The sequence below is a fragment of the Nansenia antarctica genome (assembly GCF_963989245.1).
Source record: "Nansenia antarctica genome assembly, chromosome: 3".
In the NCBI taxonomy this organism is placed as follows: domain Eukaryota; kingdom Metazoa; phylum Chordata; class Actinopteri; order Argentiniformes; family Microstomatidae; genus Nansenia; species Nansenia antarctica.
The window spans coordinates 66018774-66153356 of NC_137688.1; the positions used below are offsets into that span (position 1 = coordinate 66018774).

The 134583-nt window shown below is 45.9% G+C and overlaps 12 protein-coding genes and 1 pseudogene across 13 annotated transcripts; all 13 read left to right on the forward strand.

The window, feature by feature from the left end:
- Positions 1-5131: 5131 nt before the first annotated feature.
- Positions 5132-7275, forward strand: LOC308154281 (tubulin alpha-4A chain-like; the record flags this gene model as incomplete). Its single annotated transcript, XM_080527446.1, is given in 7 exon segments — positions 5132-5165; positions 5632-5859; positions 6034-6121; positions 6123-6174; positions 6306-6645; positions 6648-7046; positions 7049-7275. Coding segments are annotated over 7 exon segments (1368 nt in total).
- A 37248-nt stretch (positions 7276-44523) lies between these two features.
- On the forward strand, positions 44524-44835 carry LOC308152921 (histone H4; the record flags this gene model as incomplete). The annotated part of the gene is made up of 1 exon (XM_080525993.1): positions 44524-44835. The coding sequence occupies one exon, from the start codon at positions 44524-44526 to the stop codon at positions 44833-44835; it is 312 nt and encodes a 103-aa protein (XP_080382119.1).
- Positions 44836-45500: 665 nt separating this feature from the next.
- LOC308152951 (histone H2B-like) lies at positions 45501-45878 on the forward strand (the record flags this gene model as incomplete). Its single annotated transcript, XM_080526023.1, has 1 exon — positions 45501-45878. Exon 1 carries the CDS (start codon positions 45504-45506, stop codon positions 45876-45878), a length of 375 nt encoding a protein of 124 aa, XP_080382149.1. The 5' UTR covers positions 45501-45503.
- Positions 45879-47658: 1780 nt separating this feature from the next.
- Positions 47659-48294, forward strand: LOC308152852 (histone H1-like; the record flags this gene model as incomplete). The annotated part of the gene is made up of 1 exon (XM_080525920.1): positions 47659-48294. One exon carries the CDS (start codon positions 47659-47661, stop codon positions 48292-48294), a length of 636 nt encoding a protein of 211 aa, XP_080382046.1.
- A 1114-nt stretch (positions 48295-49408) lies between these two features.
- On the forward strand, positions 49409-49795 carry LOC308153257 (histone H2A-like; the record flags this gene model as incomplete). The annotated part of the gene is made up of 1 exon (XM_080526341.1): positions 49409-49795. The coding sequence occupies one exon, from the start codon at positions 49409-49411 to the stop codon at positions 49793-49795; it is 387 nt and encodes a 128-aa protein (XP_080382467.1).
- Positions 49796-50720: 925 nt separating this feature from the next.
- Positions 50721-51131, forward strand: LOC308154692 (histone H3.2; the record flags this gene model as incomplete). The annotated part of the gene is made up of 1 exon (XM_080527873.1): positions 50721-51131. The coding sequence occupies one exon, from the start codon at positions 50721-50723 to the stop codon at positions 51129-51131; it is 411 nt and encodes a 136-aa protein (XP_080383999.1).
- A 15384-nt stretch (positions 51132-66515) lies between these two features.
- Positions 66516-66827, forward strand: LOC308152924 (histone H4; the record flags this gene model as incomplete). Its single annotated transcript, XM_080525996.1, has 1 exon — positions 66516-66827. One exon carries the CDS (start codon positions 66516-66518, stop codon positions 66825-66827), a length of 312 nt encoding a protein of 103 aa, XP_080382122.1.
- Positions 66828-67495: 668 nt separating this feature from the next.
- On the forward strand, positions 67496-67870 carry LOC308152907 (histone H2B-like; the record flags this gene model as incomplete). Its single annotated transcript, XM_080525979.1, has 1 exon — positions 67496-67870. One exon carries the CDS (start codon positions 67496-67498, stop codon positions 67868-67870), a length of 375 nt encoding a protein of 124 aa, XP_080382105.1.
- A 37853-nt stretch (positions 67871-105723) lies between these two features.
- On the forward strand, positions 105724-106098 carry LOC308154282 (histone H2B-like; the record flags this gene model as incomplete). The annotated part of the gene is made up of 1 exon (XM_080527447.1): positions 105724-106098. The coding sequence occupies one exon, from the start codon at positions 105724-105726 to the stop codon at positions 106096-106098; it is 375 nt and encodes a 124-aa protein (XP_080383573.1).
- Positions 106099-121155: 15057 nt separating this feature from the next.
- LOC308152883 (histone H2A-like) lies at positions 121156-121542 on the forward strand (the record flags this gene model as incomplete). The annotated part of the gene is made up of 1 exon (XM_080525955.1): positions 121156-121542. The coding sequence occupies one exon, from the start codon at positions 121156-121158 to the stop codon at positions 121540-121542; it is 387 nt and encodes a 128-aa protein (XP_080382081.1).
- A 753-nt stretch (positions 121543-122295) lies between these two features.
- On the forward strand, positions 122296-122706 carry LOC308152875 (histone H3.2; the record flags this gene model as incomplete). The annotated part of the gene is made up of 1 exon (XM_080525947.1): positions 122296-122706. The coding sequence occupies one exon, from the start codon at positions 122296-122298 to the stop codon at positions 122704-122706; it is 411 nt and encodes a 136-aa protein (XP_080382073.1).
- A 463-nt stretch (positions 122707-123169) lies between these two features.
- LOC308154283 (polyprenal reductase-like) lies at positions 123170-125768 on the forward strand (annotated as a pseudogene). The gene is made up of 6 exons: positions 123170-123186; positions 123911-124036; positions 124238-124381; positions 124496-124683; positions 125092-125223; positions 125509-125768. The product of its transcript is annotated as a polyprenal reductase-like (transcript).
- A 438-nt stretch (positions 125769-126206) lies between these two features.
- Positions 126207-129475, forward strand: LOC308154284 (plexin domain-containing protein 1-like; the record flags this gene model as incomplete). The annotated part of the gene is given in 13 exon segments (XM_080527448.1): positions 126207-126230; positions 126361-126430; positions 126556-126678; positions 126760-126878; positions 126991-127018; positions 127021-127089; positions 127219-127314; positions 127628-127709; positions 127787-127847; positions 128555-128678; positions 128929-128964; positions 129050-129204; positions 129356-129475. Coding segments are annotated over 13 exon segments (1107 nt in total).
- Positions 129476-134583: the final 5108 nt, after the last annotated feature.

Sequence of the window (134583 nt, forward strand, 5' to 3'; positions counted from 1 at the left end):
TGTGCATACGTATCTGGTAGCCTGTACTTTCAACTCGCAAGTTATTTCATCCTCTGTTCTCTTTTTCAGGGTGATGGAGGAGAGATTGGCAGTGAAATATCCATGATGGAACTTTGCTCATCATCCTCCGTCCTCACACTCATGTTTTTCCCCCTCCATTAATCTTCTGTTAGTCAACACGAGTGTGAAAACGGATTGTATCCTTTATCTCAAAGACACTATGTCATACCGTTTCTTAAATAGGCCTATTCACTTAATATTCACTTAATTTGGGTGAGATGATAGGCCTACTTTGCAACTTTGCAGTTTTGGTAACTGTTTTTTGTTTCTCTACTGTAACATAATATATGTTATTATTATTATTATTATTATTATTATTATTATTATTATTATTATTATTATAATTACAATGTACAATACAAATACAACAATTGGGTGTTGTCTGAGTGCCGTCTTTACCACTCTATCAATCCCCCATGACACGGGGGCAACAATGAGGGTCTCTGGAACAATGGGATGGGTTCTTTCTACCATGTCGACCGGGTCAAACTGTCGGAAGAGGGCATCTGGCTTAGTGTTCTTAGACCCTGGCCTAAAGGAGATGGAGAAGCGGAAGCGAGTGAAAAACAGCGCCCACCTGGCTTGTCGTGAATTGAGCCGCTTCGCCCCCTGAATGTAGGCCAGGTTTTTGCGGTCGGTCCATACTACAAAAGGCTGCACGGCCCCCTCCAGCCACTGTCTCCACTCCTCCAACGCCAATTTAATAGCCAAAAGCTCCCGATTCCCTACATCGTAGTTCCATTCCGCCGATGACAGCCGACGTGAAAAAAAGGCGCATGGGTGCACCTTCCCATCCTTTACACACCTCTGGGAGAGTACTGCTCCCACCGCTACGTCGGAGGCGTCCACCTCCACCAGAAATGGTATTTCAGAGTCTGGGTGGACTAGGACAGGGGCAGAGGTGAACCGCTGTTTGAGGTCCACGAAGGCGCTCTCCGCCTTCGTGGACCAGACGAAGGCCTGCAGGGTGGTCCTGGTGAGAGCCGTAAGAGGGGCAGCTAGGGCACTAAAGTTACGGATAAACCGTCTATAAAAGTTCGCAAAGCCTAAAAATCGCTGTAGCTGTTTGAGTGAGGAGGGACGGGGCCAGTCTAAATACGCCGCTAACTTTAGCAGGATCCATGCGTAAATCCCCCCTCGTCACAATGAACCCTTAAAATGAAACTGTGTCTGCATGAAAGACACATTTTTCCGCTTTCACAAATAATTGGTGGTGGAGGAGACGCTGGAGGACTTGACTGACATGTTGTTGGTGTTGAGCAATGTCCTTAGAAAAAATAAGAATATCATCCAGATATACAAAAACTGAGTGACCGATTAAATCCCGCAGTACATCATTTACCAGCGCTTGAAACACTGCGGGGGCATTGGCGAGGCCAAACGGCATAACTAGATATTCATAATGTCCATTGGGTGTGTTAAAGGCGGTTTTCCATTCATCCCCCTCCCTCATCCTCACCAGATTGTAAGCATTGCGAAGGTCCAATTTAGTAAACAGTCGCGCCCCCTGCAGCGATTCGAAGGCGGTATCCATCAGAGGAAGTGGGTAACGATTCTTAATCGTGATGTCATTCAGCCCCCGGTAATCAAGGCAGGGACGCTGTCCCCCGTCCTTCTTCGCCACGAAGAAGAAGCCTGCGCCAGCCGGCGAGGTGGAGGGACGGATCTGACCCGCGGCCAGTGCCTCCGTGATATAGTTATTCATGGCGAGAGTCTCCGGGCGAGAAAGAGAAAACAAGCGTCCCCGTGGCGGCAACGTACCCGGTAGGAGATCAATAGTGCAGTCATAGGGTCTATGAGGGGGTAGCTCCTGGGCCCTAGATTTACTAAATACCTCCCCCAGGTCCCAATATATCCGGGGCACGCCTGTCAGGTCGGAACTGGGGAGGGGAGCAGGAACAGTGAGACTAGAGGGAGTGGTGTGTGACTTAGGTTGGGATAGGGACAGCAACGGGGATGGGAGAGTAGTGGGTGGGGTAGTGAACGGGGTGTCACCGTGCACAGTGACAGAGGCTGCTTCCAAGGCGAGCCGTCCTGTAGACCAGTCAATACGGGGGTTGAGAGCAGCTAGCCAGGGGTGGCCTAGTACGATAGGGCAATCGGGCGAGGTTACAATAAAAAACTGTATGGTTTCCCAACGACCCCCCCCTACCTGGAGGCGCACCGGCACCGTGCGTTGAGTGATGGTACCCGACCCCAAAGGCCGACCGTCCAGGGCCCGAACTGGCCCAACCTTTCTAAAGGAACCCCCCACCCGCCGACCAGACCTTTATCCATCAAATTCCCCGCTGCCCCTGAGTCCACCAGTGCCCGAACACGACGAATACTGCCCCCCCAGCGCACCTTACATTAAAAAAAAGTTTGTGGGTCGTTAAACCCAGAGGGTAGGTCCCCACCCGCCAGTACCCCTCCCGATACTAGCGGGCTGCCCCGTTTCCCGAGGTCCCTGGGCAGGTGGCATAGCGGTGACCCTTGCGCCCGCACCTAAAACAGCGCCGCTCGTCCAGCCGACGCCGTTTCTCCGTGCTGGAGAGATGTGCCGCGCCCAGTTGCATGGCCTCCTCTCCCTCCGTGGTCTCCTCCGGAAACCATCGGGCGGCCTCTCTAGCTGGAGGGGGTTGGGACGGAGCACTCTGTGATGAGCCCCTCTCATGAGCTCGCTCTCGGCGCCGATTGTCCACCTGCACCGAGAGCGCCACTATACCGTCCAGCCGCTCCAGGAGCTCCCGGAGAGCGAGTTCGTCCTTCATCGCCTCCGAGAGCCCCTGCGCAAAGAGTACCACCAGAGCTCTCTCCTCCCAACCCGCCTCCTTAGCCAGGGTGCGGAACTCTATGGAGTAGTCCGCCACCGAGCGATCCCTCTGTCGACAAGCCGTGAGCCGCCGGCCGGCTTCGTGCCCCGATATCACCCGGGAGGTGTCGAATATCTTGCGTAACTCCCGGGTGAAGGCAGTAGCATCGAAACACGCCGGTGACTGGCTCTCCCACTCGGCCGTGGCCCAGGAGAGGGCTCGGCCCATCAACAGGGTAATGATGTACGCCACCCGGGACTGCTCGGTGGGGAAGGTCAGGGGCTGCAGACTGAAGATCAGTGAGCATTGGGTCAGGAACTCTCTGCAACCCTCTGGTCGTCCATCGTAGCGCTCGGGAGGAGGCAGCCGGGGTTCCCGAGTGCTCACTGGAAGAAGAGGGGGTGCCGCAGCTGCCGCTGCCGCTGGTGGAGTAGGGTTGTCCTGGGCGGCCATCAAGTTGTTGATAGAGAGGGTCAGCTGCTGTAGCTGGGCCATCATTGTCTGCTGAATCCTCTCCTGCTGGGCTACCAAAGCCCCCTGGTTTGCTAGCACAGTACGAAGGTGTTCTATTTCTGCTGGGTCCATAATGGTCGATTGTTCTGTTACGGTTAGTCAATGTGTTTGGACCCAGATGCAGAGCAGAACAGAATGGAACGATGCAGGGATATGATTCAAAAATAGCGATGAAACAAACGGGGAGAAAGCAAGTCTCAGAGGAATGCGGAAGTAAAAATACAAAAGAAAAGGGGAGTCGGCTTTTTGTCTCCCAAACGCCGTTAAGCTAACAAGGCAATACAAACTACTTGCAATAGTCATAGGATACTTATCTCCTGGGCAGACGAGGAGCAATAAGGCTGCGACAAGACTATGAGGACACGCACCACACACAACGCAACATAAAGTGAACAATCGACACAGAGGGAAAACACAGGGGGAACTAAATAGACCAAGACAATCACTCACAGCTGTTAACAATCACAGACAATTAGGACAGACAGAGAAACAATACACATCATAGGGGGCGCCAAAGGGTCGCTCCACGGTAGAGCGATCCCCAACCTGACAGTATAGACCATTGTCGACATGTGTGAAAGGGGACAACACGGGAATAGCTTGGGATGTCGACATAGTTTGGGATTCCATGGAAATTATAGGGAGAAAGAGGCTGTGTGAGAACGGGGCTATAGACTCTCTACCCGTCTGTGATGATAACTGCGTCGCTGCTTTCACACGTCACGTGCGGTATCAACCAATGAAAATGCGTAGGGGCGTGGACAACATGCAAGATACGCCCCCAGATATTTGCATACAGATCTGATAAAGTGGAAAAGAAAGAATAAATGTGGAAAAGAAAGAATGAATGTGGAAAAGAAAGAATGAAAGAATGAATGTGGAAAAGAAAGAATGAATGTGGAAAAGAAAGAATGAATGTGGAAAAGAAAGAATGAATGTGGAAAAGAAAGAATGAATGTGGAAAAGAAAGAATGAATGTGGAAAAGAAAGAATGAATGTGGAAAAGAATGTGGAAAACAAAGAATGAAAGTGGAAAACAAAGAATGAATGTGGAAAAGAATAAATAAATATAGAAATGTATTTCGTTATACTGTGTGTATTCATTCATTTATTTGTTCATACATTCATTTATGTATCTATATATTTATTGTTAATTTTGACAGACTTGGTCCTCCATATACAGCAAGGTCATCGCGGCCAGCAGCACTTGGATGTGGCGTATCAGAACACCACAAACATCGTGCACTGCAGTTGAATGGGATCTGTTGATCAATGTGTGGCCTGGCATGACAATAGTAGAGAGAGGGAGAAATACATTTATTGGATTAGTAGAAGAAGATACCATTGTAATCCTTTAATATATTTAATCACAAGCTGCCCTTTATTACAGTTCCACACACCTGTGTACCTGGCAGACGGAGGGTCTGCTGCCCCAAATGGTTCATAGTGCAATGAAATGAGATGGAATTACATGAGATTCATTCTATGAGATATGTTTAGCATGTGAAGTGTCATTGGATTAGAGATATTAAAAGGATTTGGAATAACTGATTTCTTAAACTGAAAGAGTCACAGCAAGGATCAATTGTAATCATATACAAAGTGATGTGCAATTTCCTCAGCACTCATCTGGCCTCAGTATCACAAAAGTTCAATTGAATGCCACACCCACTGCACTTGATTGCTGAGGTTATGAATGCCACACCCACTGCACTTGATTGTTGAGGTTATGAATGCCACACCCACTGCACTTGATTGTTGAGGTTATGAATGCCACACCCACTGCAGCATTGAGGGCAGGTGAAGGCCCTATATAATCAGCCTAATTTACTCAGAAGGCATTGCTGTGTTCCTCGGTAAGTAAGGAGGAATTTATGTGTTGTAGAGTAGTGAAAGCAAGTAGGCTATGCTGATTTCACTAACACAAGTGAATTATTGTAAACATGTGTGTTGACCTTGTGTGTTGACCTGATTTACGTGGCATATTTGTGAAACTCTTTCAGGGTTTTAACAATAATTCATTTCCCAGCTGCACATTAATTTCTTAACTGCTGAAATATGGTAAGCATACCTCCTTGAACTGGTGCATTTATAGCTGTGTGCACACTAACAGAGTATTTGGGTCATCTTCAATTAATTGAGTTTGATGTGGTGAGCCCCACCTTTCCTGACTTAGCTGTGTTGGTACACACTTTGGATAAAAGGTAGCTGGTACAGTATGACAATGATTTGATTTCTTGGTCTAAGATGAAGGGTTTTTCTTAAGAGAGGGAGTGCATCTCTGTACACGTCGGCCAAGCAGGTGTCCAGATAGGCAATGCATGTTGGGAGTTATATTGCCTGGAGCATGGTATCCAGCCAAATGGGACAGTTCTGGCGGACTCTGGTGCTGTTGCTTTGGCTGAATTGTCATTTGGAACCTTCTTCAGTGAGACTGGGAGTGGGAAGAATGTTCCCAGGGCTGTTTTCATTGATCTGGAGCCTACAGTTGTTGGTAAGGAGGTGCACGTTTGCTCTACACTGGTAGATGGTTCATAGTACCGACTACATTACATTTAGTCTCGATGCCTTGGTAGCATGTGAAGCCTAATTTATCTTGTGTGGTACTCCAATGACTAGTTGCCTTGATTCATTTTCTGCATGCATTTTAATGTGACTGCTTCTCTAGATGAGATCCGGAATGGACCCTACCGTCAGCTGTATCACCCTGAACAGCTCATCAGTGGCAAGGAGGATGCTGCCAACAACTACGCCCGTCACCATCGGCAAAGAGATTGTGGAGCCTGTGATGGACAGAATACGTCAAATGGTAAGGCTCCACAAAAGTGATGCAGTACATTTATAATTATTCCTAGTCCATGTTCTATGGCTTTTCCTGTGCCATCTCTGCAAGGACGCAAGTCTCGATGTTGAACATTTGGGTGACTGTTTTGTTTTCAGGCTGACCAGTGCACAGGACTGCAAGGGTTCCTCCTCTTCCGCAGCTTTGGTGGTGGGACGGGCTCTGGCTTTGTTTCTCTCTTGATGGAGCGCCTGTCTGTGGACTATGGAAAGAAGTCCAAGCTGGAGTTTTCAGTCTATCCAGCTCCCCAGGTGTCCACAGCAGTGGTGGAGCCCTACAACTCCATCCTGACCACCCACACCACCCTGGAGCACTCTGACTGCTCTTTCATGGTGGACAACGAGGCCATCTTTGACATCTGCACGCGTAACCTTGGAGTGGACCGGCCGTCTTATGTTAACCTCATTCGCCTCATCGCCCAGATTGTCTCCTCAATCACGCCTCCCTGCGTTTTGACGGAGCGCTGAACGTAGACCTGACTGAATTCCAGACTAACCTGGTGCCTTATCCCCGTATCCACTTCCCCTTGGTAACTTACGCTCCCATCATCTCTGCAGAAAAGGCCTACCATGAGCAGCTGTCTGTCCCTGAGATCACCAACGCCTGCTTTGAGCCAGCCAACCAGATGGTGGAGTGCGATCCCAGGCGGGGCAAGTACATGGCGTGCTGCCTGCTCTACCGCGGTGACGTGGTGCCCAAGGATGTCAATGCCTCCATCGCTGCCATAAAGAACAAACGCTCCATCCAGTTTGTGGACTGGTGCCCCACTGGGTTCAAGGTGGGCATCAACTACCAGCCCCCGACGGTGGTGCCAGGGGGAGACCTGGCCAAGGTGCAGAGGGCATGTTGAGCAACACCACTGCCATAGCGGAGGCTTGGGCAAGACTGGACCACAAGTTTGACCTGATGTATGCCAAGAGGGCCTTCGTACACTGGTATGTGGGAGAGGGCATGGAGGAGGGGGAGTTCTCTGAGGCCAGAGAAGACATGGCTGCCCTGGAGAAGGACTATGAGGAGGTGGGGCTGGACTCTGGTGACTGTTGTGAAGATGATGAGGAAGAATATTAAACTGATTCCATCTTCAGTATTTATATTTGTTCTTAGCAACCCCTTGTCTAAACATTGAATAAATCCAAAAGCATTTTGCACTTGATGTTTTGTCATTTCCACTTAATTGATTTGTTCATCCTTTCAAAGCAAACACATGTTTGGTTGCATCTGTCCAAGTTTTTAAAAAGCTAGAAAGCAGGGCTCACTTAAGATAAGCTACTAGGTTTTATAAATCAGGGCTCACTTAAGGATGGCTACTAGGTTTTATAAAGCAGGGCTCACTTAAGGTTAGCTACTAGGTTTTGGGAATGGACATGTACTAGACAGATGTAGGATTGACATGACAACTAGACTAGCGTGACTGCAAGTAGGATTCATCTAACTTTGTTGACTAGGTTTTCCTTGTTCAGAAGAACTGGTCAAATCTTCTGCATAGGTGTGCTGTGTTCCATGAACATTATTAGAACTGAAAGTGTAACCAGATTGTCCATCCATACATAGATGTGTAATGATGGTTCTAATCATGCCTGGTGCGGCAGGGATTCCTTTACAGCTTTAAAGGGGAGGATGTGATGTTACCTTTGCTCACTGTAAAAATCTTAAACGAACAGAGGATCCAGTGACCTCACTCTTCATGGATACACAGCTGGGGGCAGAAGAGCTGTATCCTAGCTAATCTAAGCTGTAATACAAAGGTAGATAACTCACTCTGACTTAAAACACACTTCTCCATGGTCAAATGGTTTTATTGACAGTCTGTGCCACACATCTAACTACCTAGATGACATGGACAGGAAATGGTTTCATCAGCCTGCGAATTAACATGTTAGTGTGGTAGTAGCGGTTGGTTGTGTGTGTGTCAGGGGGTGGGGTGTTCTACTGGGGGAGGTAGTGGGCTGTTCTACTGGGGGGTGGTTTTGGTCTCGACTGTGGAGGGATTAGCACAGGTGTGGGGAGTTTCTAATTAACCTTTTACCCTTTTATTATTATTATTTTAATTATTTGTTTTACCATTACTGTCTAAATCAGCGTCTGTTTTCTCACAAGAAGGTGGGGGATTACAGTGGAACGTCACAACACGTATCTTCATACTGGTCCGAGTTTCCCGACAAACTCTGACTTGTGTCCAAATTGGGTGGTTATTTCCCACTAGGGAATTCGTATCAGAGTTTCCTACATCTGCCGAAGGCACCATTATTCTCTGATAAAGTAACACTTTTGACGCCTTTTTCTTACGGAGCCCCCCTGGGGTCACATGGTAGAAAAAAAATATTTGATGTGTGAATCTGTTTAGTAATTCGTTCCCTCGGTTTAGTAATCCGTTCCCTCTGTTTAGTAATTCGTTCCCTCAAATGTTGCTCCCCAATACCCTTACTGGTTTGATTACAAATTATCTCTGTTTTGGTGATTTCTGTGCCCAAAAGAACCTGGGTCTCCTGCACATCAATGCAAGGAGTTTAATTCCTAAAATAGATCAGTTGTCAGTCTGGGTAAACGGTTCCAGTCCTGAGGTACTAGTAATCACTGAGTCTTGGTTAAGAAAGTCCATTTCCTATCCTGAAGTACATCTGCCAGGCTACAATCTGTTTATTGGCGGGATAGGTCTTCTAAGGGTGGGGGGGGCAACCTTTCCAAAGTACACCTGCAGTGCTCTATTGCCCTAGCAAAATCCATCCCCAAACAGTTTGATCCATTAGTTCTTAACATCAAGCTATCAAATAGTTACTCACTGTCGGTGGCTGGTTGTTATCGTCCTCCATCAGCACCAGCATGTGCTCTAGAACAGTGGCGGACTCAGGCTGTTTGAAGGGCAGGGGCAAAAAGAAAAAAAGGGCACCTACTGCACAACATGGGACCCCATCAGCGAGCAAAGAGCTATGATGCATCATGTATGGTGAAATAGTCTTCATCCTTGATTAATTCAGATTAACATTATGTAGTCTAGGCCAGGGGCAGATTTCGGATTGTAGGAGATCCGGTGCTGAAAAATTGGCGCTTTTTTTGCTGCGACACCACAAACTTCAACTTACCACCACCATATAGCGGACAAAAGTCATTGGAGAACACTTATAGGATTTCACGAGAGGTATTAGAGAATTAATGTAAGGATGGAGGGTTGGGGTTGATGAACCTGGAGGTGAAAAAGAAGGCTATGAGAGTGAAAACGAACACGTTTTATTTGTATAGCGTATTTCTCACAAAATGTGACCCAATGCGCTTCACATGATGACAGAACACGCAAGCAGGCAAGGGAAAAAACTGTGTACACTGTGCATCCAGGAAAATTCCCTTGCAGCCCTCTACTCATAGAGCGACTACTTCCAGTTTGCAAACCAGCGCACAGCAGCAGCCCCCAAACCCTCCCCACGGGGGACCCCCAGCCGCCCCACACACCCGCCCCACCACCAGCACACCCGGCCCAGCCAACCAAGCACAGACCATAATAGCTCCGTACCTGGCTAGCCGAACCAGGTGCCCCGGCGGCGGAACAGACCAAACACACGGGGCGGCCGGGGCCGCTGAGGAGAGGCCTGAGGACCACAAGCGCACAGCAAGCAAGCAAGGGCGAAAAACCTGTACACCTTGTATCCAGGAAAGATTCCCTGCATCTTATTAGCGTATACACTTTTCACAAGTCATTCCTCGTCGTCGGAACTGCTTTGTCCAGTGCGGAGCTCAGATCCTGGTGCAGGTCCTGGCGCTGGTACAGCCTGGTACTTCAGCACCCAGGTACTCTTTCCTGTCAACAGAAGATCTTATATAGAAGAACATATATATGAGACATTTTGAAATGGTATTATTATTCTTTTACAGAACTAAACATTGAAAATACAGGCAAGATCCCTCCCACCACTTGTTGTCACTGTCATGAACTAATGGAACTTAATGGCCCTTCCTCCTTGTTTGTTTTATCAATTTTGAAAAAGCATTTTGGATCTTTAAAATGTACATATTGGTGCAATTAATATCTAATTTTCCACATGCCTATTATATTTGTATTAACTGGACTGTACAGAAATATTCTTCAAAGTGTTGAATTGATCGCTGGTATCACTCTGCTCTACGACACTTCCTGTGGATATCTGTGGGCTCAGTGGTCATTCGCGGGGCGTGGCGGGAGGGCGCGCGCACATGCGCGTCTCTGCTCCGAGGCCGGATTGGTCCGTTGCACGCCAATTGAGAAGGGTCCAGCTGTAGTCGCAGCAAGAACGGAGAGAGCCAATTGGATGAGGTGTCATCGGCCTGGTGGCCAATGAACGCCGGTCACGGCGAGCTATAAGTACGACACACTACGCAGGTTTCTATTATTTCAGACTCTTTTCTTCTGTGCTTACGGAACTCGCTAGAATCCAGAAAAATGTCAGGAAGAGGTAAAACCGGAGGCAAGGCCAGGGCCAAGGCGAAGACCCGTTCTTCCCGAGCCGGACTCCAGTTCCCAGTGGGCCGTGTCCACAGGCTCCTGCGCAAAGGCAACTATGCCCATCGTGTGGGCGCTGGCGCACCGGTCTACCTGGCCGCCGTGCTCGAGTACCTTTATTTTACCAGGAAGTCACATTGAGATTAAAACCTCTTTTACAAGAGAGACCTGGCCAAGACAGGGTCAAAATAGTAGCTTAAAAAACTGTTCAGATAACAAGACAGGACATAAGACAGTGGCAACAATACAATAGACAAACAATGGTAGGGGTATTTACAAGGTGATTAAAACATTGAGAAGTCTAACCAAAGCAGGTACAGCGAGCGGTGACCACATCCTTTAATCTACGCTTGAAGATACTTATGGAAATGAAGTATTGTTCTGGATTGTATGTTGTGTGTCTGATTGACATAGTGTTTGAGTGCTTTTGACATGTCATTGATTGTATGTAGTATGTTGTGGTGAATGTTGTGAGCCTGAGCAGAAGGGACAATAGCTGCTGCAGGCGGACCAGAGATTCATGCCAATTGTTTTGTTTATTTGATGACCCATTGTGCAGGCAATAAAAGCTGCTTCATCCACCATCCTGAGAGTGTCCCAATCCCTTCAGTACCGCCAAACACAAATTAATACTTTTTAACAAAGACAGATAAGAAGAACAGGGAACATTCCATCGCGAGTGAAGCGAGCAAGCGGGAAAAAAATTGGCCTCCTCAATTCTGGAAGTCACCAGCCTCCACTGATCCTTGGTGCATCTGTGAAAACGAAAAAAGGACACTATGATTCCCTGGAAAGTCCTTGAAAAGTAGGATTTGATTTGTTACCATTCCTTTAAACAAACTTTATTCAAACAGTGAATAGACATATAAAGAAACGGCTGGGGAAAGAAATCACTCAGGCATCACGCAAAGTCCAAAACTACTCTTAATATTCAAGTATTAAATTATTGGGTCAATTTTGTCTAGACAGTTTTTTTCATTATTTGGGTCAATAAATCACAAGGAATCAAATTAATAACAATAAAATCACCTGTCACTACAGCCAGTCATACTCCGATATCTTTGATATGAGTGACAGGACCTTGGGATTGACTGCGACACGCTTCTTACTGCCTTGTTTTTGTACTTTTGAGCCCTTGTCCGGATTTATCTTGAACATGCATCTGTTGGTAGAGGAGTGGTACATAGAATGCTTGACATCGTTGTCAAATGGTGTACATTTACACAATTCTGTTCATTCACATTGGTGGGCCTTGGCTGTACACTGTGATTCTGCTGTTGCCTAGTGTGCGCTGCTCTCAATGAATGTTTGAAAGAATGGGCTCCGTCACTCATGCCCTGCCTTCTGCACCGCACTGATTCAGTCTCAAACTCTGCTACAAGGACTTTATGATTAAAAGTTAATTATACCGGTAAATGAAAAATTAAAGATTAAAAAATATACAATTACCTTTGAAGAAACTCCAATGTTGCGCAAAGCTCTACAGGGTAGTCGATGTTGAGGACATAGTATATCATGAATATGCCATTAACTGCCTCTGTGAAACTTCCAACTCTGTCATTGACCACCACCTGGTCCACTGCTACCATGAAAGCAGATGCAGTCAGTGGGCTTTCTCCTGTGAAGGTATGACAGACGCGCACACACACACACAGACAGAGACACACACAGACAGACAGACAGCGATACGAGAGGGAGAGAGAAAAAGAGAGTCAAAACTGAGCTGTTATACATTACATTTTCTCAACAATGACTGTATTGTATGTGCACATGAAATGGTTAATATACTTTCACTTACCACACAGCAATATGCATGGGGTTGTGGGGAGATGCTGCAAGTCCACATCTGTTGCAACACAGGTATCATCAACATTTATGAGCATCTTGTTCTGATCTTCTTTGAATTGGGCCAAAAGCAGCAACACAGCCCCACAGGAGTCTTCACCCACAGCCTGGATTTGAGGTATGAGTTTTGCTGCAACACATTCTCTTTCCGGGCGCTGACACTTGAAATATCCCAGGACTTTTTTGTATTTGCTATTCATGGCCTTCATGGAATTCTTCATTTATGTGGACACCGGTTAGTTGCTTGAAATGAGCCTTCAATCCAGTTGTGTTGAAAAGATAGGGCCATTCTTCTTTCAAGGTCTGTGTGTCTTTTTCATTTAGGACATCTCTTCTCTGGGAGGCAAACGTGTTTGTCATCAATGCTTCTATTTTCTTCTCATCCTTCTCATTTTCCTGAAACATTCTGTGTAGTTCTTCTTTCATCTTGCTCTGGGATTCATCATTTGCAGACAGTTGAGGTTCTGGGTTCACACATCCATAAGAGACTTTCCGTGTCTTCTTTCCCTTGTCAACACTGCTGGGCTGAGTCATCATTGGTGGCCCCATCCTTTTGTTGTTGTCCACTCTGCTTTGTAGTTGTTTTGTTATAGAATCGTAGCCACTACCTACTACTTGATCCTCGATCACATCCTTGAAGGACTTAGGATAGTCCAGTACCATCTTGCGGGCAATTTCACTCAAGTGCTTCTTTTGAGGCTTTTTGCAGACAACCAGGATTTCTGCGGCAATCAACCTGATGATCTCTCTTCTATCCCTCGCCGTTGGCCGTTCTTTCTTCTCCAGTGCATTCTTTATATGCGAAGGCATGAGGTTCCACTGTATGTTGAAGTTGAAGTGCCAGTTATTGTCCAGTGCTGCTGTTCCCTTCTCACCGCTGATGGAGCATTCACTGGTGGAGGCCATCTCATCTCCATCACGCTGACCTGGAATACAGTGAGCCATAATTAGCACAGATACGTGAGATTGGTTGTTTTGCCTCTGAGACAATATCATTTGTATTTCAAATGAAACAATGAACTATGAGGTCAAAGCCCATAATGTCTGCTTTCAATTCATGTGTTGTTTTTGAACATACGTTGAACCATTTTAGAATAGTGCCATTTTCACTCCTGCCTCTTCCACAGATTTCACATGTTAATTTCTGTGTCAAACCGCTTATTTTATTGATTACCAATAAATGGCCGCCTAGTGCTCCTTTAACAGTAAGAGCAGTTTTGGGCCATCCATTTACTAATTGAATGAAACCTTCAACATCCCCTATAGTTAAAAGTATACATGGCAAATGTACGCACGTTTATTTGTGATGGGGCATCGTCTTGGAGTGGACTGAGGTGACATGGAGCTTGTAGGTGAGCTTAGAGAGGAGTCAAACAACTGTACATCATCTCTCTCAGAACTGCTGCTCTGAAGGTCTGTAGAGGGTCCTAAATGGCAGTGAATTATAACATTCATTTTTGCATGTCAAAACAGGCACAGAAGAGTATCTCACATTGTTGGGTGCTTGCACTGATCACCACCTCTGCAAGCACACTACTCAGTGTGACCATTGTTGAATGTTAACAGTGAAGACGGCAACAATGAATAAATCAGTATGGGGGGGTAGGCTCCCAGATGTCTATGTACTTTTTGTTATAATCTCTTCATTTGTCATGATGTCTCGATGGTAATCAATAAATTATGATGATAGGTACCTTCTGGTTCGGCTTCTGACAGACAGCTAGGCCGTTCAATTAAACCTGCTGGTTTGAGTTTTGACTGGGTGGAGGTAAATTTGCCCCTGACCCCGTTATTTATTATGGATTTTTTTTATTTATTGGCATTACATTTATTGATTACCATCGAGACATCATGACAAAAAGTGCATAGAAATCTGGGAGCCTACCCCCCTTTTAATAGGAGAACCCATTAGAGTGCTCAAACTTGACCTCATTCCATGTCTACTTCATTAAGGCAGCAGCTAATTATGTAATCAGCACAGAGGAACCTCCCTTCTGGTCGCAACAGACCTCAAGTATTGTCATTTGAAAAGGTAAGTGTGTTAATACAATGGTTTTACTTACTTCTGACAAGAGAAAAAAGGCTTGGACTGGCAGGAAAGGCCACAGAGCTCGCAGACGGGCTCCAGTCACTGGTCACGGACAAATCTGTTTCGGTTTCTCTGCTGTTGTAACCTAAACAAAAGTATAACACATTAGTTTGACATACAGTAAATAAAAATGAAGACATGCACAGTCAATGTTTCACTTACTTTTGGCACGAGCAAGAAGCTTTCTCGCTTCTACTATCTTCAGGACACCTTCAAGGTCTTTTACTTCCACAAAGTGTAGGTCCTCCACAGTAGTCACGCCAAGGGTTTCGATTACATCCAGCAAAGGTTGTAGTCCACAGCCTGGAACCACTGCTGTTATGAAACTGGCCAGGTCACCCATGACTACAAAAAAAGATAAACACAGCTTGAGCCTAGATTTTGCTAGTTATGAAGTGAGCTCCCTTATCTGTAGAGTGACTGAAAAGCTAGCATAACATTTCACAGTAATGAGAGCTGGTTAGGATGGTAGTTCAATGTTAAATACATTTTTATTGGCTGACCTGGGATGGCGTTGGCTGAGGGACACAGCTGTTTGATCCCGGCTCCTCCTTGCTGCATCGTTTGCTACACGTGTACATCAAGCAGACCTTATCTTTTAGACAGTGTTTCGTTATGGTAAAAATACGGGAAGATATACATTTGCAGACTAATGTTTATGTAATGACTATTTGAAAACCATGACTTAATGCATAATATCAAGTTCTCACCTCTTAATATCAAGTTCTCTCTCTGGAAGCTGAAGTTCAATCCAAATCTGTTAAGAAAAAATAAAAGTGTAAGTGAAGCAAATTTCGGAAATGTTATTTCAGAGCTAGCTAGCCACATCATTTGCTCCACGTGTACATCAAGCAGACCTTATCTTTTAGACAGTGTTTCGTTATGGTAAAAATACAGGAAGATATACATTTGCAGACTAATGTTTATGTAATGACTATTTGAAAACCATGACTTAATGCATAATATCAAGTTCTCACCTCTTAATATCAAGTTCTCACATTCTCACATCAAGCAGAGCTTAGTCCTTGGGCCAAACCATTTTTCATTACCAAATTCTGGGCAAATCCTAGATGTGATTTTCTTATTCCTATACATCCCTAGATTATGTTTTGATATGATAGACCTTTTGGATTGGCAGCTTATTAGTAGTTATCACCTCGTAAAGGTACGGAGTGCTTTTTTCAAAACCGGAGTTTTGCCTAAAAGTCCCCTGCCATATCCTGCTCCCCTTCGCATGATTCGCGCCTAGCTGTGCTGTGGTTGTGATAGAGACATGAGCCCTTTCATGTTCTTTATGCGCCTGAGCAGGCGCGGATCTATGGGTGGGCCTGGCCCACCCAGTCAGATTCATAAAAATACATATTTTTTAATAATAAAATATTTTTAAAGTTTAATTTTCACTAACTAACTGTAATGTGAATAGTTTTGTCTTGCGACCGTCATTGCCACCGGCTTGTGAAGAACTGGTAGGACTACACCGTCGGATCTGTCAGCCATGGAGGAACCAGCCACTCAACCAAAGCTGGTAACATTCCCTACTACCACTGTAATAGATGGGAAATCGCGCTCCTTCAGTAGAAATTGGTACGAGAAGTTCAAGTGGATGGAATAATAGTAAAGAAAGAGACGCTATTTTTTGTAAAGTGTGTCGACATTTCCCAGAGGCGCACACGGAGTTCACTTTTATAAGAGATGGATACAAAAATTGGAAACGTCTCCGGCAGGCCTGTGACAAACACGAGTCTAGCAAGCCGCATGCTGTTGCCCTCACCAAGTTGGATGGGCAAAGCCATGGACCCCAAAGCCGTGGGACAGTGTTAAATCAAATGCACGGTGATGCCGTTTCATTCATAGAGCGAAACCGGCAACACGTTAAAGTTGTGTTAGACATTGCTATGTTGTGTGCCAAGTTGGAAATTCCACTTAGAGGTCACAGAGAAACGGAAGAGGCGCTCAATAAAGGTAATTTCTTGGAGCTATTCAAGTTCATGTCAAAATATGATCCAGAAATTGAAAATAGACTGAAGGAACTGCCTCGAAATGCCACGCTCCTAAGCCATCACATTCAGGATGAGCTGCTTGAGGCTGCAGCCTCACTGCTAATTCGAAAGATAAAGTCTGAACTGCATGAGCAATCCACATATTATGCCATACTTGCGGATGAGTATAAAGATCTATCCAAGCGCGAGCTAGTTGCTGTCTGTATTCGATTCATTCATGGAGGGGTAATTAAAGAACGAGCAGTAGGCTTTGTGGAAACTGCGGAATTGTCTGCTCAAGGAATATCACAGAGGATCCTAGTGTGTATTCGTTCATTTATTTGTTCATACATTCATTTATGTACCTATATATTTATTGTTAATTCTGTCAGACTTGGTCCTCCATAGTTGATGGTTATTGGTTAATTCATTGAATTGCGTGCGCTTGAATGCCTTGCGTGTGTGTATTATAATAACTTGTTTGGCTGTCCGTTGCATTGGGTAGACAGGTACTTTATTTATTTTCCGTTCGTTTCATGGTCTGCATAGTGATCTCCTCCAGTCTCTGCGAATATTTTGCGTGTGTGCATGCGTGTTGGTCGTACCCAAATGTTTCGAGCACCCACGGGCAGAAACATAAATCGGCGCCTATGATCGCGAGCCCGGTTGTGTTCCATCCATCTGGCTGCTCATACATAGGTCTAAAACGTGCGGTGATGAGTTTCACTCAGGCCCACCCAGATTTTTCCAGGCCTACCCATCAGCCACTTTCTGTATCCGCCACTGCGCCTGAGTCTCCTAAACACGTAGAGACCAACCCCGAGTCGATCAATGATTCCTACGATGAGCTATGGTAACTTTACCGCACCTACCCCCTACCGATGAATGCCTAATTTTTGCGGTTTTCCGGAGGTATTGTGCGGTAGGTGCGGGAAAGTTACCATAGCTCAGCGTAGGAATCATTGATCGACTCGGGGTTGGTCTCTACTTGTTCAGGAGACTCAGGCGCATAAAGAACATGAAAGGGCTCATGTCTCTATCACAACCACAGCACAGCTAGGCGCAAGCCCGGATTATCCATATATTGCATCGGGTGAATGCCCTGGGGCACCAGCCAATGGGGGGGCACCCCAAAAAAAAATATATATATTTTGGGCACATTTTTAAATTATAGGCTATATTTACTGGAAGACATCCACACAGGTACAAAACTAACGGTTATATTTAGGCTATCATGATAAAAAAGATTAATAATTGCGAGTGCCCCCCCCCAGTCACAGACAAGTGCCCCCCCCCCCCCCCCCCCCCAATCACAGACAGGTGCGCGAATCAGCGCGATGACGCAGTGACGCCCGGCCAAACTATCACCTAAGAAATCAAAATGGACAGGCGACAACTGAGTGGCTCTGCCAAGCGAAAAATTAAGAAAGGCAAAGACTCCAGACATACGGCCGCTCTTAAAAATGTCCCAACAATTAGGATTTTTTTTATTTCACCTAGGCCTAAAATGAGCACTGAAGTTAACAGTGGGGGGGGGCAGCAGAGCGAGCGAGGGAGCGAACATAGCGAACAACGACGAGAACAACGACGAGAACAACGACGAGAGCGGTGAAGCTAATGCTAACTGCCCAGCAGACGATTCTACAGCTCAGGCAGACGTGAGCCATGGCGCTGAGAACAGTCAGGTGCATGAGAGCGAGGATGACGGAGACGACGAGGTGGATCCTGGAAATATTGCCGAAGATCAGCAGCCGCTGGTGGATTTTAACATCTCAACAGACCCGGAACTATGGGGAGACATCACGGAGCATGTGAGGGAAATGGCAATTTCTAAAGGCCCGGTGTCCTTCCAGAATAGGGCCCGCAAATACCCAGCATCTGTGCGGGACATTGGTCTTGGAGGACAAACGCGGTCACTCACCAATGATTTATTGCATTGTCGCCTCCCAAACAAGCAGACAAGCAGTAGAGACTGGTTAATTTACTCACCATCATAGTAAAGAACTGTGATGACCCAGTACTGTAGTAATATGCTCTTGTAAATCTATGGTTTTTGTAACCATAGTAAATATCAAATTTTCACTTGCAAAGTAAAAAATAAAATAAAATGTGTGTGTTGGGGGGGGGGGGGGGGGGCACAACACATCAAGTCTGGTCACCCTAGGGGGTTAATCCGGGCCTGGCTAGGCGCGAATCATGCGAAGGGGAGCAGGATATGGCAGGGGACTTTTAGGCAAAACTCCGGTTTTGAAAAAAGCACTCCGTACCTTTACGAGGTGATAACTACTAATAAGCTGCCAATCCAAAAGGTCTATCATATCAAAACATAATCTAGGGATGTATAGGAATAAGAAAATCACATCTAGGATTTGCCCAGAATTTGGTAATGAAATGTTCAATTTGGGGGTTTGGCCCAAGGACTAGCTAGCTAGCCACATCATTTGCTCCACGTGTACATCAAGCAGACCTTATCTTTTAGACAGTGTTTCGTTATGGTAAAAATACGGGAAGATATACATTTGCAGACTAATGTTATGTAATGACTATTTGAAAACCATGACTTAATGCATAATATCAAGTTCTCACCTCTTAATATCAAGTTCTCACATTCTCACATCAAGCAGAGCTAGCTAGCCAGTGCCACATCGTTTGCTCTACGTGTACATCAAGCAGACCTTATCTTTTAGACAGTGTTTCGTTATGGTAAAAATACGGGAAGATATACATTTGCAGACTAATGTTTATGTAATGACTATTTGAAAACCATGACTTAATGCATCATATCAAGTTCTCACCTCTTAATATCAAGTTCTCACGCGCGGGACACCGGAAAATTGTGAGCATGACCAGACCATTCCAGAATGAGGCTATGTCCACACCAATACGTTTTTTTGATAAACGTTTTTTGTATATAAAAATATGACCGTCCAGACGAGCACGTTTATAACATATCTGCATCCAGATGCATACGTATGAACGCAATATAAACGCTGTCATTGAGCATTCCACACCAGTAGTCGGCGATATAATTTTAACCCCATAGCTCCGCTGGCCAATCAGACGCCAGGAAAAGCTAAAGCGGTTCTTCCGCGTTACATCCGCGAAATACAAAATTCCAATCGTAAACAACATGCCGCCTCGGGGAGCAAAGGAGTCGTTCATTTGGACAGACAGTGAAGTAGAAGTATTGTTGAGTTTAACTATTGAGTACAAAGTACAAAAAACATATGCAACCATTGACTGGGAGTCTTGCCATTTTCGCAGTGTTTGAAACGTTTTGTTGGACAGCTCCTATGTTTGTAAATCCGTCAAGATGACATTTTATTTATTTTCTTACAATATTTTGTATGCACTGCAACATTACCCAGTGAAAAAACAAAATAAACATTCTTTATTGTACCTTTGAATTGTATGTCGTAATTATTATGTCGCAAATAATAAACAAAAATGTCTTCACTTACAGAAATAAGAGTGTGTAATAATCTACTGTGGCTCTCTACATTGTCTTTCTCTTATGCACCTCTCCTAGTAAGTAATGGCATAAGCCCCAAAAAAGAATAGCAATGAACAATTTACATAAACACAGAACAGAACTTCTGTATAATATCTTCACTTACAGAAAAGACTAATCTAATGTTCTCTTAAGTGTCTTTCTCCTATGCAACTGTCCTAGTAAGTGTCAAGGGGCCGGTTTCACAGACAAGGCTTAAGCCTAGTCCTGGACTAAATCACACTATTGATTATACATTTAATTGAATTGTTGCCCTTCTGGTTGTCCTCCGCGGTGTATTGAAGAACATATTGTAGATGTTCTCCATGTCTATTTGTTGCTGTCGGTGGTAGTAGAGGAGCAACAGTAAATGTTGCTGTAAAAGCCCAATCAAGCTCAATAGGTTCTGCAGCACGAACGCAACAACTCTGTAAGGTGCCATTGTTGTTGTTGTTGTTGTTGTTGGCTGGGTTAGCGCATGCGGGTTACATAAAACAGCTGCACTGCGCATCATCTACGCGCATGATGACGTGACGAATACAAAACAAACGTCTATCTCGTCCAGACGTCAAAAAATATACAGCGTTTTTTAAGGATCTTCACTCTGGCAGGCGTTTTTAAACATCTTCGTTTTCAGAGGGCAAAAACTCGTTTGCGTCTGGACGAACCCCCCAAAACGAATAGAAACATCCACGTTTGTCAAAAAAACGTATAGGGCCTCAGGTTGTAAATCTCGGATTTTCCCATCCGGCCATAGGTCCTACCCTTTCCGGCCATAGGTTGCGCTATGATTCGCTGTGCCAACTGTGACGCCTCCCACTCTGCCTGCATATTCATAGCTTTCAGTCACGTGGTTTCTTCCCTAGCAACCACCAACCTGACGGGCAAAAAGTATCATAGCAACATCGCTCAACATGGCTGCCTACTATTTAGACCACCTCACCCATGAAGAACTATCAAGATACACGACGGTGATAGGAGTGGAGGATTGACACCATTCAAATAGTGTTGGATTCCCTGTCTTCTACTCTATCCGGACACGTTGGAATTATTATCATAACCCCCGGAGAATCAAAGTTATTGACCTGCAAAGGGTGCCTCCTTGACCGGCTTTTCCCGTGAATAACACCGGTTATGGAGGTGGTACAAACATAAGACTATTATTGCTAAATTCACCATCAGTATACGGTCATTTTGAGCCCTTAACCACCGCGCTGACACCCCGAGAAGATATACTTTTAATATGAAACTCGATCAACCGGGCGTTCACCGGCTGCTGGACGAAACTCCCAACTCCCGCTGTCAGCGAGGCGAGGGAATATTTATATCCGGGAATTCGCTCCTTGCTGTGTCCACGGTGATAGGAGTGGAGGATCGACTCCATTCAAATAGTGTTGGATTCCCTGTCTTCTACTCTATCCGGACACGTTGGAATTATTTTCCTAACCCACGGGAAATCAAAGTTATTAACCCGCAAAAAGTGGGTTTTGCCCGTGGGTTTTGCCCGCAAAAAGTGCCTTTTGCCCGTCAGGTGGGCGTTTCCACTATGCTGTGACGTCACATGAAAGCTATGAATAGGCTGTGGCAGGAGCCTGGGCAGAGTGGGTGGGTCGTTAGGTTGAGTGGTGTCACCTGGGTTTGGGGAGCTGGGGATATATAGTATATGAGAGGGGTGTCCTCAGCTCTCTCTCTCTTCCTTATGATTTGGGTTCTGTTGGTAAGGTCTCTGGGTACCTGGTTTTTGGGGCCTTTTAGTTTTACACTACATACGTTCATACACCTTACACATACAACATACATTCTACAACCATTCACTCATGGCATACACTACTGATTCTTATCCATAATCATATACATGTTATTTAGTTTATTTTGGTTCATTTAAGTAAATAAAACTTTAATTGTATCATTTAAACGCATGTGTGGAGTCCCTTATTTGTTACTACCTTCGGGTGTGTAACAAATCGATGACGACGAAAATCCATTATTAGATCTGAAACAGGGCCCCTTGGTGCATTTTTAGGTGGCCAGTGTTTTGCCGGTAAACAACAGACATCCGTATTCTTCATTATAAACTTCCGTTATGCAATAAAATAAATGAATCAAAAACTAAACGCAAAGAAGTAGACTACCTAAAACAACGGAAATGGAGCACATGTATTTAATTGTGTACACTGATTTTTGTAAATAATAAAAATGTCACTTCATAGTAAAAATGCCAATTTTCCTCAGCCAGTGATGAACTCCAGCTGATGATCACAATCACATTCACTGTTGAAACCTGCATTTTCTTTTTTTAATTAATGAAAATCCACTCCCTGCATTCATTTAATTGAACCAAACCCTACCACATCGGCTATGAGGCTTGACAATGCATTTTGCTACTGTGATATAACTCAAAAAGCCAGTGGCTCTCAATATGCCATTGACATTAGACCTGAAAATAAACCATTCAGCTCAGGCCTTTCACCTAAAGATCTGAGGAAACAAAGCCATAGCTTTAGTTAAATGAATACATAAGAGACAACTCAAATTACGAGCCTTGGATGTCACAAAAAACAAAAGGCTTTCAAATGGGAAGACACAATACATTTGCTTTTATTTATAGTTAACAGATGAAAATTGCCACACCGAAATGGAAACAAGACATTCTGTGTGTGTGAGTTCTGTACTTCTATCCACATCAGTTTCTCCCTGCTGTCTTAAAGTGACAAGCACCCTTTTCTCAAACACACACAGTAAAGTCCAAATGGACCTAACCCTAGGAAGCAAGTTGCCTAATGGCATGAAAATGCAACATGTTGTACTTGCTGTGTGCCTGTACGTGTGAGAAGATGTATTTTTCCACTAGGCACTTCACATCAAGCACTACAACTCCCTACAGTTTTCCGCTTCGTCGCGTGCAGGGCCTCTAGGGAATGGCCTAGGAAGGTGAAAGTTGACATGGTACAATGTCCCATGAAGGGGAAGGAGTGTGTAGAGTTTGGTGAGTGTGACTCTTTCGCAGCCTGTTCCCTGGGCCCAAACGTACCCCAGCAGGAGCACCTTTCAGTCAAAGGGCACATACCTATGAAGGCCTCTAGGGAATGGCCTAGGAGGGTGAAAGTTGACATGGTACAATGTAGGGATACAATGAAGGAGTGTGTAGAGTTTGGTGAGTGTGACTCTTTCGCAGCCCGTTCCCTGGGCCCAAACGTACGCCAGCAGCAGCACCCACTTTAATTCAGGCTTTTCGGCCTAGGCAACTATAAGTAGACAACTCCCTGGCTTAAGTCTTCCTAGGAGGGTGAAAGTTGACATGGTACAATGTAGGGATACAATGAAGGAGTGTGTCAAGTTTGGTGAGTGTGACTCTTTCGCAGCCCGTTTCCTGGGCCCAAACGTACCCCAGCACTTTAATTCAGGCTTTTGGGCCTAGTCTAGTGTGACATTAAAGGTTAAAGGACTTTAGCTCAGTCTGTGGTTAGAGTGTCTGTAGTTAGAGTGTCTGTGGTTAGAGTGTCTGTGGTTTGAGTGTGTGTTAGTTTGTGTGTCTGAATGTGTGTGAAGTTCAGAATCCGAGAGAGAGTGAGAGAGAGTGAGAGAGTGAGAGAGAGAGAGTGAGAGAGAGTGAGAGAAAAAAAAAAGTGTGTGTGTGAGAGAGAGAGAGTGAGAGAGAGTGTGAGTGTGTGTGTGTGTGTGTGTGAGAGAGAGAGAGAGAGAGAGTGTGTGTGTGTGTGAGAGAGAGAGTGTGTGTGTGTGTGTGTGTGTGTGCCTGTGTATACTACTATGTGGGGACTGAGGTCTGACAGCACAACCACGGTGTGGGGACTTGAAATCGCTGTGGGGACCCAAAACAGAGTGAGAGAGTGGTCCACACAACACAACATCTGCTGACTTTTTTAGACACTCTTTACAGCAGGGGTGGCCAACCCGCGGCTCGCGAGCCGCATGCGGCTCTTTGGCTGTCTGTGTGCGGCTCTTCAATCCATTCATTAAAAGTGTTGGTGTAGCGCTCTCTCTGACAGGCCGCGTTCGTAAATTCGCCGGAGCAACGTTCTCAGAGCGAATTTACGAACGCGGCCTCTGTCTCGCTGCACGCTGCTGTAACCCGATACTTTTTTTTTTTCCCCCAATCCAATCCAATCCAATCTCGCGTCACTAGTGTTGCCAGATTGGATTGATTTTTCAGCCCAACCAGAGTCTAAAAACCCACCCAGAGTGATCATAAGTAGCCCGATTGGGCTGGAATCTGCCAAATCAGGCAACACTGTTCCCTAATTGTCCGTTCTGAGGAGAAGCTGTAACACGGCTTTTTGACAGTTCATTTGACAAATTACGGATAACAACAAAATAAAAATGTCAGGGAAGAAATGTACAGCTAAACGCAAGTATGGAGATGAGCACAGGACGTTTTTAGCCGAGTGGGAGAGTGAATATTTCTTTGTGGAGCGCAATGGAAAGCCATTCTGCCTGATATGTCAAACATCGTTGGCACATTACAAAGCTTCCAATCTCCAGCGCCATTTCAACACAACGCATGCTAACATCGACCAGGAGTTTCCAAAAGGCACCGAACTTCGCAAGGGTAAATTAAACAGCTTGAAAAGCCAGACACAAACACAGACCAAGTTGTTCCAAAGATTTGTTAAGCAATCAGAGACAGTGACACTTGCGTCCTATCAAGTGGCCTGGAACATTGCACGTGCTAAAAAGCCATACAATGAAGGAGAGTTTATAAAGAAATGCATCACTGATGTGATGGAAATATTGTCTCCAAATGAAACACTGAAAAAGATGGCCTCAGACATCCAACTGTCACGCCACACCATTGAACACAGAATATCGGACATAAACAGTGCCATTGAAACAGAATTACATTCTGATCTTCAGAATTGTGAATATTTCAGTGTTGCATTGGATGAGTCTTGTGACATACAAGACATACCACAGTTGGCAATATTTACACGGTCAGTTTCAAAAGACTGTGTGATCAAAGAAGAGCTCCTTGATATTCAACCTCTGAAGGACAGGACCCGTGGCATAGATGTGAAAAAAACCATGACTGACGTGTTTGCAAAAGCAAATCTGCCAATCCAGAAACTGACAGGAATAGCCACGGATGGAGCACCCTCAATGGTTGGATCTGCAAACGGGCTAGTGGGGCTCTGTAAAGCTGACAACACTTTTCCAGAGTTTTGGAATTTCCACTGCATCATTCATCGGGAGCAGCTTGTGTCTAAAACCCTGAATTTAGACCACGTCATGAAGCCTGTGATGGAAATCGTCAATTATATCCGCACACATGCTCTTAACCACAGGCAATTCAAAAATCTGATTGCTGAACTTGACCAAGACCTTCCCAGAGACCTGCCACTTCACTGCACTGTGAGGTGGCTTTCTAAAGGCAAAGTGCTGTCTTGCTTCCTTGAGCTGTTGGATGCTGTGAGGCTGTTCATGGAGGATAAGAACAAGGACTATCCGCAGCTGTCAGACCCCCAGTGGATTTTGGATTTGTCTTTTTTGGTGGACAAGCTGAGTCATCTGGACAGGCTCAACCTGGATCTGCAAGGGAAGTTAAAGATGTTGCCTGACCTGGTGCAAAGTGTGTTTGCATTTGTCAAAAAAATCAAGCTGTTTAAGGAGCATCTTCAAAAGGGAGAATTAACACACTTCGCCTCTCTGAAACAAGCAAGCAGACAAGCTGCACCTGCCGCCCTGAGAAAGCAGACTGCCCAATATGCGACACAGATTGAAAAGCTCCAGGAGAGTTTTGCGACCCGATTCCAGGACCTACAGCAGAAAAGGCCTCAGATTACGTTCCTCATTGACCCTTTCAGTGCAGAGACAGACTGTTTAAAAGCCCCCCTTGTCACAGATGAGGCAGCGTCAGAGATGGAGATGATTGAACTGTCAGAGGATGACAGACTGAAGTCTGTTCTAAGAGATGGGACCATTGAGTTTTGGAAAACTGTGCCAATGGAAACATATCCCCATGTCAAACGGGCTGCGCTCAAGCTACTCTCAATGTTTGGGTCAACATATGTTTGTGAGTCTGTGTTTTCTACCCTGAAACATGTGAAATCCAAGCACAGATCTGTTCTGACTGACACACATGTGAAGGAACTGCTTCGAGTGGCCACAACAGAATACAAACCAGATTTGAAGAGGATTGTGGCAAGCAAGGACTGCCAGAAGTCCCACTGAGTCAAAGGAGCAACAGGTAAGACAAAAATATGTGTCACATACACTGTTATTGTGAGGTAGGCTATTGTAAATTGTTATATTTCTGTGTGTGGAGAGAGTATGAGAGAGGGAAAGACTGTGTGTGTGCATGCTAACCTTGACAAGAAATAACAGAAGCTGCTTCCTCCCTCTCTCTCGTTTCAGATATCCGAGGCAGAGAAGAGATGATATTTAGCAGCTTTCCCACCTGCTTTCATTTCATTCATGCATATTCAGTTATGTGTGAGAAAGAAAAATAAATAAATCTGTCTGCAAAGTAGCCTATTGGAAATGTATTATTGTGTGTGTGTGTGTGTGTGTGTGTGTGTGTGTGTGTGTGTGTGTGTGTGTGAGTAAGAGGGAGTGCTTTTGTGAGCCCGCATGTATGATGTGGCTCTTTGTGGTACCCCAATATTTTTTTGTGGCTCTTAGTCTCCGACTGGTTGGCCACCCCTGCTTTACAGGGACATAATCCCTGAGAATGAGAGGGGTCTAAATGGAGACCATCTGAACAAGTATGTTGTTGTATGGGATAATGTGCGTTTTCACCACTCAGATCTGGTCAGACAGTGGTTTGCAGCACATGAAAGGATGCTGGTGGAATATCTCCCTCCCTACTCCCCATTCCTGAATCCAATAGAGGAGTTTTTCTCTGCCTGGAGGTGGAAGGTATATGACCGGCATCCACATACCCAAATGGCCTTGCTAGCAGAGGGTGGATTCGCCACTCAGGGAGATACTTTCCTCGCTGCATTACCAGGGATGATATTCGCTGTGATGTCGATGAAAATATGTGGCCAGACAGACAGGAACGTCTGGATGTCAATGAATGATTTACAGTATGTTGGATGTTCCAATTCAGTTCCAATATGTACTGCAATATTGTTTACAGTTGTGCACAGCTCTACCCAAAGGGTGTTTCTTATGTTTGTGGTAAACAAGTTTGTATTTTTCTTTTGCACAATGCTGTGAACAAATTAGAATTGCAAAGAGCATATGCAGTAAAAATGTGAAACATAACTATTCAGCGTCTTGTACTCATTTACCTCACTAAATACAGTAATGTGTAACCCACTGTAGATTTCAAATGGCTGTGCAAATAGTGTATAGTACTGTCTTGAGCATTTTCAGGTAGTGTCACCAAGATCTGACTTTTTTGCATTGGAAAACACTTACAGAGTGAACTGTCATAATGAAAACATGACAAAGCCATTTGACTATCTTGTTCATAAACAATGGTGTCAGGACTTTTCATTTTGATGACACTGACACTTTCATTGACATGAATACTTGCTTTTGAGGAATGAACTATCCATTTTGAGCAAGTGACACGCTTTTGCAGGTTAACACCTAGGTTTTGCAGTTTGTACTAATTGTTCTGAGAAATGCACTAACTGTTGTGCAAATGTTAATAGTGATGTGAGAAATGCACCAAAGCGACTGAGAAAAACTGTAACAGGTCAAGTTACATGTTAACATAGGACCCCTTCTTTGATATCACCTTCACAATTCTTGCATCCATTGAACTTGTGAGTTTTTGGACAGTTTCTGCTTGAATTTCTTTGCAGGATGCCAGAATAGCCTCCCAGAGCTGCTGTTTTGATGTGAACTGCCTCCCACCCTCATATATATTTTGCTTGAGGATGCTCCAAAGGTTCTCAATAGGGTTGAGGTCAGGGGAAGATGGGGGCCACACCATGAGTTTCTCTCCTTTTATGCCTATAGCAGCCAATGACACAGAGGTATTCTGGTGATGTCTCCCCTCCCCCGCCCCAACCTGCAGCTGACCTGGCTGTGACCTTTCAGAGGGCCAAGCAGTATGGTACCAATTCAGTCTGAGAAACAGACCAACAGAAATCTGCAGCAGTAGTTTTATTAACAGTAGACTGATTTTATTTTAAGTTTATATCATTCTAATAACATACTATTGTGATTTTCATATTTTTAAAAAATCTGTATTTCCTGTTTTTTCACTGTTAAAATATATTGAGCATATAATTGAGCGCTGTTTGGTGATACATTGGGCTAGAGACTAAAGTTCAGGAGGTCGGCAATGTTAAATGAACGGCTGAGGCCTGAGTGTGCTGCTAGCTGTGGAAGGTGCTGTGTGGGGGAGGGGGAGGCGAATAGTGAGTGACTAAATTGAGCGCTGTTTGGTGATACATTGGGCTAGAGACTTGAAATCACGTTTGGCTGAAAGCTGGCATCCCACTGATGGCGTGTGTCTTTTTCTGTTCCCCTGGCTACATAGGAAGTGTCCCAAAAGTGAGCCTAAAAATCAGGAGGTCGGCAATGTTAAATGAACGGCTGAGGCCTGAGTGTATTAGTAATAAGTACTATATTTGTAATTTTAAGGAGAGTTCTGTAAATGCGTTAATGTAGTGTACCAGAACTGTGTATTAAAAATGACAACATTCTCAATCATGCAAGCCATATAATGGTTTAAATTATAAAAACATTTAAAACTGTTGTTTTATCTTTAAATAATTACAAAACATAAAGGGATTAAGCAGTTCTACATTTATGAATAATAATTATTCATCTTGTTCCAGAAAACCAGTTATTCCCGTGTGCATTGAATGCAGCAGTAGCTTTGGGGAAAGTTTGGAGGTGCAGGTGCTTAATTGATGTCTCCCCTCCCCCGCCCCAACCTGCAGCTGACCTGGCTGTGACCTTTCAGAGGGCCAAGCAGTATGGAACCAATTCAGTATGAGAAACAGACCAACAGAAATCTGCAGCAGTAGTTTTATTAACAGTAGACTGATTTTATTTTAAGTTTATATCATTCTAATAACATACTATTGTGATTTATTTTATTTTTTTAAATCTGTATTTCCTGTTTTTTCACTGTTAAAATATATTGAGCATATCATTGAGTGCTGTTTGGTGGTACATTGGGCTAGAGACTTGAAATCACTTTTGGCTGAAAGCTGGCATCCCACTGATGGTGTGTGTCTTTTTCTGTTCCCCTGGCTACATAGGAAGTGTCCCAAAAGTGAGCCTAAAGTTCAGGAGGTCGCCAATGTTAAACTGCTGAGTGGGGAGGGGTAGTGAGTGACTAAATTGAGTGCTGTTTGGTGATACATTGGGCTAGAGACCTGAAATCACTTTTGGCTGAAAGCTGGCATCCCACTGATGGTGTGTGTCTTTTTCTGTTCCCCTGGCTACATAGGAAGTGTCCCAAAAGTGAGGCTAAAGTTCAGGAGGTCGCCAATGTTAAACGGCTGAGTGGGGAGGGGTAGTGAGTGACTAAATTGAGCGCTGTTTGGTGATACATTGGGCTAGAGACTTGAAATCACGTTTGGCTGAAAGCTGGCATCCCACTGATGGTGTGTGTCTTTTTCTGTTCCCCTGGCTACATAGGAAGTGTCCCAAAAGTGAGCCTAAAGTTCAGGAGGTCGGCAATGTTAAATGAACAGCTGAGGCCTGAGTGTGCTGCTGTCTGTGGAAGGTGCTGTGTGGGGGAGGGGTAGGCGAATAGTGAGTGACTAAATTGAGCGCTGTTTGGTGATACATTGGGCTAGAGAGTATTGAGTTACATGCTAAGCTGTATCAGTGCTAACTAGAGTACTGAGTTACATGCTAAGCTGTATCAGTGCTAACTAGAGTACTGAGTTACATGCTAAGCTGTATCAGTGCTAACTAGTGTACTGAGTTACATGCTAAGCTGTATCAGTGCTAACTACTGTACTGAGTTACATGCTAAGCTGTATCAGTGCTAACTAGAGTATTGAGTTACATGCTAAGCTGTATCAGTGCTAACTAGAGTATTGAGTTACATGCTAAGCTGTATCAGTGCTAACTAGAGTACTGAGTTACATGCTAAGCTGTATCAGTGCTAACTAGAGTACTGAGTTACATGCTAAGCTGTATCAGTGCTAACTACTGTACTGAGTTACATGCTAAGCTGTATCAGTGCTAACTAGAGTACTGAGTTACATGCTAAGCTGTAACCCGAGTTAACAATAACTATACAATTATAGTGACAATAACAACAATAACAACAATAACATAGTGACAATAACTCACTATGTCAACCTGAGTGCGCTCCCGGGAGATTAAACAAACGCACCCAAAGTCTTCAAGGGTTCAGGGCTTGGATAAGGGCTCCATTTGGGATTCAACCAAAGTGTGTTAAGGTGTTCCCCAGAAAGATGGTAACATCTGAAAGTGTGTTAAGGTGTTCCCCAGAAAGATGGTAACATCTGAAAGTGTGTTATGGTGTCCCCAGAAAGATGGTAACATCTGAAAGTGTGTTATGGTGTCCCCAGAAAGATGGTAACATCTGAAAGTGTGTTATGGTGTCCCCGGAAAGATAGTAATATCTGAAAGTGTGTTATGGTGTCCCCAGAAAGATAGCAACCTGAGACTCCCCACATGGGTGGAAGAAGTCATGTCTTGAAAAAAGTATTGAATATTGCTAATTTGAAGTGAGATTCTGGTTCCTGATTTTTTTCTGATCATGCCTGATTTTTCTCAGTGCTGTACGGTGTCTAGAAAGGGGTGTCCCCACACGGGAGGTCCTAGTCATATTGTCCCACAATGTAGCATAAACAAGTATGTGTGTGTGTGTGAGAGAGAGAGAGAGAGAGTGTGAGTGTGTGTGTGTGTGTGTGTGTGCCTCATTTTAAGTACCCCTGCTCCACTACCCCCGCTATCCCTCACTAAAACCAGGGGTGTAGTGGAGGGTAAACCCAAGTAAACTCAGTTTACCCACCTCTTTAGAATTAGGCTGAGAGCGTCACTTATTTTCTGATCAACTGTATTAATTAATGAGGGGAAACAAGGTTGGTAAACTCTGCACTCAACAGAGTTTACCCATACATACATGTTACGAGGGGGGTCAGCGAAGATGACTCCCCATCGCCTCTGCTGGTCGAAGAGCGACATTACTCCAGCCCTGGACTAATTATGTTATGATTGTCACCTGTGAGTGTTTGTCTGTGTATATAGGTGTGTCCCATTTCCTTGTTCCCTTGTCAGTTGTTCGTGTTTGTTGACGTGATGAGAACCCTTGCTTGTCTTATGGAATATACCATGTCTGCTATTTTGACTATGTCCGTTCTGTCCTGGAGGACTTAAATTACCTGTCGCTATTCCCAGGTATTGTGACTGTATTTAGTGTTCGTTATTTTCGTTGTATTTACATTATTCTTGCGGTTAGCTGATGGAGCCTTGATTGCTCTCCTTTTGTTTTGTCGATACGCTAGTTGGTTTTGTATCCGCTATTATTTATGTACTCGCAACTCAGAGTCGTGCTTGCTCCCCTTTACTGTTGGTTCTATATCCGTGCCCTGTTGTGACTGTTCTTTGACTCTCAGTAAAGAGAAACTTATTTTTATCACTGTCTCGACCTCCTTTCATCCGAGCTGCACCGCACATGGATCCAACACAAAGCTACCTCTAGAACTTTATACCAAAACGTAACACATACATACAAACATACACACTGATTCTGACATCTTCCCGCACACACACACAATGCATGCATGATGTATACATACATACAGACAGTATGTATACAGTATAATTATGTGTATTTTATGTCTTTTTATATGGAATTCAATGTAATTTAACATTCAAGACAATTAAGCAAATACCAGTATTTAAAAATAAATTATCGGTAGAATAATAGAAGGTTTTTACTGTTTTTTAAATTATATATTTTTCTTTTTTAACATGATTTAACAGTCAATTTAAAGTTTTACAGCCAAAAAACTGAAAGATGCCTTCATTTTATATACAGTAAAATTATGTGTATTTTATGTGTTTTTACATATAATTCAATGTAATTTAACATTCAAGACAATTAAGCAATAGAAAAATCCTGTAAAAAAAAGGCAATTTATTATTAAATCAATTTACAGATTACAACCTTTATTTAATGGTTAATATTTTTAATAAAAGTAGTTTACTGTATTTTTATGGCATTTACATTTAATGTAGAAAAACTAAAGAAATCTGTAAAATAATACAGTGAATTTCTGTGAAATAACATTTTTTTTTTACAGTGTAGACTGTGTTATGACCAGGTCAAAAGCTAGATTGGTATACATTTAGGTTACATTCAAAGGTTTATCGTATGGAGGAGTGATTACAATGCTGGTAATATATGGCAATTGATTGTGGAGGCTTCCTCACAGTAGATGGTTTGACAACAAAATGTCCCCATTGGGGACAATAAAGGTTTTCAATCAATCAATCAATCAATCAAGATGTCGCGTCCATGAAGATGAGGGGAAGTGCTGCCAACGTCAAACTAGTCAAACAACTCGCTGCCTGTCTTTCTGTCACTCACTGCTCATCAAGAGCCGTAACACGATTCGGGTACGCTGCTGGTGTCGGAAGCCTTCTCCCAACCAGCGGAGATCACCACAGCAGGTGTAAATCAACAAGGCCAAGCCAAGCAGCACCAGAACCATTACATTAGGGCTTTATAACACTACCAATGTAATGTCATTTAAGCACCCCGGTCCACCAAGACCCACAAACACCTGGAGAGAGAGGAGACTCCTTTGCCATCGAGAAACAACACCTAGGGACATGCTATTTGTAATTATGGATTATTTTAATTATATTTGATTGAATTAACCCTAACCCTAAGTTATGATTGCAATGTTAAGGCTAGTTACTATCTATTTTAGTAGCCGAACATATTCATCATAATGCTGCTGATATCGTCGAGACGGACGACACAAGTCACAGTGCAACAATCACATGATCATCGTGTCAGGATTACAATGCTGGTGATAATATCGCAATTGATTCCTCACAGTAGACATACACCAACCATAGCCTCGTGTCTAGACCTGTCTAGATGAATATGAAGGAGAGGAGAGAGACATCATCCCGAAAAACCATCCATAGGGTCAAGTTCCCAGCCCCGTCCCGGCGACTGTGTTTTACGGCCACCAAACCCTCTGAGCAATAGACGTCTTTTCAACCTCGCGTCTACAATATAAACCAATATAAACCAGCTATATTACGGCTATATTTTCTACTTATCTTAAATGCATGAAACCCGTTATTAAACCCCTCTAAACTGTCAGAATACATCCCAGACGTCATGTAGTATGAGATTCATATAGTCTAGCATAGTTATCCTAGCAGAAGTGGTGGTTTAAATTGCGTCTATACGTCGCTGTCCTTTAACCCAGATAAATGCGGTCTGTGTCTAAACCTGTTTTAGTCTAGCAGCACGTTGAGTTTAAATGAATACCCTTAACGCCTGTAGATTGTCAAAATATGTACCAGACCGTCATTTAGTCTGAGATTCCATATAGTCTAGCATAGTTAATGCAGAAGAGGTGGTTTAAATTGCGTCTATACGTCGCTGTCCTTTAACCCAGATAAATGTGGTCTGTGTCTAAACCTGTTTTAGTCTAGCAGCACGTTGAGTTTAAATTAATACCCTAAACGCCTGTAGATTGTCAAAATATGTACCAGACCGTCATTTAGTCTGAGATTCCATGTAGTCTAGCATAGTTATTCATGCAGAAGAGGTGGTTTAAATTGCGTCTATACATCGCTGTCCTTTAACCCAGCTAAATGCGGTCTGTGTCTAAACATATTTTCTACTTATCTTGTTGTATATTTCTAACCTGTTGGCTACTAAAATGAAGAATAGTTATTGAGCAGGTTAAGACCATTTATTCAAAATACAAAAGTATACAGACATCAAAGCTGGACGCTGGTCTGGCAGAGAGAGGGGGAGAGAGGAGAGAGAGGGGGAGGGGGACAGAGAGGAGCTGCTGGGTCAGGCACAGAGAGAGAGAGAGAGAGAGAGAGAGGGCCTGAGAGGAGCGGCCTGAGAGAGAGAGAGAGAGAGAGAGAGAGAGAGAGAGAGAGAGAGAGAGAGAGAGAGAGAGAGAGAGAGAGAGCTGCTTGGTCAAGAGGTGAGAGAGAAGAGAGACCGGGCCAGAGCCCACACCCTTACTTATAAACAAAGTCAAAATGCAGTCACAGCCAGTGGTCCTATCAGGTCAGGGGGAGAGGCCAGGAGGTCATAAATACCTTGCCCCACAGTCAGGAGACATTTCTTCATAGCAAACATATAGGCCCATTATTAAGTACAAATAAACTACATATTCCCCCTTCCGAAACTAAACGACCACAAAACAAAAACAAAAACACAAAACCCCACAGACTGCAACTAAGAAACCAAAGAAAAAAATTAAAAAATAAACAACAACAGACAGAAAACTACACCAACACACAACACAAGAAACATAATAACACAGACCAACCCAGCACCAGTACCAGCAACCAAAGATATCATATAAACCAAATACAAAACAATCAACAATAAAAAAGAATCCTAAAAATAACAATACAAATTAATCTAAACACAGTACATCATACATATTTCAACACAAAAACTTCCAACGACCGATGTCTTCTTGTTTCTTGCATCTTCAGAACAACCTTTACCGCTGTCTCAGATTGATAACCTTTCCTAGTCAGGAGCTTTTTCTTCGTTGCGCTAGGAACAGAACCTCTTTCCTATCTTTGCATAACCACCACATCACTTCTCAACTGACATCAATCACATACGATATAGAAATAAACAAACAATACACAAATAATGACATTCAGTTATCATAACACATAATTCCCCAACAGTAAGCACAGGACAAAGGGAATGCATTAATGCATAGATCTTCACCTCAGGTGAGGACTAGTCTTCTGAAAAGTTCATCAACGTGGACTGAGTGACTGATTTTCCAAAAACAGTCAATGAGGCCCTGTCTCCTAAGAAAGTCAAAAATCATGTCTGCTATAATAGGTGCTCCTATCTTAGCAAAATAAGTTTCCCACGCCCCTAAGACCGTTTCCAGCCATGCTATCATCTGCTGTCCATTCCCGTCGTTCCCTTTGATCTGCTGCTTCACTACCCTATGCGTAGTCTTTAATCTCTTCTTAACCGGTCGTCGTCTGTCAGTGTCATTCAGGTTCAGGCAGTTGTCTGGTCCCCCCCCACGCTGATCAAGGTCTGGGGAGTCGCCCTCAGCATCATCTGAAGCATGATGCAGGCACTCGCCAGCATCCCCAGTAGCACAGGTGTCCAAGCTTTGGACACTCCCAGGCTGGACCTCCAGACTGTCAACACTCTCTGCTTCGTTGGTTTCTGGTTCATTGGCATCTGGACAGCTTTCCACTGTCCCCTCGGTTTCAGGCATCGCCGGTGATGTCACTGGCTGTAACACTGGCATTGCCACTGGCTCTGGCAACACCACAGCATCTCGTCGTAGCTCCTCCTTCTCAGGTTCTCTGGGGACCTCGGCACCTGTTGGCACAACATCCTGCCTACTCTGTACATCCACCCCCCTGTCCACCACCCGTTGCCCAAATGGGGTAGGGATATGCCCGGACACCACTGGTGTACCCACTCTGATGTTGTTTCTCCAACATACCCCACATTGACCTAAAGCATGGTCAATCTGTTCCATCAAATATGGACTCCAAAACCCATATTCCTTGGTGATCTTGCGTCTTACCTCCCCCCTTGCCACATGCGCTAATCCATGAGCTTCCCGTATTAACATGCCTAATAAATCTGAGGGTGCTACAACCAACCCCTCATGATTCCTCCATAGACCTGTGTCATCCTGACTTGCCCCCCTTGCTAGCCAAACGTTCTTGTCTAACGTAGTTGCTCTGCTCTGTAACATCAATAAATCCTCAAGTGTGACCATGCCCTGTAATTGCATTTCATGTGCGACCAGAAGACCTTTACCTGCCTTGTCTGCTCCTGTAATGGCTTTGGCTGCATCCTCTGCAGCCCTGTTACCTTGTGTGACATGTGATGAGTCAGAGCTGTGTGCGGCACACTTCACTATGGCTAATTCCTTTGGCTTCATCATGGCCTGTAACAGCTTCATGATCTGTGCGTGGTGCTGTATAGGCGTACCATCAGTTCTCTTAAAACCCCGCAGCTCCATTAAAATGACAAACATTATGTGCATAGGCAGAGTCGGTGTACACTGTCACTCTCCGTCCGGTTCCCAAGTTGCATGCTTCTGTGAGGGCAATCAACTCAGCCAACTGAGCTGAGCAAGGCTGAGGAACTGCCTCAGCCTGTTCTACAATAAACTTTGAATTCTGTGCTTTAACTAAGGAATACCCAGCGCACAAAGTTTCTCCTACCCGGTAACAAGACCCATCAACCCAATATTCTATATCAGCTCCCTTTAAAGGCAAAGCTTGTAGGTCTGTTCTATGCTTAATCACTCTGGCTGTCGATGGAATCTGAGCACCGGATGGCACCGTCACCTGACAGCCGTCAGGTGTGCATTTTACTGTACAGTTCAATTGGCATAGAGCATCTCTCCCTAGCAGCCCTGTTGGCGTGTGTTCTGACACAAGTGTTGGCAGAGTTGCTCTCTGTCCCTTGTACTCTAAGTCTACAAGCTCAGTTGTAGGAATCAGCTGTTTAATTCCCTCAAATCCGATTGTCTTCACATATTCTCCAGACATAGGAAGGTGCGTGGCGTCTTCAGGCTTCTTTGTCACCACCAGCTGGCACCTCCCACTCGGATCTTCCGGGCACCCCTATAGGCCAGCTGCTGGGCCTTCGTAGAGGTTCATCACTCCTGGAGCAGGTGTAGCAGGAGGCCAATATCCTCCTCCTTGGCTCCCCCCTGCGCCCCCCTGGGGCCTGTTGTAGCAGGTACAGGCTAGATGTCCATTCTGGCCGCATTGGTAACATGGTCCTAGCATCTTCTTCCCTGCTGCTGTCCATCCCCCTGGTGGTGGTCCTTGGCCAGGCTGTGTGTACGGCTGGTATGGAACCGCTTGCACCCCTGGTGGCCCTTGTGGGTATGGCTGGTAAGTAGCAGGATACCCCCCTTGTGGCCCCTGTGAGTAGGACTGGTAAGTAGCAGTCTGCACCCCAGGTGGCTGTTGCTGTGGAGCTAAAGCCTGCACTCCCTCTATGTTCCTCTTGCTTTCAGTCAATTGCACATGAGTCAATATTCTGAGTGACTCTTCGTCTTGTGTCTTCTGTATCTGAATATTCTTTCGATATAACTCAACTTGATGAGCTACGTGGTCTATATAAACAGCTTTGTTCATGTGTCGTAGCCCCACCACTTCTGCTAGCTTATCCTTAACTGGGGTAGGAAGCCCTTGTTGTATTTTTTCCCTGATTATGGATTTTTCTAAGGGGTTATCTTCAGCATCCTTCCCTGTCACACTTCTCCATTGAGAGTGCACACGGGCAACAAAACCCCTGGGATTCTCATCTCCCCCCAGTGGCTTCACAATGATATTGTCTGGGTGAATGTGAGTAGGGTAAGTCTCTCTGATTGCCTTCCACAGCCTGCCTCTGTTTGCTGCGAAGAGCTCTGGATCATAAACTGATGTATTGATATATCTATGAAGTCCTGCCTTCATCAATATGTCCTGCATTGTATCCAATCCTGCAATAAAGGCTAAGAGTCTTTTCAGGTCTCCCATTGCTGCTTGCGTTCCTGTCAGTCTCACGTCGACTTCTGTCGTCCATGCGTGTCCACCATCTTCCAGGACTGGGAGCTTTTCTATCACCTCAGACAGATCTGTATGATTCCAAGGATGATATTCCATCTTGTTACCCCGAATCAGCACTGGACAGTTCTTTAATGTATTTGATGACATTCGATGACAATCTTCCTCTTCCTCCCTTTCTCGTTGCTCCTTCAGCCATCTGTGGTGTCTTCCTTCCTCTCTTTACGCTTTCTCCCGGCGTCTTCTCCCACCTTTCCTTTCGGCTGTGGCTATCATCTTCCAGACCTGAGCGTTGTAGCCTCCATCTGCATTGTCGTCATCACTTGAGTCTTCACTGCCATCTTCGCTGTCATCTTCCTCGTCACTCTTGTCCTCCCCTTTTCCCCTTGGCTCCTTCTTCTTCTTCTGGGAATGGTCCTCCAGTGCCTTAGCATATGGAGGGGGACTGGAGACTGGACACATGTTTGTGAATGGAATGTTCAATTTTTGTTCCAGTGTTCTGGCCAATTCATTTTTCTTTTCCGTTCCCATTTTTGCTGTTGTCTCATTCCAAGCTGCTGCTATTTTCTGCCCCTCTACCTTAAATAGCTCTAAAATGGCTAATTCTAACTTGCGTTTCTCTGATCTATTCTTTGCCTTTTTCTGGTTTGCTTTATAGGTTTTAATAAGTACCTCTAAAGTTGCAATAACTCGTAAGTTGAAGGTGCCCTCTTTCGGCCACGGCTGTTCAATGTCTGCCCAACGGTTATTCCATTTCGTAGACATTTTGCTAATTTCCCTAACAAGAGGATTCATTTTTTCCACTACAGCCATAGGGGATAAAGTAGCCAATATTCCACTATGTTCACTTATATCTTTTAACACCTTCGTTGAATTTGCTCCCATTTTAAGCTGATTGATTTATACTGCTCAATATGCTGAAAATATTCTACAAGGTGTACTTTTCTTACAACCCACCTTCTTTTGCCTTGTTTGCTAAACAAATGCTAGTCTAACTTTTAACTGTGTCAACTGTCCACACAGAACACTACAATTCAGAACAACGGATTGTTTCAGTGGTATTGTGTATTATTGACTTAAATGTAATCTATGTGTGTGTGTTTTTTCACTTAAATGTTTTTTCCTTATTGTGTATGAATATGTGTCACTTAATTGCTCATTCAATACTAATTACAGTTCTGGTCAACACAATTATTAAACAACAAAGGCTGGTCAACACCTAAGTATTCACTGATCTACAAAAACCCTTTTACTGCTCAACTATCAATACGAACTATTCTGCTATTCCTAATTAAAAGCTGTGGACCCTCTAACTAAAATAAAATATGTAAATTACAAATATTAATTACAACCTGTAGAATAAATCAACTGTTAAGTGAAAGGAATGAATGATTAGTTAGAATTATTATACCTGTGGAGTCAATTATCTGTTATCAAATTATCAAACAACAGAATGATTATTCAGAATGGTTTTTCATTAGATTGTCACAGACATTTGATCAAACCTGTGGAATCAATCAATTGTTTTGTGAAACAGACAATGAATGATCTGAATTATTATTCTAACCAATTAGTATTTAAACAAGTAATGTAATATTCAACAGTCATTTACAAACATCAATCTATGACTGTAAATGATTTCACCAACATTCTGCAAGCAGGTAGAGCCGTTTTATTGGGGGTCATAAATATCTTGCTGTGACCCTGCTGTGATTCTGCTCAGGGAGAACAGCCCTGTCTCACGCATGAATGGCCTCTTTTCCTTTGAATCTATCAAAAGCCCACAATCTATCTTTACTTCTAACAAACAATGCTTAAACTTTCGTGATTCTGCAATCACAACTTTATCACAGAGAGAGAGGGGTTGAAATTAAAAGTATGGGTACCGTCTCTCAGCACTACAGTATTCGCTTCGCGCTCTCTCTGTGTGTGTGGAATGTGTCTGCAATGCACATGCGCGAGTCTCCGTGTGTAAACTGCGCGTGAACTCGCCTCTTTTCCTAGTCTATGAATGTTTAAAATACCCCGATGATCAATTCACTTTATCTCTATCTTTAATTTATCTTTATCTGTAATGTAACAATCAAATTCAGCTTCCCTGCGTGTCTGTAGCCTATATGTGAAAAGGCCAGAGGGCAGAAAGCAGGGGGGTCAATTTAACAACCCTTTGTCTAACCTCTGGGGAAAACCGCGCCCTCTGTTTTCGCTTTAATCAATAACTTAACACAACTTTGTTTTCACAAACAAATTACATTCTCCACGACACAACAATTTCAAGATTATCTTTCAATGCAGTTAAACTATTAGTTACCAAACCAAATCTTATTCAAATACTCATATGCTTTTCACTGTTCCTCTTCCAAGAGAAGGCCTCTGTGTGTGTCCTTCCTCAAGGACAAAGAGCAATGGCGTCTAAGACACACTTCTTGCCACAGTTCTGAAGATTTGATTTCTTAATCTTTTACAATAATGCTCTTTCTTACAAAACAGACTTCACAGTCTACTTACACTTTATCAAATTAGGAAGGAATACTCATTCCAAAAACACAATTTTACCGAATTTTACACAGACACACGATATTCCATAATACCATATAAATCAAATCACTCAATATCTTACAAATCAAATCGTATATTTAAAATACGGGCTTCTTAACCCGGCTCTCACCCCCAGTTTAAAGAATATGAAAGATTTGTTTCCTTTTCCAACAAGTTACTTTACTTTAAACCTTAAAGTTGAAGGTTCTTTTAGTCTCAAAGAAAATGCTTGAAAACACAGCTGTTGCACACGCGCCCCTAGCGGTTTAAACAGAAAATAGCGCTATTTTCATTCTTACCGTCTTCAGAGCCGTGGTTTCAGCTTAAGTTTTCAAACGTAGATTCCTCTTTATAGACCTCCGGGATTCAGGCTCGCCATCTGTTGTATATTTCTAACCTGTTGGCTACTAAAATGAAGAATAGTTATTGAGCAGGTTAAGACCATTTATTCAAAATACAAAAGTATACAGACATCAAAGCTGGACGCTGGTCTGGCAGAGAGAGGGGGAGAGAGGAGAAAGAGGGGGAGGGGGACAGAGAGGAGCTGCTGGGTCAGGCACAGAGAGAGAGAGAGAGGGCCTGAGAGGAGCGGCCTGAGAGAGAGAGAGAGAGAGAGAGAGAGAGAGAGAGAGAGAGAGAGAGAGAGAGAGCTGCTTGGTCAAGAGGTGAGAGAGAAGAGAGACCGGGCCAGAGCCCACACCCTTACTTATAAACAAAGTCAAAATGCAGTCACAGCCAGTGGTCCTATCAGGTCAGGGGGAGAGGCCAGGAGGTCATAAATACCTTGCCCCACAGTCAGGAGACATTTCTTCATAGCAAACATATAGGCCCATTATTAAGTACAAATAAACTACAATCTCAAATGCATTAAAACCGTTATTAAACCCCTCTAAACTGTCAGAATACGTCCCAGACGAGTTGATACATCCAATTGTATCGAACCTTTCGAGTTTTGATACTTTTTTGCCAGCGCCAGCCCAGCACACATATATGTACAATTGGATGTATCAACTCGTCTGGGACGTATTCTGACAGTTTAGAGGGATTTAATAACGGTGGGAATAGTACTCGGACGTTTGACAAACTGTTCGGCACGTATCGGACACTAAAAAGAGTCGTTCAAAAAGATTAGTTCGTTCATTTTCGCCCATCACTAATCGACACAGCTAGCCCTTCTTGCCATGATTCCGGCGTTTATTCAGTAGGCTATAACCGGTCAAAACAACTAGACCAAACGGCAGCAAACACAAATCAATAACAGGTCACGTCGACCTTAAATAACAGTGTACCAGTGTACAATAACTAACAGCTAACTCTTACAGTAACATGTGGCCTGTGTTTTTTGCAGTTCAATTAAAATGAGCATTATTACAAAACATTTAAAACACAGTGGACGTGAAAATGGCGGATCATTTGCATTCCGTTCATAACAAATGATAAATTCCACACGATTTATTTGATAGCACATCAGTGATGCAGTGACGTTGAACTACAACAAAGAGGCTGAGAACTACAACGACCGTCTACCTACCCGCGGGCACTCATGGAACTACTACACTGCGCCTGCGCACAGCCAGCAAACGGTCGCGCGCAAGATTTGAATGTTGTTGGCCAGAGATTTTACCGTCAAAATATGAATACCTATTTTAATGGATTTTTAATGGAACTATGTAGAAAACTATGTCTAACCTGTCAAGGTCAGAATTGGTTTCATCATCTGAGAGCAATCTGTCCGTTTCTAGTCGAACTAGTAATAACAGAAGTTTGCGATTGGAAGAAAGAAGAAAGAACGAGGCTGACCCGTTCCTGTCTGCGCTGCAGTACCTCTCCCAGGGTGAGTAGCTAGTTCAGCTATACTAAAATGTATCTACTCTTTTTATCAACATTTATCAAGTCTTTCGGCTGAGCATTGGCTTGTTTGCTTTTTCTATATGTCAACATTGTGGAGTTATATAACTTCCAAGACCACTCTGTCTTCTTGTTTTTAACTAGCTAGCTATTTTTGGCTAAATATACCTACCGGCATCATCACTAAAGTAGGTGGATCATGCGTCCAAAACAAAAGCCTTATATTTGACATGAAGACCTCTATACCCGTATAGTAAGTTAATAACCTCTATACCGGTATAGTACTATAACTAGTAACAACATTGTCAATGAGGTAATTACATGGCTATATGGAGTTTTATCAGTTTGTGTTAAGTGGTTTGTACTCTGTGAAGCGCTGTGCAGACCAGCTGTCTTCAGTGCTCACAGACATCTGATCTTCAACACACATCAAACCTGGTTAAATGCATTAGAATTTTCCACTTATGAATTCGATTCCAATTTAGAACTTTGATCTCTGTACTGTAGGCCGCCATGTTGTTGTTGATCAGGCCTGCACCGTCATCAGCTAACTTGACTTGATCAAAAAGGTGTGCACTAAAGGTTTGTTGTCTATAGCAACGGCTTCAACTCTACTATCCATACACGGGGGTCTAGGGTGGGTGGTAGCATACTACAGATTATTTTGTGGCGAGTGTCAAACATTTGCTCACTATAGGAACAAGAGCTACAGGGCACCAGACATTCAAGCATATTACATTTTCTTTGGCACATAGTAGGCAATCCACAATTTATCTGGCTCTTTACTCTTGCTTTTTAAAGTTTTAAATGGGATTCTTCTGTGAAAATAACTTTTCTTTTGCTTTATTTAATTACAGAAGCTGTCATGAACCTAAAAAAGGTCACAGAGGTGGAGGCAAGGGCGAGCATTGGAGATCACCTGAAGCAGGCCCCAGGCAGAACGGGCGGTGCTGGCTACAGACAGAATAACCCAACCTAAATGTTGTCTCCATAACTGTCAATAAATACTATTATGTTGTTAAATGTTCCTATTTCATTGTTATTATGTTATTAAATGTTGTTAAATATGTAGTTATTATGTTGTTAAATGTTCCACATCAATCAACATTGTTAATATTTAATATTCTTTTTTCCTTATTTTTATTTTGTATTTACTAGTTAAATGTTTACTAGTTAAATGTTTACTAGTTAAATGTTCCTATTTCATTGTTATTATGTTATTAAATATGTTGTTATTATGTTGTTAAATGTTGTTAAATGTTGTTAAATGTTCCACAAGGACCCCAATTGAAATAAGCCAGTGGCTTTCTTGGGTTTTTATCCTGTTAGTTGACCTTGTATGTAATATGTACTTTCATGTACCTACTTCTGCAAATCTTCTAATAAAGTTTTCAATCAATCAATCAAACCACAACAATCAACATTGTTAATATTTAATATTCTTTTTTCCTTATTTTTATTTCGTATTTACTAGTTCCCTAAATAAATACATGTTCCTATTCATATTTCCTTATTTATATTTACTTATTACTCATGACAATTGTATTTGTCTACTTATACTAAGTGTTTAATCGTCTAGGCTATAACAAAGCTAAATTGATGTGAAATTGGAAATTGAAAGGTCTGTTTAAACTGCATTTCAACAGCTATATATAGTCTGCCGTTGAAATGCCTATAGAAACAGTCGTTTCAATTTCACCTCCATTTGGCTTTGTTTTAGCCTAGACGTTTAAACACAGGTGTTTCAATGTCTAGGTTATAATTAAGCTAAATTTAGGCTAAATTGGAAATTGAAACAACGTCTATGTTTAGACGTTGAAATGCCGTTGAAACATAGAAAGGGAAACAACGTCTATGTTTCAACGGCATTTCAACGTCTAAACATAGACGTTTTTTAAATATCCAAAATGGCCGATATTTAGCCTCGATTTGGCCTAGACGTCTACGGGCCATTTAGACGTTGTTTAGACGTCTAATCAACGTAAAATTGCTCACTGGGAAAGAGCTCACATTTTTCGCTGTTGTAAGGAGTCAATCTTACCATTCCAAACATCTTGATTAATGTTATGTTCTTTTACTGATTGTGAGTGTGTGTGTGTGTGTGTGTGTGTGTGTGTGTGTGTGTGTGTGTGTGTGTGTGTGTGTGTGTGTGTGTGTGTGCGATGTCCTTTTGCTTCAATAATGCCCATAATGCCAAACGTTGTCCCTAGCAGAAGCTCCTCCCTCGACAAAAATCCCCCACAAGAAAAAAGAAAAAAAGAGGCAAGCGATAGCGCGCGGTTCCTGTACAGCCTGGTCTCAATCACGTCCTCGTAGCTGAGATAAATTCAACCCACAACTTCACCGAAGTCATAATCTTACTGAACTCAACATGTCTGGAAGAGGAAAAGGAGGAAAGGGACTCGGAAAAGGAGGCGCCAAGCGTCATCGCAAGGTTCTCCGTGATAACATCCAGGGAATCACGAAGCCCGCTATTCGCCGCCTGGCTCGCCGTGGGGGTGTGAAGCGTATCTCTGGTCTGATCTACGAAGAGACCCGTGGTGTGCTGAAGGTGTTCCTTGAGAACGTTATCCGTGATGCCGTCACCTACACCGAGCATGCCAAGAGGAAGACCGTCACCGCCATGGATGTTGTATACGCTCTGAAACGCCAGGGACGTACTCTGTACGGCTTCGGCGGCTAAACTATTCGTAAACTCAACCACCCCCTACAAAAAACAACGGCTCTTTTAAGAGCCACCCATCTCCACACAAGAGAGTTGATTCCATTATTATAACACATTTTGTCAGGCCTGTACAGTCAACGGGTTTAGCTGTCATGAATAAAAACATACGTTGCCAAATCAATGTCAACGCAAGTAAATGCGTAGTCTTGGCATTCCACGACTAGAAATGACCATCCCACATTTGCACCCTAGAAAGATGGTTATTATGGATTATTACGCACACAACACAGTGCAGCCCCTTTTTCTATTGCGCATCTAGTGATAATAATAATGCATGCCCTTGTCGTACCATCCCAAAAGGACAATTCCTGGTAGTAATCGCTAGGCTGGTTGGGAGTTTGGGGGACTTGGTGTTCTATGTATATCATTCTCAATCTTCCTCTTGACGTTTTCATGTTCATATCGCCATCGGAAACAAGGCAACCCGACAGCCGGGTGAAAAAGTAAGGAAGGGGTGGGGGGAGGAGCCCGCGCGTGCGCAGATAATGTATTTACCCGCGAGGCAGACTAGAGCTTTGGAAGTGGATGTCAGCAGCCGCCTAATTTGCATAGCCCCACCTTTATATTACGGGTGTGCGTTTGCCGCCTCTTCATTCGTTTCTAAGAAGTAACGAGCCACTATCAACATGCCAGAACCTGCGAAGCCAGCGCCCAAGAAGGGCTCCAAGAAAGCCGTCACCAAGACCGCCACCAAAACCGGCAAGAAGCGCAGAAAGTCCAGGAAGGAGAGCTATGCCATCTACGTGTACAAGGTCCTGAAGCAGGTCCACCCCGACACCGGCATCTCCTCCAAGGCCATGGGAATCATGAATTCCTTCGTCAACGACATCTTCGAGCGCATCGCCGGCGAGTCCTCTCGCCTAGCCCACTACAACAAGCGTTCTACCATCACCTCCAGGGAGATCCAGACCGCTGTGCGTCTGCTGCTCCCCGGTGAGCTGGCCAAGCACGCCGTGTCCGAGGGCACCAAGGCCGTAACCAAATACACCAGCTCCAAGTAAACAGATTTTCGTCTGTATTACTTACCCCAAAAGGCTCTTTTAAGAGCCACCCACCCTATCAAAAAAGAAAGCAATTCCATAGTGAGATGACCTCGCGTGCTACAAATCAGTCGAATGTATATGCTGTACTAATTGTGTATTGTAACAAGTAAGTACAATTATACAGCACCTTTCCCAGACCAAGGGTCTCAAAGTGCTTTACATAACAAGGAAGAAAACACAAATAAAACAGTAATACAGGAGTGAAAGACACAGCAGGTTAAAACAGGCAGAAAGCATTCATAACATAACAAGCATGTATAAGGCATATGTATCAATTACTCGATGTCACAATTTTCAAAGACTCCAGTCCTTGAACGCGCAGGAGGTTTTGCGCGCCTTTTTTGTTCCTCACTTGTTTGTTGCTCACTAGTTTCCTCTATTAATATAATGGACAGGAGTGACTACACTGCATACATACGCATGGCCAATTTCTCGGGACAGGTGGATTTAAAATAAATAATAAAATATAATAATAGTTTAAACGGCGTTCACATGTGGATCTACCATCACCTCCAGGGAGAATCAGACCGCCTGCTACTGCTCCACAGCAGATGAATGTGTGTATCTTAAACGGCGAAGACAAATGTAATCTTCTTGCACTTGAATAGCATTAAGGTTGATGCAGGCTCACTAGTCAGCTACCTGGACAGAACCTCAAGAACCAATGATGTGAACGAGTTCGGTCATGCATGTCTTGTCTATGTCTATTATTGTATTATTGGTGAATATTAATACGATTAATACGAGGCTCAAGGACAGCCAAGCAGCGGCAGAACCATTATATTATATTATGTTACATTACAAATGTGATGTAATTTAAACACCCTGGTCCACAAAGACCCACAAACACATGGAGAGAGGAGGCAGGCTGACTACGTCACCATCGATAAACAACACATACATAAGCACATTTCATTTATTGAATTTACTTATTACTATTATTATTTATTTATTTACAAACAAAGTTATGATTGCAATTTCAGCTAGTTACCAACTAGTTTAGTAGCCGAACATATTCATCATAAGGCTGCTGATGTCCTCAACACAATTCTGGTGATAATATCGCAATTGATTCCTCAGAATCGACATGCAGCAAGCATAGTCTATCTATGGCTTTCACCTGTCTTGTCTAGATTTAATGGGAGGGAGAGGGACACCATCTGAAAAATCACCTATACGGACAAGCTCTCAGCCCCATCCCCGCGACTGTGTTTCACGACCACCAAAAGAGCTCATATTTATAACACCCCGCACCACATCGGGGGACCCTCAACCTTTGTACTCCCTTGCCAGACAACCTGGCTACCTGGACAACGAGTGCTGGTCGCAATCATATGCACTTTTAGCCACTTTAGGAGACAAATAACACAGGAAAAGCTGTGCGCACCGCTCCCTCCGACGGTGCAACGGTGGGGTTTTGATCGAGTCACAACAAAACTCACGAGGCCTTCGCGGCTCACATGACTTTATTCTAACCGGAGGCAAGTCTGCTCGCTGGCCCGTTTGCATTTGGACCTCAACTCGGCACCACGGGTGACTTTTGGCCCGTTATTCGCGAGGAGAAAACACAGGCGCCCAAACATTTCGGCAGCTACGACTGCTGAGCAGGGATGGCTGAGTCTGCACGGTTCTCATGCCGCGTTTAAGGACAGCCCCCTGCTCCGGGTTGAGCTTCATTCTCACAGAGCAGATTTGCAGACTAGTTGGTTTACCGGAACGAACGAGACTTTCTACAGACATGGCAGAAGTCGCACCAGCACCAGCCCCCGCGCCGGCCAAGAGCCCCAAGAAGAAGGCAGCAACCAGGCCCAAGAAAGCAGCTGGCCCCAGCGTCGCCGAGCTCATCGTGACGGCCGTGTCCGCATCCAAGGAGAGGAGCGGTGTTTCTCTGGCCGCGCTCAAGAAGGCGCTGTCGGCCGGTGGCTACGACGTGGAGAAGAACAACTCCCGCGTCAAGGTCGCCGTCAAGAGCCTCGTCACCAAGGGCACTCTGCTCCAGCTCAAGGGCACCGGGGCCTCCGGCTCTTTCAAGCTCAACAAGAAAGCCGCCGAGGCGATCAAGAAGCCGGCGAAGAAAGCCGCCGCCCCGAAACCCAAGAAGGCGGCCACAAAGAAGCCTGCCGCTGCCAAGAAGTCTCCGAAAAAGGCAAAGAAACCCGCTGCTGCGGTCAAGAAGTCTCCCAAGAAGGCAAAGAAGCCCGCGGCAGTCACCAAGAAGGCCACCAAGAGCCCCAAGAAAGTCAAGAAGGCCACACCGGTCAAGAAGGCTCCGGCTAAGAGCCCCAAAAAGGCCGTCAAGGCAGCCAAGCCCAAGGTAGCCAAACCCAAAACGGTGAAGCCCAAGGCAAAGAAGGCAGCCCCAAAGAAGAAGTAAACATTCAAAGTGTTCTTGTCGACACCATTTGTACCACAAAAAGGCTCTTTTAAGAGCCACCCAGATTTTCGTAAAAACGCATTATCATCCATGACGACAGAAAAAGTCGAGTGTTTATTTTAGTATTTTACACCAGTGTCAACCACGGACTTACACACACGACAATCATGGTTTTACTTATTGAGTAAATAATGAGCAGTAATGAGAGATTTGACATCTAGGTCTAGTTTACACTTTGACGCTATAACGTGTCACTCGGTAGATCTGTGTGCGGGAGAGGATGGTGGGGGTATGACAGTGTCCATAATTATAAAGTTGCATATAATATCAACATATACAGTTAGTTCCTCTTTCCGTTACACCAATACGTTATATTTGGACAGAAAGGCGGGAGATAACAGAACACTTTTCGCTCAGTCAGGAGTAACGTACTACAGAGAGCTGGGAACGCACTTCACAATGTACATATTATATACGTATCAATTATATATATATATTATTATTATTATTATTATTATTATTATTATTATTATTATTATATTATGACATATACTAGTTTTAGTATATTGAATATGTCATGTCAGGTCTTCTGACGCTGGTTTTCTCTGTGTACCACATGTACAAAAGAAGAGATTTGTTGAGGCTGCATTCTCATTTTATGCACCCAAATTGTGTCTCCACTGCCAGTTTACATTAGGGATGCAACCTCAGCGCATATGTTCAAGTCAAGACTAAAAACCCATCTTTTTAATATTGCCTTTAAATGACTAAATAATTAAATTAAGATTATATAATGATTAAAGCACTTTGAGCTGCAACGTTTGCAGGAAGAGCGCTATACAAATAAAGTTATTATTATTATTATTATTATTATTATTATTATTATTATTATTACGTGGGACGAGTTTGATTTAAACTTCGATTTCTGGCGCGCGAGGGAAACTCACAAAGACAGAAGTGTCACAATCTCTGTCTCTTGATTGGATGAGGTGACATCGACCCAGTGGCCAATGAACGCCGTCAAGGCGAGCTATAAGAACGACGCTCCAAGCGGCGGAACTGTTATCTGAAATTATTTTCTTCATCTTGTTTGAGATCCCGCTAAACCGTCACCATGTCAGGGAGAGGCAAAACTGGAGGCAAGGCCAGAGCAAAGGCAAAGACCCGCTCTTCTCGCGCCGGGCTTCAGTTCCCTGTGGGCCGTGTCCACAGGCTCCTACGCAAGGGCAACTATGCCCATCGTGTGGGCGCCGGCGCACCGGTTTACCTGGCCGCCGTGCTCGAGTACCTGACTGCTGAAATCCTGGAGTTGGCCGGCAACGCCGCCCGCGACAACAAGAAGTCTCGTATCATCCCCCGTCATCTGCAGCTGGCCGTCCGTAACGACGAGGAGCTGAACAAACTGCTGGGCGGTGTGACCATCGCTCAGGGTGGTGTGCTGCCCAACATCCAGGCAGTGCTGCTCCCCAAGAAGACCGAGAAGCCCGCCAAAGCCAAGTAAAAGTTCTACTACGGCTTTGACCCCACTACTTAACCCCAAAGGCTCTTTTAAGAGCCAACCACTTCTCTCTCCAAAAGTGCAGTCCATCTCTCCCTCCACTGTTTGTCTGCGTTATGAGTGTTTCATGTTGTGAAGAACACTAATTGTGATTTCATGTACGAGGCAGAGAACGAGAACGAAATAACGTTTAGTCCTTTTTTACGGTTTTACGGTTTTAAACATCACCCCTTCCTTGTGTAGTGGACCTTGTTCTCCCATAATAATAGTTTGCGTTTGTTGGTTCATCATTTGTATGAACTGGGTGAGGACAACTAGTTATGAAACGTTAGATTAAAATTAGAGGACAACAATGTTGAAATTATAGATTTAGAATAGAGGACAACAATGATGAAATTATAGATTTAGAATAGAGGACAACAATGATGAAGTTATAGATTAAGGATAGAGGACAACAATGTCCACAACAGCAGCGAGATTAAAGGACGTCCAATGGCACACAACCACGGTAAAGACAAAATAAGTGTCTGCACCACGCTGATCTCTGTACATAATGTTTACACTGTTCTTGTTCATTTGTATTCATATAGTCGTACATTACATACTTTTTTGTATCTTCACATTTGTTTTGGCTTTAAAAAATAATAATTTAAAGGATAGATTATCATTGACAAAAGATATCGGAATTACATCTCTTTGAAGCCAGCGGTTTGGGGGAGGGGCCAAACAAAGGAAGCGCGCGGCAGGGTATAAGTGTTTGAATTTGTGGACGGTGCTCGTGTCCAATGGCAGCCGGAGAAGGAGGCGCCAACGAGCCAATGAGCTCGTCTATAGTCGCCAACCAATCGGGGCACGACTGGGGGTTTATAAATGTACAACGTTCTGTTGAGATTGGTTATACTCCAACTGAACGAAGGAAGATATCGTCATGGCCAGAACCAAGCAGACCGCTCGTAAATCCACCGGCGGCAAAGCCCCCAGGAAGCAGCTCGCCACCAAGGCTGCCCGTAAAAGCGCCCCGGCCACCGGCGGTGTGAAGAAGCCTCACCGTTACAGGCCCGGCACCGTGGCTCTGAGGGAGATCCGTCGTTACCAGAAGTCCACCGAGCTGCTGATCCGCAAGCTGCCCTTCCAGCGCTTGGTGAGAGAAATCGCCCAGGATTTCAAGACCGACCTGCGCTTCCAGAGCTCTGCTGTGATGGCCCTGCAGGAGGCTAGCGAGGCTTACCTGGTTGGTCTGTTCGAGGACACCAACCTGTGCGCCATCCACGCCAAGAGAGTCACCATCATGCCCAAAGACATCCAGCTGGCCCGCCGTATCCGTGGAGAGCGCGCCTAAGATCACCACCCTGATCTAACAGTAGATCCCCAAAGGCTCTTTTAAGAGCCACCTCAATATTTCCCTCAAAGGCGTGTTTCCATTTACCACCCGTGTAGGGCGTTAATCTATAGGTTATACGACTCAAATGAGTAGCCTGCAGGGATGCTGACCGTGCCATCTCGGTAACCGAAATACATGTAGGCCAATTCACAACAGCATAAGGCCTTAATGTGTGAATTCGTTGTGATGGTCTAACTATGATAAGCACTCCTTATGTAAAATAATCCGAAGTAAATCAGGGTCAGTCAGTGTATTCTGTAGGTCACGGATTTTCTCCACACAAGGTCTGTGATTTACTTCGGCTAAAGCTTAATGGTGCTGGGAGGACATCAAAATGCGGTACCCCCATAGGCTGTTCTTAAAATAGATAGTATATGTATATATACAGTGTTCAGACCCCTTCAATTTTCCACATTATGTGGTGTTATAGACTCAATTTAAAATGGATTAAATAAGAAGAATTTGCCATAAATCCACACACAATGAGCACATGATTATAAAAGCATGTTGTATTGTATTGAATATGTCAGGGTTATTAAAACACGTTAGGCTATACTGCATATGTGAATGAAATGTGCCACAGTATGTATTGTAAATAAAGTTTAATCTGATTTGATGGTTAGGGTCATTTACATTGTACAAGGAAAACATTTAAATGTAGAAAATAATAATAATAATCTCTAAAAAATAAAATAATCTCTTTTACAGTTTATTGAGAAAACATTGAAAACAAATGTCCTATTTGCAATCATTGGATCATTCAAATGAAGATGACCTGACCCCAGGAATATGTAATAGAGGTCCAGTCTGACCAGATATGAACATCCTATGACTGTTGACACCATCACAGGATTGGGCTTCAATAATCTCAGATTCTAGATTTCACAGAGAGAGCTCAATCTGAGAGTCAACCCTCTGAGATTCATTGAAGTGGGAAATAATTACATATTACTCTTAAAACCAAATCACAGAATACAGAATAGTAGGTTATGATAAAGCATCACTCACTTATGGGGAGCTCTAATATTACACAGCTCAGCACTGTCACCCCAACAAGGCCCAAAGACCCCTTCCAGCCCAATTGGGCTAGTTTAGGTTGCATTGTGCTGGTAAAATTGGGCTTGGGCTGGTGCACAGAATTTGGCCTGGTTTCCCATGAAAAAAAATGTTTAAAAATAACTTGACAGAGACTGTGTTAACTGTGTTAAATATGCTGTGATCACCATGCTAATGTGTGTTTAATTGCAGACCATGCTAATGTGCAATTAACACATTTTATTATATTGCCAATTCAATTGGGGGTTGGTTTTAAAAAGGCACATTCATTGAGACTATAGAGGATGTCACATGGAAATGGATTTCATATGATAATACCATGATTGAATTGAGGTTATCTTCCATGATCATATTTTGCCATTGCATTGAACATGAAACAAGACTAAGCATTGTCATTACTTTGACACAGCATTGCTAATCGAAACAATCAACAAATATTATTTTTGGTATTTGAGCAGTCCCTTTGTTTACTCTATTCTATTCGTTTTTGATATGTATAATTATTATATATTCTATGCTATAATATTTGGTCTGGTTTTTATCAATTTGGGCGGATTTTGAGCACTTATTGGGCTGGTAAACATCAGACCAATCTGGCAACACTGCTGACCACTCCTCTCAACCTCCCAGTAACAGCGTCCAGACAGACCCTTACGATATCTAGCTAGCTAAATAGCTAGCTAACTTAGCTAGTGCTAACAGCTGAACTGCAAAACGTATTCGCTTCATAACTTAGCAAATAACGTTACATTGATGAACAAAACATCCATTAATTGACTAAACATATCCATTAGGTAATGAATTCTAAACGTAATAACATAATTAATTAAAACCACATTTAACATTACCTGAACAGGCACACCGCACAGCACAAGAGACAGCTCAGCAGGCAAATTCAAATCTCTCCACGTGAAATAGGGTGCAACCATTCGGGTGCATGAAATAGGGTGCAACAGTTTCAAAAAATAAAATAAAGATCCAATAATAAAAATACAACAAATTATATCAGTTGGTCTGTGTAACTGGGGTGGCAAGTAGGTTGGCAGGACTTTTTTCAACGGTGGCGGCTCCCACCCTTTGTTACCATTGATAACTACGCAGCACATACCGAGACCCCCTATTGAATCTCTCTGGAGGCTGGGGTTGGTACCTGTCTTTCCCAATTTTCACTGCATGGCGTGTGTCTCCCGAATTCACTGCATGGTGTGTCTGGGTCCAGTGTGAGCTCACAGGCATCTGGGAGAAGAGCAGAGACCAAATCAGAGAAATAAGAGGAGTAAGATATCGAGCCTGTTTTTCATGAGTCTCTCCCTCTCCTAGATCTCTCTAATTATATCTCAGGGTTTGTGGAGAGTATCAGTGGAGAGAGACTGTTAGCTACTTCAGGATAAAGAGACTCACCTTGTGAAAACTGGGCTCTGGTCTGGGGCTCTGGTGGTAGTAAGATATCCACTGCATTCACTACAGACACACAAACACATTCACAGAAAGAGAAAACATTCACTTCATATCATATTACACACACATTATGTACTGTACACAAAGTGATGATTAGGACATTGGTCTGAAGTTAAAGGGAGTAGAGCAAAGTGATGATTAGGACCGTGGTCTGAAGTTAAAGGGACTAGAGCAGACGTGGTCCAACTAAGGCCCATGGACCGGATCCGGAGATGTCGGAGTTTTAATCCGACATCTTTTAACCAAAACAATAGATTTGATTCTGTTATGCCCTAATTAGTTTCAGCACAATATGAGGTCACATGCTATAAAGGTGAATTGTTGAATTTAATCTTTCAGTACAGCAGAACTCGTGTAGATGGCAGTAGAAGTAGGAGCCCCTGCCTGTTTCTGCTCAATCTTAGTGTGTATGTTACGGTACCTGTGGGAAAACTAGGGTTAGGGTTAGGTGCTAGGGTGCTACAGTTAAGGTTAGGGTTAGGGTTAGGGGTAGGGGTAGGGGTAGGGGTAGGGTTAGACATGCCAGCATGTACCAAGTCAACGTAGCACCTAACCCTAACCCTAGTTTTCACACATGTACCGTATTACCACATGTACCGTAACATGTAGACAAAGTCCGAAAATGAATGAATTAATGAATGAATGAATGGTCTTTATTGTCATTAATACAGTACAGGTACCATACAACGAAATTTAGGAGGGGGGGCTCCCCTGGTGCTAGGAAAAAAATACTAAAAACAAGAAGGGAAAAGAGCTGGTTTACATAAATAAAGGCTATATACACTATCCACTATACTATACTACTATACTATACAAATAAAACACTGTGCTGTACTCTATGCTATGCTATAAATATCCTAACATTTCCTATCTCTGAACCTTATACCTTCCCCACCTTCCAACGCAGCCCCACTTCGTAGTTGCTACTTGTAAAAGATTTTTAAAAATAAACATTGTTTATTCATAAAATGCGGCTGATATTCTATCGGCGCCTATCAGCATTCATTAAAAATCCTCCAATACAATAAACATTTTATCTGTGTGTGTGTAAAATTCACTGTGAAAATACATAGGGGAGGAGTCGGGGCATGCGCAGATTATAGGTTTACCTAGGCTGCAGCCTAGGGCCACTACCAGTGGTGTAGTCTACGTGATACGCAGGACTACGCCGTATACCCGCTAGGAAAGGACAAGGATTTGCGTATACCTACTTAAAAATACGCGAGGATACGTAACAGCGTTTTGTGACAGAACTTTCACACTTTTATTCATAAAATTCACCCCGTCTGTGTTACGAAGCACTTACATCGAACTTTCGGACATGTTTGTTATCACATAACCAGTCGTTCAGAATGCTCTGAGTATTTCCCCTACAATTGCCTTGGGGTGGGCGGCGGGCCAGACCTACCTCCACACTTCGCTTCGTGCCGCGCTGGAGAATGTTTTGTTTTTGTTTTGTTTTTGCGTGAGTGTGCGCGTGCGACGCGAGAGAGTTTTTGCAGGGTCAAAGCTCTGCCGAAGAAAGTAAGCAAGTTGAAACGTTAGCAAATATAAATTACTGTGTTCTGACAGAGAAAGTTGGTTCAAATTAGTCGTTATTATTGTGACTAGAAAGATTATAGTTTCATGGTGTGAATAATAGTGTCAAAGAACTAGCAAGCGAGCTAGCTAGCTCAGAGGTGATTAGATGAGCTAAGGCCCTTGCACACATGCCAGCTAAAGAGCTAACTAGATGCACTTCATTATTTTACTTAAAGTAGATATACAATCTTTCTTATTCTGCTAGAATTAGGCTTTATGGTAATACCATAATCGTATATTTACAGTATAAATAGAAGCATTGGAACACACATTATAGTAGAAGCATTGGAACAAATCCTCACTCATTGGAATTGTCTGGTTTTTGTACATACGATTTTCTTACAGGTGAGAGAGTAAGTAAAGACAGTATCTGACTGCATTGCCCACAGCAACCCAATATTCAATTAGAATGATGTTATGATTTGATATGAATTCAATGTATACCTCTTATTAAATGATAAATACTCCGGTTGTTATATTTGCCTTTTGCGTGACAGCAAAAGAGGGAGAGAGGAGGATAGAGAGGGTGAGAATGAGAGGGAGCAGGATGGTGTCGGCACACCAGAGAGAGAGCAAGAACCAGGTGAGAAAGTGGACAGGTAGTCAAGACCACATAAGTAGCCTTGAGAACCGATGGTTCTCGAGCCTAACGGCCCTTAAGGGGCAGGAGCCTATCTCCTGTTTCTGTAGCGTGAGGCAGCTTGATGTACAAGTACAGTCCATGCCACCCCCCCAAGGCAGCAAAGACTGGTGTAGATGCATACTGTATGCATAAGTGAGTGTGGTGGTGCTTATGGGGTGTCGCTACGGGACAGGTGTCGCTCTGACTGGGAGGGCAAAATCACAGTATACCCACTAGAAAAAAATAGACTACACCACTGGCCACTACCACTAGGTGTAGTAAAAAAATAAAAAAAATGTGTGAGACTTGAGAGCCCTGAATATCCGGTTGTTAAGTCTGAAGTCAAACTTGACGTTTTGCAATTTCCGGGTTCAAACCAGAAATTCTCCGCACCAGAATACCAGTATACTACAGTGGTAGAATGACAGTTTAATCGTTTTTTAGACTGGGATCTATTCATACAACAAGGGACACAGCACTTTCCTGTTTTCCCCATATTGTCAGGGTATTTGAGCCTCGGAAAGGCGCTATATAAATATAATTAATTATTATTATTATTATTATTGCGACATTTCGAAGACAGCGCCTCAGCCAACTTTGGACCCGGAAACACGTCGCGACTTAACAACCGATATTCGGACAGACAACAGGAGAGGAGAGCAACAGAGAGACAGACAACAGGAGAGGAGAGCAACAGAGAGACAGACAACAGGAGAGGAGAGCAACAGAGAGACAGACAACAGGAGAGGAGGGCAATAAAGACAGAACTGAGGTGAGGTGAGCAACAGAGATAGTTCAGGATGATAACAAACAGTTCAGTATGACAGAGACAACTAATAGAAAGACAACTGTATGATTATAGAGTTTACATGTTCAAGGAAATATTGTATGATAATAGAAAGGTACACTTTAATTTAATTAAAGAAGTAACAAAGAACACATTTATTATCACAATTGCATTGTGTTCCATGTCTTTCTCCATTGAATAAATAATGCCTAGTTGAATGGCTAAACAAGACAACTGTCTGGACAGTACTGCTAGAATTATTCACCTTACCGCTGCACAGATAGACAAAGAGTATAAGTCCATTCTGTTAACATTAGGTCTACTCTGCTAACAAAGACTATACCAGTTGATTTGTCAGTTGTTGTGCATTATATTTTTGTTGTGTTTGCAGTTTGCCCTTATGTGACACCTCCCAATGAAAAGTGCTACCTGTAGGCGAAATCATTTTTCTTTTTTTTACATGTGCTTAAACTACAGATTGTAAGCTTTCAAATGATGCATCATACATTGAAATTGGAAACAAATTGAAGACGACATGAGTATTTGAAAGTTGCTACACCTCAAATCACTAAGCAGAGAAAATCCCTTTCAAAGATGTTGTTTTTTCCTCACCTTCACAGCCAGGTAATGGGCGGTAACAATGTCTGGTTAACCCCACCCCCAACCACTCCCCCTCTAGCTGTCAGCTGTCACTATCTGTCAGTGATAAGTCACTGGGTCAGATAGCTAACATTATTACCTAGCAAGGTATTACCTAAGCTAATTAGCCAGCTTATCATTATGGAGGCTTTATGGTTGTAACTATTATTCTTTTAATGAAACAAAAAAGTCTTGAATCAGAATCAGAATTTATTTTACAGTACACAATAATACAAATATTTGGCTGTGGTTCTTCAACATTTGCTTTGCAGCAACATAATCACATAATCACAACAATACCATCACAATAATCACAAGTAAATAAGTAAAGTAAGTAATAAAGTGTAACAAAGTGTATAAAGTGTCACATGCAAGTAATAAAGTGTAAACAGTAACATGCTGTGCAAAGTTCAACAAGATGAAAATGAAAGTGTTCAGGTATTTTTATTTTTATACCTTTATTTATACAGGTAAGAAACACATTGAGCTAAAACTAAACTAAAACTACACAGTCTAAAACAAAAACTAGTCTAAGATAATCTAAAACTAAGCTAAAACTACAAAAACCTAAAACTAGGCAGTTAAAGATCTAGGGACAGGGAGGGGTCAGTAATGGGCAAAAGGGAGGGTCAACTTAATAGCAAGAACAGATCATGGACTCGCACTGTATGCCTCTCAGTTTGAAGAGCTTGAAACTGGAGAGAGGGATCAGCTGAGACAGTTTCAGACTCTGCTGTAATGAATTCCAAGAGGAAGGGGCTGCAAATGAGAACGCCCTTTTGCCTTTCATGGTCCGGACCAAGGGGATGGAGTATGTGATGATGTCCTGTGTGCGAAGGCCGTAGACAGATTGCTTGCGTGACAAGTGGTTAGAAAGGTAGGAGGGGAGCAGACCAAGGATGGATTTGTAAATGAAAGTATACCAGTGAAGGGTTCGGCGGATAGAGAGAGATGACCAGTTAACCAGGGAGTATAGCACACAGTGATGTATAAGGGGTTTACAGCCTGTAATGAATCTTAATTTCTCAAGTAGTCAGGTAGTGTGCAATTCCTGCATTCCTCCAGCGTGTTTCTCCTGCCACTACAAACGGACAGTCTTGTTCCGAGGTGCCTTTTTCTGAGGTGCCTTGTTCTGAGGTGCCTTGTTCTGGGGTTTGGTGCTTGTTATGTGAGGGACCAAGGTCTTCCACAGCCTTCGGAAGCTGTTCAAACTAACAACACGTTGCTCTGCAAAGAAAGAAATTATGTTATGAGTATGACAGCTGTACATATTTACCCACACAAACACAACATACAGTAGTAGCCTTACACACACTAAACATGACTTCTAGCAGCCTTACACACACTAAACATGACTTCTAGTGGCCTTACACACACATGTGTCTGTGTGTGTGTGTGTGTGTGTGTGTGTCTGTGTGTAGTATGTCTCTGCATGTGTGTATGTCCAGACTAGTGCCCCTCCCTATGGATGCTAGACAGCAGAAGATATAAATCACAGTGTCTGTGTGTCTCTGCATGTGTGTATATTCTCTATCCCCTCTCTCTATCCCTCTCTCTCCCTCTCTCTCTCTCCCTCCCATTTCGACTAGATTTGGACACTGCAGGGAGATTGAGACAGGAGGACTCTGTGGGGCTTTGTTGCGTGGGACGGGGACACAGAGCTGTGTGTCTGTGAGTCTGTGTGTCTGTGTGTGTGTTACTGTCTACATCCCTGTGTGTGTCTGTGTGTGTGTGTGTGTGTGTTACTGTCTACATCCCTGTGTGTGTCTGTGTGTGTGTGTGTGTGTGTGTGTGTGTGTGTGTTACTGTCTACATCCCTGTGTGTCTCTGTGTGTCTGTGTGTCTGTCTACACCTTGGTATTACAGTATTACAGCTACAGTCGGGTAAGCAAGACTTCCCTGATCTCCTCTTTTAGAGCTGAAAGGTTCTTTAAAGAAAGATAATAGATCACATTACAATTCTACTGAACACGAGTTTAACACAATGTTTACATACCACGTTTTTGCAGAGCATCACTGTAGAGACGGTAGACTGTGGCTTTGCAGACATTAGATGGGAGTAGCTTTGCACTGTAGTTTCGGTGCCCAGGATGACGGCCCGGTAGAACAATGGCGTGATCTTCTGCGTAGTTTCGGATGAACTTTTTGACCCTATTGCAGTCCTTTTTCTGGAGAAAGTTTTTGTTTGTTCGTGGACACTTCTTCCTCACGCGTGGTACTAGCCCATTTTCCTTGTAGGATTGGCAAATGGAATTGAGGAGCGTGTTGCTGATCCTAAACAGAAAAAAATCAAACAGTTAGTTAGCTAGATGTATCAACACAGCAGAACAGCATACGTACAGAAAGCTAATGCGGCTAGCCCAACCCAATCGGGAACAATAGAACGATGCTAGCTAACGGAATGCTAGCTAGCGAATGCTAACACGGCTAACAAACAAACAGTTTTAAAGCACAAACTCACCCGAGTACAAAGCGGAATGTGTTGCGGCATACGGTGATCCCTTGAAATCCGTATGTGGTCCTAGTAAATTTCCTTTTCCTAGGGACCCTCTTTAATCCTTCAGTCATTCCAGAACGATTCATTGTGTTCAACAGCGTTCCAATTACAAGCATGTCTCGGTTTTCTTTTGATAACGACAAAAAATCTAACTGAGTATCACGAATGAATTCTGGAGACAATCTTGTACTGCAAGATATTTTGGGTTGAGATGTATCTTTCCGTCTCCGCTGGCAATTGCAATCAAATCGTCTTATGAAGTCCAATTCTGTCTCTAGCTGATTATTCTCAGCGTCGTCGTCAGACCATTCGTTGTTGGGATCATCAGTTTCTGGATCAGTGTCCTCGTTTTCGCTGTCTTCCGACTCTGAAGCTGAGCAATGTCCATGCATGAAATCGTTGATGTACGAAGTCATAAATTCTCCATTGTCGATCTTCAAACCGGCAGCAGAAATGTTGTTGATCGCGTCAGCAAGCGTTTGGGCGTCCATTCTCAGAAAAAAATTGCACTGACTTCAGGAATGTAAACATTGTTATCCCACCCCTCGCTCAGCTATTGGCTACCTCAGTCGAGCTCAACAGCCAATCATACCAAAATGGAAGCGAAATGGGATTTTAGCCCGCCCCCGCCCCTGTTTAGCCCGCCCCCGCCCCTGTTCGCAAAAAACAACAAGAAACGAAGTTATTGTGTTATAGATTACACTTATTTAATGAACGTAAAACTGTTCGGAAAAATAACGAGTGGGTACTTCACATCTTCGAGTTGAATGTTAGCTAAAAAAACGACAATCTGAGTTTTATGTAAGAAATACTCAGAAGACGAATTTGACGTCTTTCTCATTTCCGAGAGGTGTCCGGAAACACCAGGAGCCGTCACCTTTAATAAGTTATATATACAAATAATTAAGTTATATATATTCTCATGCTAAAATCGACTGTAAATCCAGATTTTAAAGTTGATATTGTTCCCCGTGGAGCATGCCCCCATAACCTGTGCCCCACCCAAAAATGTTATCACCAGTGGTTATTGTGGTGTTATGTTAATATATGGTGTGACGCTTATGCTGTAGACCAATGGGAATGAGTTGGGGAGACAGGGGAGAGCATGCGCAGTGGGAAAGCGGGCAGAGTGGGATGAATGGTGGAACTGGATGGTTAATAAAGTACGTGGTATATAGTTAACAGTTGTCTCACGCGTTTACTTACGAAACACGACATGGTGTCAGAAGTGCTGTTGAACTAAATCAGTACAGAGATGTGCCTAATCGACAGGCTGTATGAGCGATTCCACGTTACATGCTGACGGCGAGCTGGCTAGCGGACAAGAAGGCGAGCAGCTGGCTAACGACAACGTGCCGCAAGAGGAAGAGGAAGCTAGCAGAATGGCTACTACAAATGCGACGTTCAACATTCAGCCGCCGGAGCCTTTTGATTTTTCTAAGCCGCTCGAGTGGACAAAGTGGATACGGAGATTTGAGAGGTTCCGACAGGCAAGCAATCTAGCCGCCAGCTCTGATGATAATCAGGTGAACACTTTGATTTATTGTATGGGAGATGAGGCCGACGATGTTTTGAGGGGTTTGAAACTCAGCGAGGGAGACCTGCATCTGTACAGTAAAGTGAGGGATGGCTTTCAATCCTTCTTTGTAGTGAAAAAGAACATTGTGTACGAACGTGCGCGATTTAACATGCGCAAACAGGAAGCAAATGAGACCGTGGATGCATTTGTCACTGCCTTGTATGCATTGGCAGAGCACTGCAATTATGGACAATTGCATGATGAACTGATCAGGGATAGGTTAGTGGTAGGGCTGGCAGACTTGCGGCTCTCAGAACGCATGCAAATGGAAAAAGACTTGGACTTAGAAAAAGCTATCAACATGGCGAGACAATCAGAGGAGATCAAAAAGCAGCAAAGCACACTGAGGAGTGACAGCAGCAGTAGTGCAGTGCAGATGGACGTCAGCTCTGTAGACAGAGTGTTTAAAGGGAGGCCAAAGGAAAAGCCCAAACCTAACATGTATAAGAGCTTTGGAGCAAAGGCACACAGCAGCCAGAGCAGCTCCCAGTGCTACAAATGTGGTGGCGCGCCACACCCCAAGCTGGAGTGTCCTGCCAACGAGGTGAAGTGTCACTCCTGTGGAAAAATGGGTCACTACAAGCGTGTGTGCCTTGCAGGTAAAGCTGTGCACGGTATTGAAGAAGAGGTGGAGGGCTGGTTCCTTGGTTCTGTGACGTCTGAGGCTGATACATGGAATGTAGAAATAGAAGTGATGGGAAAACAGGTCACCTTCAAGCTCGATACTGGAGCCGATGTCACTGTTGTGTCACAGGCTGTTTTTGCTAACATGTTTTCTAACACACAGCCACCCATTCTCCACAAAGCAGAGAAACCTTTGTTTGGTCCAGGACGAATGCCGCTGGACGTGGCAGGGTTCACCAAGCTGCAGCTGGGGAGAGGAGGCAAGCAGACCACGGAGAAGGTCTATGTGGTGAATAACCTGAGCACGCCTTTGCTTGGGAGGCCAGCCATCGTAGCCCTGGGCTTACTCCTCCGTGTCAACAGCATAGACATGGAGACCCTCAAGACGACCTACCCCAAGCTGTGCAGTGGCCTGGGTGAGGTACAACAAGCATACACCATAAAACTCAAACCGGGTGCTGTGCCATTTTCCTTGAAAACCCCCAGGAGGATTCCGCTGCCTATGATGGGGAAAGTCAGAGATGAGCTCCAGCGCATGGAGAACCTGGGTGTCATCAGCCGCGTGGAAGAGCCAACCGACTGGTGCGCCGCCATGGTGGTCGTCCCCAAAAAGGACGGTAAATCAGTGCGTCTATGTGTGGATCTGACCGGCTTGAACGAGTTTGTATGCAGGGAGAAGTACATTCTGCCGTCGATAGAGCAGAGCCTCGGGATGCTTGCCGGAGCAAAGGTTTTCAGTAAACTGGACGCAAACATGGGGTTTTGGCAGGTTCCACTTGCAGCAGAATCAGCCAAGTACACTACGTTCATCACCCCATTCGGAAGGTTTCATTTCAACCGCCTTCCTTTCGGAATTGCCTCAGCACCTGAACATTTTCAGTGCATGATGGCGGAGGTAACCGAGGGGCTGGAAGGTGTGATATGCCACATCGATGACCTGCTGGTGTGGGGGCGGGATCAGGAAGAGCACGATACTCGACTCCACGCAGTACTGCAAAGGGTGGAAAGGGCCCACATCACCCTGAATATGGACAAATGTGAACTCTCAAAGAGTGAGGTGGTCTTCCTGGGCCAGATCGTCACGGCTACAGGGGTCCGCCCAGATCCGAGGAAGACGGAGGCCATCATGGAGATGAAGGAGCCCGCAAACGTCAGCGAGCTGCGAAGCTTTCTTGGAATGGTCAATCAACTGGGAAAATTCATTCCCCAGTTAGCAGAAAAGGACAAGCCGCTCCGTGACCTTCTCTCGAAAAGAAACAGCTGGGCCTGGGACGTGGCCCAGGTGACAGCATTCAGAACACTGAAGGAAGCCCTGTCCTCTCCTCCAGTGCTGGCGGTCTATGATCAAAAGAGAGACACCAAAGTGTCAGCCGACGCATCCTCGTTCGGCTTGGGAGGTGTTCTGCTCCAGAGGTGGGGGGTTGAATGGAAGCCTGTGGCTTACGCGTCTCGGTCCCTCACTCCCACAGAACAACGATACGCACAGATCGAGAAGGAGGCCCTGGGCCTCACATGGGCCTGCGAACGGTTCCAGGATTTCCTCATAGGAAAACACTTCTGCCTGGAGACCGTCCATAAACCCCTTCTCAGCTTACTGGGAGGCCAAGCCCTGGATCTTCTGCCGCCAAGAATCCAGCGTTTCAGGATGCGGTTGATGCGCTACTCATATTCTATCGTGCACGTGCCAGGAAAATCACTCTGGACAGCAGACACGCTGTCGCGCTCCCCAGTGACAAGATCCAGGTCTACATCAGAAGAGGAGCTAATGGAGAGCACCAATATATATGTGGACTGTGTAATGGACAATCTACCCGTTGGTGCCTCATATATGGAAAACCTGAGGAAGGAGCTAAATGCTGACAGTGTCTGCTCACGTGTTATGATGCTGTGCACAGAGGGATGGCCTGACCACGCAAGCCAGGAACCTGTGCTGAAGAGCTACTGGCGGGAGCAAGCTACGCTCACAGTGGAAGACGGTCTACTGCTGAAAGGCACACGACTGGTGATACCTTCAGTAATGAGGAACGACGTGCTGGTCAGACTACACGAAGGACACCAAGGTGTTGTGAAGTGCAAGGAGCGTGCCCGCCAGTCTGTGTGGTGGCCTGGACTCAGCCAACAGGTAAATGAAATGGTGCTCAATTGCAGGGCATGCATTCAGGAGCGACAGAATCCCAGAGAACCTCTCATGCCGTCAGAGTGCCCTGAAAGACCATGGCAGAAGTTGGGGGCCGACCTGTTCGTCCTGGGAAAAGACACATACCTACTCGTCGTCGATTACTTCTCCAGGTATGTTGAGATTGCCCAATTGTCTCACACCAGGTCCACTGACATTATTGTACATCTGAAGTCCATGTTTGCCCGCCATGGCATCCCGGAGGTCCTGATGTCAGATAATGGGCCTCAGTTTTCTGGTCAAGCCTTCACCTCCTTTGCTGCTGCGTACGGGTTCAGACACATCACCAGCAGCCCAAGGTTTCCACAGAGTAATGGTGAAGCAGAAAGGGCAGTCCAGACTATGAAAAACCTCCTGAAAAAAGCGAGCGACCCCTACCTGGCTCTACTCGCCTACCGAGCCACACCCCTTCAGAGTGGGTACAGCCCGGCCCAGCTCCTCATGGGCCGACGTCTGCGCACCACGGTGCCAGTGCTGCCCTCTCGACTGGTCCCTACACTGCCGGACAGCGACGCGTTCGCGCAGAAAGAGGAGGTGAAAGGGAGGTCGGATGCGGTAAACTACAACCGGCGACACCGTGCAAGACCCCTCTGTGACCTGTCTTCGGGAGAGCAGGTATGGGTCACGGATGCTAAGACGTCGGGAACTGTGCTCCGAAACCACTCTACTCCGAGGTCCTACCTGGTGGGCCTGCCCCAGGGGGTGGTGAGACGCAACCGACAGCATCTGATACCCCTACACACACCTACACAAGACAGGGGCTCCCCGCCGCAGCAACAAGCCCCGGAGCCGGCCCCAGACCCGACCCCTGGGCAGGCTCCCATGTCACCTGCAGTCGGAACACAGGCCCCACCTGCAGAGACTCCCACGCTCAGAACAAGGGGGGGGAGAGCAGTGGTTAAACCTAGGAGGTTTGACATGTAACTGAGACATGTGGACAAGTGTTTGTATAAGTGTTTACCCAAAAAAAAAAAAAAAAAAAAAGGAGTATATGGGTAATGTTACTGTTGTATTTAAGGAAAAGTTATTCCATGTTACGTTGGATGGGGTCTAGTTTGAGCACTTTTAGTAGCCCTGTTAGTTTTGAGATTTATGGATCAAACCGCTATAGTAACGTATGTTCAGGATGTACACAGGGACAGACCTTTACAACAAAAGAGGCAGAATAATCCTCTAAGGTCTGACGAGGCAAAGGCAGTCTACCCTTTGTCTCTAGAAAGGGGAGATGTGGTGTTATGTTAATATATGGTGTGACGCTTATGCTGTAGACCAATGGGAATGAGTTGGGGAGACAGGGGAGAGCATGCGCAGTGGGAAAGCGGGCAGAGTGGGATGAATGGTGGAACTGGATGGTTAATAAAGTACGTGGTATATAGTTAACAGTTGTCTCACGCGTTTACTTACGAAACACGACAGTTATCACTGTGGTCAGCTATGACAGGTTTAGGCTAGTTAAGGATGACTCCAGGGTGCAACTGGTCTGAGTGACTTTTAATTAGTACATATCTATCTCTCTCTCATTTTGGGAGGAGAGATAGAGTGGGAGAGCCATATAAGGCGTGTGCAAATAGGCGGGAAATTAAGTGTAGGTGGGAAGTGTTTTTTTTTAGCTGTTGAGCTGAGCAATCAGTCTGACTGCCTCAAGCTCCAGCAGATTGAGGGGGAGTACAAACCACTGGTCCATGGGGACTAGGACCATTGCACCCTTTGCCAGCAGATTCGCAATCTCCTCTCAGAGTGCCCTTGTCTTTACCGGGCAAGGCAAAACAGTCTCTCTCACCCCCCCTGAATAAATCAATAAATAATTCAGTCATTGGCTACCTATAGGAGTAAACCAATAGGAGCAGAGCTCTCCTATGGGGCAGAGCTCCACAAAATAGATCAGTTGAGCCTACATTTCCTACTACAACATCGCTAAAAGATTGAAATGGTTGCAGTCATAATAGTGTCTAAATTTGACCATGTGCTGTTGTAAGGAGTCAATCTTATCAGACCATTCCAAACATCTTGATTAATGTTATGTTATTTTACTGATTGTGAGTGTGTGTGTGTGTGTGTGTGTGTGTGTGTGTGTGTGTGTGTGTGTGTGTGTGTGTGTGTGTGTGTGTGTGTGTGTGCGCGATGTCCTTTTGCTTCAATAATGCCCGTAATGCCAAACGTTGTCCCTAGTAGAAGCTCCTCCCTCTACAAAAATTCCCCACAAGAAAAAAAGAGGCAAGCGATAGCGCGCGCTTCCTGTACAGCCTGGTCTCAATCACGTCCTCGTAGCTGAGATAAATTCACCCCACAACTTCATCGAAGTCATAATCGTACTGAACTCAACATGTCTGGAAGAGGTAAAGGAGGAAAGGGACTCGGAAAAGGAGGCGCCAAGCGTCATCGCAAGGTTCTCCGTGATAACATCCAGGGAATCACGAAGCCCGCTATCCGCCGCTTGGCTCGCCGTGGGGGTGTGAAGCGCATATCTGGCCTGATCTATGAAGAGACCCGCGGTGTGTTGAAGGTCTTCCTGGAGAACGTGATCCGTGACGCCGTCACCTACACCGAGCACGCCAAGAGGAAGACCGTCACCGCCATGGATGTTGTATACGCTCTGAAACGCCAGGGACGTACTCTGTACGGCTTCGGCGGCTAAACTATTCGTACACTCAACCACCCCCTACAAAGAACAACGGCTCTTTTAAGAGCCACCCATCTCCACACAAGAGAGTTGATTCCATTGTTATAACACATTTTGTCTGGCCTGTACATTCAACGGGTATAGCTGTCATGAGAAAAACATACGTTGCCAAATCAATGTCAACGCAAGTAAATGCGTAGTCTTGGCATTCCACGACTAGAAATGACCATCCCACATGTGCACTCTAGAAAGAAAATGGTTATTATGGATTATTACGCACACAACACAGTGCAGCCCCTTTTTCTATTGCGCATCTAGTGATAATAATAATGCATGCCCTTGTACCATCCCAAAAGGACAATTCCTGGTAGTAATCGCTAGGCTGGTTGGGAGTTTGGGGGACTTGGTGTTCTATGTATATCATTCTCAATCTTCCTCTTGACGTTTTCATGTTCATATCGCCATCGGAAACAAGGCAACCCGACAGCAGAGTGAAAAAGTAAGGAAGGGGTGGGGGGGAGGAGCTCGCGCGTGCGCAGATAATGTATTTACCCGCGAGGCAGGCTAGAGCTTTGGAAGTGGAAGTCAGCAGCCCCCTAATTTGCATAGCCCCACCTTTATATTTCGGGTGTGCGTTTGCCGCCTCTTCATTCGTTTCTAAGAAGTAACGAGCCACTATCAACATGCCTGAGCCTGCGAAGCCTGCGCCCAAGAAGGGCTCCAAGAAAGCCGTCTCCAAGACCGCCACCAAAACCGGCAAGAAGCGAAGAAAGTCCAGGAAGGAGAGCTACGCCATCTACGTGTACAAGGTCCTGAAGCAGGTCCACCCAGACACCGGCATCTCCTCCAAGGCCATGGGAATCATGAACTCCTTTGTCAACGACATCTTCGAGCGCATCGCCGGTGAGTCTTCTCGCCTGGCCCACTACAACAAGCGTCGTACCATCACCTCCAGGGAGATCCAGACCGCCGTGCGTCTGCTGCTCCCCGGTGAGCTGGCCAAGCACGCCGTGTCCGAGGGCACCAAGGCCGTAACCAAATACACCAGCTCCAAGTAAACCGATTTTCGTCTGTATTACTTACCCCAAAAGGCTCTTTTAAGAGCCACCCACCCTATCAAAAAAAGAAAGCAATTCCATAGTGAGTTGACGTCGCGTGCTACAAGTCAGTCGAATTTATATGCTGTACTGATTGTGTGTATTGTAACAAGTAAGTAAAATTATACAGTATTTATACAGCACCTTTCCCAGACCAAGGGTCTCAAAGTGCTTTACATAACAAGTAGAAACACAAATAAAACATAATACAGGAGTGAAAGTCACAGCAGGTTAAAACAGGCAGAAAGTATACATAACATAACAAGCATGTATAAGGCATATGTATCAATTACTCGATGTTACAATTTTCAAAGACTCCAGTCCTTGAACGCGCCGGAGGTTTTGCGCGCCTGTTTTGTTCCTCACTTGTTTGTTGCTCACTAGTTGTCCAAAACGGTTTCCTCTATTAATATAATGGACAGGAGTGACTACACTACATACATACGCATGGCCAATTTCTCGGGACAGGTGGATTCAAAATAAATAATAAAATATAATAATAGTTTAAACGGCGTTCACAAGTGGATCTACCATCACCTCCAGGGAGAATCAGACCGCCGTGCGTCTGCTGCTCCCCGGTGAGCTGGCCAAGCACGCCGTGTCCGAGGGCACCAAGGCCGTGACCAAGTACACCAGCTCCAAGTAAACAGATTTTCGTCTGTATTACTTACCCCAAAAGGCTCTTAAGAGCCACCCACCCCATCAAAAAAAGCAATTCCATAGTGAGTTGAGCTCGCGTGCTACAAATCAGTCGAACGTATATGCTGTACTGATTGTGTGTATTGTAACAAGTAAGTACAATGTATTTATACAGTACCTTTCCCAGACCAAGGGTCACAAAGTGCTTCACATAACAAGGAAGAAAACACAAATAAAACATAATACAAGAGTGAAAGACACAGAGGGTTAAAAACAGGCAGAAAGCATACATAACATAAGCCTGTATAAGCCATATGTATCAATTACTCGATGTTCCAATTTTCAAAGACTCCAGTCCTTGAATGCGCCGGAAGTTTTGCGCGCCTTTTTTGTTTTTCCACTCTGCCATTGTTTCTTTCAACTGCTGGAGTAGTGTACTCACTAGTCGTCTAAAACGGTTTCCGGTATTAATATAATGGACATGAGTGACTACACTGCATACATACGCATGGCCAATTTCTCGGGACAGGTGGATTTAAACATAGATCATGAATATAATAATGGTTTAAACGGCGTTCACATGTGGATAATCTCGTACAATCAATAAGTTAGCCTACCACTACCGCCAATACATGCCCACTTATCTATCGATATGCCTTTGTAACGGAGTAGAAAGGTCAAGTTTAATTATAGCTAAAATAGGTATTATAATAAAATAGGTATAATGACGTGGTATACCCGGGGTGTGTCCGTGACCCGGACGCTGTGTCCGTGACCCGGATGCTGTGTAAATATAGCTGGACAGTGCATTTGCACGGGACGTAACGTGATCTCCCTCAGTGCATTCTGAACCACTGAGACGGTAAGGTCATGTTTTCTGCAGGGTCTGAGATCGCATATAATTTAAGAGATTATTAATGTACCTATGTTTTATTTGAATGTTTGATAAGTAAGATAGCTGTTTTGAGTTTCCCATTCATAGTATGTTAGTTTGGAACATATCACGAGTTTGGTAAAATGAGTTTTCTGTTGTTAGCATTGATGACGCTAATGTGACTGTTCGTGTGTAATATCATTTTAGAAATTAGACCAATGACCCTGCACGTTCCGTTGATGAAGCAGAAATTGATGCACTGTTGTTCTGCAGGTAATATTATTATTGTTGTGTTATTATATGTCTGTTGTTCTGTTAGTAGACTGTATTGTATGAGGTTGGGTTTTCCACCTCGCTAGTTTGCACCACGCTCGTGGCTTACCTAGCAGTCAGGTGGCGGCCATGTTTGCACGTGGTGCGCATGCGTATCCCAAGTGCGCTGTGTTTTTCCATGCATTTGGATGTTCATGATTTCTTGTTGTTATTGTCAAATGGAGACCACTATACGATCACACAAGTGAAGATGTATGTAGTTTACACATTTTGTATTTTTGTTTTATATTATTGTTATAATTTGTGTAGTGTGAGTGACTACTATATGTCTGAGTGCATTCTTAACCACTGAGACGAAATTAGACCAATGACCCTGCACGTTCCGTTGATGAAGCAGAAATTGATGCACTGTTGTTCTGCAGAATAAATGAACGTGAGCCATCCAGCTGAGAGTGATTCATGAAAAGATACACCCCGTCACATTGGTGCCGTGACCTGTGGACCTGAAGTCAACTCTTCACCTTGACCCGGGACCACTCTACTGGATCACTCTGCTGGACCGCTCCTGCGTGCTGTCTGGTGGGCGGCGTATGGTTTCACTCAGTTCATTCGGTGATGTTATGCACAAATGGATTGTTGAATTAATGAATGTGATCTGTGATTTATTTTAGTTTTATTGCTGTTTTGGTGACATTTTTCTTTACTGGTCTTTTATATGATTAGTCTGTATAGTACTGTTTTATTGAATTGTAATTCAACATGAGCCACAGACCAGGATGTTTCAGTACGCCACTAAGCAGTAGCATTGGGAGGGGTAGAGCGATCCTCCTCAGTGGAGGTAGGGGGATTCCAGTGTTGAGTTATGATAGTCCTGTTCAGGGGGGTGATGTTCATGTTGTGGGTAGTCAGGATGCTGCTGGGACCCTTTCAGTTAGTGGGGACACAGTTCCTTCTCAGAGCCACGACATTGATCATGCACCGAGCACACGGGTCAGTGATGCCCCATCCCCAATCTCTGCTTTCCAGTTACCTAATGTAGTGAGCCAGATGAGTGACATAATTAGAGATGTTGGTCTACAGCTGGCAGATAGCATACTTGCACGCCTTGACTCAACGCTACCTCCTCTTAGCACTGCGCATGCACAGACCACGCCCACTGATACATCCACCCAGAGTCTAGACCTGTCCCAAGTCCAGTTGGTACCTCACAGGAGGGTGAAGGAGCCTCCAACGTTCAGAGGGGATGATAAGGACGCAGTGAATGTGCGTGAGTGGGAAGACATAATGAGGAGTTATGTGAAAAAGGCGAACATCAGAGCAGATCAGCAGGCGGAAGAAATATTCACCCATCTCAGGGGCAGGGCTAAGGATGTAGTGAAGTATGGGACGAGGAGCAGTGGCATTAATGTCGCTGAAAACCCAGAGGCCATCTATGGTCTTCTACGTAAGCATTTTGCTGCTGTTCCCTGTTCACCTATCCCCCTAGCCGACTTCTACACCACGCTGCCGAAGAGTGGTGAGGAAGCGTATGACTACTGGCTACGCCTCAATCAAGCTGCAGATGTTGCCACTGATCGCCTCAAAGAACAAGGTAAAACACTTGAGTGCCCTCTCCTGGAGGTGACACGTATGTTCATCAGGAACTGTCCATCCAAAGAGCTTGCCATGACTTTCAGATCAAAGACGATCGATAAGTGGACTGCTGTAGAGGTCCAAGATGTACTTGACGAGTTCCACACTCAGGTGTGCTCGAACGGTGTTGCCGCAGCCGTGAGTAAAAGGCCCAGTGAGGGTGTGCTAGTGAACAGAGTTGAGATGTCAGGCACTGATATGTGTTCACCTGAAAAGCAGGATACTCGCCCAGACAAGGGGGCAGAGGCCTTTGAACGTATCATCTCAATGCTAGAGAAAGTCCTAGTGGAGAAGTCTGCTCCTGCTAAGGACATGTCAAACAAGCAGTATAGACCCAGCCCCCCCAGGATTGAGGGTCTGAATAACCTGCCGTGTGCGGTGTGTGGCGACGCTAGACACTCTGCTTGGACTCACTGCCGTGACCAGAGGCTCTGCTTCCAGTGCCATTCGCCTGGACACCCCAGATCCAAGTGTCCGATGCAGGGACGTGCCCAGTCGGCGCAGCAGGGAAACTTATAGATCTGCATTCAAGGGAGGACTGTGCAGATCCTGTTGATATCTCCCCAAATGATGAAATGGCTGATTGTGAGTCAACGTACAAGTCATTCATCTCCAGAGCGCCTTCGAACAAGACAGTAGTATTTCAAGGTCTACACCGAGTCCAAAGGTCTGATAGTTTATTCTACACCACTGTCTCCGCTGCAGATGTCTCTCTTAGAGCGATGATAGACAGTGGTTCTATGGCATGCACGCTTAGCGAGGCTGCGGAGGCGCGTCTCTTGCAGCGTAACCCTGATCTGAGAGGATGCCCCGCTGATGATGTCATTATCATAGGATGTGGTGGTCACCGAGTTGTACCTAAGGCAATATACAATGTCGATGTGGTGGTGTATGACTGCAAGATGGTCATCCCAATGCTTGTGGTGCCTGGACAGACCGATGACATGATACTAGGCAGTAATGCCATCAAGAAAATCCTAGAGTTGATGAGGAAGACTGACAGCTATTGGCGGCTGATATCTGAACATGGTGGTGGCAGTGATGGGGACTGTCATCACTTCTTCTCTCTCCTTTCCAATACAGAGAGATGGAGGGGTGAGACAGTGCCTGAGAAGGTTGGCACACTGAAGCTACAACAGTGTGTGGTGCTACAGCCAAATAGTGAGCATCTTGTATGGGGCAGACTCCCTGTGTCGGCACCTATATCAGAGGGCAGTACGGTGGTTGTGGAACCAACTCAGTCCAGATGCAGACCGAATAAAGTTCTGGTTGGCAGAGTTGTTACGCCGATGTGGGGCGACCGATGGCTGCCTATGAAGGTTGTGAATCCCACCGGTGAGCCGGTAGTGCTGAAGCGAAACACCAAATTAGCGGACGTGTTCCCCTGCATTGCTGCTGAAGATCTGTCCCCGCCCGACCACATTCAGTCTTCCCCACAATCCGTGACTGGTGAGTCTGTAGCAAGGCCCAAAGAAGACATCAGAAAGGCACTGGAGGAACTTGGTCTACGCGACCTAGACTTGGACGCGTGTGAAGTCTCTGACCTGTGGAGAGAGAAGCTTTGTCAGCTTGTTGTGAAATACGAGTCAATCTTTTCACGCCACAAGTTGGACTGTGGTGAGGCGTCTGACTTCGTGCACAAGATACATCTGGTGGACGAGAGGCCATTTCGCCTGCCCTACCGCAGAGTGCTACCGAACCACTACGAGAAGCTGAGGTCTGCCATCAACGACATGGAGGAGAAGGGCATAATTCGTAAGTCCAACAGCGAATATGCCTCGCCCTTGGTTCTTGTGTGGAAGAAGGATGGAGGATTGCGCATCTGTACGGACTTCAGATGGCTTAATGCGAGGACAACGAAAGACGCACATCCGCTGCCTCATCAGGCTGACGCGCTGGCTGCACTAGGTGGTAATGCCTACTTCTCCACAATGGACCTTACCTCTGGTTTCTACAACGTGCCTTTACATGAGGACCACAAGAAATACACTGCGTTCTCCTCTCCCTTTGGCCTGCATGAATATAACCGGATGCCTCAAGGGTTGTCCAACAGCCCGGCTACGTTCATGCGGATGATGCTCTCGATCTTTGGGGATCAGAATTTCACCAGTCTATTGTGCTACCTAGACGATGTTATGGTCTTCGCTCCTACAGAACAGCTGGCACTCGAGCGTCTAGAGATGGTTTTCTCTCGTTTGAAGTACAACAATCTCAAATTGGCTCCAAAGAAGTGCTATTTTCTGCGGAAATCAGTACGGTTTCTCGGCCATATCATCAATGAGTCAGGAGTGCAGACGGACCCTGGAAAGGTTGAAGCCATTAGCCAAGTACAGGTATCCGATCTGATGGACAGTGATGGGGTGTCTCCTTCACAGAAGAAGATTAGGTCCTTCTTGGGCATGATGCTTTACTATCAGCACTTCATTGAAGATTGTTCCTCTAAGGCCAGACCCCTATTCAAGCTTCTCTCTGGACAGAACGCTGGAGAAAAGGCACGCAGAGGGAGAAAACCAGTGAAGAAATGTCACAATCTTGTAAAGCTCAAACCAGCTGACTGGACGCCCGAGTGTAGGGATGCTTTCGAGACATTGAAGCGCGATCTCCTGCATTCTGTAACCCTGGCCCATCCTGATTTCGCAAAGCCATTTATCCTAGCAGTGGATGCTTCATTCGATGGGATTGGCGCCGTCCTCTCTCAGCTCCAGCCTGGTGATAAAGTTGCCAGACCAGTTGCCTTCGCTAGTAGGACGCTGTCACATGCTCAGTTGAACTATCCAGCTCACCGACTTGAGTTCCTGGCATTGAAGTGGGCTGTATGCGAGAAGTTTTCCCACTGGCTGAAGGGAGTGCATTTCACAGCGTGGTCGGATAACAACCCCTTGACCTACATCCTAACGAAGCCCAAGTTAGATGCATGCGAACAGAGGTGGGTGGCCAAACTTGCTGCATATGATTTCGATCTGAATTATATCCCAGGGCCTAGGAACATAGTCGCTGATGCGCTGAGCCGTGAGCCATTTGTTAAGTCCTGTGTGAGCCATCGCCTGGTGAGGGAGCCTTACCTGTCCTTGCTGGATCAGGTGAATGGAGTAGTGGCTGGTACGGTGCAGGACGCTTTCCGGCTGACTACCAACTGTCAAGGTGTTCAGCACACTAATGTCGACACAGATGAGGTCCTGAGTCCTGAGTCTTCTGGAGGTGCCATTAGTGCTGAGGAGGTGTCTGCTGTCATGGACGTCCATCGTACTGGGGGTGTTTCTCAGCTGCCCTACATTAATCCGGAGTATTTGCAATTGCCCGAGGAAGACCCTTCCATCGCCATCCCACAGAGTCAATTACACAATCTCCAGCAACAAGATGCTGTAGTGAGCAGGGTTCTCTTTTATATGCAGCGGCATAGGAAACCAAATGCACACGAGAGAACAGCTGAGTCTAGCTGTGTGCTCAGGCTGTTGAAACACTGGAAGAAGTTGAGAGTGCGTAGTGGACTCCTCTACCGTGTGAAGAGAGACCGCATCAGGGACAAGAGGATCTTTCAGTTCGTCACTCCAGAAGCTCTGAAGCGACAAGTCTTGCATGGAGTCCACGATGCTGCTGGCCACCAGGGTCGCTCAAGATCATCCTCTCTGGCCAGTGAACGATTCTTCTGGACAGGCATGCAGAGGGATGTTGAGAATCACGTGAAGCACTGTCAGAGATGTATTTTGGGGAAGACTCCTGAACCACACGCCCGAGCACCTCTTGAGAGCATCCGCACTTCAGCCCCTATGGACTTAGTGTGCATCGATTTTTGGACCGCAGAGCAGAGCGACAAGAAGACCATTGATGTTCTTGTTGTTACGGACCATTTTTCTAAAGTAGCTCTTGCCTTCCCCTGTCGGAACCAGACTGCGAAACAAGTTGCCCGCTGTCTATGGGACAAGTTTTTTTGCATATATGGGTTCCCCAAAAGAATCCATTCGGATCAGGGAGCTAACTTTGAGAGTCGGCTTCTAAAAGATCTACTAGAGATGGCAGGTGTGCATAAGTCCCATACGACTCCATACCACCCCATGGGCAACGGCGTCACAGAGAGGTTCAACAGGACCCTCGGGGGCATGATAAGGGCCCTCCCTCCACTGAGCAAGTCCAGGTGGCCACAGATGCTCCAGACACTGACCTTCTGCTACAACTCCACTGTGCATGAGACCACGGGCTTCGCGCCATTCTACCTGATGTTCGGACGGGTCCCACGGCTGCCCGTGGATGTCATGTTTCATCATGTGCTGGAGGATGATGCCGTTGTCAGTCGTCATGAGTTTGTGCAACATCTGAGGAGAGATCTTTCTGAAGCAGCACAGATCGCTCAAAGGAATGCCATCAGGGAACAAGATCGTCACGCCAAACTGTACAACCGGAAGGTCAGAGGACTGCCGTTGGGTGTTGGTGACAAAGTGCTACTTGCCAATCGAGGTGAGAGAGGGAAGAGGAAGACCGCAGACCGGTGGGAATCAACTCCTTTCGATGTGGTGTCTGTGAGATCGGACATCAACGTGTACAGGATCAGAGATGTTGTCACGAATAGAGAGAAGGTTGTACACAGGAACATGCTGCTTCCGGTTGACTTCTTGACAGTTCCGGAACAAGATGGGAACCCGGCATCCCTAGAGGAGTCGCAGTCTATAGCTTCCTGTGCCAGTGTTCAGGGCTCTGTCACCTCTGATGTTGAAGAGGCCTCTCGGTTGCGCACCAGGGACTCGGTCTTGGAGTCGCCTGAGCACGCGGGGGCAGAGAGCATCCATGAGGAAGAAGTCAACGGAGGGACTATGCCCGTGCCGAGTGCCTCGAAGGAAGACCGACCAGATGAGTTGCTGGATAGTGTTCCTGATGACTCTGTACCTGACTGCCACACTGATTATCCCCCTGACACAGTATGTGACACAGTACACTCACCTGAAGCTAGATGTGATGCCCATGGTGACCTTCCAATTCTAGTTGAGGTTGAGCCGGAGCAGGTAGTTTGCACACGTTCACAGAGTGCTCAAGTTCCATCAGTTGTCACGAGATGTGGGAGGAGTGTTAGGAACCCAAATAGGCTTATTTGTGAGATGTCAGGGCAGATGCTTAAAGGGAGTACTGAGCCTTTCATAAGTTCTGCATTTAGTTTCATTGCGGCGTCTATGTAGGGGCGTAGTGCATCCAGTTTTTTTTCTTTATTTATTTTGCTTCCGGTCTGAGTCGTGACCTAGAGTCATGAGATCCTCTTGTAAGGGCAAAGTTATGTACAACTGTGGGATGTAGATGGCATCTCTTTCTCCTCTGTGATAAGTACGGGTTTTGGTACCAATCTGTCCTTACATACTTCTTATGGAAGAATTATAATGTTGAGTTTTGGTACATCAGTGCTCGAGATCCACGTTGTTTTTTTGTTTTGTCATTTGTTTGTTTTTTCGCTCCTGTTTTTTTTACTGTCCTCCGGTTTTCATGCTGTTGCCCCATTTTAGTATAATTTAAGGGGGGTGTATGTAACGGAGTAGAAAGGTCAAGTTTAATTATAGCTAAAATAGGTATTATAATAAATAAGGTATTATAATAAAATAGGTATAATGACGTGGTATACCCGGGGTGTGTCCGTGACCCGGACGCTGTGTCCGTGACCCGGATGCTGTGTAAATATAGCTGGACAGTGCATTTGCACGGGACGTAACGTGATCTCCCTCAGTGCATTCTGAACCACTGAGACGGTAAGGTCATGTTTTCTGCAGGGTCTGAGATCGCATATAATTTAAGAGATTATTAATGTACCTATGTTTTATTTGAATGTTTGATAAGTAAGATAGCTGTTTTGAGTTTCCCATTCATAGTATGTTAGTTTGGAACATATCACGAGTTTGGTAAAATGAGTTTTCTGTTGTTAGCATTGATGACGCTAATGTGACTGTTCGTGTGTAATATCATTTTAGAAATTAGACCAATGACCCTGCACGTTCCGTTGATGAAGCAGAAATTGATGCACTGTTGTTCTGCAGGTAATATTATTATTGTTGTGTTATTATATGTCTGTTGTTCTGTTAGTAGACTGTATTGTATGAGGTTGGGTTTTCCACCTCGCTAGTTTGCACCACGCTCGTGGCTTACCTAGCAGTCAGGTGGCGGCCATGTTTGCACGTGGTGCGCATGCGTATCCCAAGTGCGCTGTGTTTTTCCATGCATTTGGATGTTCATGATTTCTTGTTGTTATTGTCAAATGGAGACCACTATACGATCACACAAGTGAAGATGTATGTAGTTTACACATTTTGTATTTTTGTTTTATATAATTGTTATAATTTGTGTAGTGTGAGTGACTACTATATGTCTGAGTGCATTCTTAACCACTGAGACGAAATTAGACCAATGACCCTGCACGTTCCGTTGATGAAGCAGAAATTGATGCACTGTTGTTCTGCAGAATAAATGAACGTGAGCCATCCAGCTGAGAGTGATTCATGAAAAGATACACCCCGTCACATTGGTGCCGTGACCTGTGGACCTGAAGTCAACTCTTCACCTTGACCCGGGACCACTCTACTGGATCACTCTGCTGGACCGCTCCTGCGTGCTGTCTGGTGGGCGGCGTATGGTTTCACTCAGTTCATTCGGTGATGTTATGCACAAATGGATTGTTGAATTAATGAATGTGATCTGTGATTTATTTTAGTTTTATTGCTGTTTTGGTGACATTTTTCTTTACTGGTCTTTTATATGATTAGTCTGTATAGTACTGTTTTATTGAATTGTAATTCAACATGAGCCACAGACCAGGATGTTTCAGTACGCCACTAAGCAGTAGCATTGGGAGGGGTAGAGCGATCCTCCTCAGTGGAGGTAGGGGGATTCCAGTGTTGAGTTATGATAGTCCTGTTCAGGGGGGTGATGTTCATGTTGTGGGTAGTCAGGATGCTGCTGGGACCCTTTCAGTTAGTGGGGACACAGTTCCTTCTCAGAGCCACGACATTGATCATGCACCGAGCACACGGGTCAGTGATGCCCCATCCCCAATCTCTGCTTTCCAGTTACCTAATGTAGTGAGCCAGATGAGTGACATAATTAGAGATGTTGGTCTACAGCTGGCAGATAGCATACTTGCACGCCTTGACTCAACGCTACCTCCTCTTAGCACTGCGCATGCACAGACCACGCCCACTGATACATCCACCCAGAGTCTAGACCTGTCCCAAGTCCAGTTGGTACCTCACAGGAGGGTGAAGGAGCCTCCAACGTTCAGAGGGGATGATAAGGACGCAGTGAATGTGCGTGAGTGGGAAGACATAATGAGGAGTTATGTGAAAAAGGCGAACATCAGAGCAGATCAGCAGGCGGAAGAAATATTCACCCATCTCAGGGGCAGGGCTAAGGATGTAGTGAAGTATGGGACGAGGAGCAGTGGCATTAATGTCGCTGAAAACCCAGAGGCCATCTATGGTCTTCTACGTAAGCATTTTGCTGCTGTTCCCTGTTCACCTATCCCCCTAGCCGACTTCTACACCACGCTGCCGAAGAGTGGTGAGGAAGCGTATGACTACTGGCTACGCCTCAATCAAGCTGCAGATGTTGCCACTGATCGCCTCAAAGAACAAGGTAAAACACTTGAGTGCCCTCTCCTGGAGGTGACACGTATGTTCATCAGGAACTGTCCATCCAAAGAGCTTGCCATGACTTTCAGATCAAAGACGATCGATAAGTGGACTGCTGTAGAGGTCCAAGATGTACTTGACGAGTTCCACACTCAGGTGTGCTCGAACGGTGTTGCCGCAGCCGTGAGTAAAAGGCCCAGTGAGGGTGTGCTAGTGAACAGAGTTGAGATGTCAGGCACTGATATGTGTTCACCTGAAAAGCAGGATACTCGCCCAGACAAGGGGGCAGAGGCCTTTGAACGTATCATCTCAATGCTAGAGAAAGTCCTAGTGGAGAAGTCTGCTCCTGCTAAGGACATGTCAAACAAGCAGTATAGACCCAGCCCCCCCAGGATTGAGGGTCTGAATAACCTGCCGTGTGCGGTGTGTGGCGACGCTAGACACTCTGCTTGGACTCACTGCCGTGACCAGAGGCTCTGCTTCCAGTGCCATTCGCCTGGACACCCCAGATCCAAGTGTCCGATGCAGGGACGTGCCCAGTCGGCGCAGCAGGGAAACTTATAGATCTGCATTCAAGGGAGGACTGTGCAGATCCTGTTGATATCTCCCCAAATGATGAAATGGCTGATTGTGAGTCAACGTACAAGTCATTCATCTCCAGAGCGCCTTCGAACAAGACAGTAGTATTTCAAGGTCTACACCGAGTCCAAAGGTCTGATAGTTTATTCTACACCACTGTCTCCGCTGCAGATGTCTCTCTTAGAGCGATGATAGACAGTGGTTCTATGGCATGCACGCTTAGCGAGGCTGCGGAGGCGCGTCTCTTGCAGCGTAACCCTGATCTGAGAGGATGCCCCGCTGATGATGTCATTATCATAGGATGTGGTGGTCACCGAGTTGTACCTAAGGCAATATACAATGTCGATGTGGTGGTGTATGACTGCAAGATGGTCATCCCAATGCTTGTGGTGCCTGGACAGACCGATGACATGATACTAGGCAGTAATGCCATCAAGAAAATCCTAGAGTTGATGAGGAAGACTGACAGCTATTGGCGGCTGATATCTGAACATGGTGGTGGCAGTGATGGGGACTGTCATCACTTCTTCTCTCTCCTTTCCAATACAGAGAGATGGAGGGGTGAGACAGTGCCTGAGAAGGTTGGCACACTGAAGCTACAACAGTGTGTGGTGCTACAGCCAAATAGTGAGCATCTTGTATGGGGCAGACTCCCTGTGTCGGCACCTATATCAGAGGGCAGTACGGTGGTTGTGGAACCAACTCAGTCCAGATGCAGACCGAATAAAGTTCTGGTTGGCAGAGTTGTTACGCCGATGTGGGGCGACCGATGGCTGCCTATGAAGGTTGTGAATCCCACCGGTGAGCCGGTAGTGCTGAAGCGAAACACCAAATTAGCGGACGTGTTCCCCTGCATTGCTGCTGAAGATCTGTCCCCGCCCGACCACATTCAGTCTTCCCCACAATCCGTGACTGGTGAGTCTGTAGCAAGGCCCAAAGAAGACATCAGAAAGGCACTGGAGGAACTTGGTCTACGCGACCTAGACTTGGACGCGTGTGAAGTCTCTGACCTGTGGAGAGAGAAGCTTTGTCAGCTTGTTGTGAAATACGAGTCAATCTTTTCACGCCACAAGTTGGACTGTGGTGAGGCGTCTGACTTCGTGCACAAGATACATCTGGTGGACGAGAGGCCATTTCGCCTGCCCTACCGCAGAGTGCTACCGAACCACTACGAGAAGCTGAGGTCTGCCATCAACGACATGGAGGAGAAGGGCATAATTCGTAAGTCCAACAGCGAATATGCCTCGCCCTTGGTTCTTGTGTGGAAGAAGGATGGAGGATTGCGCATCTGTACGGACTTCAGATGGCTTAATGCGAGGACAACGAAAGACGCACATCCGCTGCCTCATCAGGCTGACGCGCTGGCTGCACTAGGTGGTAATGCCTACTTCTCCACAATGGACCTTACCTCTGGTTTCTACAACGTGCCTTTACATGAGGACCACAAGAAATACACTGCGTTCTCCTCTCCCTTTGGCCTGCATGAATATAACCGGATGCCTCAAGGGTTGTCCAACAGCCCGGCTACGTTCATGCGGATGATGCTCTCGATCTTTGGGGATCAGAATTTCACCAGTCTATTGTGCTACCTAGACGATGTTATGGTCTTCGCTCCTACAGAACAGCTGGCACTCGAGCGTCTAGAGATGGTTTTCTCTCGTTTGAAGTACAACAATCTCAAATTGGCTCCAAAGAAGTGCTATTTTCTGCGGAAATCAGTACGGTTTCTCGGCCATATCATCAATGAGTCAGGAGTGCAGACGGACCCTGGAAAGGTTGAAGCCATTAGCCAAGTACAGGTATCCGATCTGATGGACAGTGATGGGGTGTCTCCTTCACAGAAGAAGATTAGGTCCTTCTTGGGCATGATGCTTTACTATCAGCACTTCATTGAAGATTGTTCCTCTAAGGCCAGACCCCTATTCAAGCTTCTCTCTGGACAGAACGCTGGAGAAAAGGCACGCAGAGGGAGAAAACCAGTGAAGAAATGTCACAATCTTGTAAAGCTCAAACCAGCTGACTGGACGCCCGAGTGTAGGGATGCTTTCGAGACATTGAAGCGCGATCTCCTGCATTCTGTAACCCTGGCCCATCCTGATTTCGCAAAGCCATTTATCCTAGCAGTGGATGCTTCATTCGATGGGATTGGCGCCGTCCTCTCTCAGCTCCAGCCTGGTGATAAAGTTGCCAGACCAGTTGCCTTCGCTAGTAGGACGCTGTCACATGCTCAGTTGAACTATCCAGCTCACCGACTTGAGTTCCTGGCATTGAAGTGGGCTGTATGCGAGAAGTTTTCCCACTGGCTGAAGGGAGTGCATTTCACAGCGTGGTCGGATAACAACCCCTTGACCTACATCCTAACGAAGCCCAAGTTAGATGCATGCGAACAGAGGTGGGTGGCCAAACTTGCTGCATATGATTTCGATCTGAATTATATCCCAGGGCCTAGGAACATAGTCGCTGATGCGCTGAGCCGTGAGCCATTTGTTAAGTCCTGTGTGAGCCATCGCCTGGTGAGGGAGCCTTACCTGTCCTTGCTGGATCAGGTGAATGGAGTAGTGGCTGGTACGGTGCAGGACGCTTTCCGGCTGACTACCAACTGTCAAGGTGTTCAGCACACTAATGTCGACACAGATGAGGTCCTGAGTCCTGAGTCTTCTGGAGGTGCCATTAGTGCTGAGGAGGTGTCTGCTGTCATGGACGTCCATCGTACTGGGGGTGTTTCTCAGCTGCCCTACATTAATCCGGAGTATTTGCAATTGCCCGAGGAAGACCCTTCCATCGCCATCCCACAGAGTCAATTACACAATCTCCAGCAACAAGATGCTGTAGTGAGCAGGGTTCTCTTTTATATGCAGCGGCATAGGAAACCAAATGCACACGAGAGAACAGCTGAGTCTAGCTGTGTGCTCAGGCTGTTGAAACACTGGAAGAAGTTGAGAGTGCGTAGTGGACTCCTCTACCGTGTGAAGAGAGACCGCATCAGGGACAAGAGGATCTTTCAGTTCGTCACTCCAGAAGCTCTGAAGCGACAAGTCTTGCATGGAGTCCACGATGCTGCTGGCCACCAGGGTCGCTCAAGATCATCCTCTCTGGCCAGTGAACGATTCTTCTGGACAGGCATGCAGAGGGATGTTGAGAATCACGTGAAGCACTGTCAGAGATGTATTTTGGGGAAGACTCCTGAACCACACGCCCGAGCACCTCTTGAGAGCATCCGCACTTCAGCCCCTATGGACTTAGTGTGCATCGATTTTTGGACCGCAGAGCAGAGCGACAAGAAGACCATTGATGTTCTTGTTGTTACGGACCATTTTTCTAAAGTAGCTCTTGCCTTCCCCTGTCGGAACCAGACTGCGAAACAAGTTGCCCGCTGTCTATGGGACAAGTTTTTTTGCATATATGGGTTCCCCAAAAGAATCCATTCGGATCAGGGAGCTAACTTTGAGAGTCGGCTTCTAAAAGATCTACTAGAGATGGCAGGTGTGCATAAGTCCCATACGACTCCATACCACCCCATGGGCAACGGCGTCACAGAGAGGTTCAACAGGACCCTCGGGGGCATGATAAGGGCCCTCCCTCCACTGAGCAAGTCCAGGTGGCCACAGATGCTCCAGACACTGACCTTCTGCTACAACTCCACTGTGCATGAGACCACGGGCTTCGCGCCATTCTACCTGATGTTCGGACGGGTCCCACGGCTGCCCGTGGATGTCATGTTTCATCATGTGCTGGAGGATGATGCCGTTGTCAGTCGTCATGAGTTTGTGCAACATCTGAGGAGAGATCTTTCTGAAGCAGCACAGATCGCTCAAAGGAATGCCATCAGGGAACAAGATCGTCACGCCAAACTGTACAACCGGAAGGTCAGAGGACTGCCGTTGGGTGTTGGTGACAAAGTGCTACTTGCCAATCGAGGTGAGAGAGGGAAGAGGAAGACCGCAGACCGGTGGGAATCAACTCCTTTCGATGTGGTGTCTGTGAGATCGGACATCAACGTGTACAGGATCAGAGATGTTGTCACGAATAGAGAGAAGGTTGTACACAGGAACATGCTGCTTCCGGTTGACTTCTTGACAGTTCCGGAACAAGATGGGAACCCGGCATCCCTAGAGGAGTCGCAGTCTATAGCTTCCTGTGCCAGTGTTCAGGGCTCTGTCACCTCTGATGTTGAAGAGGCCTCTCGGTTGCGCACCAGGGACTCGGTCTTGGAGTCGCCTGAGCACGCGGGGGCAGAGAGCATCCATGAGGAAGAAGTCAACGGAGGGACTATGCCCGTGCCGAGTGCCTCGAAGGAAGACCGACCAGATGAGTTGCTGGATAGTGTTCCTGATGACTCTGTACCTGACTGCCACACTGATTATCCCCCTGACACAGTATGTGACACAGTACACTCACCTGAAGCTAGATGTGATGCCCATGGTGACCTTCCAATTCTAGTTGAGGTTGAGCCGGAGCAGGTAGTTTGCACACGTTCACAGAGTGCTCAAGTTCCATCAGTTGTCACGAGATGTGGGAGGAGTGTTAGGAACCCAAATAGGCTTATTTGTGAGATGTCAGGGCAGATGCTTAAAGGGAGTACTGAGCCTTTCATAAGTTCTGCATTTAGTTTCATTGCGGCGTCTATGTAGGGGCGTAGTGCATCCAGTTTTTTTTCTTTATTTATTTTGCTTCCGGTCTGAGTCGTGACCTAGAGTCATGAGATCCTCTTGTAAGGGCAAAGTTATGTACAACTGTGGGATGTAGATGGCATCTCTTTCTCCTCTGTGATAAGTACGGGTTTTGGTACCAATCTGTCCTTACATACTTCTTATGGAAGAATTATAATGTTGAGTTTTGGTACATCAGTGCTCGAGATCCACGTTGTTTTTTTGTTTTGTCATTTGTTTGTTTTTTCGCTCCTGTTTTTTTTACTGTCCTCCGGTTTTCATGCTGTTGCCCCATTTTAGTATAATTTAAGGGGGGTGTATGTAACGGAGTAGAAAGGTCAAGTTTAATTATAGCTAAAATAGGTATTATAATAAATAAGGTATTATAATAAAATAGGTATAATGACGTGGTATACCCGGGGTGTGTCCGTGACCCGGACGCTGTGTCCGTGACCCGGATGCTGTGTAAATATAGCTGGACAGTGCATTTGCACGGGACGTAACGTGATCTCCCTCAGTGCATTCTGAACCACTGAGACGGTAAGGTCATGTTTTCTGCAGGGTCTGAGATCGCATATAATTTAAGAGATTATTAATGTACCTATGTTTTATTTGAATGTTTGATAAGTAAGATAGCTGTTTTGAGTTTCCCATTCATAGTATGTTAGTTTGGAACATATCACGAGTTTGGTAAAATGAGTTTTCTGTTGTTAGCATTGATGACGCTAATGTGACTGTTCGTGTGTAATATCATTTTAGAAATTAGACCAATGACCCTGCACGTTCCGTTGATGAAGCAGAAATTGATGCACTGTTGTTCTGCAGGTAATATTATTATTGTTGTGTTATTATATGTCTGTTGTTCTGTTAGTAGACTGTATTGTATGAGGTTGGGTTTTCCACCTCGCTAGTTTGCACCACGCTCGTGGCTTACCTAGCAGTCAGGTGGCGGCCATGTTTGCACGTGGTGCGCATGCGTATCCCAAGTGCGCTGTGTTTTTCCATGCATTTGGATGTTCATGATTTCTTGTTGTTATTGTCAAATGGAGACCACTATACGATCACACAAGTGAAGATGTATGTAGTTTACACATTTTGTATTTTTGTTTTATATAATTGTTATAATTTGTGTAGTGTGAGTGACTACTATATGTCTGAGTGCATTCTTAACCACTGAGACGAAATTAGACCAATGACCCTGCACGTTCCGTTGATGAAGCAGAAATTGATGCACTGTTGTTCTGCAGAATAAATGAACGTGAGCCATCCAGCTGAGAGTGATTCATGAAAAGATACACCCCGTCACACCTTCATATCACCCCCATTATGTCATTAACTGGCCAAGTCAGTGTGACAAGTCAATAAAAGAGCAATTCCATAGTGTTTTGAGCTGACGTGCTACAATGAAGTCGACGTTATAGTATGGTATAGTATATATTATATAGTACTGGTGTTTAATAACTCGATGTTACAATATTCAATGACTCCAGTCCTTAAGTGATATCCCTCCCAAAGACCTCTTAATCCCCACTACCTCCCAGTATAGGTTTCTCCACAGTAAATAAGTTAATAATGAAAACATGTAATTCTTCCTTTTTCTAGCATTGTGACTGCCTGGTCCTAGCATAGATGTATTTTTCTTATGATGACTGATGGATAGGTGATTCTTAGATAGGGTTGCCACCTTTCAGTCAGAGAAATAAAGGACACCCCTCGCAGTAGGGGCCCCGCTCCTCGGGACCACGACCACCACGGGCCCAAGGGCGGGGTGGGGGCCCCAGTGCTAGTAAATCATAAGTTAAACATCGTTTCAATAAAGCATTTAGATTCGTACTTAAAGTTTCAAGTGCTTTATTAACACTGACTGAACATATCTTAATACAAAATGTATTAAACAAAAAGCATTAGCATACAGTATATGCACCATAACTTAACTCAATAACTTACAATTAAACAAAGCTTTGCCACTTTCAAATATAGTGCAACAATGGTTGTGCAAATAATAATTTATGAAACTAAGAAATGGTCGTCTCGTCTTTGTGTGAGTTTTTGCTTGAAGTTATCCATGATGGAATATAACTTAACACAGGTGGTTGAATTGCTTTCCAGCTTCTTAACAACTTCCTCAAAGAGGGAGAGGATATTGTTGCAGAACAGGAGGTAAACCTCCACAATGTCAGGGTCTTCCCCAGTTGTGTCTTCACTGAGATTTAACAAATCTCTGATCTGTCTGGGACACTCATCCCCCAGGCTGATGAAGTAAGACTTGAGAGAAGTCCAGGTTTGCATAAGCCGGGTGATGGCTGGATTGAGGGAGAGCCACCTTGTTGTGACATGTCGTAGAATCTCCCTGAATTCCACATCACAAAATTCACAAAACTCTTTGAGGGATTCTCTTCGTTTGGCTGATACGGAGAAGTGCCCATAGACCTTCAGCACAATGTTTTCGACATCTACAGTGAGCTGGTCCAGAGCATGTTTCACTGTGTTGTGCATAATGTGGGCATGACAGTTCCCTTGCAGCAGATCCTTTTGCTTTTTCTTCAGGTTTGTGAAGACCGAGTTGTGGATTCCATAATTTACATTAGTATTGTTTGCACTATATGGTATCACTTGATCTAATGATAAGCCAAATTTATCAAGTGATTGTTGTATGGAATCTATAATCCCAGCGGCTGACTCATCTGCATTTTCTATGAAGTCAAGCATTCTGTTGGTGACCCCAGTTTCTGGCTGAAAGAATTGTACAGCAAGGGGAAACATCTTCCTGTTTCCCTTATTTGATGCATCCGTCTGGATGGAGAATGGGAGGGGTCCTGATGTCAAGACATTAAGAACTTCACCCACTGCCTTCGGCGCAAGGACGTCTTTGACCATTGCTTCTGCCTTTGTTCTCCCTAGAGACATTTTCTTTACGATTTTGGAATCATGCAGAATCGTTTGATTGAGTTTGTGTCCACAGTCCGCACTATTGTAGCTGAGGTTGTGCTTAACCGTGTGTAACATGCGTCAATTCCGCTGCTGTAACCTAGAGGGGGGAGAGGATGACAAATTGTTAATGAAATTCAACAGTATTAATTGTAGTGTTGTTTGGACACAGTTATGAAAGTCACACCCGTTTCTGTTTCCAAACAGTGAAACAACAGAAATCTTCACAAACATTTTTTATGTGAGAAAAACATATTAATACATTTTTTTTAAATATATTTTTCTCTGAGCATTTGTCTGTATCCTGTTAATCCATTAGTATTGAAAATGCCATTTTCCAGATGAGTCGAGTGTAACGATGGTCAAACAGGCAACCTTCTTTTAAGCAATTCTTTTTATTGACCTGCAGAGAAGATATATAAAACACAATTCTTCTCTGTTCTGCAACTCTTGTGAATCCATGAAGATGGCGGCCATGTTCTAGTCCCACCGTCTATGTATATTTCACGTCAGGATAATTTGTTTACAGAACGAACACAAATTTCCCTCAAACATTACAAATAACAATTACAAACAACATGTGGAGCAACATACCTGCAGAGAAGATATATAAAACACAATTCTTCTCTGTTCTGCAACTCTTGTGAATCTGCGCGTTCAAAATAACATACAATAAATGTTCTGTTTCACATCATCACAATACATGTAAAAACAAACAGCACAGTACTACACCAACATTTTCACCCTACATTACAAGATTCTCCATACAAACAACAAAACACGAGGAGCATTTTACATAGCGCACATACCCATGAAGATGGCGGCCATGTTCTAGTACCACCGTAAGTACGGCAACAAGAGAAGGACAAAAGAACGCGCAGACCTGCAGTACACCCAAACTCCAATGGGGGGCTCCAACAACAACCAGGGCTGCTCAAGCACGGCGAAACTCATCTACATTCACCACAACTAAACATACATTCCCAACTCTGTTACACCCACCTCCCCTGAATTTCGCCAACCTTGAGCAGCAACTATACATTTAAATACTACTTTTTACTTTTTACACTATTACATAGGGCCGCCAAAGGACAGGACAGCCAACTTGAAAAGTATCCTATAAGGATGAAGTGGAAAGAGAGGTAAACTATCTCTCCAACCAACTACTGGCGGTAGGATGCGTTCTACACCCCACAAGACCCTATTTTTTTTTTCCTGTGTATTACTAGCCTTCAAGAGGCCACAACCTCTTATGAAACAATCAGAATAACGAACAAACCTATATGTCATAGGATGTCAGTGTGCACAGTGTATACATGCACTGAACTGAGCTTCGGCTTATCTAACTGTGGAAAGCCTGGAACACTGACCTACAAACAGCTCGAATGTTTGACTTAGTGTCTTGGATAATGTCTTGTCCTGACATAGTATAAATCAATCTGTCAACTGGTTTGATAAGGCGACCAAACTTGGACTTGACCTGTGTGACTGTACTAGGATGTTCACACTGTGTAACAGAAGCTAGAGTGTCAGTACGCTGTGTGTCACTAGCATCATCTGTCTGATTTGTGTTACCAGAAACATCAGTACAATCATCAGCGCTAACCACAAATCTAGAATCAGAGTTAATGGACTGATCTACCATTTGCTCCTCAGCCATCTGCTCGGGGACCCTCTGAGGGGCAAACGAGACTGAAGACACTACAGTGTTAGTAGCCTCTGTCCGTGAGTGGTCAGGGAATGGTAACTGGGTGACCCACTCTAGGGTTCTTCCCTTGGGATCCTTGGGCTCTGGAACAGTCAAGGGAACATCCCTCTCCCGAACAGCTCTTCCCCCATACTCCATGTCTTCAACCTCCCCTCCCTCACTCCCAGGACAGGAATCCACTCTCTCCGACTCGAACGCGGTTCCTCTACTCACTTCCCCAGGCAAGGAATCCTGTTCCACTTCCGACACGGACATGTCACTTGGCTCATTTGATGTATGAACAGCAGACAGGGATGAAACTGGGTCAGAGATCACACTCGTATCATACACCGGCAGAAAGTTCACCAACAACAATAGATTACGGTGGACTACCTTCTCTCGTCCAGTGACAGTGTCTTGTATCCTATATGTGTGAGTCTCAGAGTTCCTATCCACCACAGTGTATACAGTAGACTCCCAACGGTCAGCCACCTTTCTCTTTCCTCTCTCTCTCTTGTTCGCCAACAGCACACGGTCTCCGACATCAATGGTGGGCCCTTTCACTCGTCTGTTGTAGAGCTCTGTGTGACGGTGCTGTTCTTTTATGACATGTTCCTGGGCTATGACCATAGCTTCTCTCAGATCCTTCGTGAGAGACATCACATACTTGTCGTAGCTGACCACAGCTGGATCATTCAGGACTGTCCGGAAGAGTATATCGACAGGGAGACGAGGAGTACGCCCGGACATCAGATAGAAAGGTGCATAGCCAGTTGACTCATGCGCTGTGCTATTGTACATGAACGTCAGAGTTTGCAAACGCCTCGGCCAGTTGATTTTTGCCTCTGGTTCAAGCGCTCGGATCATGTTACCGAGAGTTCTATTGAAACGTTCCACACTACCGTTACCCATCGGGTGATACGGGGTTGTGTGCGACTTTCTGACACCGGAGACTCTGAGCAGCTCACTCACTAGTTGACTCTCGAAGCTAGCTCCCTGGTCGCTATGGATACGTTCTGGGAACCCAAAGACGCAGAAGAACTTGTCCCATAGAACTCTCGCCACCTGTTTGGCTGACTGATCTTTGCAGGGGAATGCCTGGGCCATTCTTGTAAAATGGTCAGTAACAACTAACACATCAACTGACTTGTTCCTTGAGTCCTCCGCTGACCAGAAATCAATGCAAACCAGCTGAAGTGGCCTGGTTGATGTGATACTCTGCAAAGGCGCCCTCGCAGCAGGTTCAACAGTCTTACTGACAATACACCGCTGGCAGTTACGGACGTAGTCTCTTACGTCTCTGTCGAGGTTGAGCCAGAAGAACCTCTGTCTGGCCAAGCCAAGACTCCTGAACTGACCTTGATGGCCGGCATGGTCATGAACACCTCTCAGAACTTCAACTTTCTTAGACTCAGGAACCACATACTGGCGGCGTTTTGACTTCACGACTTGATCCCTCGAGACTCTGTAGAGTATCCCATTGCTCACAACAAGTTTCTCCCAGTGCTTCAGGTACCTCATGACTGTGACTGATTCCTTATCTCTCTCTCTCCTGGAGGGTCTCCGATGTCTCTCCACATAGTACAAGACTCGAGAGAGAGTCCTGTCTCTGAGCTGTTCATCCCGGAGTTCCTTCTCACTGTAAGCAGGAAGGGAGTCCTGACCACCTGGGACTAACTGAGGCAAATGGTGCAAGACTGCTACAGCGCGCGTTCTTGCTCCGACCTCCCACAGATCGTCATATGACTGTAGAACAACAGACACTTCATCCATCTCCATAGACTGAGCGTGGACATGCAGAGGTGATGGGACACTTTGAGCGTAACTCTCTGCCTGGCGTGGAGTGTCACCACTATCATTGGACGACCGGAAGGCGTCCTGTACAGAAGCACTCGACACATCCTGGACTTCGGAGAGGAGATTCTTGTAGGGCTCTTCAAGTAATCTGTGACCGACTCTCTGCTTGACGAAAGGCACACGACTCAAGGCATCAGCGACAACATTCTGTGGGCCTGGCACGTACTTGATGTCGAAGTTATAGCTCGCTAACTTAGCCACCCATCGTTGCTCGCAGCAGTCCAGCTTGGGCTTCGTCATGATATGAGTCAATGGATTATTGTCCGTCCAAACAGTGAAATCATGCCCCTTCAACCAATGGCTGAACTTGTCACAGACACTCCACTTCAAGGCTAGGAATTCCAACCGATGGGCTGGGTAGTTTCTCTGAGACTGAGAGAGGGACTTGCTGGCGAATGCGATTGGCCTCGCTCGGTCTTCACCCTCTTGGATCTGCGACAGGACAGCACCGATGCCATCAAGGGACGCGTCCGTTGACAGCATGAAGGGACGGCTGAAGTCAGGGTGAGCCAGGACAGCCGTCTCAACCAGCGCCGTTTTCAGCTTCTGGAAAGCCTGCTCCGTTTCGGGGGTCCAGTCAGTAACCTTCAACTTCCTGCTTTGTGACCTTTGTTTGGACTGTTTCTCCTTCCCTTTTCTCTTCTGACCCGTCAACAGAGAGAAGAGAGGCTTTGCAATAGCGGAGAAGCTAGGCACAAAGTGCTGGTAATAATTGATCATCCCCAAGAAAGATCTGATTCGTTTCTGTGAGGGGGTTACACCGTCCGCTTCCATCAGGTCAGCACTTGTCATCTTTGCGATGCTCTCAACTTTGCTGGGATCAGTCAACACACCGTTGTCATTAATTATGTGGCCGAGGAATTTGACGGATTTCCGGAGAAAAAAACACTTCTTGGGGGCCAATTTCAGGTTATGACCACGCAGTCTACTGAACACCATCTCCAAGCGTTCCAGAGCTGTCCTCTCATCAGGGGCATACACCAATAAATCATCCAGATAAACCAGTAAGCTCAGATAGTTCTGGTCTCCGAAAATGCTAGTCATCATACGCATGAAGCTCCCAGGACTATTACAGAGGCCCTGCGGGAGGCGATTATACTCATACAAGCCCATAGGTGTTGTAAAGGCAGAGTACTTTCTGTCATCCTCGTGTAGTGGCATGTTATAAAACCCTGAGGTTAGATCCATAGTACTAAACAAGGAGTTACCTCCAAGTGCAGCTAAGCAGTCGGCCTGGTGAGGGAGAGGGTGAGCATCCTTCAGGGTCCTCTTGTTCAGCCAGCGAAAGTCTGTACAGATACGGAGATATCCGTTCTTTTTCCATACAAGAACCAACGGAGATGCATATTCACTGGTTGACTTCCTGATTATATCTTTCTCCTCCATCTCACTCAGTACTTGGCGCAACTTCTGATACTGACTGGGGGGCACTCGTCTGAATGGGAGCCGGAATGGCCTGTGATCTGAGAGGTGAATGCGATGTATGAAGCCCTTTGCCTCTCCACAATCCAGGTGATGGCGTGAGAAGATGTCCTTGTAGCGCACAACCAGGTCAGCCATCTTGCTTCTACACTGTTCAGACACGTCACAGGAGTGTATGTCGAGCCCACTCAATCCCATGTACTTCAGTTCCTCATCAACAGTGCGGGCCGCATTTTCACTGGACGGGGTTACTTGACAGCAACTGAGTAGTGGGACCTCAGCAGGTCCGGTCTCATCCATGTCCTCGAGCGCAATGCAGGAGAAGACGTCGGCCAATTTAGCATTGCGTCTTACCAAGACGGGCCTGTCGGACGAGTTGATCAGCTTCAATGGAACCCATCCGTCTCCCCACAAAGGAGTAACAACTCTGGCCACCAGAACCCCTCTTGGAGCTGAGCGACACGATGTGGGCTCTGTCATCACAGCGCTACCAGGAGACACAATAGTGGACTTGGGTAGCTTGCCCCACATCAGGTACTCCCGACCAGGCTCAAGACACACGGCTGAGTTGCACCTGACTGTGCCTATCTTGTCAGGTATGACGTCACCTCGCCAACGGTTCAGACCAGCGAGCATCGAGAGAAACTGTTCAGATTCTGGATCGCCAGCAGGACAGGGCGTAGACACAGCCTTCCAGTAGCCATCACATTGCTTATACTGCCGGAGGATATATTTAATAACATTGGTGCCTAGTATCAACTCATCATGCTGGCCTTCAACTACCAGAGTGGGAACCATAATCCTACACCCATACACCTCCATTTCCACGTTGAAAGCTGACTCAGGCTTGACACGGCGACCACCACAGCCAACAAGCACCACATTTGAACTGAACTGGTTATGCTCTGTAGCAACTCCAACCTCTCTAAGCTTTCCCTCTGCCGTCTTACTCATTGTACAAGCCATAGACCCACTGTCTAGCATAGCATTTAGAGTCACTGTATTACCAACTGTCACAGGTGTGTAGAAAAGGCTGTCGCTACCACTAATTGTATGCGTATTCTGATAAACAATATCTTCAGAGTTATCACTTGAGCTTTTGAGAGCTATATACACTGTCTCAGCACTAGATTCGTCCTCACAATGGGAGTTTACTTGGCGACCTATACTTTCTCCCTCTGAATACAGGCCACCTAGTTTCCCTGAGGCTGAGGTGCTCGGGACGACCTGGTGGGACACTCAACTTTTGTGTGACCTGGGGCTAAACAGACAAAGCACAGCTTCTCTGACATGCAGTGTGAGATGGTAGTGTGTCTACTGTCATCACAGACTCGGCAGGCCTTCTCACGGGCGCCACCCTGGTATCTTCCGCCACGAGGAGCACTGTCACGCTGCTGCACTTTCCCCATCATCTGCTCCAGCCTCTCCATAATGCGAGCAAGAATCCTGTCTTCAGATTGCTGAGTGTTCTGGGCCACAGCAGTCGCGGAGGAGGGGCATGGAAGCTGGCCTAAAGCATGGTCCTGGGAAGGAATGAGGGTAGAAGGCGGACACTGTGTGTGGTACACTGGACTATGGGCAGGAGCAGGGGGGTACTGGGTGGAACACTGCTCAGACACAGACTGAATCGAAGGCTCTGGATGAGACTGCACAGTGTGGAGGGCGGTGGCATGGCTCTTCAATGGCACAGAACTACCGGTCCTGCCAGAGGCTCTCAGCTCTCTCTGATAATTATCAATCTTCAACTGTATGTCTCGTGAGCTCCACTCCTCAATAGCCTTGCATTCCAGAATACGGGATAGTCCAGAGTCATCCGTGCTACCTCTTCACCCACGTTCTCCATCCTCCTACCTTGTCTGCGAAGGCCCTCACCAGCTACATCAGCTGCTTTGTTGATCCTCAACCAGTAGTCTACAGGGTTCTCATTGGGTCTGGGTAGAGTGGCATAGAAATCTGACAACGGGAGGCATGATGACACATCACTGAAGTACTTGAGAAGGATATCATAGATGAGATCAGGGTTCTGCTTCACATCAAGTGTCTGATCGCTACGCAAACCAACCCTCACGACATCCTTTGCCTTACCCATCAGCCTTGCCAGTATCTCCTCAGCCTGTTCATGTATTGGACATTTCTGCTTTCTCAGATAAGCTTTAGACATGTCAATCCAGTCCTGGACTGAACACTTATCAGAACTATCACCTCGGAACATTGGTGGTTCCCTGTCTGATTTTACATTCACAGTAACGCGCGGAACCTCCTGTCTAACAACATTAGGATCCGTTACAGGATCTGGAGGCGATGTGCAGTTGAGGTGTGCACTGCTCATACTACTTGAGTGAACTACACCAGCTGAAATTAACTTGGTTACAATGGACTCGCCAATCTGAGCACCTAGCTGACCCATCATGTCTGAAAGGTGATGAAGAGCTTCAGTGTCATTAACACTGGGTGTGGATGTGGGAGGAGCCTCCCCTGTAAACTGTCCGACAGCAGCACAACCTGGGTCCTGACCTGACCCTGTGCCTCTACCACTGTCAGTAAACAACTGGGAACACCCCACCTCCCTACTATTCAACCCACCGATGACAGCACTGTCTGCTCTGCTCTGACATGCCCCCCATGCACCCCTCCCCATAGGCAACACTGGACTGGCAAAAATCTCATCATTAAAACCTGGCCTCTGAGCCATAGTGGTACAGACTTGCGTTGTGTAATATTACTGAATGAAAAAAATAATAATAACAATAATGTTCAAAAAAATATATAAAGTTACAGCAGGACATAAAAACCAAAACAATCAAAGCACTTTTTAAACTGATGTAATCACAGACCTCAGACTGAATGACCATTTACTATAATACTCTGACCACACTTGATCTATCACACTTAAGCTTCGTGCACACCAGGTCATTGCGTTGCACCGGAAGTCATTCATCTCAATGGGGCAGTTGCGTTGATCCGTTGCGTTGCTCTGCATTGCGTTTCTTGTCCGGCAGGGTGCGGTAATCAGTCAAAATATTTCAGCTTTTGCGTTGCGTTGGATCCGTCAAAACAACAGGAAGTAACCGGAAGTAGTTTCTTGACCAGAGCTTTCGCCACAGATGTAAAATCCGCCATTGGCGAAAATCTTTAATTTGGCTCTACAAGTGTTAATATGTCATTTTATGAAGTTTTTATATGTTTTCAGGCGAGAAAGTAACCATATATATTCACAAAATGTGTCCAGTTTATCAAAATAACCCGTTTATATATCTGATGTTAACATACTGACTGTGTCCGCGAATGCTATGCTATTGTTGTGCTAGGTGCATTGACTGACTGTCCGCGAATGCTATGCTATTGTTATGCTATCTGAATGGTGTACTAGTTTTCACTGAATAAATCGCGATTTATTTCAAAGAAGGTAGCAGGTGTTTATGTCCATGTCAAGGAGAAGGTACGACTTGTATGACAGTAGTGTGATTAGGACATACGTTGAGGATATTAGTCTACCTCTGATGCTAACTTGTATGGCATAGTGTTTGTGATGCTAACGGCGCCATCTTTGCTATCTCCTCCGGACATATATTACCGCTGTGTTGTTGCGTTTGCATCGCATGCGACATGCGTCAAGCCCATCCCACCAGGTTGCGTCAGAACGGTGGGTCACGGTTCGCGGTGTGCACGAAGCTTAAGACCTGGCATCCACGCAGCATCCACGGAGATCGGCGTTCAGCTGATCTTGAGATCGACGTGTCACGGCACCAGTGTAACGATGGTCAAACAGGCAACCTTCTTTTAAGCAATTCTTTTTATTGACCTGCAGAGAAGATATATAAAACACAATTCTTCTCTGTTCTGCAACTCTTGTGAATCCATGAAGATGGCGGCCATGTTCTAGTCCCACCGTCTATGTATATTTCACGTCAGGATAATTTGTTTACAGAACGAACACAAATTTCCCTCAAACATTACAAATAACAATTACAAACAACATGTGGAGCAACATACCTGCAGAGAAGATATATAAAACACAATTCTTCTCTGTTCTGCAACTCTTGTGAATCTGCGCGTTCAAAATAACATACAATAAATGTTCTGTTTCACATCATCACAATACATGTAAAAACAAACAGCACAGTACTACACCAACATTTTCACCCTACATTACAAGATTCTCCATACAAACAACAAAACACGAGGAGCATTTTACATAGCGCACATACCCATGAAGATGGCGGCCATGTTCTAGTACCACCGTAAGTACGGCAACAAGAGAAGGACAAAAGAACGCGCAGACCTGCAGTACACCCAAACTCCAATGGGGGGCTCCAACAACAACCAGGGCTGCTCAAGCACGGCGAAACTCATCTACATTCACCACAACTAAACATACATTCCCAACTCTGTTACACCCACCTCCCCTGAATTTCGCCAACCTTGAGCAGCAACTATACATTTAAATACTACTTTTTACTTTTTACACTATTACATAGGGCCGCCAAAGGACAGGACAGCCAACTTGAAAAGTATCCTATAAGGATGAAGTGGAAAGAGAGGTAAACTATCTCTCCAACCAACTACTGGCGGTAGGATGCGTTCTACACCCCACAAGACCCTATTTTTTTTTTCCTGTGTATTACTAGCCTTCAAGAGGCCACAACCTCTTATGAAACAATCAGAATAACGAACAAACCTATATGTCATAGGATGTCAGTGTGCACAGTGTATACATGCACTGAACTGAGCTTCGGCTTATCTAACTGTGGAAAGCCTGGAACACTGACCTACAAACAGCTCGAATGTTTGACTTAGTGTCTTGGATAATGTCTTGTCCTGACATAGTATAAATCAATCTGTCAACTGGTTTGATAAGGCGACCAAACTTGGACTTGACCTGTGTGACTGTACTAGGATGTTCACACTGTGTAACAGAAGCTAGAGTGTCAGTACGCTGTGTGTCACTAGCATCATCTGTCTGATTTGTGTTACCAGAAACATCAGTACAATCATCAGCGCTAACCACAAATCTAGAATCAGAGTTAATGGACTGATCTACCATTTGCTCCTCAGCCATCTGCTCGGGGACCCTCTGAGGGGCAAACGAGACTGAAGACACTACAGTGTTAGTAGCCTCTGTCCGTGAGTGGTCAGGGAATGGTAACTGGGTGACCCACTCTAGGGTTCTTCCCTTGGGATCCTTGGGCTCTGGAACAGTCAAGGGAACATCCCTCTCCCGAACAGCTCTTCCCCCATACTCCATGTCTTCAACCTCCCCTCCCTCACTCCCAGGACAGGAATCCACTCTCTCCGACTCGAACGCGGTTCCTCTACTCACTTCCCCAGGCAAGGAATCCTGTTCCACTTCCGACACGGACATGTCACTTGGCTCATTTGATGTATGAACAGCAGACAGGGATGAAACTGGGTCAGAGATCACACTCGTATCATACACCGGCAGAAAGTTCACCAACAACAATAGATTACGGTGGACTACCTTCTCTCGTCCAGTGACAGTGTCTTGTATCCTATATGTGTGAGTCTCAGAGTTCCTATCCACCACAGTGTATACAGTAGACTCCCAACGGTCAGCCACCTTTCTCTTTCCTCTCTCTCTCTTGTTCGCCAACAGCACACGGTCTCCGACATCAATGGTGGGCCCTTTCACTCGTCTGTTGTAGAGCTCTGTGTGACGGTGCTGTTCTTTTATGACATGTTCCTGGGCTATGACCATAGCTTCTCTCAGATCCTTCGTGAGAGACATCACATACTTGTCGTAGCTGACCACAGCTGGATCATTCAGGACTGTCCGGAAGAGTATATCGACAGGGAGACGAGGAGTACGCCCGGACATCAGATAGAAAGGTGCATAGCCAGTTGACTCATGCGCTGTGCTATTGTACATGAACGTCAGAGTTTGCAAACGCCTCGGCCAGTTGATTTTTGCCTCTGGTTCAAGCGCTCGGATCATGTTACCGAGAGTTCTATTGAAACGTTCCACACTACCGTTACCCATCGGGTGATACGGGGTTGTGTGCGACTTTCTGACACCGGAGACTCTGAGCAGCTCACTCACTAGTTGACTCTCGAAGCTAGCTCCCTGGTCGCTATGGATACGTTCTGGGAACCCAAAGACGCAGAAGAACTTGTCCCATAGAACTCTCGCCACCTGTTTGGCTGACTGATCTTTGCAGGGGAATGCCTGGGCCATTCTTGTAAAATGGTCAGTAACAACTAACACATCAACTGACTTGTTCCTTGAGTCCTCCGCTGACCAGAAATCAATGCAAACCAGCTGAAGTGGCCTGGTTGATGTGATACTCTGCAAAGGCGCCCTCGCAGCAGGTTCAACAGTCTTACTGACAATACACCGCTGGCAATTACGGACGTAGTCTCTTACGTCTCTGTCGAGGTTGAGCCAGAAGAACCTCTGTCTGGCCAAGCCAAGACTCCTGAACTGACCTTGATGGCCGGCATGGTCATGAACACCTCTCAGAACTTCAACTTTCTTAGACTCAGGAACCACATACTGGCGGCGTTTTGACTTCACGACTTGATCCCTCGAGACTCTGTAGAGTATCCCATTGCTCACAACAAGTTTCTCCCAGTGCTTCAGGTACCTCATGACTGTGACTGATTCCTTATCTCTCTCTCTCCTGGAGGGTCTCCGATGTCTCTCCACATAGTACAAGACTCGAGAGAGAGTCCTGTCTCTGAGCTGTTCATCCCGGAGTTCCTTCTCACTGTAAGCAGGAAGGGAGTCCTGACCACCTGGGACTAACTGAGGCAAATGGTGCAAGACTGCTACAGCGCGCGTTCTTGCTCCGACCTCCCACAGATCGTCATATGACTGTAGAACAACAGACACTTCATCCATCTCCATAGACTGAGCGTGGACATGCAGAGGTGATGGGACACTTTGAGCGTAACTCTCTGCCTGGCGTGGAGTGTCACCACTATCATTGGACGACCGGAAGGCGTCCTGTACAGAAGCACTCGACACATCCTGGACTTCGGAGAGGAGATTCTTGTAGGGCTCTTCAAGTAATCTGTGACCGACTCTCTGCTTGACGAAAGGCACACGACTCAAGGCATCAGCGACAACATTCTGTGGGCCTGGCACGTACTTGATGTCGAAGTTATAGCTCGCTAACTTAGCCACCCATCGTTGCTCGCAGCAGTCCAGCTTGGGCTTCGTCATGATATGAGTCAATGGATTATTGTCCGTCCAAACAGTGAAATCATGCCCCTTCAACCAATGGCTGAACTTGTCACAGACACTCCACTTCAAGGCTAGGAATTCCAACCGATGGGCTGGGTAGTTTCTCTGAGACTGAGAGAGGGACTTGCTGGCGAATGCGATTGGCCTCGCTCGGTCTTCACCCTCTTGGATCTGCGACAGGACAGCACCGATGCCATCAAGGGACGCGTCCGTTGACAGCATGAAGGGACGGCTGAAGTCAGGGTGAGCCAGGACAGCCGTCTCAACCAGCGCCGTTTTCAGCTTCTGGAAAGCCTGCTCCGTTTCGGGGGTCCAGTCAGTAACCTTCAACTTCCTGCTTTGTGACCTTTGTTTGGACTGTTTCTCCTTCCCTTTTCTCTTCTGACCCGTCAACAGAGAGAAGAGAGGCTTTGCAATAGCGGAGAAGCTAGGCACAAAGTGCTGGTAATAATTGATCATCCCCAAGAAAGATCTGATTCGTTTCTGTGAGGGGGTTACACCGTCCGCTTCCATCAGGTCAGCACTTGTCATCTTTGCGATGCTCTCAACTTTGCTGGGATCAGTCAACACACCGTTGTCATTAATTATGTGGCCGAGGAATTTGACGGATTTCCGGAGAAAAAAACACTTCTTGGGGGCCAATTTCAGGTTATGACCACGCAGTCTACTGAACACCATCTCCAAGCGTTCCAGAGCTGTCCTCTCATCAGGGGCATACACCAATAAATCATCCAGATAAACCAGTAAGCTCAGATAGTTCTGGTCTCCGAAAATGCTAGTCATCATACGCATGAAGCTCCCAGGACTATTACAGAGGCCCTGCGGGAGGCGATTATACTCATACAAGCCCATAGGTGTTGTAAAGGCAGAGTACTTTCTGTCATCCTCGTGTAGTGGCATGTTATAAAACCCTGAGGTTAGATCCATAGTACTAAACAAGGAGTTACCTCCAAGTGCAGCTAAGCAGTCGGCCTGGTGAGGGAGAGGGTGAGCATCCTTCAGGGTCCTCTTGTTCAGCCAGCGAAAGTCTGTACAGATACGGAGATATCCGTTCTTTTTCCATACAAGAACCAACGGAGATGCATATTCACTGGTTGACTTCCTGATTATATCTTTCTCCTCCATCTCACTCAGTACTTGGCGCAACTTCTGATACTGACTGGGGGGCACTCGTCTGAATGGGAGCCGGAATGGCCTGTGATCTGAGAGGTGAATGCGATGTATGAAGCCCTTTGCCTCTCCACAATCCAGGTGATGGCGTGAGAAGATGTCCTTGTAGCGCACAACCAGGTCAGCCATCTTGCTTCTACACTGTTCAGACACGTCACAGGAGTGTATGTCGAGCCCACTCAATCCCATGTACTTCAGTTCCTCATCAACAGTGCGGGCCGCATTTTCACTGGACGGGGTTACTTGACAGCAACTGAGTAGTGGGACCTCAGCAGGTCCGGTCTCATCCATGTCCTCGAGCGCAATGCAGGAGAAGACGTCGGCCAATTTAGCATTGCGTCTTACCAAGACGGGCCTGTCGGACGAGTTGATCAGCTTCAATGGAACCCATCCGTCTCCCCACAAAGGAGTAACAACTCTGGCCACCAGAACCCCTCTTGGAGCTGAGCGACACGATGTGGGCTCTGTCATCACAGCGCTACCAGGAGACACAATAGTGGACTTGGGTAGCTTGCCCCACATCAGGTACTCCCGACCAGGCTCAAGACACACGGCTGAGTTGCACCTGACTGTGCCTATCTTGTCAGGTATGACGTCACCTCGCCAACGGTTCAGACCAGCGAGCATCGAGAGAAACTGTTCAGATTCTGGATCGCCAGCAGGACAGGGCGTAGACACAGCCTTCCAGTAGCCATCACATTGCTTATACTGCCGGAGGATATATTTAATAACATTGGTGCCTAGTATCAACTCATCATGCTGGCCTTCAACTACCAGAGTGGGAACCATAATCCTACACCCATACACCTCCATTTCCACGTTGAAAGCTGACTCAGGCTTGACACGGCGACCACCACAGCCAACAAGCACCACATTTGAACTGAACTGGTTATGCTCTGTAGCAACTCCAACCTCTCTAAGCTTTCCCTCTGCCGTCTTACTCATTGTACAAGCCATAGACCCACTGTCTAGCATAGCATTTAGAGTCACTGTATTACCAACTGTCACAGGTGTGTAGAAAAGGCTGTCGCTACCACTAATTGTATGCGTATTCTGATAAACAATATCTTCAGAGTTATCACTTGAGCTTTTGAGAGCTATATACACTGTCTCAGCACTAGATTCGTCCTCACAATGGGAGTTTACTTGGCGACCTATACTTTCTCCCTCTGAATACAGGCCACCTAGTTTCCCTGAGGCTGAGGTGCTCGGGACGACCTGGTGGGACACTCAACTTTTGTGTGACCTGGGGCTAAACAGACAAAGCACAGCTTCTCTGACATGCAGTGTGAGATGGTAGTGTGTCTACTGTCATCACAGACTCGGCAGGCCTTCTCACGGGCGCCACCCTGGTATCTTCCGCCACGAGGAGCACTGTCACGCTGCTGCACTTTCCCCATCATCTGCTCCAGCCTCTCCATAATGCGAGCAAGAATCCTGTCTTCAGATTGCTGAGTGTTCTGGGCCACAGCAGTCGCGGAGGAGGGGCATGGAAGCTGGCCTAAAGCATGGTCCTGGGAAGGAATGAGGGTAGAAGGCGGACACTGTGTGTGGTACACTGGACTATGGGCAGGAGCAGGGGGGTACTGGGTGGAACACTGCTCAGACACAGACTGAATCGAAGGCTCTGGATGAGACTGCACAGTGTGGAGGGCGGTGGCATGGCTCTTCAATGGCACAGAACTACCGGTCCTGCCAGAGGCTCTCAGCTCTCTCTGATAATTATCAATCTTCAACTGTATGTCTCGTGAGCTCCACTCCTCAATAGCCTTGCATTCCAGAATACGGGATAGTCCAGAGTCATCCGTGCTACCTCTTCACCCACGTTCTCCATCCTCCTACCTTGTCTGCGAAGGCCCTCACCAGCTACATCAGCTGCTTTGTTGATCCTCAACCAGTAGTCTACAGGGTTCTCATTGGGTCTGGGTAGAGTGGCATAGAAATCTGACAACGGGAGGCATGATGACACATCACTGAAGTACTTGAGAAGGATATCATAGATGAGATCAGGGTTCTGCTTCACATCAAGTGTCTGATCGCTACGCAAACCAACCCTCACGACATCCTTTGCCTTACCCATCAGCCTTGCCAGTATCTCCTCAGCCTGTTCATGTATTGGACATTTCTGCTTTCTCAGATAAGCTTTAGACATGTCAATCCAGTCCTGGACTGAACACTTATCAGAACTATCACCTCGGAACATTGGTGGTTCCCTGTCTGATTTTACATTCACAGTAACGCGCGGAACCTCCTGTCTAACAACATTAGGATCCGTTACAGGATCTGGAGGCGATGTGCAGTTGAGGTGTGCACTGCTCATACTACTTGAGTGAACTACACCAGCTGAAATTAACTTGGTTACAATGGACTCGCCAATCTGAGCACCTAGCTGACCCATCATGTCTGAAAGGTGATGAAGAGCTTCAGTGTCATTAACACTGGGTGTGGATGTGGGAGGAGCCTCCCCTGTAAACTGTCCGACAGCAGCACAACCTGGGTCCTGACCTGACCCTGTGCCTCTACCACTGTCAGTAAACAACTGGGAACACCCCACCTCCCTACTATTCAACCCACCGATGACAGCACTGTCTGCTCTGCTCTGACATGCCCCCCATGCACCCCTCCCCATAGGCAACACTGGACTGGCAAAAATCTCATCATTAAAACCTGGCCTCTGAGCCATAGTGGTACAGACTTGCGTTGTGTAATATTACTGAATGAAAAAAATAATAATAACAATAATGTTCAAAAAAATATATAAAGTTACAGCAGGACATAAAAACCAAAACAATCAAAGCACTTTTTAAACTGATGTAATCACAGACCTCAGACTGAATGACCATTTACTATAATACTCTGACCACACTTGATCTATCACACTTAAGCTTCGTGCACACCAGGTCATTGCGTTGCACCGGAAGTCATTCATCTCAATGGGGCAGTTGCGTTGATCCGTTGCGTTGCTCTGCATTGCGTTTCTTGTCCGGCAGGGTGCGGTAATCAGTCAAAATATTTCAGCTTTTGCGTTGCGTTGGATCCGTCAAAACAACAGGAAGTAACCGGAAGTAGTTTCTTGACCAGAGCTTTCGCCACAGATGTAAAATCCGCCATTGGCGAAAATCTTTAATTTGGCTCTACAAGTGTTAATATGTCATTTTATGAAGTTTTTATATGTTTTCAGGCGAGAAAGTAACCATATATATTCACAAAATGTGTCCAGTTTATCAAAATAACCCGTTTATATATCTGATGTTAACATACTGACTGTGTCCGCGAATGCTATGCTATTGTTGTGCTAGGTGCATTGACTGACTGTCCGCGAATGCTATGCTATTGTTATGCTATCTGAATGGTGTACTAGTTTTCACTGAATAAATCGCGATTTATTTCAAAGAAGGTAGCAGGTGTTTATGTCCATGTCAAGGAGAAGGTACGACTTGTATGACAGTAGTGTGATTAGGACATACGTTGAGGATATTAGTCTACCTCTGATGCTAACTTGTATGGCATAGTGTTTGTGATGCTAACGGCGCCATCTTTGCTATCTCCTCCGGACATATATTACCGCTGTGTTGTTGCGTTTGCATCGCATGCGACATGCGTCAAGCCCATCCCACCAGGTTGCGTCAGAACGGTGGGTCACGGTTCGCGGTGTGCACGAAGCTTAAGACCTGGCATCCACGCAGCATCCACGGAGATCGGCGTTCAGCTGATCTTGAGATCGACGTGTCACGGCACCAGTGTAACGATGGTCAAACAGGCAACCTTCTTTTAAGCAATTCTTTTTATTGACCTGCAGAGAAGATATATAAAACACAATTCTTCTCTGTTCTGCAACTCTTGTGAATCCATGAAGATGGCGGCCATGTTCTAGTCCCACCGTCTATGTATATTTCACGTCAGGATAATTTGTTTACAGAACGAACACAAATTTCCCTCAAACATTACAAATAACAATTACAAACAACATGTGGAGCAACATACCTGCAGAGAAGATATATAAAACACAATTCTTCTCTGTTCTGCAACTCTTGTGAATCTGCGCGTTCAAAATAACATACAATAAATGTTCTGTTTCACATCATCACAATACATGTAAAAACAAACAGCACAGTACTACACCAACATTTTCACCCTACATTACAAGATTCTCCATACAAACAACAAAACACGAGGAGCATTTTACATAGCGCACATACCCATGAAGATGGCGGCCATGTTCTAGTACCACCGTAAGTACGGCAACAAGAGAAGGACAAAAGAACGCGCAGACCTGCAGTACACCCAAACTCCAATGGGGGGCTCCAACAACAACCAGGGCTGCTCAAGCACGGCGAAACTCATCTACATTCACCACAACTAAACATACATTCCCAACTCTGTTACACGAGCATATAACATAATAATAATATATATATATATATATAACATCAGAGTTGTTTATCTTATTATTTTAATATTGTGCACTATATTTATATCGAGGATACATCGATCAGTACTTGTACACTATGTTGATCGTTGCTATGACAACCACCCCCCCTTGCATCACGTGACACACACTAGGGACGATTCTGCCCACATCGACTACTAACAACAACAACAACCGTCACACATGGTAGAATGGATTCAAAATCGATCATTACCTTATCTGCTTCAGGAGATGCCTGTGGTACGAAATACTGTGTCACTGCAGCTTGGTTCATCTGGATCCTGGCATTACGGGAGTGCTGCTCTCCAGAAGCACGCTGTTTCACGTCTGACAGGCCGCCGTGTGCGATAGAAAAGATTAAAGGGACGGGCGATTTCCTGAAATCCAAATGTCCCGCTAAATTCGGACCAATCACAAAACTGTTTTGCAAGCGCGTCGCCGCGCGCCGCGCGCCTGTTCAGAGCGATTCAGTCTCGATTGCAGTGTGGGCACTGGGCCGCCACGAATCAATGCATATAGAGGAAACACGGATATTGCCCAGCGCTGCAGTAAGATATATTGGAGCAATCACGCAATGCGGGTGGATTGAAAATACGGAACAAACAGCGTTCCGCATTGGTTAAAAACGGAACGCATCTTTTAACTGTCAAATAAGGAACGATTCCGTATTTCAAGGTACGGGTGGCAACCCTATTCTTAGACAACCTGGCTAACTGGACAACGAGTGTTTTTTCAAATGTTGTTCAGAACCAGACTCGACCAATAGAATCTAGTGTCAGGAGTCACCTACTTTGCATAGCTCCCCCTTTATATAGCGGCTGCACTACCTCCACCCTTTCATTCGTTTCTGAGAAGTAACGAGCTGTTTTCATCATCATGCCTGAGGCTGCGAAGCCTGCGCCCAAGAAGGGCTCCAAGAAAGCCGTCACCAAGACCGCCAGCAAAACCGGCAAGAAGCGCAGAAAGTCCAGGAAGGAGAGCTACGCTATCTATGTGTACAAGGTCCTGAAGCAGGTCCACCCCGACACCGGCATCTCCTCCAAGGCCATGGGAATCATGAATTCCTTTGTCAACGACATCTTCGAGCGCATCGCCGGCGAGTCCTCTCGCCTGGCCCACTACAACAAGCGTCGTACCATCACCTCCAGGGAGATCCAGACCGCCGTGCGTCTGCTGCTCCCCGGTGAGCTGGCCAAACACGCCGTGTCCGAGGGCACCAAGGCTGTGACCAAGTACACCAGCTCCAAGTAAACCGATTTTCGTCTATTACTTACCCCAAAAGGCTCTTTTAAGAGCCACCCACCCTATCAATAAAAGCAATTCCATAGTGAGTTGAACTTGCGTGCTACAAATCAGTTGAACTTATATGCTGTACTGACTGTGTGTATTGTAACAAGTAAGTACAATGTATTTATACAGTACCTTTCCCAGACCAAGGGTCACAAAGTGCTTTACATAACAAGGAAGAAAACACAAATAAAACATAATACAAGAGTGAAAGCCACAGCAGGTTAAAACAGGCAGAAAGTATACATAACATAACAAGCATGTATAAGTCATATGTATCAATTACTCGATGTTACAATTTTCAAAGACTCCAGTCCTTGAACGCGCCGGAGGTTTTGCGCGCCTTTTTTGTTCCTCACTTGTTTGTTGCTCACTAGTGGTACTTTTCCATCTGGGTCCCGCTTTAGTGCAGTTCGCATCACTTCGGGGTCAGGTCGGGTCACTTTTGATCTGTTCTGGTTGCCATTATACACACAGACCCGGACTAGTAGGAGGAGTAGACGATAGTAGGCGGAGTTACGCGTCACACGCAGCCTGGCAAAAAGCTTCCGGGTGTACACAGCAACAGCAGTGAAAATGGCAGACAAACACGGTGCCGTTTGCGGGTTAATAACTTCGGGTTACCGGGGGTTAGGATAATAATTCAAACGTGTCCGGAAAGAGGAGAAACCAGGGAATCCAAAAGTTTTTGAATGGAGTCGATCCTCCACTCCTATCACCGTGGACACAGCGCGGAGCGAATTCCCTGTTAAAACCGGCATTTGACTCATGAGTGAACAGGCTTGACAGCACAGCAGCAGCGGTCGGGTGAACTCCCGGTTCATCGAGTTTACGGTTAAAAGCATAACTTCTCGGGGTGTCAGCGCGGTGGTTAAGGGCTCAAAATGACCGTAGACAGATGGTGAAGTTAGCAAAGGAGTATTGTGTTTTTTTACCACCTCCACAGCCGGTGTTATTCACGGACAAACACAGTGCATAATAGCGATTTTTGTGTTGTGCTTGTTGTAAATAAAAGTTATATGATTCATTGAAATGACATTAAACTAAGATAATACAATGGTCAGCATAATTTTCCGAATCTTTATTAATAAGCTATTACAGAAAATGTAGTGACATTTTCCTTGTGAATGTGGTATTTTCAAGATGGCGGTTGTGAAGAAATAATATGGGATGGGACATGGGATGACGATTGTCCATTGACCAATCAACGGTGTGGGACCTGGGACCCTGGGACCCTGCTCGGATGTGGGACCTGGGACCTGGGACCGAAGCGACCTGGACCGACGAATGGAAAAGGGGACCGAAGCGGGCTGACCTGGGTCAGCACCAGGTCAGCACCAGGTCTGCAACGTAGTGGAAAAGTGCCATAGTTGTCCAAAACGGTTTCCTCTATTAATATAATGGACAGGAGTGACTACACTGCATACATACGCATGACCAATTTCTCGGGACAGGTGGATTTAAAATAAATAATAAAATATAATAATAGTTTAAACGGCGTTCACATGTGGATCTACCATCACCTCCAGGGAGATCCAGACCGCCGTGCGTCTGCTGCTCCCCGGTGAGCTGGCCAAACACGCCGTGTCCGAGGGCACCAAGGCCGTAACCAAATACACCAGCTCCAAGTAAACAGATTTGTCTGTACTACTTACCCCAAAGAGCGGGTACAGAAGACAGCTTCTTGTCTCAATGTTTAAATGCATTAATACTATTTTATAGTCAATACAAAATATATGCAATCTTTTGAAAATTAAAAACGTGCCATTAAGCGTCTATAATCAGCTCAAGTGTTTTCATTGTGTATTTTTATTGAAATGACATAGTTGTGTTTGCAGTGATATATTACATAGTTGTGTTTGCAGTGATATATTACATTGTTGTGTTTACAGTGATATATTACATAGTTGTGTTTACAGTGATATATTGCATAGTTGTGTTTACAGTGATATATTACATAGTTGTGTTTACAGTGATATATTACATAGTTGTGTGTACAGTGCTATTTCTACAGGCCGGCATTGTAAATAAGAATTTTGTTCTTAATTGTCTCGCCTGGTAAAATAAAGGTTATAATAATAATAATAATAATAATAATAATAATAATAATAATAATAATAATAATAATAATAATAATAATAATATATTACATCGTTGTGTTTAGGGTTAGGGTTACAGTGATATATTACATAGTTGTGTTTAAGGTTAGGGTTACAGTGATATATTTGGGGGCGATCAATAATATTTTTCCCAATGGGCGTTCCCTGATATAAAGGACCGCCTATAGCAAGAAACGATAGTTATGGAGATAGACTCCAGTTCTATGAGTGGAGCGGAGCCCCATAGGGGAGCTCTGCTCCTATTGGTTTACCCCGCTACCTAAAGTAGCCAATGACTGAATTTTTCAATGCCTGCGCCCGCCTGGGGTGCTATATAAAGGGGCGTACTTCGCTCCATCATTCTCCCAAACATACAAAACAGCCGGGTTTGAACAAGTCGAAGTGGGCCAGCAGCCCTATGGGGCTCCACTCCACTCATAGAACTGGAGTCTATCTCCATAACTATCGTTCTATATCGTGGAGCTCCGCCCCATAGGGGAGCTCGGCTCCTATTGGTTTAGGCGGAGCGAGCGAGGCCAAATGTACCCCCACTGAGACTATTAGTCCGAAAACAATCTCAGCGGCACCCGGAGCTGACCACTGATGTTGGTTCAAGACAACCTTAAAAAGTTGGCCCAACCCACACCGAGTCTGCTCCACTGATCTAGCCCTTACGTGAGCACGTAGGGTTGTAGATCTAACGGAACATGTCCTGGAGGAGGGTCCCCTCCCAAGGCACATCCGTAATCATCCTGACAGCACTTGAATAGAATCCCCAACCAGGGTAATCCAAGTGCCTTCCCCACTAAATCAGTCATCAGCAAAACTGAGGACAGAATGAGAAAAGGATGCGGAAGAAATATCACTTACCTAACCCTTACGTTGGGTTGTTGATCTAACAGAACGTGTCCTGGAGGAGGGTCCCCTCCCCAGGCACATCCGTATTCATCCTGACAGCACTTGAATAGAATCCCCATGACCAGGGTAATCCAAGTGCCTTTCCCACTACATCAGTCATCAGCAAGACTGAGGACAGAATGAGAAAAGGATGAGGAAGAAATATCACTGATCTAACCCTTACGTGAGCACGTAGGGTTGTTGATCTAACGGAACATGTCCTGGAGGAGGGTCCCCTCCCCAGGCACATCCGTATTCATCCTGACAGCACTTGAATAGAATCCCCATGACCAGGGTAATCCAAGTGCCTTCCCCACTACATCAGTCATCAGCAAAACTGAGGACAGAATGAGAAAAGGATGAGGAAGAAATATCTTTCAAGTAATACCGTACAAAAGGTGATGGCGACGACCAAGACGCGGCCTCACATATCTCCTCCACTCCCACGCCCCTGAGAATGGCCACTGATGTGGCCATGCCCCTGGTGGAATGAGCCCGAATGCCAGTCGGCACGGGCTGCCCCTTCGATAGCCTCGCAAATCCAATGGGACAGCCTCTGCTTCGAGAGTGGTGCCCCGGCTTTCTGTCCGCCGTAGCAGATCAGAAGCTGGGGAGAAGATCTCAGTCCTGCTGTGCGCTTCACATATTGTGCCAACGCGCGCACCGGACATAGACAATGTAAACGCCTCTCCCTCTCTCCGTCGTGAGGAGGAGGAAAAAAGGCGCTCAGAGCACAGCTCTGAACCCTAAACCCACGATTAACCTTAGGGATAAAAGCCGGGTTAGGGCGTAACACAGCTTTTGTTTCGTCATCAGATATGATCAAACAATCTGCCCGTGTCGAGAGAGCACATAAATCACTCACTCGCTTAGCCGTAGTCAAGGCGAGGAGTAGACTCGTCTTGAGAGACAATAAACGCAACGACACAGTGTCAATGGGTTCGAATGGGGGCACGCACAGCGCCTCTAGCACAATCGACAGGTCCCATTTTGGCATTAGAGTCCTATGAGGGCGTCTAAGCCTACACACTCCAGTCAAAAAACGCTTAACCAGCGAATGACTGAACAGTGTCGTTGTCGCAAAACCCTCATGACAAGCTGAGATGGCAGCCGCGTAAACTTTAATAGTTCCCGCCGCCAATCCCTTGTCAAACAGCGACTGTAAGAAGCACAAGAACGTTTCGACCCGACAGCAGACTGGGTCAACGTCCTGTCCCTCACACCACTGTGTAAACACTCGCCAGCGCGCCGCATATCCCTTTGCAGTGGATTGCGCGCGCGCACTCTGAATGGTCTGAATGACCGCGTCTGTCAGACCCCTGCGTTCTAACAAATCCCTCTCAGTAACCAGGCCATGAGGGGGCCCCCCATCATAGGCGGCCCCCTCACCAAGCCTCTGGCTTGAGAGAGTGCATCTTGTCGATGAGGTATGGGCCATGGGCCCTCTACCAACATCTCCATCAGTTCCGGAAACCACGGGGCTCCGGGACGGTCCGGGGCTACAAGAATTAACTCTAGCCTCTCTGACCTCACTCGTGCCAACAGTGGGAGGATAGATGTCAGGGGTGGGAACGCGTATAACAGGACCCTCGGCCATGGGTGGTGTGCGAATGCATCGACTCCCAATGGCGGGTTGTCCTGTTCGCGCAGGGAGAACCAAAGGCGACACTGCGCATTCGTCCGGGACGCAAACAGATCCACTTCTGCTTGCCCGAACCGTGCCCAAATCAGAGACACAATGGAGGGTGCTAACCTCCAGTCGTCGTCCCTCGGGCCTCCCCGTGATAACAGATCTGCTCCTTCGTTGAGCAGACCTGGAATGTGGAGAGCTTTTAGCGAACTCAGGTGTGTGACAGCCCACAGCCATATATCTGTCGCTAGGCGATGAAGTGACGCTGAGCGTACTCCCCCTTGACGATTGATGTATGCTACTGTTGTCCTGTTGTCGGATCTGACTAACACGTCCAGATCCTTTAACACCGGGGCAAAATGAAGTAGCGTTAACTTCACCGCCTCGAGTTCCAGCAGGTTGATGTGACGCGTCTCTAACGGTCCCCATCTTCCTGCCACCGAACCTGCCTGACACACTCCTCCCCACCCAGTCAACGACGCGTCCGTGAAGACTGGGTAGTGGGATGCCGGTCTGCCCATGGCGACTCCGCGCGCGATGACGCGCGGGTCTCTCCAGTAGCTCAGGTCGGTCTTGACCGATCTCGGAATTACAATCAACTTGCGACGGTGTCTCACTGGATCCAGTCGCAGTCGTGCGAACCACCTCTGCAGTCTGCGCATGTGTAATAGGCCTAAGGGGACCACTACATGGGCTGCAGACATCAGTCCTAGTAAGGACATCATTGACAGAGCGGTGATTGTATTTGTCACTCGACACACCCGGAGAGCTGGCGTCAGTGTCGCTCTCCGTGGTGCCGATAAACTGGCCCTCATCTTGGCAGTATCCAACTGAATGCCTAGATAGGAAAACTGTTGAGCCGGCCACGGAGCACTCTTTGTCCAGTTGACAGCTAACCCCAGCTGAGTGAGGTGCTGCACCAGTGAGGTTGCGTCCCGAATGGCTCGATTTGGGCATTGGGCCAAGACCAGTAGGTCGTCGAGATATGCTAATATGCGTATCCCGTTTCGCCTCAGTGGTTCGAGTGCTGTCTGCACACATTTGGAGAAAGTTCGAGGAGCAAGCGCGTACCCGAAGGGCAGGCGCGTGTACTCGTAAACCTTCCCTTGGAAGGCAAAACGTAGAAATTTCCTGTGCCTCTCTGTGATTGGCACATGAAAATACGCGTCCCTCAGGTCTATGCTGATTCCGTAGTCGCCCTTCTGTATACAAGACAGAAGGCGCCTCGTCGTCAACATACGAAAGGGGCGTTTCGCCACTCTCTCGTTGAGGACCCTTAAATCTAGTATGGGTCTCATGCCTCCGGATTTCTTTGGGACAAGGAAATACGGGGAGTACCACCCCATGTCCCACTGGTCCCTCGGAACCATTGTCACTGCGCCCTTTGTTAGGAGATTCGTAATCTCCTCCTGGAGCGCACGTGTTTTTATCGGGCAGGACAAAACAGGCTCTCTCACGCCCCTGAAGGGCGGAGGAGGCTGAATGAACTGTAGTGCATATCCCCTCCTCAATGTCCTGTCCAGCCAGCCCGACAGAATACCTGCCCCTTCTAGCCATTCTGCATAACGCAACGACAGCGGCTGGGCCGTCTGTTGTGGTGCAGTCGACAGAAAAAGATTGAATTTCTGTATGACCCCAGCCGCCGCTGCACACCGAGGAGGTGGCACAGCCCAAGGTGGGGTCATTTCGAAAGGGATGGGCTGACGTCTGTAAAGAGTGTTTGCTATGTGTAACAATGCCCTTTATTGACGCAGGTTTATTATGCCTGATAATCAAAGAACCGGCCGCACGCTCATGAGCTGGGCCAGATCCTGATAGACATGGAGGGGTTATTGATGTAAATAACGGTCCCTCTATACGGCTACAGACAGGGGTGTTTAACCCCGTTTGTGTCGTGATAGGGGTAAGTCTGTTAGGCAGAGAGCTGGCCACACGCTGGTACGCTGGGCCAGTCTCCGCTTTGTTTCTAACCGGTAGCGATTGGACCACGCTCCGACAAGGCAGGCGGGTCTCCGCTCCGGTAGATAACATGGGAAAATCACCTTTACTGAAAAAGTAAGGATTTTCCTTATTTTACCTCTTTATGAGGTAGCAGCCATGAAGAGGAAACCGGTGGTGGGGTCATTACCGACCCCTCCTCCAGTGAAACCGGGCCACGCTGCCGTGGGGGGCCGTAGTGGGCCCTCCCAGTGGTCAGCGGCGGGGGCTGGGGATGCCGAGTGGGGCATGGCTCCGTCTGTAGAGGTGGAGCCAGTGCCGCATCACACCGAAACCTCCGTTTCGCAGCCGTTGACGATCTAGTCGTCACCACGGCGGAAGAAGAAGAGGTGGAGGGTCGCTGGAGGGGGAGGTGGCTGGCAAGGTGCCTCTTAGCCTCCTCCATCGCGGCCAGGCGCACCGTCAAGGTGTCCATGGCGGGACCGAATAGCCCTTGTCTCTCTATTGGAGCATTCAGTAGGGCCATCCGGTCCGCCCCGGTCATGGTGGTGAGAGACAGCCACATCTGTCGCTGCTGCACCACCGCGTTTGCCATCAGGCGACCCCCACAAACCGGCGAGGGCGGGGAGCACGTGCTCTACCTGCCGCTCGCTCTCATCAGAGCTTTCTGATTCTGACACCGGCACCGACCACTCAGCTGGGTGAGGGCGGCGTGATGTCAGGGCCGGCTGAGCGGGCGGGACCATCCCTACTTGGGGAGGTGCCTGCCCAGAACGCCGTTCTTGCTTGTCCTCCGCTGCTAGAAAATCGCAGCGGCAGGTGTCCCGGAGGAACTTCTTCGTGGTCGGCGGCGGACGATCCATCGCTGAAGGGAAAAGTGTCCTACGCTGAAAAGTGTCCTCCGCTGCTTGGAAGTCGCAGCGGCAGGCGTCCCGGAGGAACTTCTCCATAGGCGGCGGACGATCCATCTTGAAGGGAAAAGTCTGGCGGGTCCTCCAGTCTTAGTAGTCGTCCTTCTCAGTCTTCAGATATAAACCCGTGCTGAACTTTTTGGGAGGATGATGGTACGATACGATAGTTCTTGTTCATGATTGGACAGCTCAGGGCTTGTGCCCTTTTCTATCCATCGTTTCGCTTGGATGTGGAGGTGTAGATGGAGGGGAGGAGCGGTAGCTGAGCCAATGGTAGATGGAGGGGAGGAGCGGTAGAGGAGCCAATGGCTTTCATAGGAGTTGTTTTTTTTTTTCTCTTGATAGAAGATAGAAGAAGACAACAGGAAAAAGGCCAACATTGCTCAATAGTGCTTATGGGTGGATGCATGGAGGTTATTATCTAGTAAATGAAATAAAAATATAAAATCATAGAATCATATTGTCAGTCAGGATGTTGATGGTTATGGTGGATTGTTTTGCAGGATTATGGAGAGAGGTGTTCCGGTGGTCCATTGTGCTTCTTGAATTAACTGCGTCAGTGATGGATTGTTGATTGCTCGTTGGATATATTTCTGAGTGAGAATGGTGTTTCTTTGTTTGATGGTTTGGAGTCCGGACATGCTGTGGATGTATTGAGTGCTGATGTACATCGGGAGTCTGTATGCCATTTTTATTGCCTTGTTTTGGATGGTTTGGAGTCTGTTGAACTGGTGTTGTGAAGCTGTGGTCCAGGCTGGTGCTGCATATTCGAATAGTGATCTGATGTATGATTGGTAAACTTTGAGGATGATTTCTGGTGATGCTCCGTGTTTGTGTCCGCTGAGTGCTTTGAGGTGGTTGAGTCTTTGATTTCCTTGTTTTTCCAGGTTATTGATGTGAGTGGTCCATGACATGTTTCTTTGAAAAGTGACTCCTAAGAACTTTGCCTCTTTGGCCAGGGTGATGGGGGTGTTATAGAGGGTGAGGTGGACGACAGGTTTGAGATGGGGGTTTTTGGTGAATAATATGAGCTGTGTTTTGGTGGGGTTGAGTTTGATTCTCCAGGTGTTGGACCAGGTTTCTATTGTAGTGATGCATGATTGGAGTTTTTTGGCAGCAAGTGGAATGGATTTTGAATGAGTCCAGTAGCAGAGGTCGTCGGCAAATTGTGAAACATGTCCAATGGTGGGTGGGGGGTAGTAGATGTCTGAGATGTAGACGAGGAAAAGGAGGGGACTGAGGACTGCACCTTGTGGAACACCCGCTTCAGGAGTGAAAGGGGTGGAGAGGGACGTGTTGACTTTGACCTTGATTTGACGATTATGAAGAAAGCTTGATATTATGTTGTAGATGGGAAGTGGTAGTTTGAATTTATTGTCTTGGAGTTTGAAGAGTAGTCCGTTGTGCCACATTTTGTCAAATGCCTTTTCTACATCGAAAAATATTGCCATGGTGAATTCTTTTTTGGTGAAACTGCGGGTGATTGCTTCTGACAGCCGAAGGATATTGTCAGTGGTGGATCTGTTTTTGCGGAAGCCAGCTTGGTGAATGCCCAGGAGTCCCGTGTGCTCTATGTGCAATGTGAGGCGTGCAGTGATGGTGCGTTCAAACAGTTTCCCGATGTGACTGAGGAGGCTGATGGGTCTGTAGCTGGTGCGGTTTTTGGGGTCTTTACCTGGTTTGTGGATCATTATGACTGTGGCTGTTTTCCAGGGTAAGGGGAAGTGCCCGGTGGTGAGACAGGTAGTGAAGAGGAGGGAGAGCAGGTTCAGGTAAATATCAGGTGCTTGTTTGATCAAGATGGTGTCAATATTGTCTTCTCCTGGTGCTTTATTTTTAATTTTTTTGAGGAGGGCTTTGATTTCGTGGGGGGTTATTGGTTGTGACAGTGGGTGGTCAGCTGCTGGGATGAGAGGTGGAGAGGAATTGGTTGTGGCCTTGTCAACAGTTTCTTTCCTGTCCTGGTTGAAGTGTGGAGCTGAGGGACATGTGTGGATATTTTGAAGGTGGTTTCTGAATATATTTGCTTTTTCTTGATTGCTGTCAATGATTTGGTCTTGATGTGTTAGAGTTGGTATATTGTTTTGGCTTTGTGAGCCATTCATGTTTTTTATTTTTTGCCAGAAACTACGTGGGTTGGTTTTGTAATCATTGTCCAGTTTTTTGTAGAATGACTTCCATTTTTCCTGTTTGCGTAGCGTGAGCTGCTGTCTGATTTGGTTCTGGAGCCTGTTTATTTCTGCTTTGGTGTCAGGTGATCTGTGTTTGAAGTAGTGTCTGCGTAGTTTTCTTTTCTTTTTGATCAGATGTAGGATGTGGGCTGGGAGCTGCTGCAGTGGTTTGGAGGTAGTGTGTAACGGGATGCATGTGTTGCGTGCCTGGGTGAGGATTGATCCAATGTGTGTGGCCAGCTGGTCCAGTGAGTGGTGGTCGTGTGGGATCTGAGTGATTTGTGTGGTTTGTTCGGTGATGTATTTCCTGTAGTTTTCCCAGTTGGCTTTTTTGTAGTTGAACCGTGGTTGTTGTGGTGTGTGTTGGAGTTTGAGGGAGAAAGTGGTTAGGATGGGGAGGTGGTCGCTGCCAATGTCGTGGCTAACAGTGAAGTTTTGGAGAGTGGCTGAGAGGTCTGGTGATGAGAGAGCCAGGTCCAGTATGTCCGTGGCGGAGTTGGCAGAGTGGATGAATGTGGGTTCGTCATTGTTGAGGATGGTGAGGTTGGTGGTGTCCAGTATGTCTTTCAGTGCTGTTCCAGATTTATTTGTGGTATTGCAGTTAAAATCCTTGTGCTTGGCATTAAAATCTCCCAGTATGAGTACATTTCTGTTGTTATTGGTGATGGTGTGGATAAGTTTTTCAGAGGGTTGTGATCCAGGAGGGCAGTAAATGGAGGTGATGAGAAGAGTAGTGGATGGATTTAAAAACAGTGTGGCTGCCATGTATTCGTTATTAGAGAGTTCTTCTTGTGTGAGGTTAAAAAGGGTTTCCTTGTATTCTGTAACCTGTTTGATTAGTAGTGCCACCCCGCCCCCATGGCCTCCTTCCTTAGAATATTAAAGCCGTCCATTTTGAAAGGTGTGTCTTTACTGAGGAGGGTTTCATTGATGGAGGCTACAGTGACCTGTTCCTCTGCTAGAATAACTTTCAATTCGCTTTTGTTTTTCCTTATTCCCCTGATATTAATGTGTAAAAAGGTGGTAGCCATAAAGTAAGGTTCAAAAACTTAAATAAAATAAGTTTAATGAGCAGGTTAAAAGACAGGACTGTTTAAAAAGCTGGTGTTCTTTCTAACGCTTTCCAGGATTTTTTTTATTGTGTTCTCATCCTTGCACAACAGTCTGAGGTCATCCTGTAGCTTGGTGAGGTTTGTGCTGGGGTCTTGGGGGGTCGGTGGTATGGTTTGGGGATTTAGTGGATTGGCGGTAGTGGGGAACTGGAAATTTGAGTGATTTTGTGGCCGGGAACTTCTTGGTGCAGTGGTGGTGAGGGCTAGGTAGGTGGGGCAGGTCTTGGAGATGGAGGGGTGCTTGCCACCACAGTTTGCACATTTGGAGTCTGATTTGTCCTTAGTGCATTGTTTGTGGTGGTGGTTACCTGAACATCTGAGACATGTGACTGGGTTCTTGCATTGCATTGATGTGTGGTTGAATTGTTGGCAGTTGAAACACTGCTGGGTGGATGGGGGTGGGTGGGATTTCTCAATTCTGTAGTGAAAGTAATTCATGAAGAAACCTTCTTGGAGGAGGCCAGGTGCATCTGTGGGGTTTGTGAGGTTAATCCTTATGAAGGTGGTGGGTTGTTGAGTGGCTCCAGGATGATGGAGCGAAGTACGCCCCTTTATATAGCACCCCAGGCGGGCGCAGGCATTGAAAAATTCAGTCATTGGCTACTTTAGGTAGCGGGTAAACCAATAGGAGCAGAGCTCCCCTATGGGGCGGAGCTCCACGATATAGAACACCAAGTCCCCCAAACTCCCAACCAGCCTAGCGATTACTACCAGGAATTGTCCTTTTGGGATGGTACGACAAGGGCATGCATTATTATTATCACTAGATGCGCAATATAAAACAAAAGGGGCTGCACTGTGTTGTGTGCGTAATAATCCAAGTAACCATTTTCTTTCTAGAGTGCACGTGGGATGGTCATTTCTAGTCGTGGAATGCCAAGACTACGCATTTACTTGCGTTGACATTGATTTGGCAACGAATGTTTTTTTCATGACAGCTAAACCCGTTGAATGTACAGGCCTGACAAAATGTGTTATAATAATGGAATCAACTCTCTTGTGTGGAGATGGGTGGCTCTTAAAAGAGCCGTTGTTATTTATAGGGGGTGGTTGAGTTTACGAATAGTTTAGCCGCCGAAGCCATACAGAGTACGTCCCTGGCGTTTCAGAGCGTATACAACATCCATGGCGGTGACGGTCTTCCTCCTGGCATGCTCGGCAAAGTCAAATTGACAGGTAATTGGCCTATATAAGCTGTAGGTCATTTAACATTTAATGTGCTTGTAAATTTGTGTGAACAATCGTTCCCAAATGTGTCAGGAACCAAGAGAACGTTGTGAGGGCTTCAAAGCAGGAGTCCACCCTGGTTGTTCTAGGTCGAGAGTCTTATCAGAAGGATAGATCATGTCCCTGGCTATCTCAGCAGGCCTCACAGTGCCTCACAGGCCTGTCCCAGAGTGCTCTGCAGCAGACGTACATGGAGGCCAGTCAGGTGCCAGGCAATCTTCCCTGCAACCTATCCAACGGCAGGCCCAAGCCAGTTGAGACTTCTTAGGCCCACATCGACATACGGTAGTTTGCTTTATTTATCAGTTGAGAAGCCAGCCAGAGTGAAGGAGGAGACGTCAGCAGCTCAGCCAAACGCTCCCGCAGTAGCCAGCCCAGCAGGACATGGAGATCTGCTGCAGTTGCTAGACGATCTCAAAAGCCTACACACCAGAATGGATCTTAAGTGACATTCTTCTCACTCACACACACACACACACACACACATACACACATACACACACACCTCCCAACTATCCCCCCCCCTCCATTCCAATTCACACACATCCCCCCATTTCCACTCCCCACCTCCAAAAACGCACAATCCCAACCCCACCACCCAACACACACACACACACACACACACACACACACACACACACACACACACACACACACACACACACACACAACACGTACAAATAAAATAATAAAATAAAGTTCTGTCTTTTTTTATGCATACCAATATGATTTGGACATCACGGTATTGCTGTCTTATAATAAACCAATACTTTCATACAGTGGTGACCCTAACTGTCTCATCCCAGAATACCTCTGCAGTTTACAACTTTAAATTGAAGCAATGGTCCCAAGTAAGCTCAAAATACATTTTGACACACACCCCACTTATACTAGCAAAGACATTGACTACTTAAAGCTATTAAGACTGCAAAATGATAACTAGAATAAATGCATGACGTCATGTGTCCGCTTAGCAAACTGCAGGATCCATTTTTAAGCAGTTTAGGACACAAATAGCACAGGGAAAGCTGTGCGCATCGCTCCCTCCGACGGTGGAACGGCGGGGTTTTGAGCGAATCACAACAAAATACACGAGGCCTTCGCGGCCCACATGATTTTATTCTGAACGGAGGCATGTCTGCTCGCTGGTCCGTTCAAATTTGGACCTCAAGTCGGTTCCATCGGTGACTTTTGGCCCATTATTGGCGAGGAGAAAACACAGACGGCAGCACATTTTGTCAGCCAAGATTGCCTAGCATAGAGGGTTGAGTCTGTACGGTTCTCATGTCGCGTTTAAGACCAGCCCCCATCTCCGGGTTGAGCTTCATTATCACAGAGCAGCATCGCAGAGTGATTTGTAGCCCGCAACAAACGACACTTTTTACAGACATGGCAGAAGTCGCACCAGCCGTCGCCGTCGCCGCTCCGGCCAAGGCCCCCAAGAAGAAAGCAGCAGCCAGGCCCAAGAAAGCAGCTGGCCCCAGCGTCGCCGAGCTCATCGTGAAGGCCGTGTCCGCATCCAAGGAGAGGAGCGGCGTGTCTCTGGCCGCGCTCAAGAAGGCGCTGTCTGCCGGTGGTTACGACGTGGAGAAGAACAACTCTCGCGTCAAGGTCGCCGTTAGGACCCTCGTCACTAAAGGCACTCTGGTCCAGACCAAGGGCACCGGTGCCTCCGGCTCTTTCAAGATTAACAAGGAGGCGGTCAAGAAAACGGTGAAGAAAGCCGCCGTCGCAAAACCCAAGAAGATAGTAGCAAAGAAGCCCTCCGCCGCTAAGAAGTCTCCCAAAAAGGCCGTTGCAAAGAAGCCTGTCGCCGCTAAGAAGTCTCCCAAGAAGGCAGTCGCAAAGAAGCCCGTCGCCGCTAAGAAGGTTGCCAAGAGCCCCAAGAAGGTTTTGATTGATTGATTGATTGAAAACTTTATTAGAAGATTTGCAGAAGTAGGTACATGAAAGTACATATTACATACAAGGTCAACTAACAGGATAAAAACCCAAGAAAGCCACTGGCTTATTTCAATTGGGGTCCTTGATTCTCAATTCATCGTTACATGTAAGACAGACAAAAAAGCTAGTACTATCTACAAGATAATACAGACAAATAACTATTACTATCTACAAGATAAACACACATCCATCATGGGAAGAACAATACAACAAAACTCTCATTTTAAGATTAAGAAGCCCGCACCTGTCAAGAAAGCACCGACCAAGAGCCCCAAAAAGGCCGTCAAGGTAGCGAAGCCCAAAGCAGCCAAGGCAAAGAAGGCAGCCCCAAAGAAGTAAACTTGTGTTGACACGACAGTGTTCATGTTGACACTTGTACCACAAAAAAAGGTTCTTTTAAGAGCCACCCACCTTTCCATAAAAAGTGCATTTTCATCCATGTCGACATAACGGAACTTTCTCAAATAAGAAGGTCCGATTTACACCAGTCTCAATCACTGACCTATGCACACGAGAATAATAGCTATATTAAATATTGAAATGGCCTTAATGAGAGTTTAATACTTTACACAAACATATTTAAACAAACGATATATTGTCTCACTCGGTCTCTGCGTGAGCGAGGAGGGGGGGGTTCTATGCTAGACTCCACAAAATACCTTTCAATATCGACATACGGTAGTTTGCTTTATATAACGTTATTTGGATAGAAATGGTCAACTTTTCGCTCTAGTAGTAGCCTACTACATTGCGTATGGGGAGAGCTGTGAGAGAATAATGCACTTCACTTTTCGCTGTAATGCCAATAAGGAGTATTGTTTCGCTATTTAGTATATTATTAGGAAATGATTGGTTTGATTTGAACTTTGATTTCTGGCGCGCGAGGGAAACTCACAAAGGCCGAGTGAAACAGCGGCCAATCGCTGGGCGGCGGGAAGAGGCGCGCGTATCCGGGTTGCTGATTGGATGAGGTGTCATCGACCCGGTGGCCAATGAACGCTGGTAAGGCTGAGCTATAAGAACACCACCCCAAGCGAGCAACTAGTATCCGCTTTTTCTTTAACTAGCACAGAACTCGCTTTAAGTTTCAAGATGTCAGGAAGAGGTAAAACCGGAGGCAAGGCCAGAGCAAAGGCGAAGACCCGTTCTTCCCGAGCTGGACTCCAGTTCCCAGTGGGCCGTGTCCACAGGCTCCTGCGCAAAGGCAACTATGCCCATCGTGTGGGCGCTGGCGCACCGGTCTACCTGGCCGCCGTGCTCGAGTACCTGACTGCTGAGATCCTGGAGTTGGCCGGCAACGCCGCCCGCGACAACAAGAAGTCTCGTATCATCCCCCGTCATCTGCAGTTGGCCGTCCGTAACGACGAGGAGCTGAACAAACTGCTGGGCGGTGTGACCATCGCTCAGGGCGGTGTGCTGCCCAACATCCAGGCAGTGCTGCTCCCCAAGAAGACCGAGAAGCCCGCCAAAGCCAAGTAAAGGTTCTACTACGGCTTTCACCCCACTACTTAACCCCAAAGGCTCTTTTAAGAGCCAACCACTTGTCTCTCAAAAAGTGCAATTTGTATTTTCATCTCTAAACAGTGTTTGTCCGCTATGAGTACCCTAGTGTGCCTCATGTTGAAGCCTGCAATCACTAAGTTAAACAGTCACCATATACCTTCGTGAGGCTGAGAGAACGCACCCACAACACTTGATTTGGCCACGTGGTGTTGCCAACCAATGTTCCCTTCATGATGAATGCTGGCTATAAGCATAAACACAACAAATGCATCTGAGAATAGCGTAAAAGCTATAGCTGGGGTCGTTGTCCTTAAGAAAGTGGTATCACAACAGTGGTATCATCTGCCAGTTGACTAATAATTATGGATTTTCCCATAACACCGATTTTGTTTTAAATCTTCATATTATGTTTATTATTATAATTCACATGGGCGGGGCGGGTGGACAAGGGAAGCGCGCAATGGAGGGAGCAGGAGGGGTTTAGAGTTTTAATTTATGGCGGGAAGGGTGCACGGAGGTCGTGTCCAATGACAGCCTGAGAAGGAGGTGACAACGGGCCAATGAGCTCGTCTACATTCGCGGGCCAATGAGCTCGTCTACATTCGCGGGCCAATGAGCTCGTCTACATTCACCGGCCAATCGGAGCACGACGGCTCCGGCTTTATAAACGTAGCAAGTTCACTTGTGAAGAACATCTATACTTTGACTCTACAAGAAGAAGTTTGCATCATGGCCAGAACCAAGCAAACCGCTCGTAAGTCGACTGGTGGCAAAGCCCCCAGGAAGCAGCTCGCCACCAAGGCTGCCCGTAAAAGCGCCCCGGCCACCGGCGGCGTGAAGAAGCCTCACCGCTACAGGCCCGGCACCGTGGCTCTGAGGGAGATCCGTCGTTACCAGAAGTCCACAGAGCTGCTCATCCGCAAGCTGCCCTTCCAGCGCCTGGTGAGAGAAATCGCCCAGGATTTCAAGACCGACCTGCGCTTCCAGAGCTCTGCTGTGATGGCCCTGCAGGAGGCCAGCGAGGCTTACCTGGTCGGTCTGTTCGAGGACACCAACTTGTGTGCCATCCACGCCAAGAGGGTGACCATCATGCCCAAAGACATCCAGCTGGCCCGTCGCATCCGTGGAGAGCGCGCCTAAGATGATGAGTGACTGACTATGTTCATGAACAAAAACCAAAGGCTCTTTTAAGAGCCACCTCAATATTTCTCAAAATGATTTTTTTCCATTAACTACTCTTTTATAAAACGATAGATGGGTTAAAGTAGAATGAGATCGCAGAATGTCAGAGGGTACCATATGACAAGTAATAGCAGAACAGTTTTACTGTCACAAACTAGGAAAGGACTTGAAATCCCTCGCTGTAATGTGCGGAATGAGCTTTTAGTTGGGCTCCAGTCGTTTTTTTGGGGGGGCAGGATATCCCTATGACGACTACACATTTTACACGATAAGCGCACTGTTGCAATTTCGACGGCTTATGTCATATTATTAGGCTATTTCTAATACAAAAATAATACTAAATGGTTTTACGCACCACGTCCCTACGATCGCAATGCATTTTTTGACATTTTTCGGTGCGTGTACACAGTCCTAGATCTGAATGACAGGGAAAGCTTCGTGAGAGCCTACTGTGTCTGTATTGAAAGGGGCAAGGGCTGTGTAAATTAAATCGTTAAAGAGACACACCCCCAACACACATCACCCCATTTCCACACCCCACCACCCAACACACACACACACACACACACACACACACACACACACACACACACATTTTAATCATTTATTTCACACACACACACCTCCCAACTATCCCCCCTTCACCCAAACACACACACTCCCAACCCCTCATCCCAACACATACAAATAAAAAAATTTGTTTTTTAAAGTAACGAGTTCTGTCTTTTTTTATGCATACCAATATGATTTGGATATAGTGAGCCCACTCAATATAACAAACAACAGTTTTAGGATCACTAAACACTTATGTCCTAACCAGAATACTTGAGTATTGGGTAACATTGGGTTATATATATTGGGTTATATATTATATAGTTGAAAGCCAGGGCCCTTTCCCTGTTAGAAACTTGATTCCTCATTTCCTCTCGCGTGTCTCACTTGCTGCTTCTCATATAGCATTGGAGGAGAATAGGGGAACAACCTAGATATTCTCCTCCAATGCATTTCAATTATGATGCGACGAGTGGACAGGAGATAGGACGCGAGGAATGGAGTTTCTACAATTGAGAAAGGGCCATCGACTTTTGTCTACCACGGAACACTAGTACTGTTACTTGTGCGTCGATGGAACTATATACTTAATTCGTGTTGTCCTACGGAGGATTCTAACGACTGAATTTGAGAAAACTTACGTGTATCTATTATTCCAAGACATAATCAGATATGGTAAAACCAAGCGACAATTGAAACGAGACAACTGGCTGCGTGTGTTTGATGTCCCCAAAAGGTGACAGGGTATTAGAAATATTTTAGACATTTTTAGATTACCCTTTCCTCTAAATATAGGCATTGTTGCTACTATTTAACGTAAATGTTGGTCCCAGCACACAAGATCAATAGCTTTCAGGGATGATTAAAACATCTAGCCTTGAGAATGAATTAGCCTACACATTTCTGATACTGCTTTTCATTATTCTGGTCTTTTTAGATGGTTCTGGCACTTCTATGCAGTCTCTATTGCCTGGAATGGGGTGCTTATTGCCCTGTCACTGCACTTGGTTGTATCAATACCCATTATGGTTGACTCATATATTGGGATTCCTGACAGGTGTGGGCGTGCCAGTAGAGCAAGGTAACCTCTCTCTGTCTTTTTTTTCCATTGTTTTGCTTCAGTGTTTCCTTACTGTGTCTGTAGAATGTAATGTGTTTGTAATATATTGTCATGTGTTTCCTCTCCTGCGTGTAGTTCCGCAAGTGTCAGCTGTGCTGGTGCAGGTGCTGCTATGGGTCCATTCCCTTAGGCGACTGTTGGAATGTCTGTTCGTCAGTATTTTCTCTGATGGGGTCATTCATATTGTTCAGTATATGGCTTGAGCTACTACATCTTACTAGGACTGACAGTCCTTTGCTCGGATCATTATATCATTGGAAAAGGTTAGTGTGTATATACATCCCTATACGGTACATGTGGCCCACATGATGTGGGAATACGGTACATATGGGAAAACTGGGGTTAGGGGTAGGGTTAGGGTTAAGGTTAGGGTTAGGGTTAGACATGCCAGGATGTACCAAGTCACCCTTGCACCTAACCCTAACCCTAGTTTCCCACATGTACCGTATTCCCACATGTACCGTAACATAGTATATATTTGCATATTGGTAATGGGTTTTTAGTCAAGTTGTTGAATTGTTTCCTCTAGTGGACCTTCATGACCTTATGTTAGTAAGTAATATTTAATATGAATCTTTTGGTTAGAAGATAAGGCATCTTAGCAGCTGTTCTGGTGACCCACACTATGGTGTGTTACTACAGATGTGATGGTGATTGTGTGGTCTTTGTAGGGACCCCTACTCTTCCTCTCCTCTCCCAGCTGGGGTGGTCCCACGTGGCTGGAGCTGTGCTCTTCACCTGGGCCTCGCTGCTCCAGCACCGCTCCCTGATCCTGCTGGCTAGGCTGCGCACCGGAGGCTCAGGTGAGCTCATGCAGCTGACTGAGAGCCTCAACATGACTCACAAGTAGATGTGTTGCCATTAGGGATTACACATAACGTTATTTACATATGGACTTTAATGTTTAGATTTTTTGTCTGGATTGTTTGAGTTAATACCAAAGTCTGGTGCAAATTTCACTTGAATAGGCTCATTGGAAATACATTTAGTGGACAAAATGATGATGTGTTCAATACTTATTTCCCCCACTGTAGATGGGTTGTATGGTATCGTAATAAACATTGTGTTGCTCTCTTTGATGTCTTCAGGGACAGTGGAGACTCTTGCCCACAGAGTGCCGAGCGGAGGCTGGTTTGAGCTGGTCTCTTGTCCGCATTACTTTGCTGAGCTGCTGATCTACGTGTCTCTGGGTGTAGTTTCCGGAGGTCACTCTCTCACCTGGTGGCTCGTTGTCCTCTATGTGCTCTTCAACCAGGCGTTGGCTGCCCAGCTTTGTCATGAGTTTTACCGGAGCAAATTTGAGTCTTATCCACAACATCGTAAAGCATTCATTCCTTATTTATTATGACTCCTTTGTGTGAATGTTGTCTTTTGCACAACCTATGTTGGAATAAAATACACCCATATTCACGTATAAGGATTACTTTGAATTAATTGTTTCAATATCCTTTTTTTTATCCCCACAATCAAGGTTCCGGGTGCACAATCCGGGTGCCCCCTCATTTTCTCACACATATCTAAAATAAACCATGAAACCTTCAATTAAAATGGATTTGCCATTTGCAGATAGTCTGGAATTAGGCATTTGATTGAGTAAACAGCAGCTGGAGAAGGTAGAAAGTATCAAATCATGACAATGTCCATTAGCTATGACATAAGTAATGCCATTTCTCAAACTCCACAACTGCGAACCTAAAATATTGTCCTTACCATCTGAAAACCATGATGATCTAAATTGATATACAACCACATAAAATGATACATACGTATATCTGAGTGAGCTGAAATGGTATTTATCCATAAATTCTCAGTTTTGCACACTCCTACTCATATGCTCTCTCTCTCTCTCTCTCTCTCTCTCTCTCTCTCTCTCTCTCTCTCTCTCTCTCTCTCTCTCTCTCTCTCTCTCTCTCTCTCTCTCTCTCTCCCTCCCTCTCCAGAACGTTGCCCTTTCATTTGACTTTCCCTTCTACGGACATTACCTGAGGCAGATTACCATAGCAACAGGAGGTACATTTCATTATTATTCATACATACTGCACCTGCTCAGATGGAGCCACTTGTGATATGTTATGCGTTATACTTTCTACTTTACCCTTCTACAACTCTGACAACTCACCTCTCACCATCCCCAGGGTTTATTTTCATGGGGGAGGTCACACACCGCATGCTGACAGCAACGCAGTACATCGCCCCCCTTATGGCGAACTTTGATCCAAGCTTCTCCAAGGAGTCTACCGTGCAGTACCTGGACAATGGTGAGTTGTAGTGTGATGTTTAGAGAGGTCTTGTTCTCTGTTTAGCTGGGCTAACCCCTCTGTGACCTGTGTTAACCCCAGGTGAGGTGTTTGTGGTGCAGTGGGAGCGGGTTCGACTCCAGGGGAGGGAGTCAGAGGGGGCGTTCACCTTCCAGGCTGCCCTGCACCGCACAGGAACCATCACCTTCAGCTATAGAGACGTGAGACAATCTTCCACCATGTACACTTATGGGCTTCACACACCACATCTGGGAGACTTGCTCACATATGTCCGTTTTTTTGGGTCTCTGTCTCTCTCATGCTATTGGTCAGATACCTTTGTCCGTGGAAGTGCTAAGTTCTGTCAGCACCCAGTGACGGCAGGCTTGTCTGACGCATTCATGGTTCTCTTGCCCTCACCACAATCCTCAGGTCAGCAGCGAAGGGGTTCTTCTCCAACCCCACTAATATCAGTAATCAGACACTGAAGTATTCTATTTTATTCTATTCTATTCATGTGGACAGTCAACCCCAGTTCAAAGGCTTGTATCTCTCATGTAGATACTCAACTTCGGACTATCTATGAGTACCATCGGGTGGAGATTGATACAACAAAGATCACCAACCGTTCTGCCTTTGAGTTCACTGCACTGCCGAGTAAGTTCCTCTCTAATGTCCATCTGTCATCATAGTCCTCTCAGACATTTCACCCAGAAAGGACATCAACAGAGAAATGTCCTTAGAAATGGTTTTCAATAGCTTGTTGTGTGTACTGCCAATCACCCTCACCCAGCCACATAGCCACTGTCTCTCTCTCTCTCTCTCTCTCTCTCTCTCTCTCTCTCTCTCTCTCTCTCTCTCTCTCTCTCTCTGTCTCTCTCTCTCTCTCTCTCTCTCTCTCTCTCTCTCTCTCTCTCTCTCTCTCTCTCTCTCTCTCTTTCTCTCTGTGTGTCTGTCTCCCCCCGTCCAGCCTGTCTACAACACCACAGCTGTGAGCTCTGCCTCTCATCCAACCTGACCACTGGCTGTCGTTGGTGCCATGTCCTCCAGAGGTGAGCAGGAGAGGAGTGGACACCCATCTGCATGTTGGAGTTTACGTTTGCTTGTGTATCACGTCCCTCTGTTTCAGGTGCTCAGATGGAATGGATAGACACAGGCAGGAGTGGCTGGACTATGCCTGCTCAGAAGAGGAAGAGCTGTACAACACACGCTGCCTCAGGAAGGCCTCCAAGATCTCCAGAGACCCATCCCACCCTGGGTACGAACACTTTGCTCGGTTGCCCTCGAACAGGCGGTACAGGACCATGTACGCAAGGACAAACAGACTGAAGCTCAGCTTCTACCCCAGGGCCATCCAGGCCCTGAACACAGCAAAGACCTAGGTTCTGGGCCCTGGACAGTCTGGACGGATTGATGGCAGCTGCTGGATTGAAAATCAGGTGTAGTGCTGAGGCACAAATGTGTACATTTCAAGCCTGCAAACTGCGACACTTTAAATGAATGTGCAATAACACTATGTGCAATATGACAACCCTAGGGTACATAAGGTTGCAGAGAATAGGAAATGTTAGAATAGGTATAGCATAGCATAGAGTACAGCACAGTGTCTTATTTGTACAGTATAGTATAGTGGATAGTGTACATAGCCTTTATTTATGTAAACCAGCTCCTTTCCCTTCTTGTTTTTCTTTATTATTATTATTTATTTATTTATTTTCCTAGCACCAGGGGAGCCCCCCCTCCCAAATTTCGTTGTCTGGTACCTGTACTATGTCAATGACAATAAAGACCATTCATTCATTCATTCAAGAGGTAAAGTTGCACAATGTGTATGGTGGTTCACATACTGTACATCAAATGCCTCAGAGTTGAAGTGTAATTTATTTTCTATTGGCAGGTCAAAGACGTTATTTGTGAAGATCATTCTAGGAGAGGACATGATAGCTCCATTGGTCCCTCAGTTGCCTCAGACTCTGAGACCACAACCTTTAGCACACTGAAAGAAGGCCCTGAAACTGAGGGTGAGTCAAGGAAGGATGTACTTGGATGTATGTGAGAGGTTAGGTCTGCATCTACAGTACTGAGCAAGAACAATGATGCTACAGTAGAACTCAAGTTTTTCCTCTCTTCCCAGTGTCGAAATTAAAGTAATAAAATGACTAGAAATGATCATCATTACTGTGTATATACGGTAGTCACAATGAGGTTTGAGTATTTACTACTGCAGTTGCTATACTACTCTAACTTATCTTACATTTTACATGCCTGCAGATGATACCAAGCGTCTTATTCTCTATAATGGCAAGGGTGGGTTGATCTTTATTCTGTTTGAATCATGACTATGAAGCCATGTGACAATACCGTGATTCTCTTGTCTCTCTCTCACCCTTAGACATGAAGACAGGCCCCCCGAGGCAGCAAGAGGGGTCAAGCCACACAGGTTTTATAGCAGGTGTTGTAGCTGCAGTGGTGCTACTCTTGGCTCTGACCCTGCTGGCTCTTTACACCAACTCCCATCCCTCTTTTGCCTCACCCCTTTACTCCCAGGTTAGCACCACTGACACAGTGTAATTTCTCATCCAGCTGTGTCTGTTGCAGAGGTATTTGATCTTTGTCTTACACTCCTGTTAGATGTAGAGGGGGCTTTTCCTTCTCTATAACCCTTATGTGCATATATTCCTGTGCTTTATTTCCACAGCCACGCAACAACTACTGGCCATCCATGAAGTTCCGAAAGCAGGGATTCCAATCCGGTTATGCAGAGGTCGAGGTTGACGGTTATGAGAAAGAGGGCATTATCGAAGCAGGGCAGTGCTGAGGGGATTAGGAACTGGATTTAGAGGAGAACAGATGCTTGGATCGGGGAGAGAGGAGAGAAGATCTCTACACACCTAGTCCATTACACTTTCACATTCAGTTGTGACTCATAGTCAAGGGTGCACAAAGGACTAAACATTGTTTTAGGAAGAATAAAGGGGATTGTTTCTTCTCATCCCCTGATACCCACTTGAATTGAGTTTGGATCTTTCAATAATCACTTCCATTAAATCCCCATCTTTCCTGGCTAAAATGTGTTTTCTCTTCCTACTGCATGTTCATCTGGGTTGTGGCCACTACAGAAGGTATTATTTCTTCAAGCACTAATTCCTTATCTTCTCCTACCAGTTCAGCAAGATGAGAGAAAAGTGCAGCTCAGGTTGAGGGGCAAGGGATGAACCAAGGGGCCAAGTATCGACAGAAAGTTAGATTTCTCCTCAGATACTGATGGCGGTCTTGACACCATAATACCCCTAACACCCAACAATAAAACATGCAACTGGAATTAACTGTTTCCTCGATCTTTAGGAAAGCCGTGGACAAAATATGAAGGACCCTGCACCCCATGGCATGACAATAATAAAGACTGGGTGTGCTTCAACATCATTTATGTGATTTTCTTTTTTATGTAGTTAATTTGTTGGTGTATGTATTCAAAATAGCATATTTTATAAGTGTCTTTCTATTCATTAAGAGGTTGTCTTCAATTCAATTAACCTAAAATCAAACACAAAGCAACAAAACACAACTGAACTGTCTATTATAAATGTGTCTCCTTTCAAATTAAACACATGGTTTGGAATTATGCGTTCAGAAATGGTTGTTTATTTTAATGTAAAAAGGGTGAACAAACTACACTGCTTATTATTTTCATCCTGTCACAAATCGATTTATGTGAGACCTAATTCCGATTTTGGGCAGCAGATGGCACCCAATCCAAATAGATTTTGTGTGTTTTTTCACCTACAAAGTAGGGCGCATTGTATTTAGATTGTGGCAGGTAGACATGTAGCGTTAGTATGTGGATTGGTCTTTACAACCATTATAACCCATCATCTGTCCACAATTACAGACCGGTATCCCTTCTCTCCTTCCCTTCCAAAACCCTTGAACGCGCGGCATCTAAACAACTGACTGACTATCTCCGGAAGATGGATCACTTAGACCCCCACCAATCCGGCTTCAAGGCTGGGCATTCCACTGAGACTGCGCTCCTTGCTGTCACGGAAGCCCTCCACTCTGCCCAAGCTTCCTCCCTCTCCTCTGTTCTCATTCTCCTTGACATGTCTGCTGCCTTCGACACAGTCAATCACCAGATCCTTCTCTCCATCCTCTCAGACCTGGGCATCTCTGGCACCGCACACTCCTGGTTTTCTTCCTACCTGGCGGGCCGCTCCTACCAGGTGACCTGGAGAGAATCGCTATCTTCTCCACGAACCCTCTCCACTGGAGTTCCCCAGGGTTCCGTCCTAGGGCCCCTACTCTTCTCCCTCTACACCAAGTCTCTTGGCTCGGTAATCTCTTCACATGGGCTCTCCTACCACAGCTACGCAGACGACACTCAACTCTTCCTGTCCTTCCCCCCCGTCTGATGTACACGTGGCAACCCGTATCTCAGCATGTCTCGCTGACATTTCAACTTGGATGGCTGACCACCATCTCAAGCTCAATCTTAACAAGACCGAGCTCCTCTTCATCCCCGGGAAAGCCTGCCCTCTCCAAGACTTCTCCATCACAGTGGAGAACTCTACTGTAACCCCCTCCCTGACAGCCAAGAACCTTGGAGTGATCCTGGATAACCGACTATCCTGTGCGGAGAACATTGCAGCAACGGCTCGCTCCTGCAGATTCCTCCTCTACAACATCAGAAGGATACGACCATTCCTTACCAGAGAGGCAGCGCAACTCTTGACCCAGGCACTGGTCATCTCCCGCCTGGATTACTGCAATGTACTCCTGGCTGGGCTCCCCGCTTCAGCCATTAGACCTCTGCAGCTCATCCAGAATGCTGCTGCCCGGCTGGTATTCAACCTCCCCAAATACTCGCATGTCACCCCTCTCCTTCGCACCCTGCACTGGCTCCCGATAGCAGCTCGCATCAGATTCAAGACCCTGGTGCTTGCATACCAGGCAGCTAAAGGGACAGCCCCTGCCTACCTGAAGGAAATGGTAACCCCCCAAACCCCTGCCCGCTCACTCCGTTCCTCCACCTCGGCTGGCCGACTGGCCCCACCTCCTCTACACAGCAGTCGGGCTGCCCGATCACGTCTCTTCACAACACTGGCTCCCACTGGAATGAGCTCCCCACAGCCGTCAGAACGGCAGAGTCACTACCCATCTTCCGTCGTAGACTGAAGACCCATCTCTTCAGGTTACATCTTAACTGCTCCTCCTGAGACATCTTCTGACCCTCACCACTACGTCTCCTAAAGACACCCGCTTTCCCCTCTACTGTGTCCCTAAGAACTTCTACTGCCCCCCTTGTACTGTTTCTCAGTTTCTCCAATAAAAAATAAATAAAAAATAAAAAAAACGTTTTAGTAGAAGGCGATAATAGGGAGAAGGTTTTTCCTTCTATCAGTGGCCCCGGGCCCGAGCTAGAGTACTCTTCCTGCAACGAATAGTGGTTTGCTGATTCACATGCTTAGTATTCAAATGTATTGATTGTAAGTCGCTTTGGAATAAGGCGTCTGCTAAATGCCAAAAATGTAAATGTAAATGATAATGCATTGTCTGCGGTATGGAATGTTTGTTTTGGGCTTGTATTCCACCTTAAGGTCCATTAAATATTTTATATATTGAACATGAAGCCTGATCAAGGCCTTTTTCAGACAAACTCTGAATGAGTAACGGTCGACCATATCTAATGACTTAGAGATCTATAAATAATTTTAATAAGCAATTTAACACATCATTTAAGACACGAGACACCTAGACTGTGTTACGACCAGGTCAAAAGCCAGATTGGTGTTGGCCTACATTTAGGTTACATTCAAAGGTGTATCGTATGGAGGAGTGATTACAATGCTGGTAATATATGGCAATTGATTGTGGAGGCTTCCTCACAGTAGATGTCGCGTCCATGAAGATGAGGGGAAGTGCTGCCAACGTCAAACTAGTCAAACAACTCGCTGCCTGTCTTTCTGTCACTCACTGCTCACCAAGAGCCTTAACACGATTCGGGTGCGCTGCTGGAGTCGGAAGCTTCTCCCAACCAGTGGAGATCACCGCAGCAGGTGTAAATCAACACGGCCAAGCCAAGCAGCACCATAACCATTGTATTAGGGATATATCACATTACCAATGTAATGTCATTTAAGCACCCCGGTCCACCAAGACCCACAAACACGTGGAGAGAGAGGAGACAAGGAGACACGTGACTCCGTCGCCATCGAGAAACAACACCTAGGGACACATGCTATTTGTAATTATGGATTATTTTAATTGTATTTGATTTAATTACAAATAAAGTTATGATTGCAATTTCAAGGCTAGTTACTATCTATTTTAGTAGCCGAACATATTCATTAGCCTATAACGCTGCTGATATCGACTCAAGTCACAGCGCAACAATCACATGATCATCGTGTCAGGATTACAATGCTAACCCTAATAGTACAGCAGCTTAGCACAATATTCGTGCACTTTTTGAAGAAAGCATGACATTTCTACCATAGTTAGTACATACCATAAGGTTTATTTTCAGATGTGGAGGGAAGTCAGATTTGACCCCAGAGGCCCGGGAGAGGTCAAATTCAAGATGTCCGCCAGGCCACCGTGTCTAATGTTCAAACACGCTTCATTTTAGAAACAAACAGAGTAGAAAAACACTTTAGGTGTCCTTTCCAACTAAGTTAGGGATGCCCATTCATTTGGTGATACTTTTGAGATCGTCAGAATTCAAGAAAATGCATTTAGGTCAAGGTCAAGGTCAAATTACATTGAAATTACGTGATTACATGAAACTTTGCTTCTATTTTGATACTATTGTTATGGTTAGTGTAGAGAAGTAGTACACACTATGCAGACTTAGGCAGGCGAAGGATGCAAAAAGGTGGTTTATTTCCAAAACAAAATTGTACGGAACTCAAGGTACACACAACTAACAAACTAATGACAAACCGACGAAAGACAAGGGAAGACATGAGGGGATATACAGGGAGCAAACATTCAAGCAGACATGAGGCAGGTGAAGGACAAGACCAAACACAAGTGGAGACAATGACACATACTGTAATCATAGGACACGAACAGAACAATACACAGAGCTGCCAACAGGGGGAGCCTAAGAAACACAGGAAAGTGACTGACACGGGAACTGGGAGACTGGAGGGACAAGAGAAGAGACACCACACAAGACATTAGACCATAGCCCTTCCCGATGCTAGCCGGACCAGGCGCCCCAGCGGCGGAGCAGATCGAGCACGCAGGCCGACTGGAGGCCCCAAAGGAGAGGCCCAGAGAGCCCGGCGCACGGCAGGCAAGCAGGGGCGAAAAACCTGTACACAGCTTATCCAGGAAAAAGCTCCCTTCCTCTTCTCAGCTTGTTCCGGGCTGGGGGTTGGCGGGTAGGGGACTGGGCCTGGAGCTGGGGGCCTGGAGTTGGGGAGGGGGGCCCGGAACTGGGGGTTTGGGGTCACTGAGTTGGAACCTGGGGTTGGAAGCCTGGGTGGGTGTCAGAGCTGGATTTGACGTGAGTGCCTGAAAGGATAGGGGAGTGAGAGAAGGGAGGTGTGCCGGCTTTGTGTACATGTGTATTTTGTTGTCAGGCGGGTGATCAGTACTTCCCTGTGACCCAGTGGTGTTGGTCATCCTGGTGCTGGTGGTGCTGGCAGAGACGGCTGGTTCGGCTGTGGGTTGTGTGTGGTGGTGTTCTGGTGAGGGTAGGAAGTGGGTCAGTGCTGTGTACATGTGTAAGTGGTGGAAGGTGCAGTAAACTTCCCTGTTGGTGTTGTGCGCTGCTCCTCTCCTGGTCCTTGTGGTGGTGATACTGCTGACCAGGGCTTGTGCTGGAACGGTGGTGAAGGTGATGGTGCAGGAACTGGTGGTGTAGTGAGGTAGGCCCGGGATGGGGGGGGATTGGGCGATGCGGCGCGGCATGGGGGGCGG